This window comes from Bombina bombina, chromosome 1 (genome assembly GCF_027579735.1).
Source record: "Bombina bombina isolate aBomBom1 chromosome 1, aBomBom1.pri, whole genome shotgun sequence".
NCBI lineage: Eukaryota > Metazoa > Chordata > Amphibia > Anura > Bombinatoridae > Bombina > Bombina bombina.
In genome coordinates, this window is record NC_069499.1 from 846,038,612 (window position 1) to 846,182,790 (window position 144,179).

General features: G+C 39.1%; 3 protein-coding genes across 4 annotated transcripts in view; 2 read left to right on the forward strand and 1 right to left on the reverse strand.

Annotated features, from left to right (window-relative positions):
• Window positions 1-26,562: 26,562 nt before the first annotated feature.
• LOC128646053 (NAD(P)H dehydrogenase [quinone] 1-like) lies at window positions 26,563-83,881 on the forward strand. The gene is made up of 6 exons (XM_053699471.1): window positions 26,563-26,711; window positions 35,881-36,045; window positions 49,554-49,684; window positions 52,474-52,587; window positions 82,159-82,260; window positions 83,428-83,881. Exons 1-6 carry the CDS (start codon window positions 26,705-26,707, stop codon window positions 83,734-83,736), a joined length of 828 nt encoding a protein of 275 aa, XP_053555446.1. The 5' UTR covers window positions 26,563-26,704; the 3' UTR covers window positions 83,737-83,881.
• Window positions 83,882-98,663: 14,782 nt separating this feature from the next.
• LOC128646056 (NAD(P)H dehydrogenase [quinone] 1) overlaps window positions 98,664-144,179 on the forward strand; it is a 70,476-nt gene continuing 24,960 nt past the window's right edge. Inside the window, exons 1-5 of one of the 2 annotated variants that reach the window (XM_053699476.1) lie at window positions 98,664-98,785; window positions 117,825-117,989; window positions 120,097-120,227; window positions 120,411-120,524; window positions 133,427-133,528. In XM_053699476.1, coding sequence (XP_053555451.1) covers window positions 98,779-98,785; window positions 117,825-117,989; window positions 120,097-120,227; window positions 120,411-120,524; window positions 133,427-133,528 — 519 coding nt within the window. In that variant the 5' untranslated portion in view covers window positions 98,664-98,778. Of the gene's footprint in view, window positions 98,786-112,555; window positions 112,631-117,824; window positions 117,990-120,096; window positions 120,228-120,410; window positions 120,525-133,426; window positions 133,529-144,179 lie in introns of those variants that run through there. The other variant, XM_053699478.1, reaches the window with a different exon arrangement.
• Window positions 125,499-126,183, reverse strand: LOC128646057 (ferritin light chain, oocyte isoform-like). Its single transcript, XM_053699479.1, is given in 1 exon segment — window positions 125,499-126,183. A coding segment is annotated over 1 exon segment (534 nt). The 5' UTR covers window positions 126,083-126,183; the 3' UTR covers window positions 125,499-125,548.

Genomic DNA, 144,179 nt, shown 5'->3' on the forward strand with positions numbered 1-144,179 from the left:
AACCCTTCTTATTTACATACTCACCTCAGTTAAAATGACAATTGCCAGGAACTGGAAAAAAGTGCACCCCCCAAAGTGGAAGAGTGTCTTGGAATACCTGAATTATGTCAAGTCCATGGAAGACTATGTCTACAGAATCCGGCGCAAGTCGGAAACTTTCTGTCTTGTTTGGGAACCCTGGGAAGCCTACCTGCAGAGTCTCAGAACTAAATCCTAGGACTTCCTGCCCCCTTAGTACCACAGGCCTTTGATTCGGGTACGGGATGATCTGTCCACCCTCCTCCCCCCTCCCTCCCCCCCCCCCCCCCCCACTCAATGAGCCCCCCCCCTCCCCTCCTCCCCCCCTCCCCTTACATACTACCCTCCCCCCCCCCATAGGGGGTACTTTCGCCCACGATACTACAAAGATGATTGAAGCTTGATTTCACTTCTTTGGAGCGGTGGCCCCCGTCGGCCCTAGCTTCCGCTCCATTGCTTATACAGGCAATACCCGCATGATAACTAGCTACTAGCGTAATTCCGCTTTTAAAGAAAGCAGAACAAAAGGCGAGAAAAACGCCAAAATCTTACTCTACCATCTGACCACGATTCACCCAATCTGTGAACACTGCTACTCACTCCTCATTTCACCTTCCACTAAGTTATAGTTTGATCTTTAGGTCTATTAGGAATGGAGATGAACGCCTGGTCTAATTATGCAATATTTATGTCATGTTAATGCCATGTGAGATATCTTTTTTGTGATTGCTGTGTTTACCTCATATCTGTAACGTTTCAAAGAATTGTGATAACTGTTTATAATAAAAATAAAAATTAAAAAAAAAATAAAAAAATAAAAATGAAAATACATCTTTGGGAGTGCAGCCAATAAGATCAAATAGTTACACACAACAGAGAATGTGGCTATACCAAACTTTTATGGATTTGTATTTAAAAATAAAGGACACTGACCATCTTCCATTGGTAAAAGCACTCCACCTAAGCTCAGGTGTTCTCTTGATAGTCTATTGGAATTGTATATAACGCCAGGGAGTTACAGCAGGAAAACTAGTGTACAGAAAATGTTTAGCCAGAAGCATACCTTAGGGTTAAAGTCCTTAGGAACTGAATGCTAAGTTATGTGAGTGTTAACATTGTTGCATTAAGGGGGAGGAGTGGTTGTCACCATTTATATGTTCAGGTCAGGAATTGTTGAACATAGGAATGTGAAGTATTCCTAATGCATGTTCGGCTTTAGCGCAGTTGATCTATCAAAGTTTCGGTTAACACGCAAGCGATAAAAGTATTTCTTTAGCGCCCCACATAGAAGTCTATACGGAGAGGGAGTTTGAGCAGTTACGATATCCAAAGTCCTCAAGTTAGCGCGCCGGAGTCTTACGCTAGTTGTGCTGATTTTTTACCTTGAGCACAGTTACAAGGGCCAGATTGACCTACTGGGAGACCGGGAGATTTCCCAGTGGATCACCGCAGGGTCACATCAGTTGGACCAGTCTAAGCAAGGCCATGATTGGGGGGGGGGGCAGATCAGTGGCCGCACCACTGCTTGAATGGAAGAAGTGAAGTCACTCGCAGACTGAGAAGAGGGAGTCCTTGAATATCCACTCCCTGGAGCTGAAATCTGGATAGGGACCAGTGGCAGCAGCAGTCTAAAAACAGATGGAGAGGGCAGGCCAGGTGAAGGGCTAGGGGGCTAGGGCTGGTCTTCAAAATTTTCCTGGTTTGTTTTGAATACCTTGACAGTTAGCAGTTACTGTATTATTGTAATTTAAAATCACATGCATATGAAAATATAGATAATCGTAAGATACTAAAGGCTAAAAACAGAGTTATCTGATTTGTGTTGGCTGCAGTATTTAATTGTTAAAGTGTGCCCCCTGCTCCCTGCTAACTTTGCTCTTCTCCACAAAGTTTCCCTGTCTAGCGAGCTCCATTACTTTATATGAGAGACATCTCACAACTCACAGGAACAGTTTCTTTTGTTTTAGAGTGTCAGTGGGGTTTTTTTTTTTTTTTTTTAAATATCTTTTTATTGTTTTTTTTTAACATCAGAAAATAAAATATATTCAATATAGAAAACAAAAAACATAATTTATGCTTACCTGATAAATTCCTTTCTCCTGTAGTGTAGTCAGTCCACGGGTCATCATTACTTCTGGGATATTAACTCCTCCCCAACAGGAAGTGCAAGAGGATCACCCAAGCAGAGCTGCTATATAGCTCCTCCCCTCTACGTCACACCCAGTCATTCGACCGAGAACCAAACGAGAAAGGAGAAACTATAGGGTGCAGTGGTGACTGGAGTATAATTAAAAAATTTAGACCTGCCATAAAAAACAGGGCGGGCCGTGGACTGACTACACTACAGGAGAAAGGAATTTATCAGGTAAGCATAAATTATGTTTTCTCCTGTTAAGTGTAGTCAGTCCACGGGTCATCATTACTTCTGGGATACCAATACCAAAGCTAAAGTACACGGATGACGGGAGGGACAGGCAGGATCTTTATACGGAAGGGACCACTGCCTGAAGAACCTTTCTCCCAAAAACAGCCTCCGAAGAAGCAAAAGTGTCAAATTTGTAAAATTTGGAAAAAGTATGAAGAGAAGACCAAGTTGCAGCCTTGCAAATCTGTTCAACAGAGGCCTCATTCTTAAAGGCCCAAGTGGAAGCCACAGCTCTAGTAGAATCAGCTGTAATTCTTTCAGGAGGCTGCTGTCCAGCAGTCTCATAGGCTAAACGTATTATGCTACGAAGCCAAAAAGAGAGAGAGGTAGCAGAAGCTTTTTGACCTCTCCTCTGTCCAGAATAAACGACAAACAGGGAAGAAGTTTGGCGAAAATCTTTAGTTGCCTGTAAATAAAATTTAAGGGCACGAACTACATCCAGATTGTATAGAAGTCGTTCCTTCTTTGAAGAAGGGTTAGGACACAATGATGGGACAACAATCTCCTGATTGATATTCCTATTAGTGACTACCTTAGGTAAGAACCCAGGTTTAGTACGCAGAACTACCTTGTCTGAATGAAAAATCAGATAAGGAGAATCACAATGTAAGGCCGATAACTCAGAGACTCTTCGAGCCGAGGAAATAGCCATTAAAAACAGAACTTTCCAAGATAACAATTTAATATCAATGGAATGAAGGGGTTCAAACGGAACACCCTGTAAAACGTTAAGAACTAAATTTAAGCTCCATGGTGGAGCAACAGTTTTAAACACAGGCTTAATCCTGGCCAAAGCCTGGCAAAAAGCCTGAACGTCTGGAACTTCTGACAGACGTTTGTGTAAAAGAATGGACAGAGCTGAGATCTGTCCCTTTAAGGAACTAGCAGATAAACCCTTTTCTAAACCCTCTTGTAGAAAAGACAATATCCTAGGAATCCTAACCTTACTCCATGAGTAACTCTTGGATTCGCACCAATGTAAGTATTTACGCCATATTTTATGGTAAATCTTTCTGGTAACAGGTTTCCTAGCCTGTATTAAGGTATCAATTACTGACTCCGAAAATCCACGCTTTGATAAAATCAAGCGTTCAATTTCCAAGCAGTCAGCTTCAGAGAAATTAGATTTTGATGTTTGAAAGGACCCTGAATTAGAAGGTCCTGTCTCAGAGGCAGAGACCAAGGTGGACAGGATGACATGTCCACTAGATCTGCATACCAGGTCCTGCGTGGCCACGCAGGCGCTATTAGAATCACCGATGCTCTCTCCTGTTTGATCCTGGCAATCAATTGAGGAAGCATCGGGAAGGGTGGAAACACATAGGCCATCCCGAAGGTCCAAGGTGCTGTCAAAGCATCTACCAGGACCGCTCCCGGGTCCCTGGACCTGGACCCGTAACAAGGAAGCTTGGCGTTCTGGCGAGACGCCATGAGATCTATCTCTGGTTTGCCCCAAAGTCGAAGTATTTGGGCAAAGACCTCCGGATGAAGTTCCCACTCCCCCGGATGAAAAGTCTGACGACTTAGGAAATCCGCCTCCCAGTTCTCCACTCCAGGAATGTGGATCGCTGACAGGTGGCAAGAGTGAGACTCTGCCCAGCGAATTATCTTTGATACTTCCATCATCGCTAGGGAGCTTCTTGTCCCTCCTTGATGGTTGATGTAAGCTACAGTCGTGATGTTGTCCGACTGAAACCTGATGAACCCCCGAGTTGTTAACTGAGGCCAAGCCAGAAGGGCATTGAGAACTGCTCTCAATTCCAGAATGTTTATTGGAAGGAGACTCTCCTCCTGAGTCCATGATCCCTGAGCCTTCAGGGAATTCCAGACAGCGCCCCAACCTAGTAGGCTGGCGTCTGTTGTTACAATTGTCCAATCTGGTCTGCTGAATGGCATCCCCCTGGACAGATGTGGCCGAGAAAGCCACCATAGAAGAGAATTTCTGGTCTCTTGATCCAGATTCAGAGTAGGGGACAAATCTGAGTAATCCCCATTCCACTGACTTAGCATGCACAATTGCAGCGGTCTGAGATGTAGGCGTGCAAAGGGTACTATGTCCATTGCCGCTACCATTAAGCCGATTACCTCCATGCATTGAGCCACTGACGGGTGTTGAATGGAATGAAGGACACGGCAAGCATTTTGAAGCTTTGTTAACCTGTCTTCTGTCAGGTAGATCTTCATTTCTACAGAATCTATAAGAGTCCCCAAGAAGGGAACTCTTGTGAGTGGAAAGAGATAACTTTTCTCTTCGTTCACCTTCCACCCATGCGACCTTAGAAATGCCAGTACTAACTCTGTATGAGACTTGGCAGTTTGAAAGCTTGACGCTTGTATCAGAATGTCGTCTAGGTACGGAGCCACTGAAATTCCTCGCGGTCTTAGTACCGCCAGAAGAGCGCCCAGAACCTTTGTGAAGATTCTTGGAGCCGTAGCCAATCCGAATGGAAGAGCTACAAACTGGTAATGCCTGTCTAGGAAGGCAAACCTTAGATACCGGTAATGATCTTTGTGAATCGGTATGTGAAGGTAAGCGTCCTTTAAATCCACTGTGGTCATGTACTGACCCTTTTGGATCATGGGTAAGATTGTCCGAATAGTTTCCATTTTGAACGATGGAACTCTTAGGAATTTGTTTAAGATCTTTAAATCCAAGATTGGTCTGAAGGTTCCTTCTTTCTTGGGAACCACAAACAGATTTGAGTAAAACCCCTGTCCGTGCTCCGACCGCGGAACCGGGTGGATCACTCCCATTAGCAAAAGATCTTGTACACAGCGTAGAAACGCCTCTTTCTTTATTTGGTTTGTTGACAACCTTGAAAGATGAAATCTCCCTTTTGGGGGAGAGATTTTGAAGTCCAGAAGATATCCCTGAGATATGATCTCTAACGCCCAGGGATCCTGGACATCTCTTGCCCAAGCCTGGGCGAAGAGAGAAAGTCTGCCCCCCACTAGATCCGTTCCCGGATCGGGGGCCCTCAATTCATGCTGTCTTAGGGGCAGCAGCAGGTTTTCTGGCCTGCTTGCCCTTGTTCCAGGACTGGTTAGGTTTCCAGCCTTGTCTGTAGCGAGCAACAGCTCCTTCCTGTTTTGGTGCAGAGGAAGTTGATGCTGCTCCTGCCTTGAAGTTACGAAAGGCACGAAAATTAGACTGTCTAGCCCTAGGTTTGGCTCTGTCTTGAGGCAGGGCATGGCCTTTACCTCCTGTAATGTCAGCGATCATTTCTTTCAAACCGGGCCCGAATAATGTCTGCCCCTTGAAAGGTATGTTAAGTAATTTAGATTTAGAAGTTACATCAGCTGACCAGGATTTTAGCCACAGCGCTCTGCGCGCCTGAATGGCGAATCCGGAATTCTTAGCCGTAAGTTTAGTTAAATGTACTACGGCATCAGAAATAAATGAATTAGCTAGCTTAAGGGTTTTAAGCTTGTGTGTAATCTCATCTAATGGAGCTGAGTCAAGGGTCTCTTCCAGAGACTCAAACCAAAATGCTGCCGCAGCCGTGACAGGCGCAATGCATGCAAGGGGTTGCAATATAAAACCTTGTTGAACAAACATTTTCTTAAGGTAACCCTCTAACTGTTTATACATTGGATCTGAAAAGGCACAGCTATCCTCCACCGGGATAGTGGTACGCTTAGCTAAAGTAGAAACTGCTCCCTCCACCTTAGGGACCGTTTGCCATAAGTCCCTTGTGGTGGCGTCTATTGGAAACATCTTTCTGAATATAGGAGGGGGTGAGAAAGGCACACCGGGTCTATCCCACTCCTTAGTAACAATTTCAGTAAGTCTCTTAGGTATAGGAAAAACGTCAGTACTCGTCGGTACCGCAAAATATTTATCCAACCTACACATTTTCTCTGGTATTGCAACTGTGTTACAATCATTCAGAGCCGCTAACACCTCCCCTAGTAATACACGGAGGTTTTCCAGCTTAAACTTAAAATTTGAAATGTCTGAATCCAGTTTATTTGGATCAGATCCGTCACCCGCAGAATGAAGCTCTCCGTCCTCATGTTCTGCAAATTGTGACGCAGTATCTGACATGGCCCTAATATTATCAGCGCACTCTGTTCTCACCCCAGAGTGATCTCGCTTACCTCTAAGTTCTGGTAATTTAGACAAATCTTCAGTCATAACATTAGCCATGTCCTGTAGTGTGATTTGTAATGGCCACCCTGAAGTACTCGGCGTTACAATATTACGCACCTCCCGAGCGGGAGATGCAGGTACTGACACGTGAGGCAAGTTAGTCGGCATAACTTCCCCCTCGTTGTTTGGTGAATGATGTTCAATTTGTACAGAATGACTTTTATTTAAAGTAGCATCAATGCAATTAGTACATAGATTTCTATTGGGCTCCACCTTGGCTTTTGCACATATAGCACAGAGATATTCCTCTGAGTCAGACATGTTTAACAAACTAGCAATTAAACTAGCAAGCTTGGAAATACTTTTCACTCAATTTACAAGTAATATGAAAAACGCACTGTGCCTTTAGGAAGCACAGAAAAAAATTATGACAGTAGAATAACAATGAACCGGAGAAATTATAAAAACCAAATTTTTCCCGGTAAAGGCATAAATTTAGCAAAGGATTGCCCCCATTAGCAATGGATAACTAACCCTTAATAGCAGAAAAAAATGTACAAAATATAAACGTTTTTTATCACAGTCAAAGCACAATCTCACAGGTCTGCTGTGAGTGATTACCTCCCTCAAAATAATTTTTGAAGACCCTTGAGCTCTGTAGAGACGATCCGGATCATGCAGGGAGAGAAACAGACTTTTGACTGAATTTCTGATGCGTAGCAAAAGCGCCAAAATAGGCCCCTCCCCCTCACACACAGCAGTGAGGGAAGTTCAGTAAACTGTCTTAAATTAAAATAAACGACAGCCAAGTGGAAAAACAGTGCCCAAAACAAATTTTTCACCCAGTACCTCAGATAATTAAACGATTTAGCATGCCAGCAAAAACGTTTAAAATCAAATAACATGAAATGTCATTAAACAGCCTGTTGCTAGACGTTCCCACTGCAAGTTAGGCTAAAAGTTATATGCATATAGTATTATCCCAGTGAAGTGCCATTCCCCAGAATACTGAAGTGTAAAATATACATAACAGCCTGATACCAGTTGCTACTACTGCATTTAAGGCTGAACTTACATTATATCGGTATTGGCAGTATTTTCTCAGTCAATTCCATTCCTCAGAAAATAATATACTGCAACATACCTCTTTGCAGGTGAACCTGCCCGCTGTCCCCTGATCTGAAGTTTACCTCACTCCTCAGAATGGCCGAGAACAGCAAAATGAATCTTAGCTACGCCGGCTAAAATCATCCAAAAACTCAGGTAGATTCTTCTTCAAATTCTACCTGAGAAGGAACAACACACTCCGGTGCTGTTTTAAAATAACAAACTTTTGATTGAAGATATAAAAACTAAGTATAATCACCACAGTCCTCTCACACATCCTATCTATTAGTTGGGTGCAAGAGAATGACTGGGTGTGACGTAGAGGGGAGGAGCTATATAGCAGCTCTGCTTGGGTGATCCTCTTGCACTTCCTGTTGGGGAGGAGTTAATATCCCAGAAGTAATGATGACCCGTGGACTGACTACACTTAACAGGAGAAAACAACAACCAAGAAAATAAAACAGGTACCTTGGTTATTACCATTAACATAGAAACTAAAACATGATTTATCGACATGGATCATCCTGAGCTTAAATGATATCCCTTAGGAAATCACTATTTTCCTTTATCTTCACATGCTTAATTTATAAAATACAAACAGAAGAAGATAACATAACAACCATTGCCATATATTAATTACAATGCCCTACAAACAATATTACAATATTACTAAGGTAAATAAATCTATGCGAAACACTTTACACTGTGTTTGATTACATGACTGTAACTAACATAATCATCCGATCCATATTGTAATCATACTTCTGGATTTTAATATGGTTCATTCTTACATAAACACATGATGAAGAAAAAAAAAAAAGGGATTCCCCCCCCGTCTCCCAAGAACCCAGGCCCCGGTTCATAGAACATAGTTCAAAAGCAATATCCTTAAAGATCTTTAATAACTATTAGTACACTTCTCTGTACAGTGAAATCCATGACACTGGAAATTCGCCTAATAACACTAATTCTGCAAAGCTATCAGAGCTTAGAAAGGTATTCAATATGGATCTTTGAACTTGACAAGAGTATGTTTTAATAATAGGAAGCCATCTTACTAAGAATTTTTTAATTTTTTTTCCCCCTGTTAATTGCGTATGAAAGGATTCAAATATGATTTGGTTTTGTACTTCTCTAATAAAAAGTGAGAAACTAGGGGCTGTTTTTCCCTTCCACGCTTTCAATATTAAGTACCTAGTCAATAAGATTATTGTATTTAATATATTTTCATGTAGGGGTTGATTATCTGAATGATTTTTAAGAAATATGATCTCTTCTAGCCCAAGAGAGATGTCAACCCTATAGGTTTTGTTGAGACAGAAGATAACCTTTTTCCAGAATTGATTGATTTTTGGGCAGCGTCCGAACATATGCAGGATATCTGCTTTTGGGTGCATACAACGTGGACAAAGAAATGTTTGCAGTGGGAAGTCAGTGTGGTTTTCATGTTCCATCCAGCAAATTTGAGAACATCAGGCAATTGTGGGAGTAGAAACCTGACTGCAAGTGCAGTTTTACCAGTGGCTGTAAATAGACCAGCCCTGGGATGTAATGTAAATGCTGTCAAGGAAACAATGGGTAAATAGAAAGGAGAAACAATCACTATGACTCAGCAACTACACAACACTTATTCTCTGTAGTCATTACAATTCTCCCAGTAAATATCTTATTCCCTGAACTGCACTCTGGTGCTTACAAAGGCACATTAAAATCAAAATGTAATCGTCCTATACAATGTTATATCATAAAAATATGTCAAGATACTTTCATTATTTATTTAGCCTATATTTGCTATAATAGACCTCTGAAATGTATACTGTTAGAGAGGATGGAGCTCAGATTTTCTACTTTTAAATATGTTGTAAATCACCTAACATTGGAACGTACCTAACAGTGATTAATAATTAGAGAGCCGTAAGGAAATACTTACATCTAACTTTAAAGGGACATTAAACCCAAAATGTTTCTTTCATGATTCAGATAGAGAATACAATTTTAAACAACATTCCAATTTACTTGTATTATCTAATTTGCTTCATTCTTTAGATATCCTTTGTTGAAGAAATAGCAATGCACATTGGTGAGCCAATCACACGAGGCAACTATGTGCAGCCACCAATCAGCAGCTACTGAGCCAATCTATATATGCCTTTCAGTAAAGGATTTCAAGAGAATGAAGCAAATTAGATAATTTAAGTAAATTAGAAAGTGGTTTAAAATTGCTGCTCTTTCTACATCATAAAAAAAGAAAAAATTGGGTTTCATATCCCTTTAAGTGAGCACAATCAAAATAAATAAGATTGTCATCAGTAGTTTATAATTGATTTTTAAAACAAAAGTAAACATTGCAGATTATTCTTACAAAGTAACAGTTCATTTATTTTGTATTTAAATCTTTTTTAATTCATTACTTAAAATGGGACATACATGTTACAATTAATTTTACATGGCTCAGATAGAGCATGCCATTTTAATGTACTTTTCAATTTAGGTAGACTAATGAGCAGCAGTCTACTACTGGAAAATAGCTGGTGATTGGTGGCTACTCACATCTTGTCATTGGTTAACCAGATTTGTTTAGCTAGCTCCCAGTAGTGCATTGCTGCTCTGAAGCCAACTATAAACTATATATTCAACCCACAAGAGAAAACAACTTCAGTGCTAAGTCTGCAACCTTATACTGAATCAATTACAGATTCTTATGTAATCAAGTGTAAATGGTTGATGTAAATATGTCATTCGTACACACTATGGCCCCAATTTATCAAAGTCTGGCGGACCTGATCCGCACTGTCGGATCAGGTCCGCCAGACCTCGCTGAATACGGCGAGCAATACGCTTGCCGTATTCAGCATTGCACCAGCAGCTCACAAGAGCTGCTGGTGCAACGCCGCCCCCTGCAGACTTGCGGCCAATGGGCCGCCAGCAGGGGGGTGTCAATCAACCCGATCGTGCTCTGAGCAGACGGACAGGTTATGGAGCAGCGGTCTTTGTGACCGCTGCTTCATAACTGCTGTTTCTGGCGAGCCTGCAGGCTCGCCAGAAACGCGGGGCAGCTTGATGAATATGCCCCTATATATTTATGGAAATTTTCAATACAAAAAATAAAAAATAAAAATACACCACATATTATGTACACAAAAATAAATCAAGTAGTTCTGTGAAACATAAATGTCTTTCAATAAAAAGTCTCTCAATAGAGATATTCCAACAGGTATCCTCAGTTGTATTCACAATTGTTTTGTATAAGGGAAGAAACAGTACCTCAATTGCGATATATCAAGGAACCAGTCTGTGAGATGTAATAAAAATGATAAAGGTAATGATCTTCACTTGTTGAAACAGAATCCAGCACTGCAGCTCCTTTTATGCTGTGCTTCCTTCACACGGCTCAGATAACCAAGTTGTACATGTGAAAAGAAAAGAAGAGTGCAAAGAGGATTAAAGTGTAGGTTTATTAGTAACAAGTACACGCAAATTAAAATCTACTTACACAATGTGCAAGAATTAATGCCCATATGAAACATATAAAACTGCTCACAAGTCCAGGAAGATAGCTGCTAACATCTCTCGCAGTCGCATACCGTGTTAACTCAAGGGTTTCCGGATTTCCACCAGAGTTGCGGTTGCGGTTCTCAATGGGGCCGATATTCAATGTGGCAGACTGTAAATCTATCTCTCTGACAGAAGTAGTAAAGCTGATAACCCCAACGCGTTTCTCCCGGTTTCTCAAGAGGATTTATGTCTCTATATATTTAACCCATTTGCTGAAAACAAACATAATTATAAGCAAACAATAATGCAATTATTATTATTAAATATTATTATTAATATTACATATTAAAGTATTTTCTTTTGACACTTATATGTGTCTTACATTGATGGGATGTACCATGTATAAATAGAACATTCTAAAGCCCCTCACTCTACCACCCCTTCTCAACTACACAACAACATTCTTTGGGGTAGATTTATTAAATGTTGGGCGGACATAATTCACTTTAGCAGATCATGTTCGTCCGACAACGATAAATGCAAACAACATAAGCTGTCTCGATTTATCTGGTGGAATGCTTGTGCAATGCCGACCCCTGCACATTTGTGACCAATCGGCCGCCAGCAGGTGGTGTCAATCATCCTGATCGTATCCGATCGGGATGATTTCAGTCCGCCAACTTTAGAGATGGCGGATGAGTTAAGGAGCAGCGGTCTTATGACCGCTGCTCCTTAATTTATGTTTCTGGCGAACCTGAAGGCTCGCGCGGAAAAAGCAGCATTCGCTACTTAATAAATATACTCCTTTATCTTAACATGGTACAAATACACATTTGTAGCATTTGAAAAATGTGTGTTGTCTTTTACGTGCACTTAACTAAATACAGAAACAGAAAGAGTTAATGTCCAACTTTCAATGGCTCATAAAACTCAAAATTTAAATATACATGAATGCATTTCACTTCTCAATATAAGCTTTTTTAAATACACATGCTCCATACTCAGTAAAATTGGTTTGAAACAGAAATTCTTTTACTAGGAGCTGTTTGTTTTTTCTAATACGTGTGTATTTAAAAAAATAATCTGTTGAGAAGTGAAATGCATTTATGTGTATTTCAGCTCTGAGTTTACTTGCTAAAATATCTATATTGCAAAAATGCTTCTATACAAAACTGAAATACAGTCATTTTCATTTCTGTCTCTTTAATTAAAGAGAAATGGCAGTGCATATAAAGATAGTCTAACAGACTCACCACATATATTTACATTTATTATTTTACACAGAATTGTGCGCATAATATAATAACATTTGGTTTATTTGAGATATTGTAATTTTCTGGTTTTCATGTATCACACGTGTCATTTAATTGACTGCATCACAAGTTGAAGTATTTGATCAGACATCCATGTGACAAACTATGGGTAGTATGAAGTGCCATGTGCAAACTATACAGGTGAAAAACATGTAATTAAAACATACAATTTGTATCCACTGAAGTTTTTTTCAGGGAATGCTATTCAAACCCCAATCATTACCAGAGCACCCCCAATTTTCAACGGTGTTAACAGCCAGTGAGTTGCAGAGCTGTCCCTTTATAAACATGTCCTTGTTACACCAAGTAAAAGATGGAAGGTAAATGGGAGTAATGGAGGATTTAAAGGGATAAAATAACTGCAAAGGGGTTAAAGTCATCTCTAGAGCAACAGATCCCTATTGGGCCAATGACAAGAGGCATATGTGCATAGCAGCCAATCTTCAACTATCTCCTAGTAGTGCAATGCTGCCCCTAAACCTACCTAGGTTAGGATACCAAGAGTAAATCTGATAATAAAAGTATATTGACCAATTTAAATTAATTATAAATTACTGCATAGATGGTACTATACTCCTCAAAAAAACTTTTGTTCCCCTCTGCTAGTAATAGGTGCTGGAGGTGTGGTCATGTCAATAGTGGAATCGGCCACATGTGGTGGTGGTGCCCCCAAATATATTGTTTTTGGTAATCTATTATTATGTAAATAGAACAGGTAATGGGTAGGACCTTTTGAATGGATCCTATTATCTGGCTTCTTAATAGAATACCTAAAATAGTGCCAATGCCGGCAAGGAAGTTGTTCCAAATAATGCTAAATAGCGCTAAATACTTGATAACCAAAAATCGGAAGAGCAAAGACACTCCCTCTGTCCAGATGTGGTGAAACAAAGTGTACGAACTTATTGACCAAGAAGAATTCCAGTATTGCAAATGTCATAACATGGAAACATATGTATTGATAAAAGAAATTTGTGAGAAATTTTTTTAAAAATTAAATAATGGTTAGGCCTAACTTAAATTTAAACTTATATTTTATTTAACTTTATTTCAATATATTGTATACTAGGGCGTGATGCATACTTAATTATAGAAGATATCTAATTTACAGATGGTTATAGATGAATTTTAGCTTCCTGAACATATTCTGATAATGACAATGAGAATAAGGTATTTTATTTAACTGTGGACTTTTTGTTAATGTTTTAGTTTCATTTTTGTTACAACTGTAAAATGTCCAGCCATTTTTCATATCAGGTACTCTCTTTGCCTTTTTTTTAATAAAGCTGTTTTTTTATTTAAAAAAAAAAAAAAAAAGTACGTTGAAAAGTCTCTACTTCTAATCCCCCCTCTAATTCTACTCCAGTTTCTAATTTTTATAACACTGTTGGCAGCACCACTATCTCCCCAAGTCCGCTGCTTTGGAGGGAGTCACACTTAACTCAAATCTGTCCTTCATGCCCCACATCCAATGGCTCTCTTCATCCTGCCGCAACCACCTACACATTATCTACAAAAATCGTCCGTTTCTGAGTGCTAAAACTACTAAACAGCTAATCCACTCCCTGCTAATTTCCCAAATGACTACTGTAATAACCTACTAACTGGCCTCCCTCTCTCCTGCCTCTCCCCCCTTCAATCCATCCTAAATGCTTCTGCCAGGCTAATCCACCTCTCCCAACGCTCTGTATCCACTGCACCTCTCTGTGAGTCCCTTCACTGGCTCCCCATTCACGCAGAGTTAAATTCAAAATTCTCACCCTGACCTACAAAGCCCTCACCAATGCTGCCGCACCCTAACTGTCCTCCCTCATCAACATATATACTCCAGCCCGCCCCCTAAGATCCAACAATGACCTGCTTCTTGTCTCTTCTACCATCACCTCCTCCCATGCTAGACTACAGGACTTCTCACGTGCGGCACCAACTCTCTGGAACACACTTCCTCGAGCTGACTTTCCCCTAACATGTCCTCCTTTAAACGCTCCCTAAAGACCTTTTTGTTCAGGGAAGCTTATCACCCGACTCAGTAACAAGTAAATTTTACTTAACCAACAGTTGCCCTCATCTAACTCCTCACTAACATCATTCTCACCTTTGCAGTCCCCACCTCCTGTTTCCCATCCTCCTATCCATCTAGATATTAAGTTCCCATGGGAATAGGGCCCTCAATTCCCATTGTATTTGTCTGAAAAATGTTGACTTATATTGTATTGTTTCACTGTTGTACTTATATCTTCGTACCCATGGACAGCGCTGCGGAATCTGTTAATGCTTTATAAATAAAGAATAATAATAAAAATAATAATAATTAAATGGACATGAAACCCACATTTTTTATTTCATGATTTAGAAAGAGCATGCAATTTATTTATTTTTTTAAATATCTTTTTTTATTTTATGTCAACACTACAACAAAAATATTGAAGGTATGCAGTAACAAAAGAAAAAGTAATATACAAATATTGACAACATGGATTAACTATTTGGCTTTAGATTGTGGTTCTAATGATCATTATATATAGAAAAACATGCATAGACATAATAGCTCTGCAATTCTCACTCATTAATATGTACATTGATGTAAAACAAAAACAAAACAAAAAAACACAACAGAACTAAAGGTAAATCCTTTCTCCTCCCCGTCTCCCCCTCCCTCTTTCCACTTAAGCCGTCATTGCATCACCATCTATCCAACAAGACTATTTCAGAATTTCTAAATGCAAAAATCATATGATCAATTTCGGTAGGTGTAAATATCTTGATGAATTTAGCCCATTTTCTGAAAAAAGCTATTATTTCTCTCTCTGAGTTCAGATCTGTGACTAATTGTTCAATTAGAAATTGTTTTTTTGAGATAGATCCTTACTTCTACAATTGAAGGAGTAAATTTGCTCTTCCATTTTTTAAAGATTAACGCCTAGATTTAGAGTTCTGCATTAGCCGTCAAAACCAGCGTTAGGGGGTCCTAACGCTGTTTTTTACCGCCCGCTGGTATTTAGAGTCGTGTAGGTAAGGGTCTAACGCTCACTTTCCAGCTGCGACTTTTCCATACCGCAGATCCCCTTACACCATTTGCATATCCTATCTTTTCAATGGGATCTTTCTAACGCCGGTATTTAGAGTCTTGGCTGAAGTGAGCGTTAGAACTCTAACGACCAAACTCCAGCCGCAGAGAAAAGCCAGGAGTTAAGTGCTTTCTGGGCTAACGCCAGTTCATAAAGCTCTTAACTACTGTGCTCTAAAGTACACTAACACCCATAAACTACCTATGTACCCCTAAACCGAGGCCCCCCCACATCGCCGCCATTATAATACATTTTTTTAACCCCTAATCTGCCGACTGCACACCGCCGTAACCTACATTATCCCTATGTACCCCTAATCTGCTGCCCCTAACACCGCCAACCCCTATATTATATTTATTAACCCCTAATCTGCCGCCCCCAACGTCGCCGCCACCTACCTACAATTATTAACCCCTAATCTGCCGACCGGACCTCACCGCTACTATAATAAAGTTATTAACCCCTAATCCGCCTCACTCCCGCCTCAAAAACCCTATAATAAATAGTATTAACCCCTAATCTGCCCTCCCTAACATCGCCGACACCTAACTTCAAGTATTAACCCCTAATCTGCCGACCGGACCTCGCCGCTACTCTAATAAATGTATTAACCCCTAAAGCTAAGTCTAACCCTAACCCTAACACCCCCCTAAATTAAATATAATTTAAATCTAACAAAATAAATTATTTCTTATTAAATAAATTATTCCTATTTAAAGCTAAATACTTACCTGTAAAATAAACCCTAATATAGCTACAATATAACTAATAATTATATTGTAGCTATTTTAGGATTAATATTTATTTTACAGGCAACTTTGTATTTATTTTAACCAGGTACAATAGCTATTAAATAGTTAATAACTATTTAATAGCTACCTAGTTAAAATAATTACAAAATTACCTGTAAAATAAATCCTAACCTAAGTTACAATTAAACCTAACACTACACTATCAATAAATAAATTTAATAAACTACCTACAATTATCTACAATTAAACCTAACACTACACTATCAATAAGTTAATTACAAATACCTACAAATAAATACAATTAAATAAACTAACTAAAGTACAAAAAATAAAAAATAAAACTAAGTTACAAAAAATAAAAAAATAATTTACAAACATTAAAAAAATATTACAACAATTTTAAGCTAATTACACCTACTCTAAACCCCCTAATAAAATAACAAAGCCCCCCAAAATAAAAAAAATGCCCTACCCTATTCTAAAATAAAAATTGAAAAGCTCTTTTACCTTACCAGCAGTGTTCCCTCTAAGGCCAGTTTTGTGTGCGGCCCAGCAGTGAAACAGTTAATTAGGTAACCACACCCTGCAATTAGCAAACACTGCACAATGCAGATGGTAAGGTATGGTTCTCTTGTTAACTGTTTCACTGCTGGGCTGCACACAAAACTGTCATTAGAGGGAACACTGCTTACCAGCCCTTAAAAGGGCCTTTTGCGGGGCATGCCCCAAAGAATTCTGCTCTTTTGCCTGTAAAAAAAAACATACAATACCCCCCCAACATTACAACCCACCACCCACATACCCCTAATCTAACCCAAACCCCCCTTAAATAAACCTAACACTAAGCCCCTGAAGATCTCCCTACCTTGTCTTCACCACGCCGGGTATCACCGATCCGTCCACAAGAGGCTCCGAAGTCTTCATCCAAGCCCAAGCGGGGGCTGAAGAGGTCCATCATCGGGCTGAAGAGGTCCATCATCCGGCTGAAGTCTTGATCCAAGCGGGGGCTGAAGAGATCCATCATCCGGCTGAAGTCTTGATCCAACCGGGGGCTGAAGAGGTCCATCATCCGGCTGAAGTCTTCTATCAAGCGACATCTTCAATCTTCTTTCTTCCGGATCCATCTTCATCCCGCCGACGCGGAACATCCATCCTGACCAATAGAATGCGAGCTCAATCTGATTGGCTGATTGGATCAGCCAATCGGATTGAACTTGAATCTGATTGGCTGATTCCATCAGCCAATCAGAATTTTCCTACCTTATTTCCGATTGGCTGATAGAATCCTATCAGCCAATCGGAATTCGAGGGACGCCATCTTGGATGACGTCCCTTAAAGGAACCGTCATTCGTCGGGAAGTCGTCGGCCAGGATGGATGTTCCGCGTTGGCGGGATGAAGATGGATCCGGAAGAAAGAAGATTGAAGATGCCGCTTGGGCTTGGATGAAGACTTCGGAGCCTCTTGTGGACGGATCGGTGATACCCGGCGTGGTGAAGACAAGGTAGGGAGATCTTTAGGGGCTTAGTGTTAGGTTTATTTAAGGGGGGTTTGGGTTAGATTAGGGGTATGTGGGTGGTGGGTTGTAATGTTGGGGGGGGGTATTGTATGTTTTTTTTTACAGGCAAAAGAGCAGAATTCTTTGGGGCATGCCCCGCAAAAGGCCCTTTTAAGGGCTGGTAAGGTAAAAGAGCTTTTCAATTTTTATTTTAGAATAGGGTAGGGCATTTTTTTATTTTGGGGGGCTTTGTTATTTTATTAGGGGGCTTAGATTTTTTGTAACTTAGTTATTTTTTTATTTTTTGTACTTTAGTTAGTTTATTTAATTGTATTTATTTGCAGGTATTTGTATGTAATTAATTTATTGATAGTGTAGTGTTAGGTTTAATTGTAGATAATTGTAGGTATTTTATTTAATTAATTTGATAGTGTAGTGTTAGGTTTAATTGTAACTTAGGTTAGGATTTATTTTACAGGTAATTTTGTAATTATTTTAACTAGGTAGCTATTAAATAGTTATTAACTATTTAATAGCTATTGTACCTGGTTAAAATAAATACAAAGTTGCCTGTAAAATAAATATTAATCCTAAAATAGCTACAATATAATTATTAGTTATATTGTAGCTATATTAGGGTTTATTTTACAGGTAAGTATTTAGCTTTAAATAGGAATAATTTATTTTATAAGAAATAATTTATTTCGTTAGATAAAAATTATATTTAACTTAGGGGGGTGTTAGGGTTAGGGTTAGACTTAGCTTTAGGGGTTAATACATGTATTAGAGTAGCGGTGAGGTCCGGTCGGCAGATTAGGGGTTAATAATTGTAGGTAGGTGGCGGCAACATTGGGGGCGGCAGATTAGGGGGTAATAAATATAATATAGGGGTCGGCGGTGTTAGGGGCAGCAGATTAGGGGTACATAGGGATAATGTAGGTTGTGGCGGTGTACGGAGCGGCAGATTAGGGGTTAATAGTATAATGCAGGGGTCAGCGATAGCGGGGGTGGCATATTAGGGGTTAATAAGTGTAAGGTTAGGGGTGTTTAGACTCGGGGTTCATGTTAGAGTGTTAGGTGCAGACTTAGGAAGTGTTTCCCCATAGGAAACAATGGGGCTGCGTTAGGAGCTGAACGCTGCTTTTTTGCAGGTGTTAGGTTTTTTTCCAGCTCAAACTGCCCCATTGTTTCCTATGGGGGAATCGTGCACGAGCACGTTTTTTAAGCTGGCCACGTCCGTAAGCACCGCTGGTATTTAGAGTTGCAGTGGCGGTAAATTATGCTCTACGCTCCCTTTTTGGAGCCTAACGCAGCCATTCTGTGAACTCTAAATACCAGCGGTATTTAAAAGGTGCGGGGGGAAAAAAGCATGCGTAGCTAACGCACCCCTTTGGCCGCAGAACTCTAAATCTAGGCATATGTTTCTGGCTGCTAGGATGACTAAGTTTACTATCTTAGAATCAGAAAAGTCCTTATAGTTATCAAAAATATAATCACAGGCAGTGGGAGTTTAAAAGGTGTAACTTTCAGCAACTTTGAGTAGCCAGAATTCTAATTTGTTCCAGAATTGTTTGAGTCTAGGACAGTTCCAGATCATGTGAATTAGGTCTGCTGCTGGTAAGCTACATTTTGGGCATTTGCTAAAATTTGTATTATGCCATTTATAGCCTTTATCCGGAGTATAATAGGATTGGTATGAGTTTTATATGGGAGTCTCTCCAGGTCTCAGCTATGGTAGACTCAAAAAGTAGTCTTATAGATCTGGCCACATGTTAGTCCTCCTCTATGCTAATGGCGATAAGGTTTGTCCACGTTTGAGATAAACTCCCTAAATTCGAGCTTCCTTTAAATGAGACAAGATACCTATACCAGGGGGCAATGGAGAAAAACCCTGCTTTAGTCAAGACTATCCAGTTGTCCAATTTACCCCAAGACCAGCTCCAGCTAAATTTACTAATTAATTGTGTCGTGTAATGTCTGGCTTGGAGATATGCAAACAAATCCTTATTATTAAGATTAAACTCCTGTTTTAGATCTTCAAAGGATTTAATATTTCCTGTCTCTGGCTTGAAGAGTTGTAATACCCATTGCAACCCTTGACTGTGCCAGTGTTGTAATAGAGCAGACTGTGTTCCTTCCTGGAAATTTTGGTATGTTAGTATCTACTTCAACACGTGCTCCAATCTTCCCCCAGGCTAAGATTATCGTGTATATAGTTTTAAGGCTTTTCACTTGTTTGGGTATTAAATTTAATGGAAGATGAAGCAGAGATGTAGGAAACAGTGGATATATCATACTAGTTTCAAGATCATAATCTGAGAAATGATTTGACTCCGCAATTCAATCTGCTGCAATGCGTCCTAGGAAAGCTAAATTGTAAAGATATATATTGGGCAATGCTAATCCAGCCATTTGCTTAGGTAAATTTAATCTCTGCAAAGATATTCTAAGTTTTTTTGAATACCATTTTTTGATGTCATACCCTTTCAATATAATAGGGAGATTTTGAAATAGATAACAAATCTTCAGAAGTATCACCATTTTGAACAAGGCGATTCGTCCAGACAATGAAAGGGGCATATTCTGCCAATTTCTCATATATAAGATAGCATGTGAAAGAATTGGAGATATATTTAAAGAATACCAATCTTGATGGTCAGAGAATACCATGATCCCTAAATATCTAAAATATTTAGAAACAATTTTAAAGGGATTATCTATAAAAGAATTTTCTTTTATTCTTAACCATAATAATTCTGATTTCATTTTATTCATTCTGTATCCTGAACATAGATAGTACAAATCAATTATATCTCGGACCTTTGGGATGTTTGTGGAGGTATTAGAGATATACAGGGAGTGCAGAATTATTAGGCAAGTTGTATTTTTGAGGATTAATTTTATTATTGAACAACAACCATGTTCTCAATGAACCCAAAAAACTCATTAATATCAAAGCTGAATAGTTTTGGAAGTAGTTTTTAGTTTGTTTTTAGTTATAGCTATTTTAGGGGGATATCTGTGTGTGCAGGTGACTATTACTGTGCATAATTATTAGGCAACTTAACAAAAAACAAATATATACCCATTTCAATTATTTATTTTTACCAGTGAAACCAATATAACATCTCAACATTCACAAATATACATTTCTGACATTCAAAAACAAAACAAAAACAAATCAGTGACCAATATAGCCACCTTTCTTTGCAAGGACACTCAAAAGCCTGCCATCCATGGATTCTGTCAGTGTTTTGATCTGTTCACCCATCAACATTGCGTGCAGCAGCAACCACAGCCTCCCAGACACTGTTCAGAGAGGTGTACTGTTTTCCCTCCTTGTAAATCTCACATTTGATGATGGACCACAGGTTCTCAATGGGGTTCAGATCAGGTGAACAAGGAGGCCATGTCATTAGATTTTCTTCTTTTATACCCTTTCTTGCAAGCCACGCTGTGGAGTACTTGGACGCGTGTGATGGAGCATTGTCCTGCATGAAAATCATGTTTTTCTTGAAGGATGCAGACTTCTTCCTGTACCACTGCTTGAAGAAGGTGTCTTCCAGAAACTGGCAGTAGGACTGGGAGTTGAGCTTGACTCCATCCTCAACCCGAAAAGGCCCCACAAGCTCATCTTTGATGATACCAGCCCAAACCAGTACTCCACCTCCACCTTGCTGGCGTCTGAGTCGGACTGGAGCTCTCTGCCCTTTACCAATCCAGCCACGGGCCCATCCATCTGGCCCATCAAGACTCACTCTCATTTCATCAGTCCATAAAACCTTAGAAAAATCAGTCTTGAGATATTTCTTGGCCCAGTCTTGACGTTTCAGCTTGTGTGTCTTGTTCAGTGGTGGTCGTCTTTCAGCCTTTCTTACCTTGGCCATGTCTCTGAGTATTGCACACCTTGTGCTTTTGGGCACTCCAGTGATGTTGCAGCTCTGAAATATGGCCAAACTTGTGGCAAGTGGCATCTTGGCAGCTGCACGCTTGACTTTTCTCAGTTCATGGGCAGTTATTTTGCACCTTGGTTTTTCCACACGCTTCTTGCGACCCTGTTGACTATTTTGAATGAAACGCTTGATTGTTCGATGATCACGCTTCAGAAGCTTTGCAATTTTAAGAGTGCTGCATCCCTCTGCAAGATATCTCACTATTTTTTACTTTTCTGAGCCTGTCAAGTCCTTCTTTTGACCCATTTTGCCAAAGGAAAGGAAGTTGCCTAATAATTATGCACACCTGATATAGGGTGTTGATGTCATTAGACCACACCCCTTCTCATTACAGAGATGCACATCACCTAATATACTTAATTGGTAGTAGGCTTTCAAGCCTTTACAGCTTGGAGTAAGACAACATGCATAAAGAGGATGATGTGGTCAAAATACTCATTTGCCTAATAATTCTGCACTCCCTGTATACACCAATAAATCGTCTGCATATAATGCCACCTTAACCTCCTTTTTGAAGATTCTAATACCTTCAATTAGTTGTCTTATTTTGATGGCTAGCGGTTCGATTGCTAGATCGAATAATAGCAACGAGAGTGGGCAGCCTTGCCGTGTACCTTTTTCTAATCTTATTTTCTTCAACACCATCCCGTGTATGACTATACTGGTAGATGAGTGTGAGCAAATATTTTTAATTAAGTTAAGGAAATTATTCCTCAGTCCGAAGCGATCTAATGTATCAAGTAAATATTCATGGCTAATCCTATTGAACGCTTTCTCAGCGTCAATTGCTAATATTGCCGCATCCGGATAGTTTATGGTCAGCCTGTCCTCTGAGTTCTTAAAATAGTCGATAACCATTAGGAGTTGTCTAATTTTGGCGGCTGAGCTTCGTTTGAGTAAAAACCCCACCTGGTCTCTATGAATGATCTCAGATAACCTTTTTTGCAATCTCTTAGCTAGGATGGAGGTAAATATCTTATAATCCGTGTTTAGTAATGCAGTCGGTCTATACGATTCCCTATTATGTGGATTTTTTCCTGGTTTGAGAATGAGGATGGTGTGAGATTCTACAAAACAAGGGGAAATTTGAGCATTTTCCGAAAAATAAAAATTATAGAGTTTAGTCAAGTGAGGGGTAATCGAAGATTCTAGATTGTTATAAAATTCATTCGGTATTGCGTCTGGGCCTGGGGCTTTCTCAAATTTTAGCGCTTGAATTGTTTGTGAAACTTCTAACTCAGTAATTGGGGCATTTAAGGTAGCGTTAAATTCATCGTTACATCTTGTAATTGGTAGATTTTCCCAGAATCTATCCTGTGCTCCCGTCTCAATCGAGGAAGGTGAATAAATAGATTTATAGTACTGAAAAAAGGATTCTGAGATTTCCTCAGTTGTGGTAAGCCGATTCTTCTCAACCTGTAAAGATTTGATTGTATTGGATTGTCTAGAGTTTTTCACCAATTTAGATAGTAATTTACCAGATTTGTTGCCGTATTTATAAAGTCTAGATTGGTATTTTAATTCTGCTTGTACAGTATGAGCGGTTATAAAGGTATCTTGTTCCTGTTTTGCTTTGATGTATCTTCTCCAATTTTACTCACTAGGGGAACTAAGGTATCTATTATATGCATTAGCTACCATAGCTGTCATCTGTCTCTCCTTTACTCGAGAGTCACGCTTAATTTTTGCCGTGTAAGCAATAATGTCTCCCCTTAAAATGGCTTTCGCTGTCTCCCAAATGATCGATGGACTGGGTACTGAGCCCTCATTTAATTTAAAGAATTCTTCCATCTTATTTTTGAGCCAATTTTTATATTTTAAATTTTTACCAAGATATTTTGGGTAAAAAAGCGTGCTCCTTTTGGACGAAGATTCTGAGTTGGAATATCCAACATTATAGGGGCATGATCTGAAATACAGATTTCTGAAATTGCCGCCTTAGCCCCAGTATGATATAAACTGTCGGTAATTAAGAAGAGATCGATTCTTGATAAAGATTTGGAAGCTTTTGAGTAGCAGGTATAATTCTTGCTATCTGGATTCTGAGCCCTCCACACATCTCTAACTGTCAGATTTAGGGAGATAGTATTGAAGAGCTTTGTTTCTAGGTTATCTTTTTTAGTCTTCCTTTGTGAAACCCTGAGCCTAAAGTCTGTCCAGAGGGAAACGGGGAGACATGTTAAAATCTCCGGCCAATATCACGTGACCCTCTGCTACCTGGAGAATTTTAGGCTGGAGAGAGTTCCAGAACCATTGATCAATTACATTAGGGGCATAGAGGTTACAGATGGTGTATATTGAGTTCAAAATTTTTATTTTCAGTATTATATATCTGCTTTCCGGGTCTGTTACTGTTAGTAATTTATCATAAGAGCATGCAATTTTAGACAACTTTCTAATTTACTTCTATTATCTATTTTGCTTAATTCTCTTGATATCCTTTGCTGAAAAGCATATCTAGATAGGCTTAGTAGCTGCTGATTGGTGGCTGCACATAGATGCCTCATGTGATTGTTCCCCCATGTGCATTGCTATTTATTTAGCAAAGAATATCTAAAGAATGAAGCAAATTATGTAATAGAAGTAAATTGGAATGTTGTTTAAAGGGATAGGAAAGTCAAAATTAAACGTGCATGATTCAGACAGATCAGGTCATTTAAAGACACTTTTAAATTCACTTCTATTTTCAAATGTGCTTCGTTCTCTTAGTATCCCTTGTTAAAAAATGAATATGCACATATCATACACTAGTGAGAGCTGCTGCTTATTGGTGCCTGCACACATTTGTCTCTTGAGATTGGCTAAATAGATATTTTCAGCTTCCTGTCAGTAGTGCAATGCTGCTCCTTCAGCAATGGATAATAAGAGAATGAAGAAAATTTGATAATAGAATTAAATTGGAAAGTTGTTTGAAATTGTATGTTCTAACTGAATCATAAAAGAAAATTTTGTGGTTATTATTCTTTAAAATTGTATTCTCTATCCGACTCATGAACGAAAATGTTTGGGTTTAATGTCCCTTTAAGGGCCTGATCTGCCATTAAGATGCAGGTGAGTGGTCAGTCATCCTGGTTTGTCAAGTAATGTAACTTCAAATGTCTTTTGTTTAACATTCCATGTGTTGCATATTGTTCTGCTCAAAACAGAGACAATTGCACCAAACACACAAGGGTGGAGATAAATGACCAAGGGCTGTCTAAGAATTATGTAACTAGAAATACTAAAACTGTCAGTCCGTCCTGTGTGCCCAAAACATAACAACAGATCTACCTTGCTCTACAACATGTTAGTGTGATCTAGTAATAATGTGGGCTAGATTACGAGTGGTGCGCTAACTGTAGCGCAAGTGAGGTATGTTTTTTTTTTAGGCTCCATAGAGCGTCTTCAGCCTCTCTCGCCTCACCAGTCCTTACGTTATTAAATAGTATTTATAGTGAGGGTAGAGAGGCTGAATGTTTTCATGGCATCCTTTGTTGAAAAGCATATGTACATTTACTCAGTAGCAGCAACACTAGATAGTAATTGGTGGCTACTTACATTTGTCTCTTGTCGTTGGCTCACCATAATGTGACCAGCTAGCTCCCAGTGGTGCATTGCTGCTCTGGAGCTTACTTTAACTATGGGTTTTATCCCTTTTACAGAGGTTAAACACATAGACAAAAATAGTACAATAATAATATGCTCTAACGTATTTTATAGCCCTTTAATGATGCTCATTGGCTGATATGCAGAACTCCCACTGCATTATTGGTAAACAGTGACACACCTCACAAGCATAAGAACAAAAATAAGAGAAGATGGGGCCTAAACTGTTATATTCTGCTGTTTGCTTGGCGACTGGGAAACCAATGGTACATTAAACACCTTTCGTTTTGTTTTTGTTTTTTGTATGAAAATTTTTCTTGTTCCATGTGTCTTAGAGAGGCCAAAAAGAAAATTCTCTAAGATACATTTTCAAAACGTTGCAAGTTACTTACACTGGCTAATTTGTTTCTCTCTTATTAAAGTGATAGTTAATCCTAGTGTTTGTGAAACGCTAGGATTTACCAGTGGAACAAATTAAGGGGATTTTCAGTCATGAAGTATAAAATACTTCATGCAGAAAATTCCTTTATTTGTCTGTAGCGTTCATCGCACTGAGCTCCTCAGGCAGCCCACGGCAGAACGCTATTTTGCTGTAAGGTGACGTTTCCACCTCTTAGTCAATAGCCGTGCGGGCTAGCTGGCGCCATACCGGATAGCTAGCATGCTATTGGCTAAGATCACCTCATAGCAATTTAATTTGCAGCATTTTTAAAACCTAAGTTAAAGAAATTACTGAATGGCCTCTCTAGGGAGTGTGTGCCAAAGCAGAAGTTTACACAAAAGCAAGAGGCGTTCAATGTCTATTTTAAGTAGCAAGAATGCACAACATTATGCAACAATAGGTGAACATAGAAACAATGGCGGAATATAATAAAATATAACCCACAAGAACACTTTTAGCCACTATAATATTACTCAGATTTGTCGCAGAAAACAAAAGTGAATAAACACAATTTAGTGTAGTTCTGGTATATTACAAATAGTAATGCAGTAACTATTGTAAACCACATAATATATAATACGATATAAGGTTTTTTTGCTCTTAGTAATGTTTGCTAACGCTAGATAAGGACCAGCTAAAACAAATGGTCTATTTCCTGACAAAAGGCTGCATTCTCCCAGTATAGAATCTGATGGATGTTTTTCTATACCTAGTGCTATACAGGGAGTGTTTCCTTATCCGTCTTGTCAAACCTGACCCTCCCTCACTTTTACCTGTGTCATGGTGACAAAATAGTTCTATAGGTTTAACTGAATGGGCTGGACGTAGACTATATATAAGCAAGCACTGTTATGACTTTATGATTTTTAGTTTTGTTAGAGGGGGGAAAAAAAGACCTCTCACTAAATAAAGGACAAGGATTTCCATCTGTGCTAGAAATATCTGCATCTTGAACCATGACTGGTAAGTGAGCAACACCATGGATTTGTCCTTTATTCATTCTAATGCCAAGTTAGTTTTACATTATTTGGAATGCTAATATTAAAGCCTGACTCTGTATAGGAGCAGGACAACCTTTATGGCTTTGTACTGCATCTACATAACTCAGCCATTTTATTATTTGTATTATTAGTAGTTGTATTTTTATTATTATTTTAATTATTATTTTTCCTTTTTTACCAAGTTTACATGTTTTACGCTATAACTAACATATTATTTTATAAATATATTCATCTTTGATAGTGTATTATAGACCTGTATTTTACACATTTATTACATTTTATTTAGCACAATTTTAACTAATATTGTACTGTATCGCAATATGCTTCTACCACAATTTGTGGTTAAAGATGATTTACTAATCTATGAAAATAATTATTAAACTACTTTGTATGAATTTTAATGTCATTTGGTACAAGATTTGTATCAATGAACCTATTTCACCCTCTTATTAAAGTGATAGTAAATCCTAGTGTTTGTGAAACGCTAGGATTTACCAGTGGAACAAATGAAGGTGATTTTTAGTCATGAAGTATAAAATACTTAACGCTGAAAATTCCTTTATTTGTCTGTAGCGTTCACCCCACTGAGCTCCTCAGGCAGCCCACAGCAGAACGCTATTTTGCTCTGAGGTGACATTTCCAATAGCCGTGCGGGCCAGGTGGAGACATACCGGATAGCTAGCACGCTATTGGCTAAGATCACCTCACAGCAAAATAGCGTTCTGCCGTGGGCTGTCTGAGGCGCTCACCGCAGCAAACGCTGTAGACAAAGAAAGGAACTTTCAGCATGAAGTATTTAATACTGTATGACTAGGGTTGCCAGGTGTCCAGTATTGAACCGGATAGTCCAGTATTTTAGCAGGCTGTCCAGTAAAATCTGTACAAAAATACTGGACACTTAAAGACCCCTGTCAGCTAAATATAAAGGGCCTTCTTGGCCTTTATGCATTATAAATATGACTTAAAAAGAAGTTACACTGTCATTTTCTATTATATGTGTTACAGGCAACTATGGGGGTGTTCAATCATTGCTGGGTGCGTACCTCTAGCAGCGAAGGGGGTCACATCACTGCTCTGTACATGTGTTACTGGCAACCAAGGGGTTAAAATGACTGCTTAGTTGTGAAAAATATATGTGGTGGAATCAAGTGTGGGGCCTAAGGTTGAGCTTTTGTGGAGACATTGTGTGAACCCAGCTACGTCTCGTATCCAATCTCCTATAGGTTGTCCGGTATTTTTATGAAGCACAGCTGGCAACCCTTTTCATGACTGAAAGTCCCCTTTATTTTTTCCACTGGTAAATCCTATCATTTCACAAATGCTAGGATTTATTATCACTTTAAGAAATACAAACATGCAAAAAAATAGAAGAGGTTAACAGGTTCAAAGTGAAGATAAATCAGTAATTCAAACTGTTTTTTAAAGGGCGGTTAATTTGCCTATCCTTTACTAACATGCAGTCTTCACTTAAAGGGACACTGAACCCAATTTTTTTCTTTAGTGATTCAGATAGAGCATGAAATTTCTTTCATGTAATTAGCAAGAGTCCATGAGCTAGTGACGTATGGGATATACATTCCTACCAGGAGGGGCAAAGTTTCCCAAACCTTAAAATGCCTATAAATACACCCCTCACCACACCCACAATTCAGTTTTACAAACTTTGCCTCCCATGGAGGTGGTGAAGTAAGTTTGTGCTAGATTTCTACGTTGATATGCGATTCGCAGCAGGCTGAAGCCCGGTTTTCCTCTCAGAGTGCAGTGAATGTCAGAGGGATGTGAAGAGAGTATTGCCTATTTGAATACCATGGTCTTCCTCTAGGGGATCTATTTCATAGGTTCTCTGTTATCGGTCGTAGAGATTTCTTCTCCTACCTCCCTTTTCAGATCGACGATATACTCTTATATACCATTACCTCTACTGATTCTCGTTTCAATACTGGTTTGGCTATCTACTTTATGTAGATGAGTGTCTTTGGGTAAGTAAGTCTTATCTTTTATTTATGACACACTCAGCTATGGTTTGGCACTTTATATGTAAAGTTCTAAATATATGTTTTATACTTATATTTGCCATGATTCAGGTCAATCAGTTTATTTTCCTTCTTTCAGACTGTCAGTTTCATTTTTTTTGGGAAAATGCATATGAATTAAAAATATTTTTTTTACCTAAATTTTCAATTGACTTTTTTCCTTTAAATTGCGGGCTGTTAGGCTCGCAGGTGCAAAAAATGCTAGAATTTATTGCGTCATTTTTGGCGCGAGACTTTTTTGGCGAGAGATTGACGTTTGACGTCAATGACGTCATTTCCGGCGTCGTAGTTGACGCCGGAAGTTTTCACGTAGTTGCGTCATTTTTGGCTCTCGTGTTTGTTGCAGACGTTTTTGGCGCCAAAAAATATGTGGGCGTCATTCTTGGCGCCAGATTTTTAACATTATTTAAGTCTCATTTTTTAGTTGCTTCTGGTTTCTAGAGGCCTGTTCTGTTTGCATTTTTTTCCCATTCCTGAAACTGTCATTTAAGGAATTTGATAATTTTGCTTTATATGTTGTTTTTTCTATTACATATTGCAAGATATTCCAAAAACTGTTCCTGTATCAGAAAATACTGAGGGATTCCTGATGACTGATATCAGTCCTACCAAAGCTAAGTTCATTTATTTTAATGTTATGAATGTTTATCTTTAGCTATGGTTTGTAATAAGTTATTATGATAAACTTTTACATGCAGAGTCCATTAGTATTTATGCTTTATATATTGCTATTCTTTTTACATCTAATGTACAAGATATATTTAGGAATTTATAAGAATATTTTTCTGATTCTATTCTAAAGGCTTTGTCTGCCATCCCGCCTTCTAATAAAATTTTTAGGTCTTTTTTAAACTTCTCATTTAGTTGATGAAGTTTCAAATGACCAACAACATACTGAATTATCCTTCTCTGATGGTGTTTTTTCTCATTCAGAATATTCTTCATCAGATATGGACACTAACAAATCTACTTTTTTATTTTTAAATAGAGTACATTAGTTCTTTGTTGAAAAGGTGTTGATTATTTTGGATATTTAAGTAACTAGTTATTTTGATTAAGACTAGCTAACATTTAAATTCTGCTTATTAACCTTCTGTGGTTTCTTCAGAGGTTTTCTCAAGTTCCTGATACTAGGGAATGGAATAGGCCGGGAATTTCTTTTATTCCTTCTTTAAGGATTTTAAATTGTATCCTTTGCCGGCAGTTAGTTTTAAGTTTTGAGGAAAGATCCCCCAAGTTAATGGGGCTATCTTTACTCTTGCTTAACATACTACTATTCCTATAGCAAATAGTATTTTTTTTTTTTTTCCTTCAGATGGGAAACTTGTATTTTATTTAAGGAAAATTATTTATTTTCAGGTACTTTTTTTAGACTTATAATTTATTTGGCTGATGTTGCAACTGCTTCAACTTTCTGGTTGGATACTTTATCACATGACTAAGGGGTATTGACCCCGAAACGTTGTGTCTTTTTTTGTCTGATCCTGTATCCATAAAAGACTTGGATTAAATGAGAAATATTTCCTCTCTTCCTTTTTTTGTACTATGACATTGGAGTGTGGCAGTCACTCTGAGGAAATATTCTCACCACTTTGAGGACTTGTGCTTTGTGCTGGACTCTACTCTTTATTGCTATGGATACTTTAGTGCAACAAGTATCGGATTATCATTTGTTTAGCATTGTTAAGTTGATCAACATGCTAATAATTTCATTTGTGTCTGCATTTTTTTGATATTTCGCAAATGAGGTTTAATCTATGTCTTTAGCTATTTTAGCTAGAAGAACTTTGTGACTTCAATCTTGGAATGCTAATTTGATTTCTAAAGTCCACATTTCTTTTTTTCCAAGGTAATCAATTATTTGGTTCACAATTGGATTCAATTCTTATACTGTTACTCTGGGCTTCAAGATTGAGTTCTAAGACTAAATCTTAAACTTATATTAGTTTTTGTTCTTACTAAGGAACGGAATCCTAATTCTTCCCCAAGTAACATGTTTATAATTGGAAATTTTCTTCATTCAATTTAAGCCATTTAAAATATCAAAGTCAGCTCCCCAAATTTGCATGTAGGTGCGGTTCTTATTCCAGCTTAGCTGGTAAGGGGCAGGTTAAGACTTTTTTAAAAATTGTTTGGTTCAATTCGGTCCAAACTTCTTAGATTTGGGTACAGAATAGGATTCAGAGTAAAACCGCCTGTGAGAAGTATTTTTTTCTCTAACATATTCCAGCTATTCCAGTAAGGCTCACACTTTCCTGAAGTGTGTTTCAGACCTGTATGTATTGGGTACTTGTGAAGCGCGGCTGGTCACCCATTGGGGCTCAAGGCGCTGCTCAGACCTGGAGTTTTTGGGGTATTTATACCAGTTCCATTTTAGGAACAGGGTTTGGGGGTTTTATTCAAAACTATTCATTGTCCCAAAGATAGAAAATCTTTTTGAATTGTCATAAGTGTACCATCTTTTAGAATGGTGTTTATTTGGTCTATTCTGCCTTTTGGTCAGTAAGGGTATTATTTGTTTTCAATAGATACAATAGATGCATATCTTCATTTTCTGTTTTCATTCAGATTATTTTCATTTTCTGAGATTCTCTTTTTTTGACAAGCATTACCAATTTGTTGCTTTTCCTTCTGGTCTAGCAACAGCTCTAAGAATCTTTTCAAGGTTCTCAGTGTTTCCTTATTTGGACGGTCTTGTGGTACTGGCTCAGTCTTTTCGTTCTGTGGAATCTCATACGATTCAACTTTTGTTGTTTCTTCAAGACATGGTTAGAGGATCTTTTTATCAAAAGCTCTTTGATTCCTCAGACAAGGGTCACCTTTTTTAGGTTTCCAGATAGATTGTGTCAATGTCTTTTGTCTCTAACAGACAAGTGACAATTTTATTGGGTCCGTTTGTCGGAACCTTCAGTCTCTATTATTTCCTTCAGTTGCTATATGCATGGAAGTTTTAGGTCTCATGGCTGCAGCATTGGATTCGATTCCCTTTGCTCATTTTCATAGGAAACCTTTCCAGTTTTTTATGCTGAATTAATAGTGCAGGGATTCTAGGATATCACTTTTTATATCTTTGAATCCCAATGTTCAACTATCTTTGACTTGGTGGTTAGATCACCATCATATAGTTTAACGGGTCTCCTTCGGTTCATTCAACCTGGACCATGATCACTACAGACGAGAGTCTTTTAGGTTGGGCAGGCTGTCTGGGGATCTCTGTCAGCACAAGGGTTTGGAAATCTCAGGAGGCGAGATTACCATTCAATATTTGGAACTCCGTGCATTTCTCAGAGTTCTTCAGTTTTGGCTTCTTTTGAGAAAGAGACGTTGATTGTTTTTTCAGACAGACAATGTCACAAACTGTGGCGTATGTCAATCATCAGGGTGGGACTCTCAGTCCTTAGCTGTGAAAGAAGTATCTCGGATACTTGCTTGAGCTAAATCCAGCTCTTGTCTAATTTCTGCGGTCCATTTCCCAGGTATAGACAATTGGAAGCGGATTATCTCTGTCAAATCAAGCTTTACATCCAGGGAGAATGGTCTCTTTACCCAGATGTGTTTTTTCAAATTGTTCAGATGTGAGGGCTTCCAGAAATAGATCTGATTGGCATCTCATCTAAACAAGGAACTTCCCAGGGGGCCTATTCAGGTCAGGAATCCTCAGGCGGAAGCAGTGTATGCACTTGACACTTCCTTGGGAGTTATCAATCTACCTATATTTTTTCGCTCTGGTTCTTCTTTTTAGAGTGATTTTTCAAAATCATCAGGGAGCAATCTTTTGTGTTGCTGGTGGCTCCAGCACGGTCACCCAGGGTTTTGGTATATGGTTCTTGTTGGATGTCCAGTTGCCAATCTTGGTCACTTCCATAAGGCCAGACCTTATATCTTAACATTCGTTTATTCCATCAGAACTCAAATTATTAATTTGATGGTATGGAAATTTAACGCTTAGTACTTAGTCATAGAAGTTTCTTCTGACTCAGTGATTAATACTATGTTGCAGCTCGTTAATCTGTGTCTAGTAAGATTTATAATCGAGTTTGGAAGATTTACATGTCATGCATGCTCTTCTCATAAATTCTCTTGGCATTCTTTTAGAATTCCTAGGATTTTATAGTTTCTTCAGGATGGTTTGGATAAGGGTTTGTCTGCAAGTTCTTTGAAGGACAAATCTCTGCTTTTTCTGTGCTGTTTTCACAGAAAAAAATTGCTATCTTTCTGTTATTCATTGTTTTGTTCAGGCTTTGGTTCCTATCAAGCCTGTCATTAAGCCAATTTTTCCTCCTTGGAGTCTTAATTTGGTTCTGAGGGCTTTACAGGCTCTTCCGTTTGAGCATGTGCTTTCTTTGGACATTAAAATTACTTTCATGGAAAGTATTGTTCCTTTTAGACATCTCTTCAGATAGAACAGTTTTTGAATTATCCGCTCTTTCTTGTGAGTCTCCTTTTTCTGATTTTTCATCAGGATAAGGTGGTTTTGCTGTCTTCTTTTCAATTTTTACCTAAAGTTGTGAATTCTAACAACATTAGTAGAGGAATTATTGTCCCTTTCTTGTGTCCTAATCCTAAGAATTCTTTGGAAAGATTCTTACATTCTTTGGATGTGGTAAGAGTTTTGAAATATTATGTTGAAGCTACTCAGATTTCAGAAAGGACTTCTAGTCTATTTGTTATCTTTTCTGTTTTAGGAAAGGTCAGAAGGCTTCTGCCATTCTTTGGCATCTTGGTTAAAGCTTTTGATTCATCATGCTTATTTGGAGTCGGGTTAATCCCTGCCTCAGAGGATTACGGCTCATTCTACTAGGTCATTTTCTACTTCCTGGGCTTTTAAGAATGAAGCTTCTGTTGATCAGATTTGCAAAGCAACGACTTGGTCTTCTTTGCATACTTTTACTAAATTCTACCATTTTGATGTTTTCTCTTCTTCAGAAGCAGTTTTTGGTAGAATAGTACTTCAGGCAGCTGTTTCAGTTTGATTCTTCTGCTTATAATTTCAGTTTTTTTCATTATAAAAATTGAAACTTTTGATTTGGGTTGTGGATTAATTTTTCAGCGGAATTGGCTGTCTTTATTTTATCCCTCCCTCTCTAGTGACTCTTGCGTGGAAGTTCCACATCTTGGGTATCTGCTATCCCATACGTCACTAGCTCATGGACTCTTGCTAATTACATGAAAGAAAACATAATTATGTAAGAACTTACCTGATAAATTCATTTCTTTCATATTAGCAAGAGTCCATGAGGCCCACCCTTTTTTGTGGTGGTTATGATTTTTTGGTATAAAGCACAATTATTCCAATTCCTTATTTGTGATGCTTTCTCTCCTTTCTTATCACCCCACTTCTTGGCTATTCGTTAAACTGAATTGTGGGTGTGGTGAGGGGTGTATTTATAGGCATTTTAAGGTTTGGGAAACTTTCCCCTCCTGGTAGGAATGTATATCCCATACGTCACTAGCTCATGGACTCTTGCTAATATGAAAGAAATGAATTTATCAGGTAAGTTCTTACATAAATTATGTTTTTAAGCAACTTTCTAATTTACACCTAGTATCAATTTTTCTTTGTTCTCTTGCTATCTTTACTTGAAAAAGAAGACATCTAAGCTTTTTTGTGGGTTCAGAACTCTGGACAGCACTTTTTATTGGTGGATGAATTTATTCACCAATCAGCAAGAACAACCCTGGTTTTTCACCAACAATGGGCCGGCATCTAAACTTACATTCTTGCATTTCAAATAAAGATACTAAGAGAAAGAAGAAAATTTGATAATAGGAGTAAATTAGAAAGTTGCTTAAAATGTCGTGCTCTATCTGAATCACGAAAGAAAACATTTGGGTTCAGTGTCCCTTTAAGTTTATGCTATTTTATGAATATTTTCTTCTTAAAATATTTTTAATTATGGGGTTGATTACAACCCTTTAGAAATCTTTGTATAATGCTTTTTCTACAAATGTTACCATTAGAGTCTGTGAGGATTTGTGTAGCTAAATCATTTGATAAGCTAAAGAACTGTGATCAACCCCTATAATTTAAATTACATAGATTCCTGTAGGCATATATCATATTTAGTTTGTGTTTAATGAGAATATTAAATGATCTTTCTTTAAATACTGGCTCTAATCTCAGGCTAGATTTTTTGTTTGTGGGGGCAGTGGTTAAATTCTTTGAGGTAGTTTGGCAGCAGGCCCCAGCATCACATCAGGGTTCTTCACGTCTGATTTCTTTTACAGTTTTGGTGGCAGGTTAGTGACACTCTGATAACAGATCAATCAGATTTCCCTTATGGTCTAGTAGTGGGACAGATGGTCCTACCAGACTCATACAACCTGCTGTGTAATGGCCTGTCTCCAGGGACTTTACGCTCCTAGGAATTCCCAATCTGAGCTGTATCAGTCTTAACTGCATCATGTATGGCATCAGAATTATAAATGCAGTAGCATTTGCTCTTATTTTCCTCTGTCTTGCTAAATAGGTATTTGATGGATAGAGGGACAGTTATAGCAAGCCAATGAGCATATCTTAGTTATGTTATTAAAGGGACAGTCTACACTAAAATTGTTATTGTTTAAAAACATAGATAACTCCTTTACTACCCATTCCCCAGTTTTGCACAACCTACATTGATATATTAATATACTTTATAGCATTTAAACCTCTACATTTCTACCTGTTTCTAAGCCACTACAGTCAGTCTTAGCTTTTCACAACAGGAGACTGCTAGTTCATGTGGGCCATATAGATAACCTTGTGCTCACGCCCGGGGAGGTATTTAAGAGTTAGCACAACACAGTACTAAATGCAAGTTAATAGATAATAAATAAATAAAAGGTCATGTGATCAGGGGGCTGTCAGAATATATTTAGATACAAGGTAATCACAGAGGTAAAAAGTATATTATTTTAACTGTGTTGGTGATGCAAAACTGGGGGATTATCTATCTTTTAAAACAATAAAAATTCTATTGTAGACTGTCCCTTTAAGGAGGTAACAGTTTATTTGCAAGAAATTTAAGTGGAGAGGGATTTCCCAGATTGCTCTTTTCCTAGGCAAAAACTAGATATGCCAGTGTGCTAATCGTTTTTCGCTTTTTCCTTTTCCAGTAAGAAAAGCACTGATAGTTTTAGCACATCCAGAGAATTCTTCATTTAATCATGCCATGAAAGACGCAGCGGTTGACGCTCTGAAAAGAAACGGATGGGATGTCACTGTATCAGATCTTTACGCCATGAAGTTTAATCCCGTCTTGTCACGTGATGATATTACTGGTAACTAAGAATCTTGCATGTCATGTATATATATTAAAATAATGTAATATATGCAAAAAATAAAAATAATATAATAAGAGATCAGAAAATGTCCCAAAATGTATGAGAAATAAAATCAGTGAGATTCAGTCCATACCACAGGAGTTTACTTCCTAAAATAGTCACAACCATAGTTTAGGTAGTTTAGGTCAATGGTTGCAAAACTTTTTCAGACTGGCACACTTGGCTATGCAAATTTATGCTGCAGCACGTGTTCTTAAAAGGATACTAAACCCAAATGTTTTCTTTCATGATTCATATAGAGCATGTCTTTTTAAGCAGCTTTCTAATTTACTCATATTATCAATTTTTCTCTATTCTCTTGGTATCTTTATTTGAAAAGCAGGAATGTAAGCTTAGGAGCCGGCCCAATTTTGGTTCAGCACCTGGGTAGCGCTTGCTGATTGATGGCTTCATTTAGGTTTAGTATCCCTTTAATATTGGAACTCTTGTGTAACAACATTGAGTAAACTCAAATTCTATTACTATATTTTTATAGTAAGACGTGACAAAAACTAAAGCTTAGTGTTAAGATATCTTTTTAGCTTACTTTGGGGGGGGTGGGGGGCCTCCCCCATGGGGGAATGAATCATATTAATCATATATGATTTTAGATCATGCTCTCAAGCCGAACGACAATAACTATCACGTTAACCCAAACAGCCCGTTGTACTTAATGATATACTCATTGTCATATACTGATGGTCAATTGGTGGCACTGGCACTTTAGCATTTGAAGCACTCTAAATCAATGTTACACTAATAATATTGGGCTGGCAAATGTTTTTAAACAAATATAATTGTATAAATTGGCAAAATAGGCACTGTACTTTGGATGAAAATATTTTTTACTATCACAATTTGGTGGCACACCTCTGGCTCTCTTGTGCTGCAGTTAGGGTTGCCATATTGCTGCTTTAAGGAGAACAAAAAAATACATATGTCAGGGTCTGTTTAAAGAAATGTTTGAATATTATTCCATTAACAGAACCCTTATATATGTATTTTTTCATATGTGTCTCTCCTTACAGCGACAATATGGCAACCCTAGCCACAGCACACCAACTGAGAAACACTGGTTTAAAGCGACATTATACGCTAAATTATTCTTTGCATAAATGTTTTGTAGATAGCTAACCCCTTCAACAGTGCTAAACTGGGAACTTCTATAAGGCTTTATATTTTATTTTTAGATCAGTATCTGTGCATATTATTCTTTATAGTAGTGTTTATTACATGCAGTTATATGAAAATTGGTGTATACTGTCCCTTTAAGCTATTTAGAAGTAATACTAGATAACTAGATATAAGGGCACTTCTCTGATCCGTAATAGCGTTCTTCTCATACAGATAGTTACAGATTTTTGCTGTAGTCCATATAATTAGTCCTTGTATTCAAACAAAAAGGAAATAGAAAGTAAAGGCAGATCCAGGTAAGAGATCAGCACTGCAAGAAAAAGTTCTATATTACAGAAAAAGGAGTCTATTACTCACTTCAACAAAGATATATGGATTAGAGATTTCATGAACTTCTGAATGCAGAAGAAGACAGCTCTTTGTGCTGCTCGACTACTTTTTATGCCAAATTCATTATTGTGCAACAGCAACAGAATTAATTTGGCAAAGAAAATAGCCGTGCAGCACGAAGGGCCGCCTTCTTCCCCATTCAGAGGTTCACGAAACTTCTGAATGCGCCTCTTATATGGAAATACATATTTATTTCTATCTAATTATTCAAATACATCTATAGTAAACATATATCTGTTTAGACATGCTTAAAATTACTTACCAGCAATTTAATTATATTTAGTTTACTTTTAGCTTAAAGGGACACTAAACCCATTTTATTTTCTTTAATGAATCAGATAAACCATGCAATTTTTTAAGCAACTTTCTAATTTACTCCTATTATCAATTTTTATTCATTTCTCTTGCTTATCCTTTATTTAAAAAGCAGGAATGTAAAGCTTAAGAACCGACCCATTTTTAGTCAAGAACTTAGGTTATGTTGCTTATTGGTTTGCTAAATGTAGCCACCAATAATCAAGCACTATCCAGGGTGCTGAACCTTAAATAGGCTGGCTCCTAAGCTTTACATTCCTGCTTTTTAAATAAAGATAGCAAGAGTACGAAGAAATATTGATAGTAGGAGTAAATGACAAAGTTGCTTAAAATTGAATGCTCTATCTGAATCATGAAAGAAAAAATGTGGGTATAGTATCCCTTTAATTTAGATGTCTTTCTATAATCAAATAACACATTTTATTCTGTACTTTGCAGGATGTTTAATCTTAATGCAACTTAAAAGCAGATAGTAAAAGTGTTTTTCAAACGAAGCTCATGCCCTGTGCCTGTAATTGCACAATGCACTTTATTTTGGATCATATGTACAGGTTTGTGCTTGATATGTTTAATAGTTCTTTGTTAGGTGTAATGCTATTGCTCACCTAAGTTTAATAAAATTTACCTACAGAGCTAATAGAAAACTCTAGTAAATTTGGCAAAATGTAGCATAACTTTTTTATAGACTAACAATTTATTTAAAAAAAAAAAAAGACAAGTCCAAATAAAAGATATCACTAATTATTGCTATACTCTTGTTCTTTTTTAATCTGAATCACTGGACTTATACAGTTACTCCAATTAACATGATACAGGGTCACATTTGATGTGGTCAACTTTCAAATGAAAGTGAATAAGGGAGGCCTATGATTATTAAAATAGAAGAAATAGGAAAGTGAAAGATAAAGGGATCGTTTACTTTAAAAAATGTTTCCATTAAGGGCTAAATTACTGGTGCAATGCTAACTGTAGCGTGCATGCAAGAGTTATCAGGTTTTTCTCTGCATTCTGCTCACGGACAAAATAGCGTGCATATTATGAGTTTGACATAAACTCGTACGCTGAAGCACAATCCTGATTTACGCTTGTCGGGTTAGCGCAACTTTAGAGCTTGCGTAAAGGGTAGGGGAACAAAACAAAAAGTTGCATTAAAAACACAACATAAATATATGTAAAAGTACAGTTACGCTCATATAATATATTTTAAAAAATGTAAAAAGTTATAAGTACTTGACTTTTCCACAAGTCCTGGACGAGTAAGAAATTGCAGTGGATGAGTACAAAAATTAGTTTTATTTTCATATCTTCAACATTAAGTGAACTACAAACATTTTTCCTCTGGCTAGTAGATTTAACCTTGACTAGTAAATAAAGTGATATTTTTCCACCCTATATACTATATATATATATATATATATATATATATATATATATATATATATATATATATATATATAAAATATATATACACAGGGGAGTGCAGAATTATTAGGCAAGTTGTATTTTTGAGGATTAATTTTATTATTGAACAACAACCATGTTCTCAATGAACCCAAAAAACTCTTTAATATCAAAGCTGAATAGTTTTGGGAAGTAGTTTTTAGTTTGTTTTAGTTATAGCTATTTTAGGGGGATATCTGTGTGTGCAGGTGACTATTACTGTGCATAATTATTAGGCAACTTAACAAAAAACAATTATATACCCATTTCAATTATTTATTTTTACCAGTGAAACCAATATAACATCTCAACATTCACAAATATACATTTCTGACATTCAAAAACAAATCAGTGACCAATATAGCCACCTTTCTTTGCAAGGACACTCAAAAGCCTGCCATCCATGGATTCTGTCAGTGTTTTGATCTGTTCACCATCAACATTGCGTGCAGCAGCAACCACAGCCTCCCAGACACTGTTCAGAGAGGTGTACTGTTTTCCCTCCTTGTAAATCTCACATTTGATGATGGACCACAGGTTCTCAATGGGGTTCAGATCAGGTGAACAAGGAGGCCATTTCATTAGATTTTCTTCTTTTATACCCTTTCTTGCCAGCCACGCTGTGGAGTACTTGGACGCGTGTGATGGAGCATTGTCCTGCATGAAAATCATGTTTTTTCTTGAAGGATGCAGACTTCTTCCTGTACCACTGCTTGAAGAAGGTGTCTTCCAGAAACTGGCAGTAGGACTGGGAGTTGAGCTTGACTCCATCCTCAACCCGAAAAGGCCCCACAAGCTCATCTTTGATGATACCAGCCCAAACCAGTACTCCACCTCCACCTTGCTGGCGTCTGAGTCGGACTGGAGCTCTCTGCCCTTTACCATTCAGCCACGGGCCCATCCATCTGGCCCATCAAGACTCACTCTCATTTCATCAGTCCATAAAACCTTAGAAAAATCAGTCTTGAGATATTTCTTGGCCCAGTCCTTGACGTTTCAGCTTGTGTGTCTTGTTCAGTGGTGGTCATCTTTCTGCCTTTCTTACCTTGGCCATGTCTCTGAGTATTGCACACCTTGTGCTTTTGGGCACTCCAGTGATGTTGCAGCTCTGAAATATGGCCAAACTTGGTGGCAAGTGGCATCTTGGCAGCTGCACGCTTGACTTTTCTCAGTTCATGGGCAGTTATTTTGCGCCTTGGTTTTTCCACACGCTTCTTGCGACCCTGTTGACTATTTTGAATGAAACGCTTGATTGTTCGATGATCACGCTTCAGAAGCTTTGCAATTTTAAGAGTGCTGCATCCCTCTGCAAGATATCTCACTATTTTTGACTTTTCTGAGCCTGTCAAGTCCTTCTTTTGACCCATTTTGCCAAAGGAAAGGAAGTTGCCTAATAATTATGCACACCTGATATAGTTGTTGATGTCATTAGACCCAAACCCCCTTCTCATTATAGAGATGCACATCACCTAATATGCTTAATTGGTAGTAGGCTTTCGAGCCTATACAGCTTGGAGTAAGACAACATGCATAAAGAGGATGATGTGGTCAAAATACTAATTTGCCTAATAATTCTGCACTCCCTGTATATATATATATACATATATATATTATATATAAATCTAAATGGGTGTCTTCTTAAGAATACTAAAATAAACCTAAAGGAGTAAACTCCTATGCATTTAATAGTCTACAGCTGTTACAAGTTATTGTAAACACATTAAAGTGGAACCAATTTTACAGTTCAGTGTCTCTTTTTGAAGGAGCTATTTAATAATGACAAAGTAGCTTTGAGTGACAGTGTTTGAAAAATTTAAGGACATGGTTAAATAGGTGGAGGATAAAATTATAGAGAAGAAAACCTGCTTGCATGTGTGTGAGATCTGGACAGATGCTAAAGGTCACTTGCATGGATTCTTATATGCGTTCCTGAAAAGTATGTGATTGGAGATTTAAAAATGTACCCACAATCTCCCATATACACCCACATACACAATAGCTATAGCCACCCCAATCCATATGCTTATAGCAAAGCCTATAAGCACCCCATGCACACATACAAGAAATTATATTTACATATTCCCAGCAAAATTGTAGCCATTCACAATCACACAGGCACAGTAACCCATATTCCCATACGAAAAGCTATAACTATGTCCTGCACAAGCTGATAATAATAGAAGCTATTTTTTTTTTTTTTTATTATTTGTGGGTGGTGGGTGCTGCAGAGCTTAAACAGGCAGTAAATACTTCTAATTACAAGACATTTCTGTTGTGTTGTTATAGAACAACATGTCAGCCAAGTCTTAAAGAGACAGTAAAGTCATAATTAGATATTCATGATTTAGACAGAGAATACAATTTTAAACAACTTTTCAATTTACTTCTGTTATTTAATTTGCTTCATTCTCTTGTTATTCTTTGCTGAAAGGTTAATCTAGGTAAGCTCAGTAACAGCAAAGAACCTAGGTTCTAGCTGCTGATTGGTGGCTGCATATATATACCGATTGTCATTGGCTCGCCCATGTGTTCAGTTAGAAACCAGTAGTACATTGCTGCCCCTTCAACAAATAATACCAAGAGAATGAAGCACATGATAATAGTAAACTGGAAAGTTGTTTAAAATTGTATGTTCTACCTAAATCATGAAAACAGAATTTATGTTTACCTGATAAATTACTTTCTCCAACGGTGTGTCCGGTCCACGGCGTCATCCTTACTTGTGGGATATTCTCTTCCCCAACAGGAAATGGCAAAGAGCCCAGCAAGCTGGTCACATGATCCCTCCTAGGCTCCGCCTTCCCCAGTCATTCGACCGACGTAAAGGAGGAATATTTGCATAGGAGAAATCATATGATACCGTGGTGACTGTAGTTAAAGAAAATAAATTATCAGACCTGATTAAAAAATCAGGGCGGGCCGTGGACCGGACACACCGTTGGAGAAAGTAATTTATCAGGTAAACATAAATTCTGTTTTCTCCAACATAGGTGTGTCCGGTCCACGGCGTCATCCTTACTTGTGGGAACCAATACCAAAGCTTTAGGACACGGATGAAGGGAGGGAGCAAATCAGGTCACCTAGATGGAAGGCACCACGGCTTGCAAAACCTTTCTCCCAAAAATAGCCTCAGAAGAAGCAAAAGTATCAAATTTGTAAAATTTAGTAAAAGTGTGCAGTGAAGACCAAGTCGCTGCCTTACATATCTGATCAACAGAAGCCTCGTTCTTGAAGGCCCATGTGGAAGCCACAGCCCTAGTGGAATGAGCTGTGATTCTTTCAGGAGGGCTGCCGTCCGGCAGTCTCGTAAGCCAATCTGATGATGCTTTTAAGCCAAAAAGAGAGAGAGGTAGAAGTTGCTTTTGAACCTCTCCTTTTACCAGAATAAACAACAAACAAGGAAGATGTTTGTCTAAAATCCTTTGTAGCATCTAAATAGAATTTTAGAGCACGAACTACATCCAAATTGTGCAACAAACGTTCCTTCTTTGAAACTGGATTCGGACACAAAGAAGGCACGACTATCTCCTGGTTAATGTTTTTGTTAGAAACAACTTTCGGAAGAAAACCAGGTTTAGTACGCAAAACCACCTTATCTGCATGGAAAACCAGATAAGGAGGAGAACACTGCAGAGCAGATAATTCTGAAACTCTTCTAGCAGAAGAAATTGCAACCAAAAACAAAACTTTCCAAGATAATAACTTAATATCAACGGAATGTAAGGGTTCAAACGGAACCCCCTGAAGAACTGAAAGAACTAAATTGAGACTCCAAGGAGGAGTCAAAGGTTTGTAAACAGGCCCTGATTCTAACCAGAGCCTGAACAAAGGCTTGAACATCTGGCACAGCTGCCAGCTTTTTGTGAAGTAACACAGACAAGGCAGAAATCTGTCCCTTCAGAGAACTTGCAGATAATCCTTTCTCCAAAACCTTCTTGAAGAAAGGATAGAATCTTAGGAATTTTTATCTTGTCCCAAGGGAATCCTTTAGATTCACACCAACAGATATATTTTTCCATATTTTGTGGTAGATTTTTCTAGTTACAGGCTTTCTAGCCTGAACAAGAGTATCAATGACAGAATCTGAGAACCCTCGCTTTGATAAGATCAAGCGTTCAATCTCCAAGCAGTCAGTTGGAGTGAGACCAGATTCGGATGTTCGAACGGACCTTGAACAAGAAGGTCTCGTCTCAAAGGTAGCTTCCATGGTGGAGCCGATGACATATTCACCAGGTCTGCATACCAAGTCCTGCGTGGCCACGCAGGAGCTATCAAGATCACCGATGCCCTCTCCTGATTGATCCTGGCTACCAGCCTGGGGATGAGAGGAAACGGCGGGAATACATAAGCTAGTTTGAAGGTCCAAGGTGCTACTAGTGCATCTACTAGAGTCGCCTTGGGATCCCTGGATCTGGACCCGTAGCAAGGAACCTTGAAGTTCTGACGAGAGGCCATCAGATCCATGTCTGGAATGCCCCACAATTGAGTAATTTGGGCAAAGATTTCCGGATGGAGTTCCCACTCCCCCGGATGAAATGTCTGACGACTCAGAAAATCCGCTTCCCAATTTTCCACTCCTGGGATGTGGATTGCAGACAAGTGGCAGGAGTGAGCCTCCGCCCATTGAATGATTTTGGTCACTTCTTCCATCGCCAGGGAACTCCTTGTTCCCCCCTGATGGTTGATGTACGCAACAGTCGTCATGTTGTCTGATTGAAACCGTATGAATTTGGCCTTTGCTAGCTGAGGCCAAGCCTTGAGAGCATTGAATATCGCTCTCAGTTCCAGAATATTTATCGGGAGAAGAGATTCTTCCCGAGACCAAAGACCCTGAGCTTTCAGGGGTCCCCAGACCGCGCCCCAGCCCACCAGACTGGCGTTGGTCGTGACAATGACCCACTCTGGTCTGCGGAAGCTCATCCCCTGTGACAGGTTGTCCAGGGACAGCCACCAACGGAGTGAATCTCTGGTCCTCTGATCTACTTGTATCGTCGGAGACAAGTCTGTATAATCCCCATTCCACTGACTGAGCATGCACAGTTGTAATGGTCTTAGATGAATTCGCGCAAAAGGAACTATGTCCATTGCCGCTACCATCAAACCTATTACTTCCATGCACTGCGCTATGGAAGGAAGAGGAACAGAATGAAGTATTTGACAAGAGTTTAGAAGTTTTGATTTTCTGGCCTCTGTCAGAAAGATCTCATTTCTAAGGAGTCTTTTACTGTTCCAAGAAGGGAACCCTTGTTGATGGAGATAGAGAACTTTTTTCTACGTTCACTTTCCACCCGTGAGATCTGAGAAAGGCCAGGACAATGTCCGTGTGAGCCTTTGCTTGTGGAAGGGACGACGCTTGAATCAGTATGTCGTCCAAGTAAGGTACTACTGCAATGCCCCTTGGTCTTAGCACCGCTAGAAGGGACCCTAGTACCTTTGTGAAAATTCTTGGAGCAGTGGCTAATCCGAACGGAAGTGCCACAAACTGGTAATGCTTGTCCAGAAATGCGAACCTTAGGAACCGATGATGTTCCTTGTGGATAGGAATATGTAGATACGCATCCTTTAAATCCACCGTGGTCATGAATTGACCTTCCTGGATGGAAGGAAGAATTGTTCGAATGGTTTCCATTTTGAACGATGGAACCTTGAGGGAAGCCCCTTGAATTCCAGAAGATAACCTTGGGAGGACTATTTCTAGCGCCCAAGGATCCAGAACATCTCTTGCCCAAGCCTGAGCGAAGAGAGTCTGCCCCCCACCAGATCCGGTCCCGGATCGGGGGCCAACATCTCATGCTGTCTTGGTAGCAGTGGCAGGGTTTCTTGGCCTGCTTACCTTTGTTCCAGCCTTGCATTGGCCTCCAGGCTGGCTTGGCTTGAGAAGTATTACCCTCTTGCTTAGAGGACGTAGGCACTTGGGGCTGGTCCGTTTCTGCGAAAGGGACGAAAATTAGGTTTATTTTGGCCTTGAAAGACCTATCCTGAGGAAGGGCGTGGGCCCTTGCCCCCAGTGATATCAGAAATAATCTCTTTCAAGTCAGGGCCAAACAGCGTTTTCCCCTTGAAAGGAATGTTAAGCAATTTGTTCTTGGAAGACGCATCCGCTGACCAAGATTTTAGCCAAAGCGCTCTGCGCGCCACAATAGCAAACCCAGAATTTTTCGCCGCTAATCTAGCCAATTGCAAAGTGGCGTCTAGGGTGAAAGAGTTAGCCAATTTGAGCGCATGAATTCTGTCCAAAATCTCCTCATAAGAAGAATCTTTATTGAGCGCCTTTTCTAGTTCATCGAACCAGAAACACGCCGCTGTAGTGACAGGAACAATGCATGAAATTGGTTGTAGAAGGTAACCTTGCTGAACAAACATCTTTTTAAGCAAACCCTCTAATTTTTTATCCATAGGATCTTTGAAAGCACAACTATCTTCTATGGGTATAGTGGTGTGTTTGTTTAGAGTAGAAACCGCCCCCCTCGACCTTGGGGACTGTCTGCCATAAGTCCTTTCTGGGGTCGACCATAGGAAACAATTTCTTAAATATAGGGGGGAGGGACGAAAGGTATGCCGGGCCTTTCCCATTCTTTATTTACAATGTCCGCCACCCGCTTGGGTATAGGAAAAGCTTCGGGGGGGCCCCGGGACCTCTAGGAACTTGTCCATTTTACATAATTTCTCTGGAATGACCAAATTCTCACAATCATCCAGAGTAGATAACACCTCCTTAAGCAGGGCGCGGAGATGTTCCAATTTAAATTTAAATGTAATCACATCAGGTTCAGCTTGTTGAGAAATTTTCCCTGAATCTGAAATTTCTCCCTCAGACAAAACCTCCCTGGCCCCCTCAGACTGGTGTAGGGGCACTTCAGAACCAATATCATCAGCGTCCTCATGCTCTTCAGTATTTTCTAAAACAGAGCAGTCGCGCTTTCGCTGATAAGTGGGCATTTTGGCTAAAATGTTTTTGATAGAATTATCCATTACAGCCGTTAATTGTTGCATAGTAAGGAGTATTGGCGCACTAGATGTACTAGGGGCCTCCTTTGTGGGCAAGACTGGTGTAGACGAAGGAGGGGATGATGCAGTACCATGCTTACTCCCCTCACTTGAGGAATCATCTTGGGCATCATTTTCTCTAAATTTTGTGTCACATAAATCACATCTATTTAAATGAGAAGGAACCTTGGCTTCCCCACATACAGAACACAGTCTATCTGGTAGTTCAGACATGTTAAACAGGCATAAACTTGATAACAAAGTACAAAAAACGTTTTAAAATAAAACCGTTACTGTCACTTTAAATTTTAAACTGAACACACTTTATTACTGCAAATGTGAAAAAGTATGAAGGAATTGTTCAAAATTCACCAAAATTTCACCACAGTGTCTTAAAGCCTTAAAAGTATTGCACACCAAATTTGAAAGCTTTAACTCTTAAAATAACGGAACCGGAGCCGTTTTTATATTTAACCCCTTTACAGTCCCTGGTATCTGCTTTGCTGAGACCCAACCAAGCCCAAAGGGGAATACGATACCAAATGACGCCTTCAGAAAGTCTTTTCTATGTATCAGAGCTCCTCACACATGCATCTGCATGTCATGCTTCCCAAAAACAAGTGCGCAATAGAGGCGCGAAAATGAGGCTCTGCCTATGATTAGGGAAAGCCCCTAGAGAATAAGGTGTCCAATACAGTGCCTGCCGGTTATTTTACATAATTCCCAAGAATAAAATAATTCCTCAAAGCTATAAAGTATAAAATATGCTTATATATCAATCGTTTTAGCCCAGAAAATGTCTACAGTCTTAAAAGCCCTTGTGAAGCCCTTTTTTTCTTATGTAATAAAAATGGCTTACCGGATCCCATAGGGAAAATGACAGCTTCCAGCATTACATCGTCTTGTTAGAAATGTGTCATACCTCAAGCAGCAAAAGTCTGCTCACTGTTTCCCCCAACTGAAGTTAATTCCTCTCAACAGTCCTGTGTGGAAACAGCCATCGATTTTAGTAACGGTTGCTAAAATCATTTTCCTCTTACAAACAGAAATCTTCATCTCTTTTCTGTTTCAGAGTAAATAGTACATACCAGCACTATTTTAAAATAACAAACTCTTGATTGAATAATAAAAACTACAGTTAAACACCAAAAAACTCTAAGCCATCCCGTGGAGATGTTGCCTGTACAACGGCAAAGAGAATGACTGGGGAAGGCGGAGCCTAGGAGGGATCATGTGACCAGCTTTGCTGGGCTCTTTGCCATTTCCTGTTGGGGAAGAGAATATCCCACAAGTAAGGATGACGCCGTGGACCGGACACACCTATGTTGGAGAAAGAAAGATTTTGGGTTTCATGTCTTTTTTTAAACAAATTAACTTCTTTTTTAATGCAATTATTTGTTCAATAGCAAAACCCCACTTGCCATTTGGATTATTTAAAGGAGCCAGTCTGGGTTTTAGTCCACAGACAACAAGGCTAGTCAATGTTACAAATTTAGTATAAAAAGTATTGTTTTGCAGGTGCTATCTAATACATTCAATTGGGGACAGATATGCAGCCTTGAAAAGTCAGCAGGTGCATTTCTAATTCTGAAAATTAGAAATTGCTAAATTTTCAGAGCTAAATTTAAAGGGACAGTCAACACCAGAAATTTTGTTGTTTAAAAAGATAGATAACCCCTTTATTACCTATTCCCGATTTTTGCATAACCATCACAGTTATAATAATACACTTTTGACCTCTGTAATTACCTTGTATCTATGCCTTTGCAAACTGCCCCCTTATTTCAGTTCTTTTCACATACTTGCATTTTAGCCAATCAGTGCTCACTTCTTGGTAAATTCACGTGCGTGAGTTCAATGTTATCTATATGAAACACATGAACTAACGCCCTCTAGTAGTGAAAAACTGTCAAAATTCAATTCAGTTAGAGGCGGTCTAAGAAAATAGCATATGAACCTCCTAGGTTTAGCTTTCAACTAAGAATACCAAGAGAACAAAGCAAAATTGGTGATAAAAGTAAATTGGAAAGTTGTTTAAAATTACATGCCCTATTTGAATCATGAAAGTTTTTTTGGGACTTTACTGTCCCTTTAAGAAAAGTGGTAAAATATATTGCAAAGTTGTTTAATTGTGCATAACTAAATGTTTTATATAAAAATCACAGAGCTTTTACTGTCCCTTTAAAGGGACAGACTGTAACTCCCCTTAAAAGGCTACATTACAAGTGGAGCACTAATTTATCGATTACGGCGTGCGATAAATAACCAGCCATTACAAGTGGCTGGTTATCGCTAACACGTGCTCACAGCAATTAGTGCTCCAAAAATTAACCAGAGATCAGATCTCTGGTTAATTTTCAAAATGTGCCCCAATTGCCCCCAAAATAATGTGTGTTGTAGTTTTTAATTAAATAAAATATATATATTCATATACATATATATTTAATATTTGCTGCTCGATACCCCCTTTGTTGCGCTAGGTTCTCTGCCATATCTCATGGCATAAAATCAAGACTTCCATTGGAGCATATGGAAGCGCACTCTCATGAGTGCAAAGCTTTCATGCAATGCGAACACGAGGTCGCATTCGCATTGCGCTTTAATTGTAATACCAGCGCACATTTGCTTGCGCTGGTATTACTGAGTGCAGCGCAAATATCGTGCTCGCGTAAGCAATATTTTGAGCTCCACTCATAATCAGGCCCAAAATGTTTAATTATGCATAGGGGAAAAACACACACACACAGTGTTTGGAAAGCAAAACAATGCAAATTTTGCCATTAAAATTATATTTTTCAAAGGCTTTTAAAGCGTTTATTTTAAATGCAGATATTTTGCATATGCAATGAAGTGATTGATGTGTGATTCAAATAGATATATATAGGTAGATAGATATATAGCTAGATTATGACTTTAATGTAATAATAAATACATAAAAAATTATATCAAATAAATTAATAAATAAATTAAAAAAACACAACTTTTCAAAAAAAATTATAATTGGATTTTATTGTGTTTCTTTATTTTGTGTGTGCGTATATTATATAAATTCAGGAGAAAACAAAAAGCATACATTCTTAGAGGTGTTTTTAGTTTTTGTTTTTTTTAAGGCGCCTAATTCATTCAACATTGTTCTGGTTAGAGACATTGATATTTCACATTTTCAACCATCAACTTTTCTTCTTGGCATTGGGAAACAGGAAGCCCCTCAGACCCCAGCAAATTCAAATATGGTCCAGAGACGCTGCTGGCATATAAGGAGGGACGCCTTTCTAAAGATATCGTGGAAGAGCAAAAGAAGGTTGAAGCATCTGACCTTGTGATATTCCAGGTAATTGTGTTACATCATGAAGTATTATTTACTCTTATGTCACTTCCTGTTATATTGCACAGCCATATTCCAGTTCATCAGGATTTCTATACTAAATGTCCAGAATGGAGGTTCATGGGATTTTTACATTAAAACTTATTCTATTTGAAAACCCAACAACTCTCTTTTCCCACACTTTTCAAATGCATAAATCTGCCATGCTAATACCCCCAATATGCAGGGGCATATAGACCATTTGACATTGGTATTCTGAAGATATTCCCCCAGAATGATTTGACCTCTTACATTCTTCATCTAGGAGTTCTTGAAAACCTTGTTTTTATCTGTTTTGAGTGACATTTCTTTACAGTTCACACTTTTTCCTTACTGTATTTTATTATATAACTTCTTCCACATGCTCAGTTCACATGTTGGTGAATACCATTGTTTTTATGATATAAAGATTACAAAACATTGTTCAAACAGCATGTTTTAATTTATAGAAGTGTTTGTATATGTCCCAAATTTATATTGATAGTGAAGTAACAACCTGCATTGACTGCCAGTCTTTTTCTTCTATGAAGGTCTGTAAAAAGTTGTGCTTAATTCCCCTGAAAAACCTGTTTTTTTGTTTATTTTACTCGTGTTTAACTAGATGTTACCATGATATGAGCTGATATCTAAAGTGTTATTTTTTTCTCATTTAGGTAGAAGATTGTTCTGTTGCCGTCAGAATTTTATTGCAAATAAACATCTTATGGCAGCTTATTTTTTTCTAGTTTTCTGTCATTCAAATCCACGAGAAGATACAAAATTTAAATTAGAAAAAAAAAAACTCTTAAAGAGAAATTTTACATAACATAAACTATAATATATAATTGATGCAACGTTGAGAAAGAAAATGTTTAATGATGTATAGCTGGGTTATTCTTAATTTAAAACTAAAGATTAACTCACTGTTACCAATTATCATCTCTTTAACCCCTTTGCTACCGGGAATTTCAGAGAAATTTTACCCAAAATACCAAATTATTTTTAGCATTTTTTCTATCACTCCATTTAACCAGAAATAGAGCCTTATTTTTTATTTACCTATCAAAACTATATATATATATATATATATATATATATATATATATATATATATATATATATATATATATATATATATATATATATATATATATGCCACCGTTTTGCCGGCAAATGCGATCATATTAAAAAAAATTGTTAACTTTTTCACAAACTTTGGGTTTCTCACTGAAATTATTTACACATAAATACTGCAGTCATAAGACAAATGGTTGTAAAAGGTTATCTGGGGTCACTTTTATTAAGAAATAGCAGACATGCATGGCTTTGCAATTAGTTTTTAGCAATTAGAAGTCAGCTAATTGCAACTGCACACCACACTTCTGAAAATCCTGGCAGTAAAGGGGTTAATTAGTTAGTTGGTAAAGGTAATAGTATTTTAATGCAGGGATTACCCTTCCACTTGACACTTCCACCTCCCTGAACCCTTCTAAACAGCTCTCTCCCCCACATACCCATACTCCTGACCACCATCTTAAGTTCTGGTAGACAGTCTGTCAGTATGACAGTTTAGTTTTATTTTTTAATAATGTTATTTATTTACTGTTTTGTTGGGGGGTTTTAAGTGTAGGATCCCCCTTTCCCTACTGCCTCCCTGATCCCTCCCAAATAGATCTCTAACCCTCCCTCCTCCCAATTGTTAACAACCTCTTAGGTACTGGCAGCTATCTGCAAGTACCTAGTTTATAGGGGGGGTATTTACTTTTGTATTTTTTTTTTAAATGTCTCTATTGTAGCGGTCCCCCACCTTCCCCTCCATGAGATTGCTACAGTAGGCACACCCTGATACCCTTTTTTTCTGTAGTGTAGCATCTCTTCCCTCTAGGGGCCAAGTCCTACAAAAAAAGTGTGGGAAGTCACCAAGACTTCCACCACCCCTCACAATTAATATTGTTTTATATATATATATATATATATATATATATATATATATATATATATATATATATATACACACACACACACACACACTGTATTTATATGTATAAAATCTATACACTTTGGTTAATGAAAGCAAATTAAATCCAATGAAGGGTTGAATGGTTGCCTTTGGGCCTGAGAATCCTTCCTCCTCTGTCACAGAGTCTTACCCACTTAAGGTGCAACAGTCCTATTTCTGCTGAGGGGAGCTAAATAATCCCAGAGCAAGTCACACAGAAATGTAAGCACCATGTGTTCCACACAGTGCAGGGTGATCACACAGCAGGACCCCTGACAGTCTTACATTTAGTGCATTGTAGGAAGTGTTACTGCCCATTACTAGAGGATCTCACTATCCCTCTTACCAGACTGTGCTCCATCTACTCCCACCAGCAGCAGCAGTGTTTACTGAAGCGTTTCTGTTCTCTGTCCAGAGGGAACTTAGTTCCTCCTGCAAAAATTGTGCAGGAATTCCGTTCCCATGTGTTCCCGTTTGACTTGACCCCTGCTTCCCTCACTTAAAATCTTTTCTGCAGCGTAGGCCCACTCCGTGCCACCCACCCGCCTTAATTTCAACAAGCATTTATTTAGTGCTTAGTGTCCCTCTCAGCACTGAATTGAAAAAAAAAACTCTGTGCACAACAAAATAAACAGTAAAATGTAGATATAAGATCAAAATTGTAAGACTACTTTGTAAATAAATTATACGCCCAAGTTGAAATATTCATACATTTTTTTCATTGTGTCTTTGTAGATATCTGCATGTAGAACAAATTATGTATTGCTTTTTGTTACAGTTCCCTCTTTACTGGTTTGGACTGCCTTCAATCATGAAGGGATGGATTGAACGTGTGTTCTCCCTAGGATTTGCATATAGTTTTCAGACAATGTACTCCAATGGACCATTTAAGGTGAGAAACGCCTTGTGTTTTTCTGATTATTTTTTTTTAACTCTTTTAGAACAAAAAGTTCTGATATCAGGTTTATTATGCATTATAGTCGAAGTTACTTTTAAAGAACATAATATCCATATGCTAAATCACTTGTAAATGATGCAGCATAACTGTAAAAACCTAAAAATAATAATTTCACATTAACATATATATGTAAATAAGGAAGATGTTTTACCTCAAAATGTATTTTTCTCATAATAGTAAGTGTTCTGTTGAAGTTATCATTCAGCTACTGTCAGCTGTTTGTTGAAGTCACACTTTGTTTTACTATGATCTCATGAGATTTCAATTAAATCTTATGAGATTTCATAGTAACCTTCCTATAAAGGGACATCCCAGTCAAAATTTAAATGCACAAAGATGAATTACATCTTTGGATAGAAACATATTTTCAATACACATGTACTGGCAAAAATGCTTCTAGTAAAAGCCATCACTGTTTTAGTGTTAGCATTTTTCTCTGCACATGAATGGGAAGCTTAGCTAGATATTTTTAGTGCCTCAGCATTTTAAATACTGCAGCTGCTCAAAGCGCAAGAGGGACTTTTATCATGTCAGCAATTAACAAATTTAGGGCTAGATTACAAGTGGAGCGCTAATTTATAGCACAGCCGTAAGGGGCAAATTTGCCCGTTTATGGGCATAAGATAAATAACCAGCCATTACAAGTGCTCACGGTAGCAATTAGCGCTCAAAATTAACCAAAGGTCAGATCTCTGGTTAATTTTCAAAATAACGCCCAATTGCCCCCAAAATAAGAATATTCTTTTCTTTATTTAAAAAAAAAAACTGCAAAAAGCAGTTATAAGGGGTTAAAGTTGGCGGGTGCAGGGTTTTAGACAAAAGATGGCATAGCGATCTATGGAAACTTTGTGTTCCCTGTATATATATATATATATATATATATATATACAGGTGGCCCTCGTTTTACAATGGTTCAATTTACACCGTTTCACAATAACAACCTTTTTTTCCAGTCATGTGACTGCTATTAAAAAGCATTGAGAAGCAGTGCATTTATTAAAATAGCCAGTAGGTGGAGCTGTCCGCTTGTGTTGCAGCAAAGCCAAGCAAGCTGAAATGAATCAGTTTAACCAGACCTGAGCTATCGAGCAGATTTCAAAGGAACAAGATCTTCCTGTCTATAACTCAGTCCAGATTGGAATGCACAGAAAGAACTGTTTGCAGAAAAATGCAAGTGAAGTCTGTGTTGTGTGATTATTTTATTAGGTTTATAATGCTGTTTAGCAAATGTTTTTGCTCATTTAACTTAGTTTAATTATATATTTTGTGTTGTGTGATTATTTTATTAGGTTTATAATGCTGTCTAGCATTTAAAGTCTTCATTTTAATAATGTATTAAGTGTTACTTATGACAATTTTGAGAGGGGCCTGGAACCTATCTCCCTTACTTCCCATTGACTTACATTATAAACTGGGTTTCAATTTACAACGGTTTCGGTTTACAACCATTCCTTCTGGAACCTAACCCCACTGAGGGCTACCTGTATATATATATATATATATATATATATATATATATATATATATATATATATATATATATATATATATATATATATATATATATATATAACAACATTTTAAATTAGGGGGAGATAAAAGGTGAGTTTAAAATCCTCCACTACGCACAAAATATAGAAAAAATAACTCATTATAGAAAAAATGAGTTATTTTTTCTATATATATATACAGTATATATATATATATATATATTTGTAGGAAATACAACACATTCCGCTGTATATATGCAACACACTCTCATCCAGATTATAAAAGTTCATATGAACACAGGGAAGGCTTTCACGCTAAATACAGCCGTGTATGCCTTTTCCCTTTCAAAGTAAACCAAGTGTTCCATGTTCCAATGCTTATAGCGAAGTTACAAAGTATTAAATATCTCTGTTAAGCTGCTTAGTATAATTGGTCTGACACCCTGTGCATAAACCTACGTAATGAACAATCTGATGCAATATACACATTGCAATTAGCAACAGTGTTGCAGTGAGTATTCAGGTATAACATCTTGTATCATTTGTAAAGACCAGCACACTAAACTTACGAGGTAAATGGCACAAATTCTAAAAACCGCTTTCTACTCACAGTACCGGCCCCACTATGCGGGATAGCGGTCTCCTTTAATCCGTTCCACTAACACCAGTCCGGGAGGAAGTAGCTTCACAGAGTTGACCGTAGCCTCCAGGTGGGTTCCCACTCGCCAACAAGATATACAGCAGAAGTAGAAGAAATACGAAGAAATACGATCCAAACGTGCTTTAAATTTAAAACATCAACAAATGCTTTATTTCAGGAAAAACATATAGGACAAACACCACTCCACTCGCCACAGCTGAGATCCGACGCGTTTCCTGACGTAATCGGCACTTTGTCAGGGATACATTCAGCTGCATTATACCCTCCTTAAGTACACATTTAATTAACCCTTAACCTTAAAGGTACATACACAAAAGTAAAAATATACAATAAATTTTAAAGGAACATACAATGTACAATCTTGCTTGCATTACGTGTAAACATGTAAACTATTTGCAAAAGAAAGAAGTTAGCAATATTTCATCCTGGTACAATTTATCTCCTTATAATTAGTCATATAAAGTCAATTCATCATAAACCCCAGAATAAGTGTTTACCTAATTAAATTTAAATGATTAAATTTGATATAGTATATTCACTGTCCACTATAGCTAGAATTTAAGTTTTAGTAGCATACAATCTATAGAAATATTTAAAAAATGTATATAATTTTTCCGTAGTGCGCCGAGTATTATATAATCACCAACAATATCTAATTTATTACAGCATCACTGTCTCACTACAGAATGTAGATGTTAACATGAACAGATACTTGAAAGATAACACAAGGGATAGAATTTTAAATAAGAAATACATTCAAGCTAAGAGGTTCTGGAATATAATAGGAACGATATACTTCCAATAAACATCCAAGTTCCAATACATCCATCTACTATTTCCTAAGCTTAGCAAAACTGATGTGATTTAGTCATAGTCTCATTATTTACACAGTAGGGATTATCAAGTATAAAACCCTCACTATTACAAACCAGTAAACAGTTTTTCATCAGCTACCTCATTTATCCCTGGGGGCTCCCTGTCTTTAGGGTGTATATCCAATACACCTCCTTTCTATCAAGTGTCATCATACGGTCCCCTCCTGTTATTTTCTTAGGTACCTGATCTATACCTTGTAATTTAAAGAGAGATTGGACATAGTCAATTTGTGCTTTATGAAATTTGCCCCCTAGCCTTTGGGAAGCAAAGTGTCTTGCTACTGGTGTTCTTGGAACCTCAGCCTCCAGAGACAACAAGTGCTCTCAGATTATATCTTTTAGTAATCGTGTAGTCCTTCCTGTGTTTTGATTTTTGCATAGTTTACAGGTAACCAGATATATTACAAACCTGGAGTTACAATCTAGGTGCTGGTCAATAGCAAATTCCTTCTCTGTAACAGTTGAGGTAAATTTATCTCCTCTTTTAATAAAACTGCATGGTTTGCAAGGTTGTCCACCACATCTAAAATTGCCACTCCTCTTTTTTAGCCATCTCATGCCCTCAGATACTGGTTTAGACTAAAAATCTTGTTTGAGGGTATTCTCTATGGTCTCTGCTTTCCTAGATACACATCTTATACCTCCTTTTACAACCTCCATAAATTTTTGGTAATTTTTTAATATAGGAATATATCTCTGTATGCAGCTACAGCAGCTACAGACCCCCAAGACCCACCATTGGAAAGGTAATCGCCTAACCTTTCCAAAATTGTAAGTCTTGGGGGTTTGAAAAAAATTAAAAAAAAGTTAGAAAAAATTGTTAAAAAAATAAAAAAATAAAAAAAACATTAAAAAAATCTTAGCACCCAGGTGGGAAAGTGCTTAGCACTCAAAGGGTTAAGGAGAGTATGATGCAGCTGAATGTATCCCTGATGAAGTGCCGATTATTGCAGGATATGCGTCGGATCTAAGCTGTGGCGAGTGGAGTAGTGTTTGTCCTATATGTTTCAGCTGAAATAAAGCATTTGTTGACGTTTTAAATTTAAAGCACGTTTGGATTGTATTTCTTCTACTTCTGCAGTTTGTATATATATTTGTATGCTTATATACATATATATTTATGTGTTAATATGTGTATATACACATATTCACACATAAATATACTGTATATGTATATATTCATATACATATATATTTACAATCTGCTGCACGACTTACCACCTTTGCTGCGCTAGTTCTCATGACGTGTCTCACGGCATGAGAGCAAGGCTCCCATTGGAGCCTATTGAAGCACACTCTCGTGAGTGCAAGGCTTCTGTGCATTGCAAACGCAAGGACACGCATTGCACCTAACCTGTAATACCAGCACACATTTGCGTGCACTGGTATTACTAAATGGAGCGCATATATCGCTTTTGCGGAAGCAATGTATTGTGCTCCTCTTATAATCTAGCCCTAAGTCATTACCAGATTATACAAGCACCTTAGGCTCTCTGAGCACGTGCTTTGTTAAACATGGTGGTGCACGGTGCATACTTAAATACACTTTCGAAACGGCTATAGCTTTTACTAGAAGCATTTTTGCTAATACATGTATATTGCAAAAATGCTTCTATTGAAAAGTGAATTCCTGTTTTGGCCGGAATGAACTGAGGTAGGAAATAACATTAAAGGGACACTGAACCCAAATTTTTTATTTTGTGATTCAGATAGAGCATGCAATTTTAAGCAACTTTCTAATTTACTCCTATTATCAAATTATCTTTATTCTCTTGGTATCTTTATTTGAAATAAAAGAATGTAAGTTTAGATGCCGGCCCATTTTTGATGAACAACCTGAGTTGTCCTTGCTGATTGGTGGATAAATTCATCCACCAATAAAAAAACTGCTGTCCAGAGGTCTGAATCAAAAAAATAGCTTAGATGCCTTATTTTTCAAATAAAGATAGCAAGAGAACGAATAAAAATTGATAATAGGAGTAAATTAGAAAGTTGCTTAAAATTGCATGCTCTATCTGAATCACGAAAGAAAAAAAATTTGGGTTCAGTGTCCCTTTAAGGTGCCTGCACATGCTAGATGTGCGCTCCCTTGCAAGTGAAATAATATTGAAGGTACCAAAATCCTACACTTCATTAGGAAAAAATAATATCTTAGCACTAATGTTTGACCAAAGATGTACAATAAAACCCATTTGCAAATCTTGCAAAGAAAAAAATAAAATAAAATAAATTTGTACCTGCTCCTCATGAAAGCTGCTAGTAGCGAGTCATTCTCCATTATGATCCACTGAGCTGCATCTATCTTACCTTATCTGTTCACATCCTGCCGCGTAGAACAAGTTAGCATCACAAAAAAAACACCTTAAAAAAAAAAATAAAAAAAAAAAGTCTATGGTATATATGAAAAAAAGAAAACTTGAAAACAGAGAAAAATAAAATAAAAATGAGACTACCCTTCTAAAGCTAAAATATGAAAACATGACCACAATATACTTCACAAGGGCATGGATTCTACATGCTGGGCTAAAGTGTAGGTGAAAAATCCAGACCACACCTTTAGAATGTTCTGGAAAGACTTCTGTATCATAGCAAAACAGACATAAATATTTTACAATTACACATATAAACCGGAAACTGTTTAGTAAGCATGTGTGTTACGGTTGTTAATTATTATTTGTGCACATTGCTACCGGTTCTTGAGTGATATACGAGATGTCATGAATTGGGCACCTCGCACATCTAAAGATGATAATGGCAGGAACACCCACTAACATAATACTGGGAAATATAGGTGAAGAGATGCCCTATTAATTTTGAACATGATCTCATCTTTATCACTAGGCCTTTTGGAAACCTCACAAGGGTCTGCAAAGCTAGGCCATTGTCTTTTTTTTTCTTTTTTTTCCAATCTATGTCATTAAAGTCATAAAGAAAATTTACAGAGGTATTTTAGGTCATTTAGTTGAGTTTTTAGGTTTAGCGGTGGTGGCATTTAAGAGACAGAAGTGGAGTTGCTTGATGGATCCTAGTCAGATCATAAAAAAGATCCATTAGACAAGGACAACAGTGTCAAAATGGTATAGCTTTCATTTCACCTTTTTTTTATGCAACCCCCCCTCCCAAAAAAAAATATATTCTGACATTTTTCATATGTATGACAGGAATTTTTTCCCCTTTGAGGTCAGTTTCAACTAAATAATTTGAAAATGCATGTAATGCACATTTTGGGGAGATATTTGTTAGACTAAATTAAAGATTTTTTTTTTTTTCATATTGCATAAGGCTGTGGTATTTTAAGAGAGTGCAGTTAGTTTGACCTTAGAGCAGCGGTTCCCAACCTTTTTTCTCTCCTGTACCCCTTGATTAGGCTTTTCATTTATGAGTACCCCCTCTCTTCATTACCCCCACCCATCCCTCAAAATAAAGGAAGCACTTTTTTATAGGGGAGGTAAGCTATACCTGAATTGCATACGACACTACGTGTATCAACAGGATTAAAGCTCAGATCTTATTCTCAGGAGTCCTGCTGTGTGGCTGGTGCCCTTGGCAGCTGCCTGGTTGCTCCTAAACAAGGCCCTGGGGGGGAGTCAAAGTGTAATGATCATAAAAATAAATATTTAAATTTGTGAGATCAGATCGATATTAACCACCCAGCCACTATGAACGTTTTTAGTTGGAAGTGAAGCAGTATGAATCAAGCAAGCACTAGAAGCAGTACTTTACTTACCGGCACTGACTATAACTTATTTGGGGATGCAGACCTGCCTCACCTGTGTGACTCGCATTCTCAACGGCTCTATCACACGTGTCCACGTAGCTATGCTGCTGCAGTGCCGCTTCTATTTGAGAACTTGCAGTCAAAATTGTGTGCATGGGACAGAGGTGGGTGGAGCAGGAGGCTAAGCTGTCTGGTGACACAGGGTGATCATTAATATGTGGACCGGAGTCATCCACACCCGGTCCACATATTTCAGGTGCAGGGGCTCCCATCTGCCTATATGCCAGGCCAGGACTTCATTTGTCACTTTCCGGCTAAATGCTCCTTCCTTCCACAGTTCCACGATGCTTATTAGTTGATAACCCATTGAGAGTGCCCCCCCCCGACCCTCCCCCCGCATCTTCCGCCATTACCAACAATATTTTTGCGTACCCCCAACCGGCCTGCCAAGTACCCCCAGGGGTACACGTACCCCAGGTTGGGAACCGCTGCCTTAGAGGATTAACCTCAATAAGTTTGTATGCATGACTTCAGCCCCCTTCCAGTGGCACCTGTAGGTGACAGCAGTAATGAAAGAAAGAAAGGGCAAGAGATTTGCATTGTATGCCACATCTTATTTGTTTGGGAAAACAAGAAACATACAGTACTGTGCAAAAGTCTTAGGCCACCATTAGCTTTCTCAGTCTCTTTATTAGAATACAACCAGAAAATACACATATTTGTATGCAGTATTGAAAATCAGAAAAAACATCTTCTATAGGCTAAAGTGGCAAGTATTTAGTGTGACCTCCCCTTACACTTGAGCAATAACAGGAACCTGGCTCTCATAAACCTAAATGGAATGGAACCCTTATTAATGTCATTGATAACATCTGTATTTGTCCTACTATTTCATGACTAAATGACTGCTGTGAAAAAGGTCTATTACAGAAATCCAAAAGAGGAAGGCAGCAATAGTGGGATAAAAATTATAGGAAAAAGTTTTATATATATTTTTTCACTCTGTGTAAAGAATATTTAGATATCCTATATACTTGAAATGTTTAAACACTTGAAATGGTTACATTTGTGAATACCTACTACTGCCCCCTTGTGGTGGTAAGCTATTTAAGGATACTTTGGCCTCTAGTTATCAAGCCGTCTACTTTACCTGCCATCGCCGGTTCAATACGCCCGCCTAAGCTCGCCTACCATCGCCGTCGCGGACCTGAATACGTTCGCCTAAGTTATCAAAAAAGCTGTCAAAAAGCCGAGCACCAAGTACGGGGCGATTAGCAGAGGACTGTGAGAGTTATCACTCATCTGATCTCGCTGCTCTTCGGCTTTTTGACAACTTTATTGTTAGCCTGTCACTAAGCACCCACACTAAACTACACTGTTCTACCCCCTATACCGGCACCCCCGGAGCCCCCCGCAACTCAATAAAGTTATTAACCCCTAAACCGCCGCTCCTAGACCCCGCCACAACTCTTATAAATGTATTAACCCCTAAACCGCCGCTCCCGGACACCGCTGCCACCTACATTATACCTAGTAACCCCCATCCTGCCCCCCCTATACCGCCGCCACCTATAATAAAGTTATTAACCCCTATCCTGCGGATCCCGGACCTCGCCGCAACTAAATAAATAGTTTAACCCCTAAACCGCCGCTCCCGGACCCCGCCGCAACCTATATTAACCCATAATCTGCCCCCCCCTACACCGTCGCCACCTATAATAAATTTATTAACCCCTATCCTGCCCCCCCCTACACCGCCGCCACTGTAATAAAATTATTAACCCCTAAACCTAAGTCTAACTCTAACACCCCCCTAACTTAAATATTAATTAAATAAATCTAAATAATATTTCTCTTATTAACTAAATTAATCCTATTTAAAACTAAATACTTACCTTTAAAATAAACCCTAATATAGCTACAATATAAATAATAATTATATTGTAGCTATCTTAGGATTTATTTTTATTTTACAGGCAACTTTCAATTTATTTTAACTAGGTAGAATAACTATTAAATAGTTATTAACTATTTAATAGCTACCTAGCTAAAATAAAGAGAAATTTACCTGTAAAATAAAAACTAACCGAAGTTACAATTACACCTAACACTACACTATCATTAAATAAATTAATCCTATTTAAAACTAAATACTTACCTGTAAAATAAACCCTAAGATAGCTACAATGTAATTAATAATTACATTGTAGCTATTTTAGGGTTTATATTTATTTTACAGGTAACTTTGTATTTATTTTAACTAGGTACAATAGCTATTAAATAGTTAATAACTATTTAATAACTACCTAGCTAAAAGAAATGCAAAATTACCTGTAAAATAAATCCTAACCTAAGTTAAAATTAAACCTAACACTACACTATCATTAAATAAATTAAATAAATTAAATACAAATACCTACAAATAAATACAAATAAATACACTAACTAAAGTACAAAAAATAAAAAAAGAACTAAGTTACAAAAAATAAAAAAAATTATTTACAAACATTATAAAAATATTACAACAATTTTAAGCTAATTACACCTACTCTAAGCCCCCTAATAAAATAACAACCCCCCCCAAAATAAAAAAAAACATAATTTATGCTTACCTGATAAATTCCTTTCTCCAGTAGTGTGGTCAGTCCACGGGTCATCATTACTTGTGGGATATTTGCTCCTCCCCAACAGGAAGTGCAAGAGGATCACCCAGCAGAGCTGCTATATAGCTCCTCCCCTCTACGTCACACCCAGTCATTCGACCGAGAACCAACGAGAAAGGAGAAGCTAAAGGGTGCAGTGGTGACTGGAGTATAATTTAAAAATTTAGACCTGCCATAAAAAAACAGGGCGGGCCGTGGACTGACCACACTACAGGAGAAAGGAATTTATCAGGTAAGCATAAATTATGTTTTCTCCTGTTAAGTGTGGTCAGTCCACGGGTCATCATTACTTGTGGGATACCAATACCAAAGCTAAAGTACACGGATGACGGGAGGGACAGGCAGGATCTTTATACGGAAGGAACCACTGCCTGAAGAACCCTTCTCCCAAAAACAGCCTCCGAAGAAGCAAAAGTGTCAAATTTGTAAAATTTGGAAAAAGTATGAAGCGAAGACCAAGTTTCAGCCTTGCAAATCTGTTCAACAGAGGCCTCATTCTTAAAGGCCCAAGTGGAAGCCACAGCTCTAGTAGAATGAGCTGTAATTCTTTCAGGAGGCTGCTGTCCAGCAGTCTCATAAGCTAAACGTATTATGCTACGAAGCCAAAAAGAGAGAGAGGTAGCAGAAGCTTTTTGACCTCTCCTCTGACCAGAATAAACGACAAACAGGGAAGACGTTTGTCGAAAATCTTTAGTTGCCTGTAAATAAAATTTCAGGGCACGAACAACATCCAGATTGTGTAGAAGTCGTTCCTTCTTCGAAGAAGGATTTGGACACAAGGATGGAACAACAATCTCTTGATTGATATTCCTGTTAGTGACCACCTTAGGTAAGAACCCAGGTTTAGTACGCAGAACTACCTTGTCTGAATGAAAAATCAGATAAGGAGAATCACAATGTAAGGCCGATAACTCAGAGACTCTTCGAGCCGAGGAAATAGCCATTAAAAACAGAACTTTCCAAGATAACAATTTTATATCAATGGAATGAAGGGGTTCAAACGGAACACCCTGTAAAACGTTAAGAACTAGGTTTAAACTCCATGGCGGAGCAACAGATTTAAACACAGGCTTAATCCTGGCCAAAGCCTGACAAAAAGCCTGAACGTCTGGAACTTCTGACAGACGTTTGTGTAAAAGAATGGACAGAGCTGAAATCTGTCCCTTTAAGGAACTAGCGGATAAACCCGTTTCTAAACCTTCTTGTAGAAAAGACAATATCCTAGGAATCCTAACCTTACTCCAAGAGTAACCTTTGGATTCGCACCAATATAGGTATTTACGCCATATTTTATGGTAAATCTTTCTGGTAACAGGCTTCCTAGCCTGTATTAAGGTATCAATTACTGACTCTGAAAATCCACGTTTTGATAAAATCAAGCGTTCAATTTCCAGGCAGTCAGCTTCAGAGAAATTAGATTTTGATGTTTGAAGGGACCCTGGATCAGAAGGTCCTGTCTCAGAGGCAGAGACCAAGGTGGACAGGATGACATGTCCACTAGATCTGCATACCAGGTCCAGCGTGGCCACGCAGGCGCTATCAGAATCACCAATGCTCTCTCCTGTTTGATCCTGGCAATCAATCGAGGAAGCATCGGGAAGGGTGGAAACACATAAGCCCTCCCGAAGGTCCAAGGTGCTGTCAAAGCATCTACCAGGGCCGCTCCCGGATCCCTGGATCTGGACCCGTAACAAGGAAGCTTGGCATTCTGTCGAGACGCCATGAGATCTATCTCTGGTTTGCCCCAACGTCGAAGTATTTGGGCAAAGACCTCCGGATGAAGTTCCCACTCCCCCGGATGAAAAGTCTGACGACTTAGGAAATCCGCCTCCCAGTTCTCCACTCCCGGGATGTGGATTGCTGATAGGTGGCAAGAGTGAGACTCTGCCCAGCGAATTATCTTTGATACTTCCATCATCGCTAGGGAGCTTCTTGTCCCTCCTTGATGGTTGATGTAAGCTACAGTCGTGATGTTGTCCGACTGAAACCTGATGAACCCCCGAGTTGTTAACTGGGGCCAAGCCAGAAGGGCATTGAGAACTGCTCTCAATTCCAGAATGTTTATTGGCAGGAGACTCTCCTCCTGAGTCCATGATCCCTGAGCCTTCAGAGAATTCCAGACAGCGCCCCAACCTAGAAGGCTGGCGTCTGTTGTTACAATTGTCCAATCTGGCCTGCTGAAAGGCATCCCCCTGGACAGATGTGGCCGAGAAAGCCACCATAGAAGAGCATTTCTGGTCTCTTGATCCAGATTCAGAGTAGGGGACAAATCTGAGTAATCCCCATTCCACTGACTTAGCATGCACAATTGCAGCGGTCTGAGATGTAGGCGTGCAAAGGGTACTATGTCCATTGCCGCTACCATTAAGCCGATCACCTCCATGCATTGAGCCACTGACGGGTGTTGAATGGAATGAAGGACACGGCAAGCATTTTGAAGCTTTGTTAACCTGTCTTCTGTCAGGTAGATCTTCATTTCTACAGAATCTATGAGAGTCCCCAAGAAGGGAACTCTTGTGAGTGGAAAGAGAGAACTCTTCTTTTCGTTCACCTTCCACCCATGCGACCTTAGAAATGCCAGTACTAACTCTGTATGAGACTTGGCAGTTTGAAAGCTTGAAGCTTGCATCAGAATGTTGTCTAGGTACGGAGCTACCGAAATTCCTCGCGGTCTTAGCACCGCCAGAAGAGCACCCAGAACCTTTGTGAAGATTCTTGGAGCCGTAGCCAATCCGAATGGAAGAGCTACAAACTGGTAATGCCTGTCTAGGAAGGCAAACCTTAGATACCGGTAATGATCTCTGTGAATCGGTATGTGAAGGTAAGCATCCTTTAAATCCACTGTGGTCATGTACTGACCCTTTTGGATCATGGGTAGGATTGTCCGAATAGTTTCCATTTTGAACGATGGAACTCTTAGGAATTTGTTTAGGATTTTTAAATCCAAGATTGGTCTGATGGTTCCTTCTTTCTTGGGAACCACAAACAGATTTGAGTAAAACCCCTGTCCGTGTTCCGACCGCGGAACCGGATGGATCACTCCCATTAGTAAAAGATCTTGTACACAGCGTAGAAACGCCTCTTTCTTTATTTGGTTTGTCGACAACCTTGACAGATGAAATCTCCCTTTTGGGGGAGAGGATTTGAAGTCCAGAAGATATCCCTGAGATATGATTTCTAACGCCCAGGGATCCTGGACATCTCTTGCCCAAGCCTGGGCGAAGAGAGAAAGTCTGCCCCCCACTAGATCCGTTCCCGGATCGGGGGCCCTCAATTCATGCTGTCTTAGGGGCAGCAGCAGGTTTTCTGGCCTGCTTGCCCTTGTTCCAAGACTGGTTAGGTCTCCAGCCTTGTCTGTAGCGAGCAACAGCTCCTTCCTGTTTTGGTGCAGAGGAAGTTGATGCTGCTCCTGCCTTGAAATTACGAAAGGAACGAAAATTAGACTGTCTAGCCCTAGGTTTGGCTCTGTCTTGAGGCAGGGCATGGCCGTTACCTCCTGTAATGTCAGCGATAATTTCTTTCAAACCGGGCCCGAATAAGGTCTGCCCTTTGAAAGGTATGTTAAGTAACTTAGATTTAGAAGTAACGTCAGCTGACCAGGATTTTAGCCACAGTGCTCTGCGTGCCTGAATGGCGAATCCGGAATTCTTAGCCGTAAGTTTAGTTAAATGTACTACGGCATCTGAAACAAATGAATTAGCTAGCTTAAGTGTTTTAAGCTTGTTTGAAATCTCATCTATAGTTATTGAGTCAAGAGTCTCTTCCAGGGACTCGGTCCAAAAAGCGGCCGCGGCCGTGACAGACGCAATACATGCAAGGGGTTGCAATATAAAACCTTGTTGAACAAACATTTTCTTAAGGTAACCCTCTAATTTTTTATCCATTGGATCTGAAAAGGCACAGCTATCCTCCACCGGGATAGTGGTACGCTTAGCCAGAGTAGAAACCGCTCCCTCCACCTTAGGGACCGTCTGCCATAAGTCCCGTGTGGTGGCGTCTATTGGAAACATTTTTCTAAATACAGGAGGGGGGGAAAAGGGTTCACCGGGCCTATCCCACTCCTTAGTAATTATCTCTGTAAGCCTCTTAGGTATAGGAAATACATCAGTACTCACCGGTACCGCATAGTATCTATCCAGCCTACATAATTTCTCTGGGATTGCAACGGTGTTACAATCATTCAGAGCCGCTAATACCTCCCCTAGCAGTACGCGGAGGTTTTCAAGCTTGAACTTAAAATTAGAAATGTCTGAATCCACTCTATTGGGATCAGAACCGTCACCTGCAGATTGAAGCTCTCCGTCCTCATGTTCCGCATACTGTGACGCAGTATCTGACATGGCCCTATTATTATCAGCGCACTCTGTTCTCACCCCAGAGTGATCCCGCTTCCCTCTAAGTTCTGGTAATTTAGACAAAACTTCAGTCATAACATTAGCCATGTCCTGTAATGTGATTTGTAATGGCCGCCCTGAAGTACCCGGCGTTACAATATCACGCACCTCCCGAGCGGGAGATGCAGGTACTGACACGTGAGGAGAGTTAGTCGGCATAACTTTCCTCTCGTTGTTTGGTGAATGATGTTCAACTTGTACAGATTGACTTTTATTTAAAGTAGCATCAATGAAATTAGTACATAAATTTCTATTGGGCTCCACTTTGGCTTTAGCACATATAGCACAGAGATATTCCTCTGAGTCAGACATGTTTAACACACTAGCAATTAAACCAGCAAACTTGGAAATACTTTTCAATTCAATTTACAAATAATATGAAAAAAACGTACTGTGCCTTTAAGAAGCACAGAAAAAGTTATGACAGTTGAGTAACAATAAACTGGAGAAACTATAAAATTAAATTCTCTCCGGTAAAAACACAATTTTAGCAAAGGATTGCCCCCATTAGTAATGGATAACTAACCCTTTAATAGCAGAAAAAATGTACAGAATATAAACGTTTTTTATCACAGTCAAGCACAATCTCACAGGTCTGCTGTGAGTGATTACCTCCCTCAAAATAATTTTTGAAGACCTTTGAGCTCTGTAGAGATGAACCGGATCAAGCAGGGAAGAAAACAGACTTGTGACTGAATTTCTGATGCGTAGTAAAAGCGCCAAATTAAGCCCCTCCCCCTCACACACAACAGTGAGGGAGATCAGTAAACTGTCTTAAATTAAATAAAATGCCCGCCAAGTGGATAAAAACAGTGCCCAAAACAATTTTTCACCCAGTACCTCAGAAAATTAAACGATTTAACATGCCAGCAAAACGTTTAACATCAAATAAATGAATTGTCATAGAAAGCCTGCTGCTAGTCGTTCTCACTGCAAGATAGGCTAAAGTTTTATGCATACAGTATTATTCCAGTGAAGTGCCATTCCCCAGAATACTGAAGTGAAAATATACATACATGACAGCCAGTGACGTGCAGTAATAGGAGGCAGGGGAGGCAGTGCCTACCCTGTCCAATGAGGGAAAAAAAGATTTGAAATAATATTTATTTAAAAAAAAGTGTTTTTATTTTATTAATTGTTGGCCACAACCACCCTCGCCCCAAGGGTACCCCCCCACCCCCGATGGCTATTACTGTTACTCAGTAGTCTGTGCGCTACTGCGCTTGCGCTGCAAAAGTCACCAGGCATCATCATCATCCATTGTTGCGCAATTAGGAGGCAGTGAGCCGGTCCGCTGCCCTCCATTAATTGCGCAACATGGATCTAACTAAGTGTGTTGACAGCTATAAGTGAGCTGCGCCACCCACTGGTGACTCGCCGGGTCCTCACACAAGCTCCTATGGAGGCGGTTCTCAAAACCGCCTCCATGATGAGCTAGTTCCCCTTGAGCCAATCATCATTCAGCAGCACTGCGGGGAGGCGTGCCTGCTGGGCTGCTGAATGACAGGTGTGGGTCATGTGACCGTTTGACACATCGCGCGCGCCGAGACAGACTGGCAGTGGCAGGAAGACTGAGACTCAGGAGTAGAGTGTGGAGACGGAGAGAGTTGCTGAGGTGCTGCTGAGCAGATTAGTCTGCGTGTCCGACCGACTGTGCTGCTAGTGACACTGCCTACCTAGTTGTGGCTGTTTTTGGAGGAGGTAAGTCCTGCCCTGGAGGACTGAGGACTGTGCTAGTGTGCTGCTGCCTGCCCCTGGACTCTGGAGGGGACTGAGGGACTCAGGGTCTCAGAGGGACAGGAGGAGGAGGACGGTGGTCGTGGACAGAGGAGCAGAGCCCCAGTGCCACGTGGGTGGACCCGGTCCCAGTGGAGTGAGTGACAGTCGTCTGAAGTTCTGAGACTCTTCTTTCTCAGGTAAGGAGAGGAGAGGACCACCAGACCACTTAGGTTAAAAATTTTGTCAATGTTCATAATGTGGGTGGTAGACATTTTTTTTTAATATGAATATACAACACATCTTCAAGTTCAAATTCTCACTAGTACCATTTTAAATTATTTTTGAATTCCTTCCATTATATATAATGCAGTAATATTTTGTAGTTGTACACTTACAGCTTGCTATTTTATTTGGTAGATAAAATGAAATGAATGAAAAACAAACATAAATTAATTAACACATCAACAGAAGATAATGAGGGTTATGTATATACATATAACTCTCATTATCTTCTGTTGATGTGTTAATTAATTTATGTTTGTTTTTCATTCATTTTATCTAGTAAATAAAATAGCTGTACAAAATATTTTACTTACTGCATTTTATATAATGGAATTCAAAAATAATTTAAAATGGTACTAGTGAGATAAAATAAGGTACAAAAATCCTTCATTGAAAACATACTTGATTGGTTGTCCAACTTGTCTAAAAGAGATCACTACAAAAAGCTAAGTTAAAATACTATTATTATTATTATTATTAAAAAAACATTAATAAATTTAGCAGCACTGCACACTGATACTGCCCTGGAATGCCTATATATACTGTATGTATGCAATCACCATCTCTCTCCCCTCTGTCTCTCTCTCTCTCCCCTCTCTCTCTCCCTGTCTCCCTCCCCTCTGTCTCTCTCTCCCCTCTGTCTTTTTATCTCTCCCCTCTATCTCTCTCTCTCCCCTCTATCTCTCTCTCTCCCCTGTGTCTCTCTCTCTCTCTCTGTCTCTCTGTCTCTCTGTCTCTCTCTCTGTCTCTCTCTCTGTCTCTCTCTCTGGTCTCTCTCTCTGGTCTCTCTCTCTGGTCTCTCTCTCTGGTCTCTCTCTCTGTCTCTCTCTCTGGTCTCTCTCTCTGTCTCTCTCTCTGTCTCTCTCTCTGTCTCTCTCTCTGTCTCTCTCTCTGTCTCTCTCTCTGTCTCTCTCTCTGTCTCTCTCTCTGTCTCTCTCTCTGTCTCTCTCTCTGTCTCTCTCTCTGTCTCTCTCTCTGTCTCTCTCTCTGGTCTCTCTCTCTCTCTGGTCTCTCTCTCTCTCTGTCTCTCTCTCTCTGTCTCTCTCTCTCTGTCTCTCTCTCTGTCTCTCTCTCTCTCTGGTCTGTCTCTCTCTCTCTGTCTCTCTCTCTCTGTCTCTCTCTCTCTGTCTCTCTCTCTCTGTCTCTCTCTCTCTCTCTCTCTCCCCTGTGTCTCTCTCTTTCCCCTCTCTCTCTCCCCCCTCTGTCTCTCTATCTGCCCTCTGTCTCTCTCTCTCTCCCCTCTGTCTCTCTCTCTCTCTCTCCCCTCTGTCTTTCTCTTTCCCCTCTGTCTCTCTCTCTCTCCCCTCTGTCTCTCTCTCTCTCCCCTCTGTCTCTCTCTCTCTCTCCCCTTTGTCTCTCTCTCTCTCTCCCCTCTGTCTTTCTCTCTCTCTCCCTCCCACTCTGTCTCTCCCTTTCTTCCACCCCTCTCTGTCTCTCTCTCCCCTCTGTCTGTCTTTCTCTCTCCCATCTGTGTCTCTCTTTCTCTCTCTCCCCCTCTGTCTCTCTCTCCACTATGTGTCTCTCTCTCGTCTCTCTCTCTTCTGTCTCTCTCTTCTCTCTTTCTCTCTCTCTCTTTCTCTCTCTCTGTCTCTATCCATCTCTCTCTCCCACCCCCTCTGTCTTCTCCCCCATGGCCTCTTTCTCTGTCTTTCTACCTTCTGTCTCTCTTTGTCTCTCTCTCCCCCTCTGTCTCTCTATTTATCTCTCTCTCCCTGTCTCTCCCACCCCCTCTGTCCAATTTACATCTAATATCTAATTTCCTTCATTCTCTTGATATCCTTTGTTGGAAATCATATCTAAATATGCTCAGTAGCTGCTGATTGGTGGCTGCACAATAGATACCTCATGTGATTGGCTTACCCATGTACATTGCTATTTCTTCAACAAAGGATATCTAAAGAATGAAGGCATATCCTAGCCAGTGCCTCACCTGCCTCTGACCTCACTGCACGTCACTGATGACAGCCTGATACTAGTTGCTACTACTGCATTTAAGGCTGAACTTACATTATATAGGTATTGGCAGTATTTTCTCAGTCAATTCCATTCCTCAGAAAATAATATGCTGCTACATACCTCTTTGCAGGTGAACCTGCCCGCTGTCCCCTGATCTGAAGTTTACCTCACTCCTCAGATGGCCGAGAACAGCAACATGATCTTAACTACTCCGGTTAAAATCATACAGAAACTCAGGTAGATTCTTCTTCAAATTCTCCCTGAGAAGGAACAACACACTCCGGTGCTGTTTTAAAATAACAAACTTTTGATTGAAGTTATAAAAACTAAGTATAATCACCACAGTCCTCTCACACATCCTATCTATTAGTTGGGTGCAAGAGAATGACTGGGTGTGACGTAGAGGGGAGGAGCTATATAGCAGCTCTGCTGGGTGATCCTCTTGCACTTCCTGTTGGGGAGGAGCAAATATCCCACAAGTAATGATGACCCGTGGACTGACCACACTTAACAGGAGAAATTCCCTACCCTATTCTACATTTAAAAGATACCAGCTCTATTACCTTACCAGCCCTTAAAAGCGCCTTTTGCGGGGCATGCCCCAAAGAATTCAGCTCTTTTGCCTGTAAAATAAAAATACAACCCCCCAACATTAAAACCCACCACCCACATACCCCTAATCTAACCCAAACCCCCCTTAAATAAACCTAACACTACCCCCCTGAAGATCTTCCTACCTTGAGTCGTCTTCACTCAGCCAAACCGAATTCTTCATCCAATCCGGGCGATGTCTTCATCCAAGCGGGGGCTGAAGAGGTTCATCATCCGGCTGAAGTCTTCATCCAAGCGGGGGCTGAAGAGGTTTTCCATCCGGCTGAAGTCTTCTATCAAGTGGCATCTTCAATCTTCTTTCTTCCGGCTCCATCTTCATCCCGCCGACGCGGAACATCCTTCCTCCACGACGAACTCCCAACGAATGAAGGTTCCTTTAAATGATGTCATCCAAGATGGCGTCCCTCGAATTCCGATTGGCTGATAGGATTCTATCAGCCAATCGGAATTAAGGTAGGAATAATCTGATTGGCTGATGGAATCAGCCAATCAGATTCAAGTTCAATCTGATTGGCTGATCCAATCAGCCAATCAGATTGAGCTCGCATTCTATTGGCTGTTCCGATCAGCCAATAGAATGCGAGCTCAATCTGATGAATCAGCCAATCAGATTATTCCTACCTTAATTCCGATTGGCTGATAGAATCCTATCAGCCAATTGGAATTCGAGGGTAGCCATCTTGGACAATCGGAATTCGAGGGACGCCATCTTCGATGACGTCATTTAAAGGAACCTTCATTCGTCGGGAGTTCGTCGTGGAGGAAGGATGTTCCGCGTCGGCGGGATGAAGATGGAGCCAGAAGAAAGAAGATTGAAGATGCCGCTTGATAGAAGACTTCAGCCGGATGGAAGACCTCTTCAGCCCCCGCTTGGATGAAGACTTCAGCCGGATGATGGACCTCTTCCGCCCCCGCTTGGATGAAGACATCGCCCGGATTGGATGAAGAATTTGGCTCGGCTGAGTGAAGACGACTCAAGGTAGGAAGATCTTCAGGGGGTAGTGTTAGGTTTATTTAAGGGGGGTTTGGGTTAGATTAGGGGTATGTGGGTGGTGGGTTTTAATGTTGGGGGGGTTGTATTTTTATTTTACAGGCAAAAGAGCTGAATTCTTTGGGGCATGCCCCGCAAAAGGCCCTTTTAAGGGCTGGTAAGGTAATAGAGCTGGTATCTTTTAAATGTAGAATAGGGTAGGGATTTTTTTATTTTGGGGGGCTTTGTTATTTTATTAGGGGGCTTAGAGTAGGTGTAATTAGCTTTAAATTGTTGTAATATTTTTATAATGTTTGTAAATTATTTTTTTATTTTTTGTAACAGTTCTTTTTTTATTTTTTGTACTTTAGTTAGTGTATTTATTTGTATTTATTTGTAGGTATTTGTATTTAATTTATTTAATTAATTTAATGATAGTGTAGTGTTAGGTTTAATTGTAACTTAGGTTAGGATTTATTTTACTGGTAATTTTGTATTTCTTTTAGCTAGGTAGTTATTAAATAGTTATTAACTATTTAATAGCTATTGTACCTAGTTAAAATAAATACAAAGTTACCTGTAAAATAAATATAAACCCTAAAATAGCTACAATGTAATTATTAATTACATTGTAGCTATCTTAGGGTTTATTTTACAGGTAAGTATTTAGTTTTAAATAGGATTAATTTATTTAATGATAGTGTAGTGTTAGGTGTAACTGTAACTTAGGTTAGTTTTTATTTTACAGGTAAATTTCTCTTTATTTTAGCTAGGTAGCTATTAAATAGTTAATAACTATTTAATAGTTATTCTACCTAGTTAAAATAAATTGAAAGTTGCCTGTAAAATAAAAATAAATCCTAAGATAGCTACAATATAATTATTATTTATATTGTAGCTATATTAGGGTTTATTTTAAAGGTAAGTATTTATTTTTAAATATGAATAATTAATTTAATAAGAGTTAAATTTATTTAGATGTATTTAATTAATATTTAAGTTAGGGGGGTGTTAGGGTTAGTGTTAGACTTAGGTTTAGGGGTTAATAATTTTATTACAGTGGCGGCGGTGTAGGGGGGGCAGGATAGGGGTTAATAAATGTATTATAGGTGGCGACGGTGTAGGGGGGGCAGATTAGGGGTTAATAAGTTTAATATAGGTTGCGGCGGGGTCCGGGATCGGCAGAATAGGGGTTAATAACTTAATTATAGGTGGCGGCGGTATAGGGGGGGCAGGATAGGGGTTACTAGGAATAATGTAGGTGGCGGCGGGGTCCGGGAGCGGCGGTTTAGGGGTTAATACATATATTATAGTTGCGGCGGGGTCCGGGAGCGGCGGTTTAGGGGGTAATAACTTTATTTAGTTGCGGCGGTGTAGGGGGGCAGATTAGGGGTGTTTAGACTCGGGTACATGTTAGGGTGTTAGGTGCAGACATCTCCCATAGGAATCAATGGGATGTCTGGCAGCAGCGAACATGAACTTTCGCTATGGTCAGACTCCCATTGATTCCTATGGGATCCGCCGCCTCCAGGGCGGCGGTTTGAAAACCAGGTACGCTGGGCCGGAAATATGCCGAGCGTACCTGCTAGTTTTTTGATAACTAGCAAAAGTAGTCAGATTGTGCCGCACTTGTGTGCGGAACATCTGGAGTGACGTAAGAATCGATCTGTGTCGGACTGAGTCCAGCGGATCGAAGCTTACGTCACTAAATTCTACTTTTGCCGGTGTCTAGGGCTTGATAACTAAGGCGAATCAGCCTCGCCACAAATACGCTGCGGAATTCCAGCGTATTTGAGGTAGACACGTTGATAACTAGAGGCCTTTGTATCAGTGTGTTTTATTGCATGATTAAGGGAGGTTTACTCCCGAAACGTTGCGCTTTGTGTGCTGAATAAACATTTTTATCCCACTATTGCTGCCTTCCTCTTTTGGATTTCTGGATATTGATTTGGTCTTGGTGGTGGAGACCTGGTTGGCGTGCAGTGGGCTGTTGTGCTGGACTGTTCATCTTTATCTATTCAAAAAGGTCTATTACACCAGGTTTGTGCAAGACATGCGTGAGCATTACATAGACATGTGGTATGAGTTTAATTCATTGGAAGCTTGCTAATAAGACCAACTTTTAATCACATCGTTCCATTCAAAATGCCAAAGATCACAGAATTTGACAGACATAAAATCATACTTTTGCATCAGCAAGGCCACTCTCAAAGGGAAATCAGCAAACAATTTGGATACTTAAGATATGGTATTCAGGCTGCTATAAAGAAATTTAAAGAATCAGGAGAGGTCAAGGACAAAAAAATGACTGGAAGGCCAAGAAAACTTTTAAAATCTCATGAGAACTTTTGTCAAGTTGACCCTTCTACAGTCCAAAGAACCTTGATCAGGAATGGTATTTGTGGAAGGGTAGCAGCCAAGAAACCACTTCTTTGGAAGGGGAACAGGGTGAAAAGGCTAAGATATGCTAAAGCTCACAAAGATTAGAATGAAGATCAATGGAAAAGAGTATTATGGAGTGACGAATCTAAGTTTGAGATTTTTGGGTCTAATTGTCGACAATATGTGAGAAGAAGAGTTGGAGAGAGATTGAAGAATGAGTGCTTGCGGCCCTCAGTGAAACATGGTGGAGGGTCTGTCTTGGTTTGGGGCTGCATTTCTGCCAGCGGTCTTGGCGGTATTATCCGAATCGATGAGATCATGAATGCTGAAAAGTAGAGTCCAAAAAAAAAACTTTCATGATTCAAATAGGGCATGTAATTTTAAACAATTTTCCAATTTACTTTTATCACCAATTTTGCTTTGTTCTCTTGGTATTCTTAGTTGAAAGCTAAACCTAGGAGGATCATATGCTAATTTCGTAGACCTTGAAGGCCACCTCTACGCTAAATGCATTTTGACAGTTTTTCACCACTAGAGGGCATTAGTTCATGTGTTTCATATAGATAACATTGAGCTCATGCACGTGAATTTACCAAGGAGTAAGCACTGATTGGCTAAAATGCAAATCTGTCAAAAGAACTAAAATAAGACGGCAGTCTGCAGAGGCAGGTAATTACAGAGGTAAAATGCGTATTATTATAACTGTGTTGGTTATGCAAAACTGGGGAATGGGTAATTAACCATTTGAGTACTAAGCACTTTCCCACCTAGGTGCTAAGGTGATTTAATTATTTTTTTTTTTTTTTAACTTTTGTATTTTTTCCCCCCAGATCCTCAAGACTTACATCATTGTAAAGGTTAGGCGATTACCTTTCCAACGGTGGGTCTTGGGGGTCTGTAGCTGCTTAGATGCCTGAGATACAGGTGTCTAAGCAGCATGCCCCCTTTCCCTATACTTTGTATTGTAATTTTTTAATAAAGTTGCGCGGTGACGTCATCTCGTCATTGCGCGTGACATCTCCCAGATCTCCCTTTTTTTTAAAGCAACAAAAATTCTGGGGTTGACTGTCCCTTTAATTAATCATGCCATTCATTCTGGAAAGCGCCTAGGGGTCGATCCGATAAAAATCGTCGCCCGCAAAAGCCGGCGACGCCAATATTTCCGCTGGTTTGGTATCCTATATACGGCGTAACTTAGAAGTTACGCGCGTATATTTCTGCCGTCGCCCGTAGTTTTTTGGGCCATAGGCAGGTATACCAAACCAGCGCAGTTTGGTATCCAATATACAGCGTAAGGACTTACGTGGCGAAAATGGAGAAATCTTACTCCATTTTCACCTCGCCACAAAAAGCAGCCGTAAGAAGCCTTACGCTGACTATTGGAGCCCCGTAACTCCCTAAACTAGCTACAAAATAAACCAAACACCTAACGCATGCGCAATGTCTATCTAGCTGTCACCCGCGATCTGCTAAATAAAACCTAACACCTAACGCATGCGCAATGTCTATCTACCTGTCAACTGCGATCCCCCGCCGCAATCCCTACTAAAGTTATTAACCCCTAAACCGCCGCTCCAGGACCCCGCCGCCATCTACATAAACTAACCCCCTACTGTGAGCCCCTAAAACCGCCACCATCTAACTGATCTATCCCCTAATATGAACCCCTTACACCGCCGCCATCTACCTTATCTATCCCCTAATCTGACTCCTTACACCGCCGCCACCTATATAAAAATTATTAACCCCTAATCTAATCCCCCTATACCGCCGCCAGCTATACTAATATTATTAACCCCTAATCTAATCCCCCTAAAGTAATAAGCTCTATTACCAGCCCTTAAAAGGGCCTTTTGCGGGGCTTTGCCCCAAAGTAAACAGCTCTTTTACCCTATAACCTGCCCTCCCTACACCGCCGCCACCTATATTAATAGTATTAACCCCTAATGTAAGCCCCTTACACCGCCACCATCTATATTAAAATTATTAACCTCTAATTGAATCTACCTACCCCACCGCCAGCTATATTATCTATATTAACCCTAAGTATATTATAGTTAATATAGTTATTACATTATATATATTAACCCTAATTATATTAGGGTTAATATAGTTAATATAGTTACTATAGTATTTATATTAACTATATTAACTCTATCTAACCCTAACACCCCTAACTAAATTCTTATTAAATTAATCTAATTCATATTATAAACTAAAATATTCCTATTTAAATCTAAATACTTACCTATAAAATAAACCTTAAGATAGCTACAATATAATTAATAATTACATTGTAGCTATGTTAGGGTTTATATTTATTTTACAGGTAAATTGTTAATTATTTTAACTAGGTATAATAGCTATTAAATAGTTATTAACTATTTAATATCTACCTAGTTAAAATAATTACCCAATTACCTGTAAAATAAATCCTAACCTAAGTTACAAATACACCTACACTATCAATAAATTAAATAAACTACAAATATCTATCTAAAAATACAATTAAATAAACTAAACTAAATATTACCTTACCAGCCCTTAAAAGGGCCCTTTGCGGGGCATGCCCCAAAGAAAACTGCTCTTTTGCCTGAAAAAAAAAACACAACCCCCCCCCCAACATTACAACCCACCACCCACATACCCCTAATCTAAACCCACCCAAACCCCCCTTAAATAAACCTAACACTACCCCCCTGAAGATCTCCCTACCTTGTCTTCACCACGCCGGGCCGAACTCCTCATCCGATCCATGTCTATCCAAGCGGCAAAGAAGAATTCTTCATCCCGGCGATGTCTTTCTCCAAGCGGCAAAGAAGAATTCTTCATCCCGGCGATGTCTTTCTCCAAGCGGCAGCAATGTCTTCTTCCATCCGGCAGCATCTTCCATCAAGCGGCATATTCAATCTTCTTTCTTCGCTCCGCCGACGCGGAGCATCCATCCCGGCCGATGACTGAACGACGAATGAGGTACCTTTAAATGACGTCATCCAAGATGGCGTCCGCCGAATTCCGATTGGCTGATAGGATTCTATCAGCCAATCGGAATTAAGGTAGAAAAATCTGATTGGCTGATTGAATCAGCCAATCAGATTCAAGTTCAATCCGATTGGCTGGGTGGGTTTAGATTAGGGGTATGTGGGTGGTGGGTTGTAATGTTGGGGGGGGGGGTGTTGTGTTTTTTTTTTCAGGCAAAAGAGCAGTTTTCTTTGGGGCATGCCCCGCAAAGGGCCCTTTTAAGGGCTGGTAAGGTAAAAGAGCTTTGAACTTGTTTAATTTAGAATAGGGTAGGGCATTTTTTTATTTTGGGGGTTTATTATTTTATTAGGGGGCTTAGAATAGGTGTAATTAGCTTAAAAATCTTGTAATCTTTTTTTTATTTTTTGTAATTTAGTGTTTGTTTTTTTGTAATTTAGTTTAGTTTATTTAATTGTATTTTTAGATAGATATTTGTAGTTTATTTAATTTATTGATAGTGTAGGTGCATTTGTAACTTAGGTTAGGATTTATTTTACAGGTAATTGGGTAATTATTTTAACTAGGTAGATATTAAATAGTTAATAACTATTTAATAGCTATTATACCTAGTTAAAATAATTAACAATTTACCTGTAAAATAAATATAAACCCTAACATAGCTACAATGTAATTATTAATTATATTGTAGATATCTTAGGGTTTATTTTATAGGTAAGTATTTAGATTTAAATAGGAATATTTTCATTAATAATATTAATATTAGATTTATTTTAATAAGAGTTTAGTTAGGGATGTTAGAGTTAGATAGGGTTATTATACTTAATATATATATAATATAATAACGATATTAACTATATTAACCCTAATATAATTAGGGTTAATATAGCTGGCGGCGGTGTAGGGGATTAGATTAGGGGTTAATGTATTTAATATAGCTGGCGGCGGTGTAGGGGGATTATATTAGGGGTCAATACATTTATTATAGCTGGCGGCGGTGTAGGGGGATTAGATTAGGGGTTAATACATTTATTATAGCTGGCGGCGGTGTAGGGGGATTTAGATTAGATGCAAAAGAGCTGTTTACTTTGTGACAAAGCCCCGCCAAAAGCCCTTTTAAGGGCTGGCAAAAGAGCTGTTTACTTTGGGGTATGCCCCGCAAAAAGCCCTTTTAAGGGCTGGCAAAAGAGCTGTTTACTTTGGGGTAATGCCACGCAAAAAGCCCTTTTCAGGGCTATTTGTAGGGTTAGACTTAGGTTTAGTGGTAGGGATAGTTTAGTATCTTAGGGGTTAAATAATTTAATATAGATGGCGGCGGGGTAGGGGGATTAGATTAGGGGTTAATAATTTTAAAATAGATGGCGGCGGGGTAGGGGCTCACTTTAGGGGGTAGGTAAGGTAGATGACGGCGGGGTAGGGGCTCACTTTAGGGGGTTATAGATTTAATATAGCTGGCGGTGGGGTACGGGAGTGGCGGTTTACGGGTTAATAACTTTATTAGGTTGCGGCGGGGTACGGGAGCGGCGGTTTAGGGGTTAATAACTTTTTTTATTGTTAGGCTAGTGAGGGGGAATAGCGGATAGAGGGTTAGACGTGTCGGGCTATGTTTAGGAGGCGTGTTAGACAGTGCGGGTGATTTCATACTTTAGTCAGGTTTTGTAGGCGCCGGCAGTTTCTAACGTGGCGCAAGTCACTGGCGACTCCAAAAATCTGTACTTACGCAGATTTCTGGACATCGCTACTTTGTCAGACTTACGCCACTTTAGCAACTGACGGCGCCGCATATTGGATAGCTCGAGTTGCGAGCTGAAACTGCGGGCGATGCGGGTTCCCTCGCTTGCGCCGCAAACTACGCCGTTTATCGGATCGCGCCCCTAATTGGGAATGTTTTTATTTTGTAGCACGATAACGAACCCAAGCAGACTGCTAAGGCAGTGAAATCATATTTAGCCACCAATCAGCAAGCGCTACCCAGGTGCTGAACCAAAGATGGGCCGGCTCGTAAGCTATTTCTGCTTTTTCAAATAAAGATACCAAGAGAACGAAGACAAATTGATAATAGGAGTAAATTAGAAAATTGCTTAAAATTGCATGCTCTATCTGAACCATGAAAGAAAAAATTTGGGTTTAGTATCCCTTTAATGTTGTATTAATGCTAATATTTTTTTCTCTTATATGTAAACATCTTATTTCATAGTAATTTTTTGTACTAATGTCCTGTTAAGAGCATCCCAATGTGAAAGAATGAGAACCACTGGTGTAAGGGAAGGGAGATCTGCCATTCTGTTTGGGTGCCTTAGAAAGAGGGGAAGACTGAAATGCTACTTAATGTCCTCATATTCTTGTTTGAAAATTTAGGACTGAAGGGACAACAACATATGAACATATGCATATGAAAGACATGCTAACTTATTTAGGTTGAAGCTGATTTGATTTTTTACACCTACAGCTTTATTGGTGTCACGTGCACACAGTACGTTAAGACATGAGCTGGCATTCTTAGGTATGGGCATGGTGGTCATCTGTATCTAAAAAATTAACATTAGTAGTTGAATCTTTGGAATTTTAAAAAAAGAAGGTATTTTGAACAAGTAAGAAACCTCCATAGAAAACAATATCAAGGTAAATATAACATAACACTTGCTATTGTTATTCTAATGGAGTGCCTAAAACACTATAATAGTCAATAAATACATGTTCTAATTCGTTAGAGCATGTCATTTTAAGACTATCGACCCTGCACTACTGTGCATTTAACCCCCGCAAATCAGCAGTGCTAGTTCCACATCCGAGTTGTGCCACTAGTGCTGCTAATTGGATCAGCATCAGTTTCTGCTTGAGGCCAGCAGTGTTCTGTAGGTTCAGAGCGGTACTTCTACTGTGTGTCTAACCCCTTTTGCAGGGGGTTGAACACACAGTAGAGCAGGATCAATAGTCTTAAAATGAGACACCATATTACAGTTGGTAACCTACTCTTGTGTAGCATTTTGAAACAATATCTATTTAAAAATGAATTCTCCTTCTTTAAAAAAAATGCATTAATAGTGAAAGTACAGGTGGCCCTCGTTTTACAACGGTTCAATTTACACCGTTTCAGAATAACAACCTTTTTTTCCAGTCATGTGACTGCTATTGAAAAGCATTGAGAAGCAGTGCATTTATTAAAATAGCCAGTAGGTGGAGCTGTCCGCTTGTGTTGCAGCAAAGCCAAGCAAGCTGAAATTAATCAGTTTAACCAGACCTGAGCTATCGAGCAGATTTCAAAGGAACAAGATCTTCCTGTCTATAAATTAGTCCAGATTGGAATGCATAGAAAGAACTGTTTGCAGAAAAATGCAAGTGAAGTCTGTGTTGTGTGATTATTTTATTAGGTTTATAATGCTGTTTAGCAAATGTATTTGTTCATTTAACTTAGTTTAATTATATTTTCTGTTGTGTGATTATTTTATTAGGTTTAAATGCTGTTTAGCATTTAAAGTCTTCATTTCAAAGCTTTAAAAATAATGTATTAGGTGTAACTTATGACAATTTTGAGAGGGGCCTGGAACCTATCTCCCTCACTTCCCATTGACTTACATTATAAACTGGGTTTCAATTTACAACGGTTTTGATTTACAACCATTCCTTCTGGAACCTAACCCCGGCGTAAACTGAGGGCTACCTGTAAATCCTAGCATTTTACAAACGCTAGGATTTACTATTGAAACAAATAAAGGGCACTTTCATTCATGAATTATAAGATACTTCATGTAGAAAGCTCCTTTATTTGATTCAATCGATCGCTGTGTTTACCTTGTACAGCAGCCCACGGCAAAAACATTTTTTGGCTAAGAGGTGACATTTTCACCTCTTAGCCAATAGCCGTGCAGTAAATCCGGCTTTGCGCCCATTGGATACTTCATGAATGAAAGTCCCCTTTATTTGTTTCAATAGTAAATCCTAGCGTTTGTAAAACGCTAGGATTTACTTTCACTTTAAGAACTCTATTTCCATATTTTTGTAAAGTGAGCATTTGGAATTTTCAGCTCTGTGGTTCCAACGAGCATACTGAGGTGTGTACGAAAATACACTTAAATGCAATCTGATCCTATTGTAAAAGCTTTTCACAATTATCATTAAATGAGCTTTGTGCAAACGGATTTATATACATCTTTCATATATCATTAAAACCCTCCAAGAACAGGTAACAATACTTTCTTTGATTATAATCAGTCACACATTTATTAAAGAAAGATAAATAGCAAGATTGATTTATTATTTCTTTACAACACAAACAAAACAAAGTAACAAGAGAAATAGTAAATACAATTATATTACCCCATTTGTTTCAATCTGTGGGAGGACTGGGGTCATGGAGTGCAATCTTATGTTTTTCCTTCTTTCTGGAGAGGCGCACAATATCCCTATGCTTATACTGAGTTATATACCCTTTAAACTGAAAAGAAAACAATCTTGGCAACATACCATTCCCAAATAACCATAACCGTTCTTCTACCATTATTATGCTTAGTGACCACCTCAGCATTACATCATGCTCAGTGCTAAAATAGTCAGAAGGATAAACTGACCTCTCTGCAAATGTAGTGACACTGTTTTATACATATTAAAAACTTACAAGGTGCAGTTCAAAACCGAAAGACTGTTCAAAGCCGCAAAAACCCCTATGGATTTGGTATCTTTATAGGCCCCTATGGATTTGGTAGCTTTATAGAGAGACATAGGTTTAAAATAAAGAAATGCTCTCACTTAACATCCTATGAGCACCTACATTGAGATTTAGAATATGTTTCTGGTATTTTCACAGCACAAGAAAGCTCTGTTGTCCTTCACCACCGGAGGAAGTCATCCAATGTATTCCACCAACGGGTTGAACGGAGACATCAATATCGCTCTGTGGCCTTTACAGGTATAATAACCATTTTTACCTTTATTTTCTCCATAATAATAAATGGGTGATGGGTTGGGGTGGCTGTGATCAAATATTCAATTGTAAAGACAAATTCTTATGATAAATTCATATTACACATGGAAAATATGGTCACATTAACTATATATATTGTTTAAAATGTATCTGAAATTAAACTCCCCACATTAAAAAATGTTTAGAAGTTATATATACAATTACACAATATGTTAGAAAAGTCACAGAATTAGAGATGCCAGAAATGTGTAAGAAGAATTAAAGGGGCACAAAACCCATTTTATCTTATATTTGCTTTATTCTCTATGTATCCTTTGTTGAAAGAGCAGCAATGCATTACTGGGAGCTAGCTGAGCACATCAACTGAACCAAGGTCAAAAAGGTATATGTGCAGCCACCAATCAGCAATTGCTGCTCCTGAGCCTACCCAGGTATGCTTTTCAACAAAGTATACAAAGAAAACAAAGCAAATTATAAAATAGAAGTAAATTATAAAGTTCTTTAAAATCAAATACTCTATCTGATTCATGAGGGTTTAATTCTGATTTTACTGTCCCTTTAAGGGAGCAGTAAAGAATAGGTAAGTACAATTACCTACTGAAACCAAATATATGCAGTATTGCCACAAAGAGAGTATAGCACTGCAGTGTTCCTAGAGTAGAATTTATTTATTTATTTATTATACTGTATTGCAGAGCTATGATTTCCTATGCACTTGGCTGCCAGCCTGTTAAAGTCATCCAAATATGGCATCATTTACTACTAAATTTATGCCACTGTAAGCCATAGAGGGAATACTTATTCTGTGGATATTACTGGCAGCCTAGTGAGATAAAGGTCACATCAGTATTATGTGCATTACTGGCCACTAATTTGGAGTAAAATAGCTGCAGCTGCGTTGCTCTTTTTGTGCTTTACTTGGAGTAAAATAGCTGCAGCTGCGTTGCTCTTTTTGTGCTTTACTTGCAGGCAAGACAAAGACAAGGAAAATCACATGCATGTGCTACTGACTATTGTGAGAAATATAACTGCTGTTGTAGCAGAGTCTAGGCTATTGCTAAAGGGTCCATAGAAAGTGGGTTTTAAACTGAAGCCCTGGGCTTTATTCAGCCTAGGGGAGAACCTGAATATAACAACTGTTTCTTTTTGCAGAATGGAATGCTTAATTTTTGTGGGTTCCAAGTTCTTGAGCCACAGATTTCCTATGCGGTATCTCTTATCCCTAATGAAGCACGGACGCAGATACTTGAGAACTGGCAGAAACGCCTAGAAAAAATCTGGGAAGAGAAACCCATCCACTTCCTCCCAGTTGAGGACTTTGATGTATCTGGTGGATTTGTGCTCAAGAAAGAGGTTGTGAAGGCCAATGCTGATAACAAGTATGGCCCCACAATAGGACAGAATCTGGGCAAGGCTGTGCCTCCAGACAGTCAGGTGAAAGCTGGCAGTACCAGGCTCTGAATGCTATTTGCGATAGTGTAAAAAAAGCTCTATGATCAACTGTCTTTTCATGGAATTAATTGTAAGTACCAGATTCAATATCTATCATGGATCATTTTTCACATATGTAAAATGTTTTACAAATAAAACCATATTGTTAAAGGAATAGACTAGTAAAAATTAAACTTTTCTAAATAAGATATTATCAGATACGTCTTTAAAGGGATAGTCTAGTCAAAATTGAAATTGCCTGATTCAGATAGATCATGCAATTTTAAGCAACTTTCTAATTTACTCCTATTAGCAATTTTTCATCATTCTCTTGGTTGAATGTAAGCTTAGAAGCCAGACCATTTTTGGTTCAGCGCTTGCTGATTGGTGGCTACATTTAGATATCAATCTGAAAGTGCTACCCAGGTTCTGAACCAAAAATGGGCCTGCTCCTATGCTTACATTCTTGCTTTTTCAAATAAAGATACCAAGAGAACGAAGAAAAAATTATAATAGGAGTAAATTAGAAAGTTGTTTAAAATGGCATGTTCTATCTGAATCATGAAAGTTTAATTTTGACTAGATTATTCCTTTATAGACGTATCTGATAATATCTTATTTAGAAATGTAAACTCTAAGGGGCCGATTTATGAAAGTGCGAGCGGACATGATACGATGTAGCGTATCATGTCCGCCGCTGTCGGCATTTATCATTGCACAAGCAGTTCTTGTGAACTGCTTGTGCAATGCCGCCCCCTGCAGATTTGCGGCCAATCGGTCACTAGCATGAGGGGGGGGGGGTCAATCCGCCTGATTGTATAGGATCAGGCAGATTGATGTCCGCAGCCTCAGAGCAGGCGGACAAGTTATGGAGCAGTGGTCTTCAGAACTGCTGTTTCCGCGGAAACAGGGGCATCAATCTCTATTCGGAGCGTGATAATTCAGCCCCTAAGAATTCAACTTTGTACACATGCAGCGCTGCAACGTGTATTTTTTACAAGGTAATGTTCCACCGTTTCTTTACAACTATGCCAATATTTTTTTCATGGATGCACCAAGAATAGGAGTACTGAAATGGATTGGATGCCAAGTTTTAAAATACATTTCCAAACTAATGGAGGGTGAACAGAATAAGAAGAAGAAAAAAAAAAAATCAGTTTGTGAATTATCTTCAAAAACTGAATAAAATGTAAAGAGAAGAAAAAAAAAATCAACTTGTGGGTCATAATTATCCTTAGAATTGTGCAAATAAAATCAATTTGTGAAATATGGTTATCATCTTTATTTTTCTGAATGTTGCAATTGTTTTTCCATAGCCAAATGTCACTCGTCACTTGTGTTAGGTGGAGGAGCCACTCTAGACAAGCTTATGGAACAGATGGTCATGTTAACAAAAATATGAGGTTCGATGTGGGGATGTGATTTGCAGGGGGAGGGGGGCTGAAGTTCCCTAGAGACTGATCTGATGTTTGTTCATTATTGTTTTTTTTATAATGGTTGTTTATAGGAACAAATTAACATTTCCTATCTGTGCAATTGAAACCCTGATATCCATATGCAATTGCAAAGTACTATGCAAATGTTTAAACAAAATATTCAGCACAAAATGCTGGAAATGCATTCACTAATCCAATTTAAAACAACAATATAATGGAAATGATTCCTTCCTGCCTTTAATGTGTAGTGCATTGTATCTTAGACCAGACTAATGACAGTGCAAACATTTGAAACACTAAAATAATTTATATGTATATTACAATATTTTATTGAAACATGGATCATTATATTATTAAATTGCATGTTTTTTTTTGGTACTGAGAGTTGTATAACAATGGCGGCACTAAGTACCTTATTTAGCCTTTGCAAGGTTTTTTTGTACCCCCAGCCCATTCAATTTATCCTATGGAAAAAGTGAATCATAATGTAATCATAACTTATGTCAGTTAATGTATACACTGTTTATAATTCTGTGCTGTATATATTACTTTGTAATGTGCCTTGTAATTCCCATAAAAACATAAATTTAAAAATGTTTGACTTTACTATCTGTTATAAGTGTCACACAGATTATATTCAGGGGGAACAATGTATATAATAGTTGTAAATCCAAACAGATGCATATGCTCAAAGTTGTATGGAGATATTTAAATTGACATAAAATACTGAGGGCTAGATTGCAAGTTAAGCGCAAAATATCGCTTTTGTGAGGGCGATATTTGCGATCCACTTAGTAATACCATTGCATGCAAATGTGGGTTGGTATTACAAGTTCGGTGGAATGCGAATGCGACCTTGCGTTGCAAGGAAGCTTTGCGCTCACGAGAGCACGCATCCATAGGCTACAATTGGAGCCTTGTTCTCATGCCATCAGACACAGCATGAGAACTCGCTCAGCAAAGGGGGTAAGTCACGCAGCGATGGGCAGCAAATTTAAATATATATGTATATGAATATCTACATATACACTCACCGGCCACTTTATTAGGTACACCTGTTCAATTGCTTGGTAACACAAATCGCTAATCAGCCAATCACATGGCAGCAACTCAATGCATTTACGCATCTAGACGTGGTGAAGACGACTTGCTGAAGTTCAAACCGGACAACAAAATGGGAAAGAAAGGGCATTTAAGTGACTTTAAACGTGACATGGTTGTTGGTGCCAGACAGGCTGGTCTGAGTATTTAAAAAACTGCTGATCTACTGGGATTTTTTTACACACAACCATCTCTAGGGTTTACAAAGAATGGTCTGAAAAAGAGAAAATATCCAGTGAGTGGCAGTTGTGTGGACGAAAATGCCTTGTTAATGTCAGAGGTTATAGCCATAGGAGACTGGTTTGAGATGATAGAAAGGCAACAGTAACTCAAATAACCACTCATTACAACCATGGTATGCAGGATATCATCTCTGAACACACAACACGTTGAACCTTAAAGCAGATGGGCTACAGCAGCAGAAGACCACACAGGGTGCCACTCCTGTCAGCTAAGATCAGGAAACTCAGGCTACAATTCGCACAGGCTCACCAAAATTGGACAATAAGATTGGAAAAACGTTGCATGGTCTGATAAGTCTCGATTTCAGCTGCGACATTCAGATGGTAGGGTCAAAATTTGGTGTAAACATAATGAAAGCATAGATCCCTCCTGCCTTGTATCAACGGTTCAGGCTGGTGGTGGTGGTGTAATGGTGTGGGGGATATTTTATTGGCACACTTTGGGCCCCTTAGTACCAATTGAGCATTGTTTAAATGCCACAGCCTACCTGAGTATTGTTGCTGATCATGTCCTTTATGACTACAGTGTATCCATCTTCTGATGGCTACTTCCAGCAGGATAATGCACCATGTCACAAAGTTAAAATCATCTCAAACTGGTTTCTTGAACATGACAATGAGTTCACTGTACTCCAATGGCCTCCGCAGTCACCAGATCTCAATCCAACAGAGCACCTTTGGGATGTGGTGGAACGGGAGATTTGCATCATGGATGTGCAGCCGACAAATCTGCAGCAACTGCGTGATGCTATCATGTCAATATGGATCTCTAAGGAATGTTTTCAACACCGTGTTGAATCTATGCTACGAAGAATTAATGCAGTTCTGAAGGCAAAAGGGGGTCCAACCCGATACTAGCAGTGTCCGTTGAGTGTATATGTATGTGTTAATATGTGTATAAACACATATTAACACATACATACAGTATATATGTATATAAGCATATATATTTATAGAGAACACACAGTCCCCATAGACCGCTATGTAAAGGCACATTTCAGCACCATTTTTTTTTTCTAATGCCCCCCCCCCCACAATTTTAACTTAATTGGGGGGGAAGGGGGCATTTTAAAAATGAACCAGAGGTCTGACCTCTGGTTAATTTTTTGAGCTCTAATTGCTACCATGAGTTTGCGGTAGCAATAACCAGTAATTTGGTTATTCATTGCGTGCCCATAAACGGGCAAATTTTCCTATTTACAGGTGCACAATAAATTAGCGATGTAATCTATCACTTGTAATCTATCCCTAAATACATTTTATAAATATAGTATTGAGGTTATTCCCTGCCTCCTCTAGTCAAGGGTGCCACCATGTTGAAACCTAGTTTTCATTAAATTCCATTGCTCGTGTTTGCACACGTAGGCTTCTGCTTCAGATACTTACATTGACACAAAATGTATTTAGCATTTAGTGTCCTATTAAAAGGATGCTAAACACTAAATAAATGCTAGAGACAGTAATGTATTTAAAGTAAAAATTAGTGGAAGAATATTATGCAACTGTATTTATTTTATTTATTTAATAATATTAGTTGTTTAAATACAGAAGAAATAGGTGGAACGTTTTAGTCTCTATAATGTAATAAGCACAGCCATGTTGTAACCTAGGTTTCCATTTAAAAAAAAAATCTCCTTTGCTGAGGCCAACTTAAGACAAAGATATATAGATTTCCCAAACAATGGCAGGGTAGAATTTAGCAGTGTTATGTTTGTGTATGCAAACTGAGCTTCCAATTTTCACAGAATAAGGACAGCACAAATTACAGGGAAAGGGAACAAAATAAATACCTAAAGTATTTTGCAAAGTTATTTTTCTATTCATTATATATTTAAAACCTTTAAACTGTCTCAATCTGGACACTCTACTATTGAATACACACACAATGACTGCTTGAGAACATATTCAAATATACACATTTGCATGATATTTGCAGGACACATTTGCATGATATTGTATTTAAATTGATCAAATACAAAATGAAAATTGATCTCTTGAAAATACCTTAAAGAAACAGTCAACACCAGAATTTTTGTTGTTTTAAAAGATAGAGAATCTCTTTTAAATGGATACTAAATCCAATTTTTTTAATGATTCAGATGGAGCATGCAATTTTAAGCAACTCTCTAATTTACTCCTACTATCAATTTTTATTCGTTGTCTTGCTATCTTTATTTAAAAAAGTAGTAATTTAAATCTTAGGAGCCAGCCCATTTTAGGTTCAGCACCATGGATTGTGCTTGTTTATTGGTGGATACAGTTAGCAAATCAATAAGCAAGTATAACCCAGGTTCTCAACCAAAAATGGTCCGGCTCTTAAGCTTTACATTACTGCTTTTTAAATAAAGATAGCAAGAGAACGAAGAAAAATTAATAATAGGAGTTAATAAGAAAGTTGCTTAAAATTGCATGTTCCATCTGAATCATTAAAGACAAAATTTGGGTTTTAGTGTCCCTTTAACCCCTTAATGACCACAGCGCTTTTCCATTTTCTGTTAGTTTGGGACCAAGGCTATTTTTACATTTTTGCGGTGTTTGTGTTTAGCTGTAATTTTCCTCTTACTTATTTACTGTACCCACACATATTATATACTGTTTTTCTCGCCATTAAATGGACTTTCTAAAGATACCATTATTTTCATCAAATCTTATAATTTACTATAAATTTTTTTATAAAATATTAGGAAAAAATGTAAAAAAACACACTTTTTCTAACTTTGACCCACAAAATCTGTTACACATCTACAAACACCAAAAAACAGCCATGCTAAATAGTTTCTAAATTTTATCCTGTGTTCAGAAATGCCCAATGTTTACATGTTCTTTGTTTTTTTGTTTTTGTCATAGGGCAATAAATACAAGTAGCACTTTGCTATTTCCAAACCACTTTTTTTTCAAAATTAGCGCTAGTTACATTGGAACACTAATATCTTTCAGGAATCCCTGAATATCCCTTGACATGTATATATTTTTTTTTAGAAGACATCCCAAAGTATTGATCTAGGCCCATTTTGGTATATTTCATGCCACCATTTCACCGCCAAATGTGATAAAATTAAAACAAAAGTTCACTTTTTCACAAACTTTAGGTTTCTCACTGAAATTATTTACAAAAAACTTGTGCAATTATGGCACAAATGGTTGTAAATGCTTCTCTGGGATCCCCTTTGTTCAGAAATAGCAGATATATATGACTTTGGCGTTGCTTTTTGGTAATAAGAACTAAGGCCACTAAATGCCACTGCGCACCACACGTGTATTATGCCCAGCAGTGAAGGGGTTAATTAGGGAGCATGTAGGGAGCTTCTAGGGTTAATTTTAGCTTTAGTTTAGTGTAGTAGACAACCCAAGGTATTGATCTAGGCCCATTTTGGTATATTTCATGCCACCATTTCACCGCCAAATGCGATCAAATAAAAATAATTGTTCACTTTTTCACAAACTTTTCCACAAACTTTAGGTTTCTTATTGAAATTATTTACAAACATCCTGTGAAATTATGGCATAAATGGTTGGAAATGCTTCTCTGGGATCCCCTTTGCTCAGAAATAGCAGATATATATGGCTTTGACGTTGCTTTTTGGTATTTAGAAGGCCGCTAAATGCCGCTGCGCATCACACGTGTATTATGGCTAGCAGTGAAGGGGTTAATTAGGTAGCTTGTAGGGAGCTTGCAGGGTTCCTGACACATCCCACCCCTGATACCTCCCAAACAGCTCTCTTCCCTCCCCCACCCCACAATTGTCCCGCCATCTTAAGTACTGGCAGAAAGTCTGCCAGTACTAAAATAAAAGCTATCTTTTAATTTTTGTACATTTTTTGGGCATATTTACATATGCTGATGTGTAGGATCCCCCCTTAGCCCTCAACCTCCCTGATCCCCCCCCAAACAGCTCTCTAACCCTCCCCCTCTAACTTATTAGGAGCCATCTTGGGTACTGGCAGCTGTCTGCCAGTACCCAGTTTACAAAAAAGATGATTCTTTGTTTTTTTTTCTGTAGTGTAGCTCCCCCCCCCAAGACCAAACCCCCCATCTCCTCCCAGATCCATTAGATTATTTTTATTTGTATTTCCCTCCTCCCTCTCTCCCACTTTTCTGGTTAACATTTTCTGTAGTGTAGCGGTTCCCACCCGCTCCGTGCACGCGCGCCCCCGGCTAACCCGCCCTCGACCCCGCCCTCTCTGCATCACACAAGCTTCGATGGCCGCCCTATCGCCTCCCACCCACCAATGATACTGGCCATCGATGTCCGGTGCAGAGAGGGCCACAAGGCGGCCTTCAAGAAATTAGCATATGAACCTCCTAGGTTTAGTTTTCAACTAAGAATACCAAGAGAACAAAGCAAAATTGGTGATAAAAGAAAATTGGAAAGTTGTTTAAAATTACATGCCCTGTTTGAATCATGAACGTTTTTTTTTCGGACTTGACAATCCCTTTAAAAATAATAATAAAGTACTTTATCATACTTCAGAGTACTGAGGGATTACTGCTGGGGATAGGCTGCAACGGCTCCACACCCATGTCTTCTTACTGTATACATAAGGCAAACTTTACATATACTATATTATTTAGTAGAATAAAAGGTTTGTATGCACTGAAACAATTGCCAGGCACAAGGAGAGACATTATCATTTCTATTTTACAAGTTCAAACAGTCAGTCCATCTGAAGCTTAAAAGGAACATGGAAGATTAAAGTTTCATGATTCAGATAAAATGTACAATAAAAACAAAACAAGAATTCAGGACACCTCAGACCTAAATTCGGGACACCCCATTAAATTAAACATTTTTTATACAAGCATGTGAAAATAGTTTACCTACAATGAAAGCCAATAGTAAAGCTTAGATAAAAATGTTATCCTTACTTTAAAATAATGAAGAAAAAGAAAAGCTGCTTGAGCTGTGAATATTCCTGAGGTGGTCTTTCTTCATCAGAATCATCTTAAACTTTCATCACAAGTTTATCTTCATCACTATCATTGCCTTCAGAGTGTCCACTGCAAGCTGAGTTTTGTCACAGGTCCATATGCTATGTATGAGGGAAAATACTCGTTCAGTGGCATAACTGGTTCCATTTATCACTGGTTGTCATCTGACTCTGTATGCCAGTCAATGCTGTAAATGCTCCAGTCCCAAACACAAACACCTTAGTTAACCTTTTAAAGCCGTTATGCCGTTCCATTCCGTCATAATTAGACTGGGCTTTAAAGCCGTTATGACGGAATGGAACGTCATAACTAACGGCTGTCCTGAAGCCTTCTGTGCTTCAGGGATTTAATCGCGGTCTGGAGGGCGTTCCTAGGATTGTAGGGACGCCCCCCAGATGCGATCCAATAATTGTTTCAATTTGTCTACATCGGAACAGTTGTTCCAATGTAGGCACTTTAACCCTGTCACGAAAGGGTTAAACACATGACAGGGTTGCTTAGTTGATTCTATTATTGTCAGGTCTTCGTATGCCAACTTAAAAGTATATACCGTTATCACACTTTATTCTTTCACACACACATACTGTATATATATATATATATATATATATATATATATATATATATACAGGGAGTGCAGAATTATTAGGCAAATGAGTATTTTGACCACATCATCCTCTTTATGCATGTTGTCTTACTCCAAGCTGTATAGGCTCGAAAGCCTACTACCAATTAAGCATATTAGGTGATGTGCATCTCTGTAATGAGAAGGGGTGTGGTCTAATGACATCAACACCCTATATCAGGTGTGCATAATTATTAGGCAACTTCTTTTCCTTTGGCAAAATGGGTCAAAAGAAGGACTTGACAGGCTCAGAAAAGTCAAAAATAGTGTGATATCTTGCAGAGGGATGCAGCACTCTTAAAATTGCAAAGCTTCTGAAGCGTGATCATCGAACAATCAAGCGTTTCATTCAAAATAGTCAACAGGGTCGCAAGAAGCGTGTGGAAAAACCAAGGCGCAAAATAACTGCCCATGAACTGAGAAAAGTCAAGCGTGCAGCTGCCAAGATGCCACTTGCCACCAGTTTGGCCATATTTCAGAGCTGCAACATCACTGGAGTGCCCAAAAGCACAAGGTGTGCAATACTCAGAGACATGGCCAAGGTAAGAAAGGCTGAAAGACGACCACCACTGAACAAGACACACAAGCTGAAACGTCAAGACTGGGCCAAGAAATATCTCAAGACTGATTTTTCTAAGGTTTTATGGACTGATGAAATGAGAGTGAGTCTTGATGGGCCAGATGGATGGGCCCGTGGCTGGATTGGTAAAGGGCAGAGAGCTCCAGTCCGACTCAGACGCCAGCAAGGTGGAGGTGGAGTACTGGTTTGGGCTGGTATCATCAAAGATGAGCTTGTGGGGCCTTTTCGGGTTGAGGATGGAGTCAAGCTCAACTCCCAGTCCTACTGCCAGTTTCTGGAAGACACCTTCTTCAAGCAGTGGTACAGGAAGAAGTCTGCATCCTTCAAGAAAAACATGATTTTCATGCAGGACAATGCTCCATCATCGTCCAAGTACTCCACAGCGTGGCTGGCAAGAAAGGGTATAAAAGAAGAAAATCTAATGACATGGCCTCCTTGTTCACCTGATCTGAACCCCATTGAGAACCTGTGGTCCATCATCAAATGTGAGATTTACAAGGAGGGAAAACAGTACACCTCTCTGAACAGTGTCTGAGAGGCTGTGGTTGCTGCTGCACGCAATGTTGATGGTGAACAGATCAAAACACTGACAGAATCCATGGATGGCAGGCTTTTGAGTGTCCTTGCAAAGAAAGGTGGCTATATTGGTCACTGATTTGTTTTTGTTTTGTTTCTGAATGTCAGAAATGTATATTTGTGAATGTTGAGATGTTATATTGGTTTCACTGGTAAAAATAAATAATTGAAATGGGTATATATTTGTTTTTTGTTAAATTGCCTAATAATTATGCACAGTAATAGTCACCTGCACACACAGATATCCCCCTAAAATAGCTATAACTAAAAACAAACTAAAAACTACTTCCAAAACTATTCAGCTTTGATATTAATGAGTTTTTTGGGTTCATTGAGAACATGGTTGTTGTTCAATAATAAAATGAATCCTCAAAAATACAACTTGCCTAATAATTATGCACTCCCTGTATATATATATATATATATATATATATATATATATATATATATACACACACACACAGGTATATGTGTGTATATACATGTTATGGGTAAAGTCAGATATCGGGTAATCCTAGGATTACCCAGATAAAACGGACATTACCCAAGCAGCTGTGCGTAAAGCCTGGTGTATGATCATAAATCCTGCATCAAACATATATAGCATGCACTCCACTATCTTTTTCTGCCTCCGCCTGAGGGGTTCAAGGGGACAAAGGTTCACTTGGGGTGGATGACAGAGTAGGGCGCCTTCCTTGAACCCCCCAGGCAGAGGCAAAAGAAATAGTGTAGATGGGGGAATTACAGTACATCACTTTACCCACAGCCACTTGGGTAATGTCAGGTTTACCCAGATTTCTTACTTTACCCGTAACATATATATATATATGCGCTGTGCCTGTGTGTGTGTATATATATATTATATATATATACTGTATATAGGACACAGGAGAGCACTCTCACTTTTCAGCTAAACTGCCAGGGTGCTAGTATCAGATAAATAAAGGTAACAAAAACTTGCACTCGGTCTTTTAAACACACTTTTTACTGTGAATATAAAGTGACGTTTCAGGGACAAAGTATCTCCTTCCTCAGACCTCTGAGGAAGGGTATACTTTGTCCCTGAAACGTCACTTTATATTTACAGTAAAAAGTGTGTTTAATAGACCAGCAAGTGCATGTTTTTGTTACCTTTATATATATATATATATATATATATATATATATATATATATATATATATATATATATATATATATAATCACAAAAAGTAAGTCTGACATTCTCCTGCAAGCACACAGTGATATTTAAAAGCAAAAATGGAAGAATTAGTTGCATTTGGTGCCAAAGCATTTCATCCCAGGACCATGTCAGGGTCTCTTCCAGATTTTGTGAGCGGCCCACAAGCGAAACAATTAGTGAGCCACACCCTGCAGTTAGCAAACACTACACAATGCAGACAGCAAGGTATGGTTAACTGTTTCACTGCTGGGCCGCTAACAAAATCTGGCCTTAGAGGGAACAATGGTCTCTTCCCACCTATAGTTCCCTAACCTGCAGCCATCTAATGCATGCTTTCAAATAAACTGAGAACCAACGGAGGTGACACAGGCCTTTGTAATCTCCCTAGACACATACAAAACACCGAAATGGACTGTTTTGTATGTGTCTAGGAAAATTACAAAGGCCTGTGTCACCTCTGTTGGTTCTTGTATCTAATCTTATAGTTGACCTGGACATATAACTACCAAAGCGTTGTCTCTACTTTGATTAATAAATACTCTTCTATATATTTAAATAAATAAAATGTTTCCACTTTTATTATGACACAAAACCCACTGAGATTATTATTTAATAGTTCATCTAAAACTATCTATAATTAGCCTAAATAGGAGAAATAAATTAAGAACAACATTTTTAACATAGAATAATATGTGGCAGGGCCCTTTCCTATCAACTACAATTTTAAACAACTTCCCATTCCAATTTACTTTTATTATCTAATTTGCTTAGCCGTCTTGCTATCCCTTGTTAAAAAGCATACCTAGGTAAGTTAATAGAAACATAGATATTGATGGCAGATAAGAGCCATAGGCCCAGCAAGTCTGCCCGATATTACCTAAAAGTAAAGTATAAACATATCTAGTTTGTAGGATAGCCTTATACTTGTCCCAGGCATTTTTAAAGTCCCCCAGTGTTTGTCATTACTACCTCTTGAGGAAGTTTATCCCATAAATCAATCACCCTTTCTGTAAAGAAGTGCTTCCTCAAATTACTCCTGAATCTACTACCCTTTAGCTTGAGATCATGACCCCTTGTTCTTGAATTTTCTATTTTATGTAAAATACTCACAGCCTTAGTTTTACTAAGCCCTTTAACGTACTTGAAAGTTGCTATCATATCACCTCTTTCCCTTCTCTCCTCTAAGCTATACATATTTAGGTCATTAAGCCCATCCTGGTAAGTTTTATTTTTTAGACTATGTACTATTTTGGTAGCCCTCCTTTGCACAGATTCAAGTTTGTTAATATCCTTCTGAAGATATGGCCTCCAGAACTGCACGCAATACTTTAAGATGAGGCCTAACTAATGATCTATAAAGTGGCATAAGAACCTACTATTTCTGCTGCAGATACCTCTACTAATACATCCAAGCATTCTGCTGACCTTACTCGCTGCAGTACTACATTATTTACTAATAATTAAATAATCTGAAATAATAATTCCCAAGTCCTGTTCCTCATTTGTGACAATCAGTAAAGTGTCATTGAGTCTGTAATTAACATTTGGATTTTTCTTCCCTAGATGCATCATTTTACACTTTGCTGTGTTAAACTTTAGATCCCAGTCATTTGTCCAATCCTCCAATTGTTGTATATCACTTTATCTACCCCCCCTTGAACATCCACTCTGTTACAAATTTTTGTATCATCTCCAAACAGACATACTTTCCCCTGTAGCCCTTTGCTGATATCACAGATAAATATGTTAAACAAAAAAGCCCCAGAACTGACCCCTGAGGAACACCACTAGTAACAGTCCCTTTATGAGCAACAATACACTACTGGGAGATAGCTGCCGATTGGTGGCTGCACATATATGCTTCTTGTCATTGGCTCATCTGATGTGTCCAGCTAGCTCCCAATTGTGCATTGCTGCTTCTTTAACAAAGGATACCAAGAGAATTAAGCAAATCTGATACAAGAAGTTAATTAACACTGATTATTATGCATGCTAGTGGGGCATAAAACAGTTTATTGTACCATTGCAGTAATGCTATCACTGATGACAGATAGCCAATGGTAAGTGCTGGCCGTCTGGGCAACTTTGAATGTGTGTGAGTTGATTCGGTCTTAGTAATTAGGTGAACTGTCTCTGGAAAAAGACAACTTTGTTCTGGACCTGCCCTGGACAACTTTGTGAATTCTACTTTTTTGGGGTCTCTCAACACAACAAACAGAGTGGTAATAAATGAAGTCACATTTGTTGCAGAAGAGCAGCCAAAATTGCTTTAACAAGGAGGAAACTGCTTTTAACCTTTTAAAGCCGTTATGACGTTCTATTCCGTCATAATTGGACTGGGCTTTAAAGCCGTTATGACGGAATAGAACGTCATAACTAACGGCTGTCCTGAAGCCTTCTGTGCGGTCAGGACTTGATCGCGGTCTTGGGGGCGTTCCTAGGGTTGTAGGGACGCCCCCCAGACGCGATCCAATAATTGAAATCTCGCGATCGTGTGCACGATCGCATGGTTTCAATTTGTCTACATCGGAACAGTTGTTCCGATGTAGGCACTTTAGCCCAGACTCGAAATGGTTAAAAAGGACAGTCTACACTAAAATTGTTATTGTTTAAAAAGATAGATAATGCCTTTACTTCCCATTCCCCAGCTTTGCACAACCAACATTGTTATATTAATATACTTTACAACATTTAAACCTCTAAATTTCCACCTGTTTCTAAGCCACTACAGACAGCATCTTATCAAATGCTTTTTTATTAGCTTTTCACAACCGGAGACTGCTAGTTCATGTGGGCCATATAGATAACACTGTGTTCACGTCCGTGGAGTTATTTAACCTTTTACCGCCGTTGTATTCTGTCCAAACGGCGCTGGGCTTTAGTGCCGTTAGGGCAAAATACTTCATAGCCATTGAATGTCCTGAAGCCAACTGTGCTTCCTGGATTTGATCGCAGTCTGGAGGTCATAAGGACGCCCCCCAGACCCAATCCCATAATTGAAATCTTGTGATCGCGTGCACGGTCACAGGATTTAAATTTGTCAATGTAGACATTATGACCTTGTCATGAAAGGGTTAAGAGTTAACACAACACAATACTAAATGCAAGTCAATAGATAATAAATACACAGTCATGTGATCAGGGGTCTGTCAGAAGATGCTTAGATACAAGGTAATCACAGAGTTAAAAGTTATATTAATATAACTATGTTGGTTGTGCAAAACTGAGAAATGGGTAATAAAGGGATTATCTATATTTTAAAACAATACAAATTCTATTGTAGACTGTCCCTTTAAATTTGTCAGGATAGAAGGATTTGGCAACTATAATATGAAAAATAATTAAAGGGACAGTCAAGTCCAAAAAAAACCTTTCATTTTTCAAATAGGGCATTTTAAACAACTTTCCAATTTACTTTTATCAACAATTTTGCTTTGTTCTCTTGGTATTCTAGTTGAAAGCAAACCTAGGAAGGTGCATATGATAATTTCTAAGCCCTTGAAGGCCGCCTCTATTTTATTTACTTTTCACAGCAGGGGAGAGCAAGCTCATGTAGGTCATATAGATAGCATTATAATCACGCTAGTGGCAGACACTGCACTAATTGGCTAAAATACAAGTCAATAGATATTAACCTCTTAAGGACATATGACGGAATTTTTCCGTCATAAAACAATTGAGCAAACTGAAAGCTGTGTCCTTAAAGGGTTAACTAAAGGTCATGTGATTAGGGGCGGTCAGAAGATGCTTAGATACAAGTTAGTCACAGAAGTAAAAAGTCTATTAATATAACAGTGTTGGTTTTGCAAAACTGGGGAATGGGTAATAAAGGGATTATCTATCTATTTAAACAACAAAAATTCTGGTGTTGACTGTCCCTTTAAGTACACAGGGTGCACACATGGCTACTATAATGGCACGAGTCATTTATTATTCAGTACTTTTCTTGTATATCACAATTCCTTAAAGGGACATGATGCAAAGACTCCTTAGCATGTAAATTGTTTGGCAAACACTATTATACCCTTCGTAAAACACTTCCCTGTGCCAGAGTTAACCATGGATAAATGCTATCTTAACATATTTATATCTCTATTATAATAATAATAATACTACTACAATATATTAGTAATCTTTCTTATAACTATCGTAAATGAAAAATAATTTTACAGTTACACAGGGAATTACAGCGCGAAATCCCCTCAGTCATCAGCAGTCAGATGACAGCCAATAGGGATATGCAGAGCAGTCAGCCAATAGGAATGGGCGCACCTCTTTTCCGTGAGGCAAGTAATTGCGACTGTCTGATTCAGTTCTCAGCAACTTGATGCCTAATTGCCTATTCAGTCAGTGGCTGCTGTACCAACCAGACGTGTGCGACACGGGTTTATACCGGAGACATGGCAGGTACGCACGGGCACTAGAGTTTAATAAAACATTACTTCGGTGATGTAAATTACTTTTAGCTATTCTGTAAAGGCCACTTCAATTTTGCAACGTAAATAAATGCTTCGTATAGTTATCCTTCCCATATTTGAAGGTTACGTGCTGCTAATCTACAGATTTATAAGTAACTATACTTGGTCACTGTGCTGGGTAATGTGTACGCGGTACCAGATTACTGATAAATTGTCTATTGACAAAACTCCGGCCAGTAATATTTGCTTAAAATGTAACGCAGATTTATTATACATTGACAATATATATATATATATATATATATATATATATATATATATATATATATATATATATATATATATAATGCATGGGGCATTGTAATACGAGCAATGTTTTATGTTTGAAAAAGTTACTTTGTCTCACGGGCTATGAGATGAGCATTTCTGTGCATGTTGGCATGGATAATACACATGTGTTGTATTTCTGATAAATAAACGGACAGTAAAGTCAGAACTAAAAGCTCATGGTTTAGATCTAGCATGCAATTTTAAGCAACTTTCTAATTTGCTTCTATTATCAAGTGTGCTTTGTTCATTTTGCATCCTTTGTTGAACAGTAAACCTAGTTAGGCTGATAGGAGTTTTGGATGTGACCTCTCTAGGGTTCTATGGCAGCAGTATTTGCAACAATGTCTAACATTGCTATAAACAGTGTTGCAAACGCTGATCTCAGATGGCTAAAGACCCAGGCACACTCCTGACTTTACCATGAATGACTTTTTTTTTTTTTTTTTTTTTATAAAGTGACATGAAACCTAATTTATTTTTCTTTCATGATTCAATCAGAGCATGTGATTTTGAACAACTTTCAAATGTACTTCTAGTATCTAATATATTTTGTTCTCTTGGTATCCTTTTTTTGAAAAGCTTACCTCTGTCGGCTCTGGAGCTGCTGATTGGTGGCTGCACATATTCCTCATGTTGTGTGCTCACCCAGTGAAGCTTTTTTTTACCAATAGATGTATCTGGCAAATATGTTTCTATTCAAAGATGTAATTTGTGTATGTACATTTACATTTTGACTGGAATGTCCCTTTTAACTGTTGTGGGTAAAGATGGGAGCTGGCTGTTGATGGTTTGCCAGCAACATGATAAATGCACTATTATATGGCTGGGTGTGACTAGTTGTAAGTGTAAAAAGGATAACCATAGTATTTAACTATTTTATGTTACAAATATTTTGATGACGGGGATCACACGATCAGTGAAGGTTGAGCTTAACGGACTTTGTCTTTTTGGAGTTTGTGTTTTGTTGCTTAAAAGGAGCCTTTAAATATTGAATGGAATGGAGGTTTTGTAGGAGAAGATTCTTCTTTGGGAGTTGTCAGTCAAACATTCATATTTTTGTGTGGAGACAGGAAGAGGGAATACATTTGTAGCATATATATATATATATATATATATATTATTATACTATCAGTTGTGGAACGTCATTCTTGGTATATAAAGCTCTAAGGAAGGTGTTGCTCAGGATTTGCAGGGCAGACCCTAGCAGACATCAGTACTTATGGGAGTATTCATTTTGATTGAGAGCCTGCCCTTTGCATGGTAGTTAAACTGCTGTCCTTACTGCATCTCAACCACAGTGTAAGGAGAGTGCAACAAAGCCAAGTTCTCTGGCTGTGTAGCATGTTGTGACTTGTAATTCTAAAGCCCAGCCTAGAGAAGATATATTAAACGCATGCATTTATTTCTCTGTGTCTTAGGTTGACGAAAGCAGCTTTATTTTTCTTCAGCTAAACACTACAGAGGCACTAAGTACATTTCTGACAATGGTGGTAGCTAATGTATGGCAATTTGTAATCTTGTGTCATCCCATCTTTTTCAAATGAGGGGTCATTCATTTTTTTTATACGCTCATAAAAACACTGATATTTGATTCTGTGTAGACTTCAGATATATAGTCAGTTAGCAAGATTCAAGTTATATACATTGACATTCAAAAGATATATATATTTTTTTTAATGCATTTAGAAGACTAGGTGTTAGCAGTCCTAGGCTTGGGCAATGAGTAGCGACAATAACTATTTGCAATTCTTGTTGTAAACACACTTAGGTTTCAGTTCATTAATTTTCCATTAAAAATAATTCACAGATAAACCAGGAATTTCTATATCTTGCCAACTTATATTTAGATCCCAATTGACATGAAGAACTCCCTTCCATGAAGGGGGCAGGACAGAAACAGTCCCTGCCCAAATATAAGTGAGCCCCTAACAAACTCCCCCTAACTATATTGATGTCCAATGGTATAGACAAAGGATAAATCTAATATGCCATAAAGGGGGGGGGGTCAATGGGGGTCCAATTATAAGTGAGCAAGGTATAGAAATTGCAGTTTTATGTAAAAAAAAAAATATATATATATATCCATTGAAGGTGCAAATTTGAAATGAGTGAAATGAGAACTTTGGCAAAGTTCATTGTGGCTGTGGCCAGACCAAATTGGAGAGCTTTGAATTGGAAATTATTTTGGCCCACTGCAAAACATAGAAAATGCTGATGACACTGTTTAATTGGGATGTGATAGTAAGCATCTTTTAAGTCTATGCTAACCAAAAAAAGAACCTTGAGGGATTAGCGGCTTTATAGTTTGTAAAGACTCCAAATTTGAGAGGCTTGACTTGTGGAAAAGTATTGAGATTTGTGAGATCCAGAACAGGTCTCATCAACTTTAGGGACATTTTTCATGTATGGCACCAATAAAGCCTAATAAATAATTATCACACCCTGACTGCAGTCAGGAATCTCCAAAGTAACTAAATACTTCCCCATCTTCACCTTCCACCTCAAAAACAGCATTTACAGGGTCAGAGCCTCTTGAGAAATCACATATAAGTTAATGTCAAGATTGTATTAAATGAAATTTATATCTTCCAAATGCAGATTTATGGCAACGGTTACATACTGTAATACAAGTTTCAAAAGCGTTACACAAGAGAAAAACTCTCAACAATGTACTCGCTAAAAGCTTAGAGGCAGATTTTTCTTTCTCCTTTTCAATTACCTTCTCTTTCCTGCACCGAGAGGTGGAGGAGGAATGCTCCATAAATAAGTTTTAGCAAATTTGAAACAAAATCAGGAGCAGCATAAATGCTATGCATGAAATATAGCGCCCATGAAGACACAGCCATGACGTTGTCAGAGTATGACTTGCACACTAACCTCACTGGGACACGTAACCAATAGCACATCTGCACAAGAAGAGTTGCTACAAAAAGAAGATAAAGGATTTTCAAAGACAGGACACATCTCCAAATGCCAGTGGACATGGAGTAAGCAGAATCCCGTGGGCCATAAATGCACTCTCTGCAAGCAAAAGTGGACCTGCACAGCCCAAACAAGCCAGTAGGAATGGAGCCAGCTTCCTTTCCATACCTGGATAGAAAACAAGTAATCAGGGAGTTTGTTAGGGGTTTACTTATATTTGGGCCTATGTGGGTGGAGTCTGTTTCTGCCTGGAAGGGGGTTCTTCATTTGAATCTAATTAAGGGGCCAAGAAAACGTTTCCTTAAATGTATTTATTAAATTAACTTGTGTTTTAAATACACCTAATAATAATACTGGATAATTGTTTATATATATATATTTATTAAACACTATGAGAAGGTAAAATAAAATGATAAACTGTATATAAAAAAGAACCTCTGCAATATACTTCCATTATTTACTTTGTCCCCTTTTCCTGCAATTCCATTCTTAAACTGTGAGCTTTTAATTTCCTATTAGAAATGGAAGTGCAGAACACTGTTATATTGCACACAGCCATTGGCTGCACACTCTAGTGACCTATTTATAACTGTCTCTAATAGGTTAACTTCTCTGCTGTAGCCAAAGGTATAACATGGTAGCTCTAAAACGTTACTTATTTTGTCTATATTTAAACAGCAAAAAAATACATCTACATGTTATTCTCAGACTAATCTTTTCATTGAATGCACCATTCTATCTAGTATTTATTTAGTGTTTAATGTCCCTTTTAATAGACTATATAGTATTGTGTAAATATAACTTTTTTTATATGCACTGGGAAACAAAAACAAAAAAAAATAGTGACTCACTTTATTGCTATATTCGCTTTATTGCAGTGGTCTGGAACCAAACGTGCAATATCTCAGAGGTATGTATGTACTTAGAAACTGGCACAAGCTCCTAATTAGCAAGTAGCTAGGTGAGAAAGGACCAGAATTCCCTCATCCCTAATATCCCTGTGACGCTGGTCATGACATCACTGTATAGGCAGATAAAAATTCACATTGCTTGTGGTATGGGAGAGCCTTTTTATGAAGCCCATATTTCAACAACAACAAAAATATATAGATTTGATAAATTTGAAAAGGCAGACTTCCCTGTACATAGCTCAGCTTTTTGAAATGGGTGAAATTTATATATTTTTGCTGCTGTTGTGCATTTACGCTGTCAGTAAGGGAACCAAGGTGATATATATATATATATATATATATATATTTTTTTTTTTATTTCATATATATGCCTCTTGTCATTGGCTCCCCATGTGTTTAGCTAGTTTACATTAGTGCATTGCAGTTCCTCAGCCTACCTAAATTTATTCTTCAACAAAGATACCAAGAGAACAAATTTGATAATAGAAGTATATAGATAGATATATACTATAGATAATGCAATTTTAAAAACTTTCCTATCGAAATCATAAAAGTTTAGTTTTAACTTGAATGTCCTTTTAAATCACTGCATTGCAAAATATATACCAACAAAATGGTTATAAATGTTTAAATGTCATGTTAGCAAAATTTACAAGGTGTTGCAGTTTCTTATTTCATTAGTGACATATATATATGTATGTAAATACACATATTAAGCAATCACTGGGCAACATGTAGGTGGGTTAGGTTTCTTAATTCAATTTAATTCACTCCAGCCTCTCTAGGAGACTGTAGAACTATCTTTTATTTCGATGGCAAGAAAATTGGCATTTCCAATATTACATTTCACAATTTTTTTTTTCTACTGATAAAAGGTTTTTTTAATGGGTGATTTACATTTAAAGGGACACTCAAGTCAAAATTGAACTTTCATTATTCCGATACAGCATGCAATTTTAAACAAATTTCCAATTTACTTCTATTAACAAAATGTGCAGTCTTTTTATATTTAAACTTTTTGAGTCACCAGCTCCTACTGAGCATGTGCAAGAATTCACAGAATAAAAGTTTATGCATTTGTCCTGTGGGTGCGCTTTTCTCTGTGTGTATTTAGTCTTCCTATGGGGAAAAAGGGGAAACCAGACATGGACTCCTTGCGCAGTGCGCTTAGAGGAATATGGCTACATCTCACTGACGAGGCCCAATGAAGGCCGAAACGATCGTCTGGGGTTGCTGTGTTCCTTGTTCAGAGGAATTGCCTGGTATTTCGGCGCTGGACTGACCGTAATAGGCGGGATCAGACTGATATACTACAGGAAAGTTCTTCTCTGTGAAAAGCATTACTGGGCTAAAAGTAGCTGCACCCAGGTGGTAAATCGCCATAGAACAGGCTAACAATGGTATTGAGCCGGTTGTTTGTTCCTGTGCGTGCACTTCTCTCTCTCTGTGTGTGTATTTACTTGTGATTGGCTGAGGGCTGTCACATGGTACGTGTATGCATTTGTGATTGGCTGATGTCTGTCTTTTTATCATACATTTGTTGATTATGCAAATCTGTGTTGACTGGTCCTTTAAGTGAAATAAAGGCAGTGCTAAATAACTTTCCCAAGGTCACCTTGTAACTTTTATAAATAAATCCATTATCATCCATAGAATACCTTGCAGCATAACGTTGTTTGGAATCTCAGCCAGTATTGTATTAGATTTTATTTATAAAGTTTCAGCCTATTCTGTAGCCTATTCAGTATGTTAAAAATGGCTCCTGCAGATATTGTGTCGGAGAAGAAAGATCATGTGGAGGGGTTTTATAATACGTTTGAACACAAATAAATTAACAGTCCAGCACTCATGTATCCAGTGCACGATAACTGGACCAATGGCAAGATACCGGCAATGTCTAAAAATCCACACAAATTGTATCAGCACTTTACTATAAACATCCTTTATTTACATCATATATAAGGCCATGATTACGAGCTTATTTTCCGAAATGTTGTCTTTACACTGTACTTTTACGGTGTAAATAAAGAGATTTGTACCACTTGTAGTTTTGCAAAAATCCGCAAAGATTGTAGGAGCAAAATTCTATGTAAAATAATCTGCAATATGTAATAGATTTGGCCATAATGTGACTAACAAAACCCATCCTGTTAGTATCAGAGTTCTTAGATTTACAAGTTCAGCTGATTTTTGAAGATGGCTGACTTCTTGCAGGTTGTACAGGGATTGTTTCACAAAAATATTTCTCCAGCGAAAATGAAAAAAGATAAATGTTTGGTAGCTTTTTACTTCAATTAATCTGCTCTACAAAGGAAATGGAGATTTGGCCCTGGTCCACTGTAGAATGATTGTTTTGTTTTGTTCCTGCACTAATTACATTGACAAAAGCGGGCCACTGGTAGCAATCTTAGTTACTGTATTTGAGACTTATTTGCCAGGTACATAGTGCTTTATAATGTGTACAGCCAAATATGTAGTGCTTTATGTAGTATGATACAGAAAAATTAAGTCAAATAGCACAGTTGCTGGGTCTGACCGAACAATAAATGTTGGCGGCATTAAATTTTTTTTTTTTTTTTAATACTAATTACAATCTTCCTAAGATTTTGTTAAGGGTTGTTTAAAGTGGAACCCAAGGTTTATATATGTCCTGCAAGTCATGCCAAACATTGTATAGTTCTGCCATACCTTCCTTTATTTTTCCAGCAGTTAATTGATCCCCTTATTTTGTAGACAGTTGTGAGGTCTCATTCAGCTCAGCATCCTGACTAAGGATAACAGAAGTCACACAGAATTCTTGCCATTATTGTTGGGTTAAATAATGCTGCTTAGCCAGCACCAGGCCTTCCACATATAAAATGTTAACCTGAATAGTAGATCGGATTAAGTAAATATGTCTAATTAAATAATGTAGGTTTCACATACACTAGCATCAAGGAGAAGGAAACTGGTGTATAGTGATTATATATGCTGCACCCTGCTTCCTGTATCTTGACTATGCCAGGAGGGGACCAATAGGATTATGCTTCTAATTTAATACCTTGGTTTAAAACAAAGCATGTAATAACATATACATTTTGTATAATAGTGCCAGTGAACCGTAGGACTGATAAAACATGACTGTGGGCAGGGATCTTGACTTTTATACAAAGTTAAAGGGACAGTAACGTGCAGAATTAACATAAGGATAGCTGTACCTAATAATAATAATAATAATAATAATAATAATAAAAAAATAAAATAAAAAAAAATTGCAGTTAGATTTATTCACCCAAAACTTAATTCATGTATTGCTATCAGCTTTACCCAGCTCCTGAGCACACTACCTTTAGTTGAATAGCATGGTCTGGTGTGCTGTTAAAAACTGCAGTATAATGTAACTTCCTCCCCCAAGTTTACTGTCCCTTTTTAAAGCCCATTCCCTTTAGGTAGGACACTTGTTTACCACATGCAGTATTTATAAGTTTGAAACCTTAATCATTCACACACTAATTAAAAGCAAATGCCAAAATCAATATATCCTCCATCTCAATGAGAACCACCCTTGGCATCTCTGAGAGAACTCCATTTCCCTAAACCACTTAATCCTTCCAACTCACTTGATGATGGTGGCAGGATTCAAACCTACCTAGATATAACCGTAAATGTAAAAAAGCAAATGCAACAAATGATAAGGAACTCATTGGTCACGTCTTTAGACTATAGTTAAGGAAAGTAACTTTTTTTTTAATTTTTATAATGTTCATAATATTTAGCAGTAGTTTAAATACTGCAATATAAAATGTGTGGCAAATAACTTCACTCCAAGGTTATATGAAAGAGGACAATTAAAACAGGGCTAGTTTGTCCTTGGAGCCCACTGAGCCTTTACAATGGAACCAGGCCTCCTAGATTTTAGGTTCCTAGGCCTACAGCTATTGTGGACCCCCCCCTTTTTTCTACCACCATTCTGCCCACATATTTAATGGGTAAATACCACTTGCCTACACCAACGGATGCTTTGGCTGCTGCCTACTCTTTGCACATCTGTTGGACTCTGGAGACCCTGTAATGGGAATTCCCACAGTGCTGTGTGCATTTCCCAGATACTGTATTGTTAATCTGCATTGAGAGGTGTGTGTGTGTGTGTGTGTGGAGTAGACCACTGTTGTCTCTGCAAATAATACAAGCTCCTCATTCTCAGGTGGTTAGCTAAGGCAGACTACAATTTCATCCTCATGTATAGTATCTCTGGCTGTTAGTTCATGATGTCACTGTGCAGTGCATGTGGAAAAAGTGTCCAGAGAAGATAAACTTAAAGGAATGTGACCCTTCTAGCAAAGACCTCAAGCAATACAAAACGCTAAGCAGACTCATGATTTTAGCAGCCACGGAGAAATTGTTACACACTTTAACACAGGAGATTTTTAAATGTACTAGAACAGTGTCCGCCTTTCAAAAGCACAATCATATTGCTTTAGGCATTAGATGCTTGTATACACCTTAAACCATTGCAACATATAGAGTATGCTCTAGCATAAATTTGACATATAGATATTACTCGTTCATGAGCGCTGACGCCGCTGCCTGCGACTGAGGCAGCTACTAAGAACCAAAAATTGACAACTCATTAAATGCCAGCACATACTCCCTATACATAAGAGCTATCTTGTCTACCAATACTGTGATATATCCTGACCTTAGTTAGATGGGTACTGACACCTCTCACATCCCACTATCTCATTAGGTCCCACAAGCCTAAATACCAACATGGCTGACCTCTTTATCGATCACTAAACAGCTTCACTAACATGGCATTTAGCGCAAGAACAGATCTTATTATGCTGCTGACTATATCCCTGTCATATTGCCATAACACACTTAGGGCACACATGGGATGGATTTCATTATATATTTGTACAAGTACTATTACATATAGTATTTTTGTATACAGTTTTGGCTTTTTGCATCTTTATGTTTTCTTATTATACTTGGCTTTGCCAATATACAAATTTTCTCTTTTTTTATTGTCTATGAGATGTATTCTTGTTTATTATGTTTATTTAGCTCATTATTAACCCCTAACTATGGATTAATATAAGACCATAGGTTCAAGAGCGACCACCAAGTTTAAGTTTAATTTCAAAATATCAGATATGATGTAATATTTGTATCCTGTGTTGTAAATGCACATATTGTATTGTCCTCAATAAAAAAAAAAAAAAAAAAAAAAACTTTAAAGGGACATAATACTCATATGTTAAATTACTTGAAACTGATGCAGTATAACTGTAAAAAGCTGACAGGAAAATATCACCTGAGCATCTCTATGTAAAAAAGGAAGATATTTTACCTCACAATTTCCTCAGCTCAGCAGAGTAAGTTCTGTGTAAAAAGTTATACTCAGCTGCTCCCAGCTGCAGGTAAAAAAATTAGCAGTGCTGAGGTCATGAACTCTTACTGTGATCTCATGAGATTTGACTTAACTCATGAGATTTCATAGTAAGCTTCCTTTACCTGATTGGTGAAATAATATGAGAGTGCACGAAGCTCAACCCTTCAGATGTCCCAGGACAGACACACTAAAATGCTGCTTAGAAATCCTTTACAATGGGAGGTGGCTACTGAGGAACTTTTGAGGTAAAATATCTTTCTTTTTTACATAGAGATGTTCAGGAGATATTTTCTAGTCAGCTTTTTACAGCTATGCTGCATCACTTTCAAGTGTTTAAACATTTGGGTATTATGGCCCTTTAAAGGGATGTGAAACCAAAAACATTTCTTTCATGATTTAGATAGAGCATGCAATTTTAAAAAAACTTTCTAATCTACTTCTATTATGAATTTTTTTTTCTTTGTTCTCTCTGTATTTTTTTTTTGTTGAAAGCAGGGATGTATGTTTAGGAGCTGGCCCATTTGTGAAGCACTGACAGCAGTATTGCAAGAATGGTATCCATATGCAAGAGCACTAGATTGCAGCACTGTTTCCTGCTATGTAATGCTCCAGATGCCTACCTGGATATCTAACGCAATATTATGGAAACAAATAGAAGTAAATTGGAAACCTTTTTAAAATGGTATGCTCTGTCTGAATTGAAAATATGTGGGTTTTATATCCCTTTAATTTCTCATTCCTTGTGGTGTGTGAGACTTTTCTAAAGTCAAAAATAGTGTAAAGTAGATTTTATGGACCACCTCAAAAAACACACACAACCCTTGGTGATCCTAAAACCATACACAAATGGTGAGTGTTCCAAACTGAGCTCAAATGCAGTAATTAGGAAACAGTCTTCCACTCCACAGCATACAGATATTATTCCCAAACAGCAATGGAAATGCCTCCTTCCACAGACCGGTTACTCGCAGCCCTCCGTAGTTGAAAGCCATGCTGTCTGATCCTGGATACTGCTATGCTTCCCGTAGGATCAGTGGTGTGTGAATCAGAAAATCCCTCCAGTGATGAACCGCTTGCTCAGTCCGACTTCCGGGTACTCCGTTAAGTCATGGACACTCCTCCACCATGTGACTGGCGACGCTCCAATCGGCATCAGCTGCACCACTGACAGACAGGTGCCTGGCTAGCAGGGAATATCAAATGCGGTAATACAAAAGGTGATGCCGACACTCTTCAGTTAAAAGTTTATTCTTTATTGATTTATATGTTTAGGCATCCTTGCCTTAACCGTTTCCGGTTCTATGTAGGAATATATCCGACAAAGGGTTTTACCGCTTGCGGCACAGCTAGGCTAGATGTGGCGCTGTGCACTGATCACTGGTACTAGACGGATGCCCGCAGGCACGGGGACCGCTGCAGGAATCGGAACGACACAGACGGCACTGGCCAACAGCCATCAGAGATTTCCCCGCTGTCCCTGAATGGGGAGAAATGAGTCTGGGAGGGAGGAGCCTAGCAGCACAACCCTGACAGATGTATAGGCTAAACCCCCTTAGTGTTGTGTGCAAGGGATCTGCATATGCTGAGCCTATTTGTCAGTCTGTGGATATTAAAATAATGTAACACATCACTTTCCTATAATAAAATAACTGCACACTTTTCCATCTGTATCCCTAAGGCTGATGGTAGAAAAATAAATAAGACCTGCTGGCTCACTTATTAAAAATTAATAGGACCAGAAAGGGTTAATCATAAGCGCTTATGATTAAGGCAAGGATGCCGCAACATGTAAGGTATGATTTTTTCCATTTTTAATGTGACTTAATAAAGAATGAACTTTTTGTATTAACACCTTAATTTGTATTAACAGACATTTTATAAAGGCCATATCTCAGCCTCTGTTATGTGTAGATGAAGTCAGCCTCTTATTTTAAATGGATGTTTTTTTTGTTTTTTTTTTCCCCCCTCCAAATGCACCAGGCTTGTGTCTTTTTGTTTTTATACAGTGTCAGAATTGGAGCACGTTATTTTATGACCCTTTAATTAAACCTTTCAAGGGGGATTACATTTTCAGTTAAAAGTCCATTTTAATGGTTGACCCAGCAGCTTTTGTGTCTGAGAGGACAGATCAAGTGCAGAATTTGACAATGCTTTGCAAATTAATCCATAAGGTATGACTAACAAAATGCGGTCCCTCTTCTGTGTTAGTAAATCTGAGACCTCTAATACTAAGAGTTCAGCTGATTTATAAAGTTGGTCACGTTCTTGTTTCATAAAAAAAAAAAAAACTCTCTATGGGAAATCGTTCTCGCGTGCCTATAATCATGTGAAGCAATACTAAATAAGTAGCTTTTCACCCCTTAGTGAAACTGTTTTACAAATGAATTGGAGATTTGTCCCACTGTAAATAATCTTTTATTACTTAGGTCTAGGGTTGGCATCTGTGCTCCATAAAAATGGCTCATGCTACATTAGGCTCACAGAGGGAGTGAAATAAATGTTGGGAGAGGGGAATGCATTTTCGTAGAGCGATCTGGGAGGGGGTAGGGTATTGAGGAGGGGCAGCTACACTACAGAAAAATGTGTTTTATTTTTTTAAAGCATTTGTTTTTGAGCAAACTAGGTACTGGCAGACAGCTGCCAGTACCCAGGATGGCGGCAAATAGGTAGAGGAGGGTTAGAGAGCTTTATGGGTGGGATCAGGGAGGTTGGGGGCTAGGGAATGATCCACCACTGCAGAATAAATATATAAAAAAAATGCCTTATTTTAGTACTGGCAGACTTTCTGCCAGTACTTAAGATGGCGGCGACGATTGTGAGGTGGGGAGGGAAGAGAGCTGTTTGAAGGGGGTCAGGGAGGTATCGGGGGGGGGGGGGGGATGTGTCTGGTGGGAGGCTGATCTCTACACTAAAGCTAAAATTAACCGTACAAGCTACCTAATTAACCCCTTCACTACTGGGTATAATACAAGTGTGTTGCGCAGCGGCATTTTGCTGCCTTCTTATTACCAAAAAGCAATGCCAAAGCTATATATGTCTCTTTCTGAACAAAGGGGATCCCAGAGAAGCATTTACAACCATTCGTGCCATAATTGCACAAGCTGCTTGTAAATAAAGCTTGTGCAATTATGGCATTTGGCGATGAAATGGTGGCACGAAATTTACCAAAATGGTCCTAGATCAATACTTTGGGTTGTCTATATAATATATAATATATATATATATATATATATATATATATATATATATATATATATATATATATATATATATATATTATTTTTAGTAATCATGTCAAGGGATATTCAGGGATTCCTGACAGATATCAGTGTTCCAATGTAACTATCGCTAATTTTGAAGAAAAAAAAAGGTTTGGAAATTGCAAAGTGCTGCTTGTATTTATTGCCCTATAACCTGCAAAGAACATGTAAACATTGAGTATTTCTAAACTCAGGACAAAATTTAGAAACTATTTAGCATGGGTGTTTTTTTTTTTTTGGTGGTTGTAGATGTGTAACAGATTTTGGGGTCAAAGTTAGAAAAAGTGTGTTTTTTTTTTTTTTTGTTTGTCCCCCCCCACCACCATTTTTTCATCATATTTTATAATTTTTGTTTTTAAAGTAAATTATAAGATATGATGAAAATAATGGTATCTTTAGAAAGTCCATGTAATGGCGAGAAAAACGGTATATAATATGTGTGGGTACAGTAAATGAGTAAGAGGAAAATTACAGCTAAACACAAACACTGCAGAAATGTAAAAATAGCCTTGGAAAAGTGAAAATCGGTCTGGTCACCAAGTGGTTAAAGGGACACAAGTCAAAATTATGCTTTTATGATTCAGATAGAGCAGCAATTTTAAACAACTTTCCAATGTACTTCCATTAACAAAATGTGCACAGTCTTTTTATATTTACACGTTTTGAGTCACCAGCTCACACTGAGCATGTGCAAGAATTCACAGAATATACAGTATGTATATGCATTTGTGATTGTCTGATGGCTGTAATATGATAGAATGGGAGTGGAAATTGACATAACTGAAATTTGTCAAACTAAGTGCTTTTGCATTGCAATAATCCATGTGGTTTTTTGTTTAAATTGTTTTGGATACATTTCTGTCTAGAAACAAAATTCATGGATATGATTGCTAGTATTAAATGGGTCACCTTTTTAGTGGGATTATTTAAGCTTAACTGTAGCTTTTTCAGGGCCGGATTGGGCCACTGGGATACCGGGAAAAATCCCGGTGGGCCGGGACATCAGGCTGGACCGGAAGCTGCAGTGTGTAGAGCAGGTAAATGATCTGATCTGAATGCTGGCTCCTAACACTGTGTGCTTCACTCACACTGAAACTACTCCCTCCTCCCTCTGGTGAACCAGCTTCACAAGGAATTATGTTTAGTCATTTTTTGCCTCCATAATCTTCCCCCTCAGATATCCTCGCTCCTCTCCAGCTAGTCACCCTGTGCTGCTGCGCTGCTCACTACACTGTCCTGCGGTCTGTGCTATTCACCCTCATTCTGCAATGCCTGGTGGTGCCCCTCTCTGGCGGAACCTGCCGGCTGTGCCCCCTCTCCCTGCTCTGTGCCCTCTCCCTCCCTGTTAGGTCAGGTGCCTGCTGTGTCTGCCTTCTCTCTCGCGGTAGCTTTTCGTGGTGCTGCAGCTGTTCCTGTGGTCAAAGTCAGTGCTCGGGGGCTGGCAGCTCGCAGACGGTCAGACCCGGTGCAGGGTGTCACTAACCAGGCAGAGAGCTCATCCCTGCGACGGTCTCGCTGATGCAGAGTGATCGCGGCTGCACAATGAGCCTCCTGCTGGTCCCCTCCCCACACGAGTGCTGTCATCACTGGCGGAGGAGGTGGAGGCTTCACCTGGCGCTTCCTGCATTACCAACCTGATGCTTCTCACCCCCTGCCTGCTGCATTACCTGATGCCCCCTGCGCTCCTCCTCACTCACCCCCTGCCTGCTGCATAATTACCTCCTGCCCCCTGGGCTCCTCCTCACTCACCCCCTGCCTGCTGCGTTTTGTCATTGGAACTAATGTTTTAATAAAACAGGGAGGGGAGCACTGCAGCATTATTTATGAGGGGCAAGTTTCAGAATTTGTATGGGCTGGGCTGGAGGGGGCACGTGTGTGGTGTGTGTGTCTGCATGTATGTGGTGTGTGTGTGTGTCTGCATGTATGTGGTGTGTGTGTGTGTCTGCATGTATGTGGTGTGTGTGTGTGTGTCTGCATGTATGTGGTGTGTGTGTGTGTGTCTGCATGTATGTGGTGTGTGTCTGCATGTATGTGGTGTGTGTCTGCATGTATGTGGTGTGTGTCTGCATGTATGTGGTGTGTGTCTGCATGTATGTGGTGTGTGTGTGTGTGTCTGCATGTATGTGGTGTGTGTCTGCATGTATGTTGTGTGTGTGTCTGCGTGTGTGTGTCTGCATGTATGTTGTGTGTGTCTGCATGTGTGTGTGTGTCTGCATGTATGTGGTGTGTGTGTGGGGGGGTGTCTGCATGTATGTGGTGTGTGTGTGTGGGGGGGGTGTCTGCATGTATGTGGTGTGTGGGGGGGGTGTCTGCATGTATGTGGTGTGTGTGTGTGGGGGGGTGTCTGCATGTATGTGGTGTGTGTGTGGGGGGGTGTCTGCATGTATGTGGGGGGTGTCTGCATGTATGTGGTGTGTGTGTGTGGGGGGTGTCTGCATGTATGTGGTGTGTGTGTGTGGGGGGTGTCTGCATGTATGTGGTGTGTGTGGGGGGGGTGTCTGCATGTATGTGGTGTGTGTGTGGGGGGGGTGTCTGCATGTATGTGGTGTGTGTGTGGGGGGGGTGTCTGCATGTATGTGGTGTGTGTGTGGGGGGGTGTCTGCATGTATGTGGTGTGTGTGTGGGGGGGTGTCTGCATGTATGTGGTGTGTGAGTGGGGGGGTGTCTGCATGTATGTGGTGTGTGAGTGGGGGGGGTGTCTGCATGTATGTATGTGGTGTGTGTGTGGGGGGGGTGTCTGCATGTGTGTGTGGGGGGGTGTCTGCATGTATGTGGTGTGTGTGTGTGGGGGGGTGTCTGCATGTATGTGGTGTGTGGGGGGGGGGGTCTGCATGTATGTGGTGTGTGGGGGGGGTGTCTGCATGTATGTGGTGTGTGGGGGTGGGTGTTTGCATGTATGTGGTGTGGGGGTGTGTCTGCATGTATGTGGTGTGAATGTTGTGAGTCTACACAACAACACATACTACATAGCATACACTTATACATGCAGTGTGTATCTTTATTTGTATGCTCTGCAGTAAATGTATCAGAATTTGGAGACAGATATGATGCTTCCAGTCTTAGCGAGTGTTAAATTGTATTTGAATATATATTTATGAAACCGGATTTCTTTTTTTTTTTTTTCCCCCTTCTTTAAATGTAGATATGTATTTTTTTTTTTATTTAGAATTTCATTTATATTACATCGGTCTCATGAACTTTTTTTAAAACCCATTTCCCATCCCTGCTCCAGCACACCACATCATACTTTTGCCAGAGGGGGGTCCCTAGGGTTTCCAGGTGTCAAGTATTCAACTGGACAGTCTAGATTTTACTGGACAGCCTGCTAAATTACTGAACCCAAATGTTTTTTCTTTTGTGATTCAGATCGAGCATACAATTTTAAGGAACTTTCTAATTTACTCCTATTATCAATTTTTCTTTGTTCTTTTGCTATCTTTTATTTGATAAAGAAGGCATCTAAGCTAAGGTGCCAGCCAATTTTTGGTTGAGACCCTGGACAGCACTTGTTTATTGGTAGGTGAATTTATCCACCAATCTGCAAGAACAACCCAGGTTGTTCAGCAAAAATGTGCCGGCTACTAAACTTTCTTGCTTTTCAAATAAAGATACCAAGAGAATGAAGAAAATTTGATAATAGGAGTAAATTAGAAAAAAGCATAAAATTGCATGCTCTATCTGAATCACGAAAGATAATTTTTGGGTTCATTGTCCCTTTTAAATGTCGAGTATTTTTAAAGACCTGTGTCAGCTAAATGTAAATCTCTACCCAGGCCAGTTCGTAAGCTTATAAGTTTAATGCATTTTTTTATTGAGAAATGTATGTTTTTAACAGTTATTTAAAAAAAAAAATTGTGATTAAAATGGCAATCGCGATATTTCATGGCCAAAATTGCAATATATATATTTTTTCTCTCTATCGCACAGCCCTACCTGCAAGTCGTGTTTACTGTTAGATCATGCCATGTCTTCCTAGGGCTTCAGCTCCACCCTGCACCCAGCAACAGTAGAATTGCATGATTATCAAGTTCATATTAAGACAATGATTTAAAGGACCAGCCAACACTGTAGATTTGCATAATCAACAAATGCAGCTCAGCTCGCCTGTGGCGGGATGAAAATACCCGCAGGTATTCGGCATTGCACACGAGCGCAATTTTGCGCTCGCTTGCAATCCCGCCCCCTGCCCGCGCACAGCCAATCACGCGCGGGCAGGAGCTGTCAATAGTCAGACCGAGGAGATTGAATTTCGCCAGATTAGAGGTGGCGAAGAGGCTAAGGAAGCAGCGGTCTGGTGACCGCTGCTTGATAAATGACGGCAAGCAAGTTCTTGAGAGAACTTGCTGCCGTAAGGGCTTAATAAATCTAGCCCTAAGTCTGAACTTCAAATGAGTAGTAGATTTTTGTTAAATAAATGGCAAAGTTATGTCTATTTCCACTCCTCCTGTATCATGTGACAGCCATCAGCCAATCACAAATGCATATACATATATGCTGTGAATTCTTGCACATGCTCAGTAGGAGTTGGTGACTCAAAAAGTGTAAATTTTTAAAAATATTGTGCACATTTTGTTAATGGAAGTAAATTGGAAAGTTGTTTAAAATCGCATGCTCTATCTGAATCAAGAAGTTTAATTTTGACTTGAGTGTTCCTTTAACACCTGAATTTCAAATAAGCAGTATTTTTATTTTATTTTTTTCTTCTTTTTTCTACCCCCTGTATCATGTGACAGACATTAGCCAATAAGACTAGTATACATATAGCCTGTGAGCTTGTGCAAATGCGCAGTAGGATCTTGTTACCCAGAAAGTTTGAATATAAAAAGACTGCAAAATTTGATAATGGAAGTAAATTGAGTCTCTTAAAACTGCACGTTCTTTCTGAATCATTAAAGTTTATATTGACTTAAAGGGACACTGAACCCAATTTTTTCTTTTGTAATTCAGAAAGAGCATGCAATTTTAAGCAACTTTCTAATTTGCTCCTATTATCAATTGTTCTTAATTCTCTTGCTATCTTTATTTGAAAAAGAAGGCATCTAAGCTTTTTTTGGTTTCAGTACTCTGGACAGCACTTTTTTATTGGTGGATGAATTTATCCACCAATCAGCAAGGACAACCCAGGTTGTTCACCAAAAATGGGCCGGTATCTAAACTTACATTCGTGCATTTCAAATAAAGATACCAAGAGAATGAAGAAAATTTGATAATAGGAGTAAATTAGAAAGTTACTTAAAATTTCATGCTCAATCTGAATCACGAAAGAAAAAATTTGGGTACAGTGTCCCTTTAAGTTTCCCTTTAATCCCCTAATTGCAGATGTTTGTGATGTCGCCTTCAGCTTCACCCCTCCCCCCTTTCAGCATAGTCCGCACCCTTACTATAGACTGCAAAAGAGTTTACCAAAATGTTATACAAAGCTGCTCACAGTGCCAGGGATTTCACATGTAAAATTTTAAAATGAGTTTGAGACAGTATGGAGCAGGGTTGTATCTTCTGTCTTTTTGTCTAGCGTTCACATACACAAGCAGCAGGGAGTTATTTTGTTTATACACACTGCACTCTCCTTCCTGTAATTTGGCTATGGCAATGTACGGGTGCTATACTAATGTTTCCCACTACAGCTTTAGTTAATTATCAAGCTTGTGCTGTAAATAAGTCTTGGATTATCCAGTGATTACCATAGTTTGTTGTTAAACTACTTACTTATTTTAATATAAAATCAAAAATGTTAGTACTTGTTTGATAAGGGTAGAGGCTTGTGTATACTGTGTACACAGTTGCAGGGTTAGGCCTGTAAAGTCTGGAATGAGCACTTTTAATTCTTGTTAGTATTTGAAAATCCACAATTTTCAGAATTTATTTACAGGAAAAGGTGGAAAATAACTGCTGAATGTTGTAAAAACAAGTGTGAGAGCAAACATCAGCTGAGCATCCCTACAACGATCAGCAGGCGCTGGACTAAAAATGGGCCTGCTGCTAAGCGCACAGTTTTGCTTTTTCAAATAAAGATACCAAGAGAACGAAGATAAATTGATAAATTTGAGTAATTTAGAATGTTTCTTAAAATTGCATGCTCTGTCTAAATCATGAAAGTTTAATTTTGACTAGGTTATCCCTTTAACATTAAATCAGAGGTGAGCTGTTTTATATACGTGATCTTATGACAATTTAGCACACCATTGTGTAGTAGTAACAGTCAATATTCTGTTATATTTTTTTTTTTTGAAGGGAGAAGAGCACTCGTGGTTTTGGCTCATGAGGAAAAGAAGTCATTTAATTATGCAATGAAGGAGGCCGCTGTGAATTCTTTGAAACAGAAAGGCTGGGATGTGACTGTATCTGATCTTTATGCCATGAAGTTTAATCCTGTGATATCACGATCAGATGTAACAGGTACAGACTTAAACAAAACTCTGCAAACTCATTTTTTTTATCACTGTTTGGTCAGTTAGTGAGACAAAATATATTCACTCCATTTAAAGGGACACACTAGTAGGAAAATAAAATGCTCCCATAAAAGCACCTAGCCCAAATCCCACTTGGGACCTGCATCGGATTATCCCTCTTGAGCAGAACATGGGTGTTGAGCCAATTAGGAACAGTATACTCAGTGGTTGGAAAATCCAATTGTTCCCTCATCTGGGATGAGTAGGAAATGTCTCTGGGTGAGTTAAAAAAAAGTTTCCCATAAAGTTGCTCATCATATTTTGCTGTATTTAATATTTTAGCTGTGCACTATTTTTCTGTGCATGGGTTAAATCCTGCTAACGTGCACAGATTTGTGAGAGAGGCGGGCTGTGTAGGGCAGTGAAGGAGTATGTAGGAACTAGGTTGCTGCTATAATTTTATTAATGCAAGGATACCATTGGGACAATTTTAGTCTGGCTTGCTCCAAGCATACAGCTCCTGCTGTTCTCCTCAGATCCAACAGCTTCCGGTAGCGGCTCAGCTAAAGACAAAAACTCCTACTACACTAATATGTGAAGATAAAAGTATCATGAGCCTCAATAAAAAAAGCAATGTATTTTACTATGCAACTTATTTCTCGGCTTCTAAATGAGCTGTTTCATCAGGCATATACATTAAATGGATAATTGCTTATTTAAAGGGCTGACACAAATGTCTGTATTTTAAAAACTGGAAGTATTGTCATAGTAACAAAAACAGTTTGTACAAAACATCCTTTTGATACAGAGTTATTGCAGCCCGTAACCTACCGCTCCTAGTGTGGTTTTCCTTCTGGTGTTCTTAAGCGTTAGGGTCACATGACCTAAAATGTCTGTGATTTGTTCAGGGACAGAATCCATTGCTTCATTCATTACTTGTGGGGAAATAAGAACCTGGCCACCAGGAGGAGGCAAAGAAACCCCAGCCAAAGGCTTAAATACCTCCCCCACTCCCCTCATCCCCCAGTCATTCTTTGCCTTTTGTCACAGGAGGTTGGCATTGAAGTGTCGGAAGATTCGGAGTAGTCTCTTATGGAGGTTGGGACTGGAGTTTTAAGTAGTCCTCTCAGTGAGAGCATGGATGAAAGTTAGAGTAAGAATGAGGCTTCAGTTGACCAATTTGGAAGGCAGCTACTTGGTCTGACTAATCAGGCTTCCTCCAATCATTGCGTGTACCCCAAGGTGTCCAGCTCGTGAGGCCACGCAATGATTGGAGGTAGTCGGATTCGTCATCGATATGCTAAGTACAGCATAAGAAGTGGGCGGGCGGAGGATCGCCGGTCTGCTATCATAAGGAAAAAGTTAAGAATTAAAAAAAAAACAAAGAAAAAAAAAAAAAAAACGCTTAAAGGTACATGAAACCCAAAAATTTTTCTTTCATGATTCAGATAGAGAATACAATTTTAAACAACTTTCTAATTTTACTTCTATTATCTAATCTGTTTCATTCTCTTGGTATCATTTGTTGAATGAGCAGCAATGCACTACTAGTTTCTAACTAAACACATGGGTGAGCCAGTCAAAATATATATATATAATGTATACTGTGTGTGTGTGTGTATATATATATATGCAGCCACCAATCAACAGCTAGAACCTAGTTTCTCTGCTGCTCATGAACTTGCCTAGATAAACCTTTCAGCAAATGATAGCAAGAGAAGGAAGCAAATTAAATAATAGAAGTAAATTGGAAAGCTGTTTCAAATTGTTCTCTATCTGAATCGTGAAAGAAAAATTTTGGGTTTCATGTCCCTTTAAATGTAAAGTTTAATGAATGAAAGTGCCCCTGTATTTAAGAGTATTTTTAAAAACAAAGCTCTTTCTCGTTAAACCTTTACTACATTCACTTTAAAGAAAAAATGTGGCTTTCTTGCCCCTGTGTTTTAATAAGATTCAAAACTATTCCTTTTAATAGTGATAAATACAGAGAGGAAAAAAAACTGATTTTGAAAAACATTATTTTTGACTTACCAGGCATAATGTAAAACTGCAAGATAAATGGGGAATACTGTACATATTTTATTTTTATTTTGTTTTATGTTATGTTTGCATAGGAAACTACAAAGACCCAGAAGATTTTAAATATGGAGCAGAATCCATGCAAGCCTGGAAAGAAGGGCGTTTGAGTAAAGATATTGTTGAAGAGCAAAAGAAATTAGAAGCTGCTGATCTTGTCATATTCCAGGTGTGATTTAGATACTGTATTACTAGTTCTCCTTATATGACCTATAACTCTTTATACATCATACACTTGACCCTAACCACAGCTTTTTAATTATTTTCTTTTCTTTTTATAGATCTGTTCTGAGAACCTTGTGCATATGTATGCTTTTCTTTTTAAAAAAGTCATTCTGATTTATTATTGCAGTTTCCAGTGCTTTGGTTTGGACTGCCAGCTATTTTGAAGGGCTGGTTTGATCGTGTTTTAACCCAAGGATATGCTTACAGTATGCAGTCCCTGTTTGATGATGGTCATTTTAAGGTAAATGGACTATGCAAATTTTATTTTATTTTTTTATGAAACACACCAATCTATCCCTCCATAGCGGTTGCATAGTTACAAAGCCCTGTAGTTTAGTCATGAAAACCAGTAATTGGTGTTAGTTTTTTTTTAAATTGAGCCTATATATGAGTTGGTTTTTTTTAAATATCCAGTTTGTTGCTTTTCAGCTTATAAATGTTTTCTTGAGCTTTTTTTTTTAAGAGAAAAATCTGTGAATGTCATGCTCCATCTAGTGGCTAGAGATTATATTATACAATAAACTATGAATATAACACTAATTTATATTTAAAGAGACATTAAAAACTAAATACATTTCTTTAATTAGGTGGTGAGAGTTCAGAAATGCATTACACTTGTGATTCCTAGCCACTAGGATGAGGCAAATTTCCCTAAAACTGTGAAGAGCACTTCATCCCTTCCGCCTCACCGGTGTGTCAGTTTAAACTTTGCCTCCCAGGAGCTGTGTAAAGATTTTTACAAAGGGGTTCTCAGATTGAGTTGATACCCATATTCCCCCCCCCCCAGAGAGCTACTACAAGAGAGACAGTGGTGTATGGATTAGTCAGTGGCACTATTACTCTCTAAATGTAGCCACCAATCAGCAAGCGCTACCTAGGTGCTGATCCAAAAATGGGCCGGCTCTTAACCTTACATTCCTGCTTTTTCAATAAAGATAACAAGAGAACAAAGAGAAAAGAAAAACATTTTGATTTAGTATCCCTTTAACTCAGGGAAGACTTCAGGATAATTTCTCCAAGATTCTGAATGATGCAGGGTTAAAGTAATACCTCTGTCATGGCATGTCAGTACCTTCATGGGTAACTCTCTCTGCCATAATTGCCCTAAGGCGTTGTGGGGACCCCGTCCCTTAGCCTCCACTTGAGGGGTTGCTGGTATATCCACAAGTATCCTCTGCAGTATATTTATTTGCACTGGGTGGACTCTCTACTGGATCAGCATTCTATGAGGTAGAAAGGCTTGAGCAAGCAAAGACGCAGTGGAGGGGTACTGCAGTCCAGTTAAGTGACCCAGACACTACACAGCCCAGGAACTATCCCTAATACTCATAGTTGGGGGTTTACAGCCTTTACCTATGTGCAACATCAGAATTTCAAGAATTCAGACTCAAAATCCCTCTTATTGCATTGCCCTTATACCCTTTGGCAGCTCACTTTACTTTTGGTAGTGGGGAGGCAGAGGGGGAACCAAAGGGGAACTGTTTTATCAAGCGGGGAGTTGAGATGTCCCAGATCTTTGGGCTGTGGACATAGTATCTCAGGGTTACAAAATAGAATTCAAAACTTTCCCTCACAGGGACAGATTCCACCTCTCAAGATTATCTGCTGACCAGGTAAAAAGAGAGGCATTCTTGAACTGCGTTCAGGACCTTTCCTCCCTGGGAATGATTGTTCCAGTTCCAGTAAGGGAACATGGTACATGGTCTAGGATTCTATTCAAATCTGTTTGTGGTGCCCAAATAAGAGGGAACTTTTCTACCCATTTTAGACCTAAAATACCTCAAGTTTCTCATGGTACCGTCCTTCAAAATGTTCCATTCTTCCTTTGGTCCAAGAGGGTCAGTTCATGATGACCCTAGACCTGAAGGAGGCGTATCTTCATGTTCCCATCCGCAGGGATCATCACAAAATTCCTGAGATTCGCCTTTCTAGACAAACACTTTCACTTTGTGGCTCTTCCGTTTGGCCTTGCCACAACTCCCAGAATTTTCTCAAAGATTCTGGGGGCTCTCTTGGCAGTAATCGGGTCTCGGGGAATTGCAGTGGCGCCCTACCTGGACGACATATTGGTTTAGGCGCTATCTTTTCAACGTGCAAACTCTTATACAAAGATCTTGTTGTCTCTTTTACGTTCCCGCTACAAGGGTGGTTTTATTAGGGACCATAATAGATTCCTTATCTATGAAAATGTTTCTGACGGAAGTCAGAAAATACAGAATTATCTACTCTTGCCTCTCTCTACAGTCTACTGTTCGGCCATCAGTGGCTCAATGTAATGAAGGTAATTGGTCTGATGGTTGCTTCCATGGACATCATTCCCATTTGAGAGCTCTGCAATTATGCATGCTCAGGCAATGGAACAGAGACCATTCGGATCTGTCTTAGAGGATAGAGCTAGACCAGTCGACATACTCTCTCTCCCGTGGTGGCTTTCTCAGAGCACTTGCTTCCGGAGACCTTTCTGGGTGATTGTGACCACAGACGCCAGTCTGCGACTCGTTAAAGGCGCAGGGACTATGGACTTGGAAGGAGTCTGCTCTCCCCATAAACATCTTGGAATTGAGAGCGATTTACAATGCTCTGATGGCTTTGCCTCAATTGTCCTTAGCCCGGTTTATCAGGTTTCAGTCGGACAACATCACCTCAGTGACTTACATCAACCACCAGGGAGGAACTCTGAGTTCCTTAGCCATGAAGGAGGTGACACTGATTATTCAGTGGGCGAAAGCTCACAATTGTTGTCTATCTGCCATTCACATTCCTGGAGTGGACAACTGGGAAGCGGATTTCCTGAGCAGACATACATTTTATCCCGGGGAGTGGGCTCTCCATCCGGAGGTGTTCTCCAGATTAACCTTCAAATGGGGGGTCCCGGAGTTGGATCTGATGGCGTCTTGGCAGAATGCCAAGCTTTCAAGGTATGGTTCAAGGTCAAGAGATCCTCAGGCCGCTCTGATAGATGCTCTGGCGATTTCTTGGGATTTTGGTCTAGTATACCTGTTTCCTCCGTTTGCGCTCCTTCCACAAGTTATTGCTCGTATCAAACAGGAGAGAGCATCAGTAATTCTAATAGCTCCTGCATGGCCTTGCAGGATCTGGTATGCAGACCTAGTTAAGATGTCATCTCGGCCACCTTGGAGGTTGACTCTGAGGTAGGACCTTCTAACTCAGAGTCCATTCCTCCATCCAAATCTTGTTTCTCTGAAGCTGACTGCGTGGAGTCATTCATTGAGACCATGATCCAGGCTCGCAAGGCTGTTTCCGAAAAATGTACCATAAGGTATGGCATAAATACCTTTTTATTGGTGTTAATCTAAGGGCTACTATTGGAGTAGGGTGAGGATTCCTAGAATTTTGTCTTTTCTCTAGGAACGTCTGGAGAAAGGGTTGTCAGTCAGTTCTCTGAAAGGTCAGTTCTCTGTATTATCTATTTTTATTATCATTATCAGGTATTTGTAGAGCGCCAACAGGTTCCGCAACGCTATGAACATAGGTGGTATATAAAAAAACAATTACAGGGACCAAATGGGTAGAGGGTCCTGCCGAGAGTTGCACTGTTGTAGTCGGCTCTTATAAAGGTAAATTACAAACAGCTGGGCTCATAGGCTTACATGCTATGGGGTGTAAGGGGATAGCAGTGGAGATAGAAAGGTTAGTACAGGTTGTATGTGTCCCTGAATAGTAGTCTTCAGGGAGCACTTGAAGCTTTTAAAACGAAGGGAGAGTCTTGTGGAGCGAGGCAGAGAGTTCCATAAAATGGGAGCTAGTCTGGAGAAATCTTGTAAACGGGAATGTGAGGCGGTAACGAGAGGAGGAGAGTAGTAGATCATGAGGGGAGCGAAGGGAACGGGAGGGAGAGTATCTGGAGACAAGGTCTGAGATGTAGGGGGGAGCAATGCAATTGAGGGCTTTGTGGGTCAGAGTGAGAATTTTGTGTTTAATCCTGGAGGCAAGAGGAAGCCTGTAAAGGGATTGGCAGAGAGGTGCAGCAGATGAAGAGCGACGTGAGCCTGGCAGAGGCATTCATTATGGATTGTAAAGGAGCTAGGCGGCAGCTAGGGAGACCAGAGAGGATGGAGTTGCAGTAGTCGAGGCGGGAAAGGATGAGAGAGTGGATTAATCTTAGTTGTCTTGTGTAAGGAAATGTCTAATTTTAGCAATGTTTTTAAGGTGGAAGCGGCAGGCTTTAGCCCTGGACTGAATGTGAGGAGTGAAAGAAAGATCTGAGTCAAGTGTGACCCCAAGACATTGGGCATGTGAGGTTGGGGTAATGGAGTTATCAACAGTTATAGAGACATGGGGGGTGGAGATTTTGGAAGAAGGGTGGAAAATAAGAAGCTCAGTTTTGGAGAGATTTAACTTGAGGTAGTGAGAGGCATCCAAGATGAGATATGAGAGAGACAGTCAGTGACACGGGTTAGCAAGGTAGGTGCGGATGTGCCAGATGTTCAATCTTTTTGCAGGCCCTGGTCAGAATCAGGCCTGTGTTTAAACCTGTTGCTTCTCCTTGGAGCCTTAATCTTGTTCTTAAAGTTTTGCAGCAGGCTCCGTTTGAGCCAATGCATTCCATAGATATTAAGTTTTTATCTTGGAAGGTTTTGTTTCTTATTGTTATCTATTGTACTCGGAGAGTTTCGGAACTCTCGGCTTTGCAGTGTGATTCGCCTTATCTCATATTTCATGCGGATAGGGCGGTTTTTCGTACTAAAATGGGGTTTCTTCCAAAAGTGGTTTCAGATAGAAATATTAATCAGTAAATTGTTCTTCCTTCACTCTGTCCCAATCCTCCTCATAAAGAATGTTTGTTGCACAACTTGGATGTTGTACATGCTCTAAAATTCGACCTACAGGCGACTAAGGAATTTCGACAGTCTTCTTGGTCCTCTGCATACTTTTTCCAAATTTGATACTTTTGCCTCGGCTGAGGCCTCTTTTTTTGGAGAAAGGTTCTTCAAGCTGTGGTGCCTTCTGTTTAGGTTCCCTGTCTTGTTCTCCCTCCCTGTTCATTCTGTATCCTCTAGCTTGGGTATTGGTTCCCACTAGCAATTGAATGACGTTTTGGACTCTCCATATCTTAGGAAAGAAGACAAAATTTATGCTTTCCTGATAAATGTCTTATTTCCGGATATGGAGAGTCCACGACCCCACCCTTTATTAAGACAGTTAAGACAGTTATTTTTTATTTTTTTTTTGCTTTTATGGAGGCTTTTATTCTCAGATAACTTCTGTAGATTTTTACAGTATGACCAGATTATGGAAGCACTGTTAGTCACTGTCTTCTCCAAGGGTCAGTCTGTCAAAGAGGTATTCTCCCATTCCCACCTCAGCTGCCTTTAGACGCTTCAGATTGGTGATATGGTCACCCAACTTCTTAATTAGCTTTACTTCTTTGTCCAAGTATTCAGACTAAAGGAAGTCACACATATGAGGATCAACATGACCAGTGGCAGTTTTATGCAAGTCCAGCAGGGCCTGGTTCACATTCCTTTCTAGTTTTAGGGCATATTCCATGGCTTGGGTCCCATTTCCCCACTCATCAGCTTCTGGCTTCTTAATATCTTGAAGCACTATCCTTCCACCACGTTTGTTTTGGAATTCAAGGAACTTCTCTGACTGCTCCCTCTTCTTCTCAGACTGTTTACGGAAAAACTTGGAGAATTTGGGCAGAGCAACATCATCACGGTCAAAGTAACTTCCCAGAGACAAGAAGGCATAAGAAGTATGTAACTGCAGGTTCACAATGCGGTTGACACCAGCCTCGCTTTCCTGATGGTAATTGTGGCGGATCTGGGAGCTCATGGTAAAGTCGAGGGCTATATAACGGGGATGTCTGTGTAAATGATAACAAGCTAAGTACACAAGTTCCGTTCAAGCACTGTTGAAGCAAGAACCGTCCCCCAAGTAATACTGAGGACTGGTATATCTGACCAAGACAGTTATTTTTTACTAAACATCAGGCACCTCTACACCTTTGTGTTATTCCTTTTCCATTTCCTTTCGGTCAAATGACTTTGCTGTGGTGCTCTTTGCCGCCTCCTGCTGGCCAGGAGTGATATTCCCACTAGTAATTGAATGACGTTGTTTATCCGGAAAGAAATTTATCAGGTAAGCATAAATGTTTTCCTGTTCTTACATTGGTACAACATTTGGGAGCAAACCCGTGTCTATAGCTTACTTACTATGCTCACTTAGCTTTATATGTGTAAACACTGATAAAGGGATATGAAACCCAAAAATGTTATTTCTCCAACATTGGTGTGTCCGGTCCACGGCGTCATCCATTACTTGTGGGAAATATTCTCCCCCACAGGGAAAGGCAAGGAGAGCACACAGCAAGAGCTGTCCATATAGCTCCCCCTCTGGCTCCGCCCCCCCAGTCATTCTCCTTGCCGCTCTGAACAAGTAGCATCTCCACGGGGATGGTGAGGAGTTTGTGGTGTTAGTTGTAGTTTTTTATTCTTCTATCAAGAGTTTGTTATTTTAAAATAGTGCTGGCTTGTACTATTTACTCTACAACAGAAAAGTGATGAAGATTTCTGTTTAAGAGGGCTATGATTTTAGGACAAGTAACTAAAATCCATTTCTGTTACCACGCAGGACTGTTGAAACCAGAGAACTTCAGTTGGGGGTAACAGTTTGCAGACTCATCTGCTTCGGGTATGACTAGCCTCCTTCTAACAACACAGGCTAATGCTAGATGACAGTCATTTTTCCCCTCAGGGAAAACGGTAAGCCATTTTTCTTTCACCTCAGCAAAAAAGATAACAGGCTTCCCCCTTTTGATTTTTATGCTGGTAGACACTGTTAGGGGCCAAATCGATTGTTTTTTATTACAATATGATGGCAATTGAAATGTTTTTATAAGCTCATATACACTTGGGGACGTTTTTTATTGATCTGGCTTGCTTTAGACACCTAAATCTAGTCAGGAAGGCCCCTTCACTCTAGTGTGCTGAGGGAGGAAGCCTCATTTTGGCACTTCAGCTGCGTAGTTGATTCCAAGGCAGTGCATGCAGTTCCATGTGAGAGGGTCCTGTGGCTCAGAAAGTGACTCCAGAAGGCTTATTTCTGTGGATGGTTGACCCCTAAGGAAGGTAAAAGCTGCAGCAATGCTGTAGCAGTGATTGTGGTGTATAAAAACGGTTAAATCCAACAATTAGCTCCGGTTTGCTTGTTTTAAGAGCTAGAGTCTCCATATTTGCTGTGCAATACTTTCTAAGCATTAAGACACTGGGGTCCAAATTTCAGAAAAATCGGATATTGCCTTCATAGTTTTTTGAACATTCAGAAATAAAGTGTGTCATTTTATTATTTAAAGAGACAGTAACGTTTTTGTTTAAAATCGTTTTTATTGCATTGTTTGCCTGCCTAAATCTGTTTAACATGTCTGTGCCATCAGATAACCTATGTTCTGTGTGTGTAGAGACAAATGTGGTTCCCCCTTTGAGTGTTTGTGATAATTGTGCCATAGCGTCCAAACAAAATGAGGACAGCTCTGTTACATTTCATAATGTTGCCCAAGATGATTTATCTAATGAAGGTAGTGGGGATAGTTCTACATCCTCTCCTTCTGTGTCTACACCAGCTTTGCCCGCGCAGGCGACACCTAGCGCGCCAGTGCTTATTTCTATGCAACAATTAACAGCAGTAGTGGATAATTCTATAGCAAATCTTTTATCCAAATTGCCAGCATTTCAGAGAAAGCGTGATTGTTCAGCTTTAAATACAGATAAAAGGGATGAACAATCAGACGCTGACGATGCTTTATCTATTTTACCCTCACATCAATCGGAATTGGGAAGGGCTGTCTGAGGGTGAAATTTCAGACTCAGGAAAAATTTCTCAACAGGCAGAACCTGCTATAGTAGCATTTAAGTTTAAGCTAGAACATCTCCGCGCTTTGCTAAAGGAGGTATTAGCTACTCTGGATGACTGTGATTCTATGGTAGTACCAGAGAAGTTGTGCAAATTGGACAAATTTTTAGAGGTCCCAGTGCACGACGACGCTTTTCCAATACCCAAAAGGGTAGCGAACATAGTGGAAAAGGAGTGGGAGAAGCCAGGTGTACCCTTTGCCCCACCTCCTATATTTAAGAAAATGTTTACCATAGTAGACCCTAGAAGGGACGCATGGCAGACGGTCCCGAAGGTTGAGGGAGCTGTTTCAACACTAGCGAAGCGCACCACTATTCCTATAGAGGACAGCTGCGCTTTCAAAGATCCTATGGATAAAAAATTGGAAGGATTGCTTAAAGATTTTTGTTCAGCAAGGGTTCATCCTTCAACCAGCTACGTGTGTTATTACTGTCACTTCAGCGGCGTCCTTTTGGTTCGAGGAACTAGAAAGGTCGCTCCAGAAAGAGACTTCCTATGAAGAAGTCATGGACAGAATTCACGCATTGAAATTAGCTAATTCCTTTATATTGGATGCCGCCTTTCAAATAACGAAATTGGCGGCGAAAAACTCAGGTTTTGCTATAGTAGCGCGGAGGGCGCTTTGGCTAAAATCCTGGTCGGCAGATGTGTCGTCCAAGACTAAGTTACTTAATATTCCTTTCAAGGGTAAGACCCTTTTTGGGCCGGAATTGAAGGAAATTATTTCAGACATCACTGGGGGTAAGGGCCATGCCCTCCCACAGGATAGGCCGTTTAAGGCTAAGAACAAGTCTAATTTTCGTTCCTTTCGCAATTTCAGGAACGGACCGGCTAATAACTCCTCTGCCGCTAGACAAGAAGGTAACGCGGCCCAGCCCAAACCCGCTTGGAAGCCCATGCAAGGCTGGAACAAGGGTAAACAGACCAAGAAACCTGCTGCTGCTACCAAGACAGCATGAAGGGGTAGCCCCCGATCCGGGACCGGATCTGATAGGGGGCAGACTATCTCTCTTCGCTCAGGCTTGGGCAAGAGATGTTCCGGATCCCTGGGCACTAGAGATAGTCTCCAAGGGATACCTGTTAGAGTTCAAGGGACTTCCTCCAAGGGGAAGGTTCCACCTGTCTCGCTTATCTTCAGACCAGATAAAGAAACAGGCATTCTTACATTGTGTAAGAGACTTATCAAAGATGTGAGTGATAAACCCAGTCCCCTCCGGGGAACAAGGTCTAGGTTTTTACTCAAACCTGTTTGTGGTTCCCAAAAAAGAGGGAACTTTCAGGCCAATTCTGGATTTAAAGATATTAAACAAGTTCCTCAGAGTTCCATCCTTCAAAATGGAAACCATTCGGACAATCTTGCCGACAATCCAGCAGGGTCAATATTTGACTACCGTGGATCTAAAGGATGCGTATCTGCATATTCCAATCCACAAAACTCATCATCAGTTCCTGAGGTTCGCCTTTCTGGACAAACATTACCAGTTCGTGGCTCTTCCATTCGGTTTAGCCACCGCTCCCAGAATTTTCACAAAGGTGCTAGGGTCCCTTCTAGCGGTCCTAAGGCCGAGGGGCATCGCTGTAGCACCTTATCTAGACAACATCCTAATCCAAGCGTCGTCTCTTTCCAAAGCAAGGGCCCACACAGACATTGTGTTGGCTTTTCTCAGATCTCACGGGTGGAAGGTGAACATAGAAAAGAGTTCACTGTCACCGTCCACAAGGGTTCCTTTTCTGGGAACAATAATAGATTCTGTGGAAATGAAGATCTTCCTGACAGAAGTCAGAAAGCTAAAGCTTCTAAACGCTTGTCGAGTTCTTCATTCTGTTCCTCAACCCTCCATAGCTCAGTGCATGGAAGTAATAGGACTAATGGTCGCAGCAATGGACGTGGTTCCTTTTGCTCGAATTCATCTAAGACCATTACAGCTGTGCATGCTCAATCAGTGGAATGGGGACTATACAGACTTGTCTCCCCAAATTCAAGTAGACCAGGTAACCAGGGACTCACTTCTCTGGTGGTTGACCCAGGATCACCTGTCTCAGGGAATGAGTTTCCGCAGACCGGAGTGGGTCATCGTCACGACCGACGCCAGCCTCTTGGGGTGGGGCGTGGTCTGGGACTCCCTGAAAGCTCAGGGCCTATGGTCTCGGGAAGAGTCGCTTCTCCCGATAAACATTTTGGAACTAAGAGCAATATTCAATGCGCTCCTGGCTTGGCCTCAGCTAGCGGAAGCCAGGTTCATAAGATTTCAGTCGGACAACATAAAGACTGTTGCGTACATCAATCATCAGGGGGGAACAAAGAGTTCCCTAGCGATGAAGGAAGTAACCAAGATTATCCAATGGGCAGAGAATCACTCCTGCCATCTATCCGCTATTCACATCCCAGGAGTAGACAACTGGGAGGCGGACTATTTGAGTCGTCAGACTTTCCATCCGGGGGAGTGGGAACTCCACCCGGAGGTCTTTGCTCAGTTAACCCAATTATGGGGCATTCCAGACATGGATCTAATGGCGTCCCGTCAGAACTTCAAGATTCCTTGCTACGGGTCCAGATCCAGGGATCCCAAGGCGACTCTAGTGGATGCATTAGTGGCGCCTTGGTCGTTCAACCTAGCGTATGTGTTTCCACCATTTCCTCTCCTTCCCAGGCTCATAGCCAGGATCAAACAGGAGAAGGCCTCAGTGATTCTGATAGCTCCTGCGTGGCCACGCAGGACTTGGTATGCAGACCTGGTGAATATGTCATCGGCTCCACCATGGAAGCTACCTTTGAGACAGGATCTTCTAGTACAAGGTCCATTCGAACATCCAAATCTAGTTTCTCTGCAGCTGACTGCTTGGAAATTGAACGCTTAATTTCATCCAAGCGTGGGTTTTCAAATTCTGTGATAGATACTCTGGTCCAAGCCAGAAAACCTGTGACTAGAAAGATTTACCATAAAATATGGAAAAAATATATCTGCTGGTGTGAATCCAAGGGATTCTCCTGGAGTAAGATTAAAATTCCAAAGATTCTCTCCTTTCTCCAAGAAGTTTTGGATAAAGGGTTGTCAGCTAGTTCTCTAAAAGGACAGATTTCTGCTTTATCTGTCTTGTTACACAAACGACTGGCAGCTGTGCCAGATGTACAAGCTTTTGTTCAGGCTTTGGTTAGAATCAAGCCTGTTTACAGACCCATGACTCCTCCTTGGAGTCTAAATTTAGTTCTTTCAGTTCTTCAAGGGGTTCCGTTTGAACCTTTACATTCCATAGATATTAAGTTATTATCTTGGAAAGTTCTATTTTTGGTTGCTATTTCTTCTGCTAGAAGAGTTTCTGAATTATCTGCTTTGCAATGTAATCCACCCTATCTGGTTTTCCATTCAGATAAGGTTGTTTTGTGTACTAAGCCTGGTTTTCTTCCAAAAGTTGTTTCCAACAAGAATATTAACCAGGAAATAGTTATTCCTTCTCTGTGTCCGAATCCAGTTTCAAAGAAGGAACGTTTGTTACACAATTTAGATGTTGTTCGTGCTTTAAAGTTCTACTTAGAAGCAACAAAAGATTTTAGACAAACCTCATCTTTGTTTGTCATTTACTCTGGTAAGAGGAGAGGTCAAAAAGCTACTGCTACCTCTCTCTCTTTCTGGCTGAAAAGCATTATCCGATTGGCTTATGAGACTGCCGGACGGCAACCTCCTGACCGATTCACAGCTCACTCTACTAGGGCTGTGGCTTCCACTTGGGCCTACAAGAACGAGGCTTCTGTTGATCAGATATGTAAGGCAGCGACTTGGTCCTCTCTGCACACTTTTGCCAAATTCTACAAATTTGATACTTATGCTTCTTCGGAGGCTATTTTTGGGAGAAAGGTTTTGCAAGCCGTGGTGCCTTCCATTTAGGTAACCTGATTTGCTCCCTCCCTTCATCCGTGTCCTAAAGCTTTGGTATTGGTTCCCACAAGTAATGGATGACGCCGTGGACCGGACACACCAATGTTGGAGAAAACAGAATTTATGCTTACCTGATAAATAACTTTCTCCAACGGTGTGTCCGGTCCACGGCCCGCCCTGGTTTCCTAATCAGGTTAAAAAAATTTTTCTTTATACACTACAGTCACGACGGCACCCTATAGTTTCTCCTTTTTCTCCTAACCGTCGGTCGAATGACTGGGGGGGCGGAGCCAGAGGGGGAGCTATATGGACAGCTCTTGCTGTGTGCTCTCCTTGCCTTTCCCTGTGGGGGAGAATATTTCCCACAAGTAATGGATGACGCCGTGGACCGGACACACCGTTGGAGAAAGTAATTTATCAGGTAAGCATAAATTCTGTTTTTGTGATTCAGACAGAACATAACCTTTAAAAAAAAAAATCCAGTTTACTTCTTTTATCAAATTTGCTTTGTTCCCATAATATTCTATGTTGAAGAGATACGTATGTAGGCATCGGGAGCACTACATGGCAGGAAATGGTGCTGCCATCTAGTGCTGTTGCAAAACTGCTGCCATATAGGGCTCCAGAAATGGGTAGGCTCCTAAGAATAAATCCCTGCCTGTCAAAAAAAAGATACTAAGAGAACAAAGAAATAATTGATAATAGAAGTAAATTAGAAAGTTGTTTAAAATCACATGCTCTGTCTGAATCATTAAAGGGACACTGTACCCAAAAATTTTCTTTCGTGATTCAGATTGAGCATGACATTTTAAGCAACTTTCTAATTTACTCCTATTATCAAATTTTCTTCATTCTCTTGGTATCTTTATTTGAAATGCAAGAATGTAAGTTTTAGATGCCGGCCCATTTTTGGTGAACAACCTGGGTTGTCCTTGCTGATTGGTGGATAAATTCATCCACCAATAAAAAAGTGCTGTCCAGAGTACTAAAACCAAAAAAAAGCTTAGATGCCTTCTTTTTCAAATAATGATAGCAAGAGAACGAAGAAAAATTGATAATAGGAGTAAATTAGAACGTTGCTTAAAATTGCATGCTCTATCTGAATTACAAAAGAAAAAATTTGGGTCCAGTGTCCCTTTTAAAGAAAAATATGGAGTTTCATAGCCTTTTAATGAGATAACCTAAAGTTAGATCATATTGATGGCCACTATCATATCAGTCTGTCAAGCTAAGCCTCTATATCTGACTCTATTATGCTTCTGTATATCAAGAGCTGGAAATAGCTTGCAAGGACCAGATTTTTTTTTTTTTTTTCCCTTGACTATTCTACACTATAAAGAAACCTATAATTGTGCACATTGCTGAATCCACTCCTCTTTCTCTCCTTGAACAGAAGAAGAAGGCGATTCTGTCTTTCACGACAGGAGGTACAGAACCTATGTACTCACCAAGTGGTGTCAATGGTGATATAAATGTCCTGCTGTGGCCAGTACAGGTAAATACCCATCCCTTTTGGTAGTTTCCATGTGAATCTAGTATGATTTTTTTTTTCTTTGTATTTTACATTGGTTTTTTTTGTGTGGGCTTATTTGACCATTGTACACAGACATTTAAGGGGAAATTTCTATGTCAGGGGTTTATAAACTTATCTCCACTGCCCACAAAAAGAACAGGGCTATCTTCCATTCTTAGTTTAATAAGATTTTTCTCAGTCACAGGGGTAGATTTATCAAGCAGCGGATGCTGCAATCTACCCCTGAAACATAAGTTAAGAAGCAGCGGTCGTAAGATCGCTGCTCCCGAACTCATCTGCCACCTCTGAGGTGGCGGACAGCAATCATCTCGATCAGATGCAATCGGGATGATTGACACCCCCTCTAGCAGCTGATTGGCCGCGAATGTGCAGAGGTTGGCATTGCACAAGCATTTTACCAGAAATGCTTGTGCAATGATAAATGCCGACAGCGTTGATAAATTTACCCCATATAATTGGTGTTTGCAGCCTTTAGACTTGAATTAAATCTGCTTTCATAAATGGAAGCGGAGGCTTTGAGAGAGGATAAAATTTACATCTCGCATACATTAAACGTAATTTTCAAATATTAATTAATATGTTAGACGGCATCATTTTCAAAATAACAATGTGCTTGAGTTCAAACTTTTAATGGATACATTTTTGCTATAGATTAGTATTAGCAAATATAATGTTGGTAAAATCTATAACTGTTTCAGTGGCATACACACACATACTATGCTTGACACCTGTGCCCTTATTCAAATACTTCCTCTGCTCAGCAGTGGTGTGTGTTGTCAAGTGAGGGCTTAAAAGGGACATTCCTTTGCAATATACTTTTTGTCCCCTTTCCTATAATTTAAAGGGACAATAGAGTCCAAAAAAAGTTAATGATTTTAAATAGGGCATGTATTTTTAAACAACTTTCCAATTTACTTTTATCACCAATCTTGCTTTGTTCTCTTGGTATTCGTAGTTGAAAGCTAAACCTAGGAGGTTCATATGCTAATTTTTTTAGACCTTGAAGACTGCCTCTAATCTGAATGCATTTTGACCACTAGAGGGCATTAGCTCATGTGTTTCATATAGATAACATTGAGCTCATGCACGTGAAGTTACCCTGGAGTCAGCACTGATTGGCTAAAATGCAAGTCTTTCAAAAGAACTGAAATAAGGGGCAGTCTGCTGAGGCTTAAATACAAGATAAAAAGTGTAATATAACTGTGTTGGTTATGCAAAACTGGGGAATAGGTAACAAAGGGATTATCTTTCTTTTTAAACAACAAAAATGGTGGTGTTGACTGTCCCTTTTAATTCTAAAAAAATGTGGGCTTTTATTAACAAAAGTTTCACTCCTAAAGGGCAAGACTGAGGAAACAAACTGATCACCGTAAGTCTTTGACTTGTTTAGTAGAACTCTTATGGAAGATTTGCCAGCCCCATTATGTAAAAAAAACAACAAAACAATGTATGTTTACCTAATACATTTATCAGGTAAGCATACATTTTTGTTTTCTTTCATAAAATAGTGTTACTGAACAGTCACAGCAGCCCGCAGAACAGGAGATAAAAGTATGTAATGAGAACCAAGTAGCTGCATTACAAATTTGTTCCTGAAGGCCCACAAGGTGGCAACTGCAGTAGTAGAATGAACAGTCCGAGGAAGTCTTCCCCACAACTAAATAGGCCTTATGAATTGAAACCCAACATTTTTCGTTCATGATTCAAACCGAAGTAAATTAGAAAGGATTTTTTTTATTTTTTTTAAATTGTATTCTCTATTATCAAATTTGCTTTATTCTCATGTTCTAAATAGATATCTAGATAGGGAGCGTGCACGTCTGGAGCACTACATGACAGATATTAGTGCTGCCATCTAATGTTAATATATAAATTGTTGCAAAACTGCTGCCATATAGTTCTGCAGACAAGTGCACGCTCCTGAACTTGCCTTCTTGCTCTTCAAAATTTAATAATAGAATTAATTGTAAAGTTGTTGAAAATTGTATTTTCTATCTGGATTATGAAAGAAAATGTTTGGATTTGAAAGAACATTTTTGGGTTTTATGTCCCTTTAAGTCAAGCAGTTAAAGTAATAGCCTTTAAGGGGACCAGAAAAGTGAATAAAGAAAGATGATGATCTAAAATCTTACAACTTCTACATAAAATTTCAAGGCTCTGAGAACATCTAAGGTGTGAAGAAGTCATTATTATTTAGAAGATACACCATTAGATAGGAAAGAATAATTGGTTCTCAAACGACTTGACATGATGAAAAATCAGGAAAATCACAGGATAGCGCCAAAAGTTCAGATACTCTTCTGGCTGAAGAAATTGCAAAGAAAAAGAGAACCTTCCAAGATAAAAGTTGGCTATCAAGACCATGTATATGCTCAAAAAGAGGAGCCTGAAGAACTCTAAAAACTAAATTTATGCTTACCAGATAAATTACTTTCTTTCCTGGCAGGGAGAGTCCACGACTTCATTCTTTACTGTTGGGAAATAAATCACCTGGCGACCAGGAGGAGGCAAAGACACCCCAGCCATCTTGAAGGAGAGGACGCTTAGAAATTTGTTTAGGCACTTCAAGTGCAGAATTTGACAAAAAAGTTCCCTTCTTTTTGGTAACCATAAAGAGGTTTGTATATAACCCCAGACCTCTTTCTGATGCTGGTACAGGGACTATTACTCCTAAGGGGGATAGATCCCTTACACAATCTGAAAAGGCTGTCCTCTTCTCTGGTCTTGTAGACCGTCTGGAGAGGAGGAATCTGCCCCTGGGTGGATATAATTTGAATCCTATCCTGTACCCAAGGATCATGAACATCCTGAAACCAAGCGTCTGAGAAAAACGACAGTCTGCCCCCTACTCGATCCGATCCTGGATCGGGGGCCGCCTCTTCATGCAGATTTGTTATCTGCGGGCTTCTTAGTCTGCTTGGACTTATTCCAGGATTGAGCAGATTTCTAAGTACTCTTGGGTTGCTCAGGCTTGGAGGACGATTAATTTTCGTTCGAACAAGTCCCAGAGAACTCAGAGGACTGCCTGTTCTTCTTATCCTGTGGAAGGAAAGCACCTTTCCCTCTGGTAACAGTAGAAATGATAGAGTCCAGGCCTGGACCAAATAAAACTTTCCCCTTGAAAGGTAAGGACCAAGATTTCAACCAGAGAGCTCTGCGAGCTATGACCGCAAAACCTGAAGCCTTTGTGTTCAGACGTATAATCTGCATATTTGCATCACAGATAAAGGCGTTGGCTATTCCTAAAGCCTTAATCCTCTCCTGAATATACTCGAGAGGAGATTCCACCTCGATAAGCTCTGACAGAGACACACACTAGTAGGTGGCGGCCCCAGCCACAGCGCCAACTGTCGCCGCGGATTGAAATAAAAATGTGTGTTGGAACTTTCCAACTTCTTGTCCATGTTCTCCCTACAGGAAGAACTATCTTCCAGAGGGATAGTGGTACTCTTAGCTAGCGTCAAAATGGCACCATCCACCTTAGGGATAGAACCCCACAACTCCAGCTGAGAATAAGGTGCTGGGAATAACTTTGTAAAAGTTGACGTAGTGGAAAAAGGAGTTCCAACTCTATCCCATTCACTACTGATATTTGCCATGCGAACTGGGACAGGAAAAGTTTGTGGAGCCTTTCTGTCCTCATAAAGAATCTAGGGTTCCTCCGGTAGTGTTGCTTCTGGAACCTCTAATGTAGACAAAACCTCCTTTAGCAAAAAACGCAGATGCTTAATCTTAAATCTAAAGGAGGACTCCCTCGGATGGAGGGGGTTTCGTACATGAAGTCTCCGACTCCGAGCTCACCTTCTGACGCTATATTTGAGGCATACTGGCTAAATCCAATAGGCTGAGTCGCAGATTGTAACTGCGTGGTAAAGTCTGTGAGGAAAAGCCCCCTCCAGCCGGAGTATTAGGCGTTCCACGGAGAACTGCATGTTTGAGGGAATAGGGTTGGCATCTCCCGGACTACAGAATCCTGAGAGGTTGATGGCTCAGAGGGACTAATTATGCTAGGGGGGTTAGCAGACTTGGCTTCCTTCTTAGACTTTAGAACAGTACCCAGGCAATTGTAACAAAATTGAGCAGGTGAACAAACCACCGCCTCCTCACAGTATAAACAGGTATTATTATTTATAATAGAAGGTGCAGAAGCTTCTAACATTATCAGAGTCCTCCATTGCTGGAGATGCAATCCCACAGTAAGGAAACAGATTTAAACAACAATTTCTCTGGGACTAATTTTAATAATGAGGCACCTTTATAACTCCAATGGCTGGGGCACTCACCACCTGCTAGACCCAGACAGTTATAGAACACTCTCCGTAGGATTGCAAGGACAACTTAATGAGCTGCACCAGATTACGTGGTGCGCAAAAAGGGACCTCCCCCGCTATAATAAAAAGCGTGCAAAAATATTAGAAGCTGCGCATCACACAAAAACGAAAGTGAAACCTGTCTGTTCCATTGCCAAAAAGTAAGCAGTCTATTTGAGCCTAAACTTCATAATGTGTTTCTTAGAGAACAAATATATATATATATATATATATATATATATATATATCCCACTGTTACAAATTTAATCTCTAAATTAAAGGAGATATTAACCCTTGATCCTATTGAGGTTATGAGGAGTCACGCTGTGACCCTAATAGGAGTCCCTGCTAAATAGTAAAATAAAGCAGACTTACCCTCCAGGATCTATGCTGTGGAACAGATACTGCCTCTCAAGTGTGACAGCCTTGCTGCAGTGTTCTGACAGAGAAATTAGTGTAAAAAGGCAAGCAGTGTAACTCATAAACAGATTGCCCAGGATCTGTTACAGTCTGGATCGCTTCGCAGAAAAACTTTCCCTGCATCTCTAGACGCTAATGTTCATCAATACTCTCACTGAGAGTTTCATATGATTACTTAAAACTCCAGTCCTTTCTTGAAGGGAACATACCCATTTAAGGACTATACGAATCTTCTGACACCACTTTGCCATCCTCCTCTAGTGATTAAAGGCAAAGATTGACTGGGGGGGGGATGTGGGAAGGGATCTTTAAGCCTTTGTCTGGGGTGTCTTTGCCTCCTCCTAGTGGCCAGGTGTTGTATTTCAAAACAGTAAGGAATGAAGTTGTGGACTCTCCCTGCCTTATGGAAAGAAAACCAGGTTAAGGTTCCACAGAAAGCTGATCTAAGAACTGGCTGATCTTGACCAAAGTCAGAACAAAGGTTTAAATGTCAGGAAGCTAGTGATGTATGGGATATACAATCCTACCAGGAGGGGCAAAGTTTCCCAAACCTTAAAACTCCCATAAATATACACCCCTCACCACACCCACAATTCAGTTTTACAAACTTTGCCTCCTATGGAGGTGGTGAAGTAAGTTTGTGCTTGATTTTTATGTTTTCTTCAATGATAAGCGCTTCTAAGCATTCTGAAGCCCAATTCCTCTGAGTACAGTGTTTGTCAGAGGGATGTAAAGAGAGTATCGCCTATTTGATTCTATGGTTTCCCTCGCAGGAAATCTTTACAAGAGTTCTCTGTTATCGGTCGTAGGGATTCATCTCCTACCTCCCTTTTCAGATAGACGATATACTCTTATATACCATTACCTCTGCTGATAGTTTTCAGTACTGGTTTGGCTATCTGCTATATGTGGATGGGAGTCTTTCGGTATGTATCGTTATTTAAGACACTCTCAGCTATGGTTTGGCGCTTTATGTATTGATATAAAGTTTTAAATATATGTATTTTACTTATATTTGCCATGAGTCAGGTCTATGTGTATTTTCCTTTGCAGTCTAAACAGTTTAAGTATAGGAATCGTGTTTGGGAAGTTTATTTAAACTTTTTTCTTACCTGGGGTTCAGTCTTTTTCAATTTGACTTTCATTTTTTTGCAGGCAAATCTAGGCTCAACAGGGCGCAAAATGCTGTTTATTGCGTCTCTTTTGTAGCAAAATTTTTTGGCCTGAAGTTGCAGCCTTAGATGGCGCAAATGTCATAATTTCCTGTATCTTTGTTGACGCTAGTTCTGGTGTGAAATAGAGTTTGACGCTAATTGTGTCATTTCCTGGTGTTAGTTTTTCGCCTAAATGTTTTATCTTTTTGCGTAATGCGTTATTCTTGGCGCCAAATTTGTTATTTTACCCCTCTCCCTCTATTGCTCGCTGTTTTCGTGAACCTTGAAAGCTGTTATGCCTGCTTTTTGTTTTTCTCTACTGGAACTGTTACATTGTGGAAATTGAATGTTTTGCCTAATGTTTTTCTTTTTCTGTTACATTTTGCGAGATGTCTCATTTTGATCCTGACTCTGATGTTACTGTAGAAACTATGATGCCCTGGAACACAATTCTACAAAGCTAAGTGTGTTCTTTTCATTTTTAAAGCTGTTATTTCTTCAGTTGAATTATGTGGCATTTATTTATCTTGTTTTATGCTAGCAAGGTTTCTACATGTACAATAATATTTACTGTTTTTACATATTCAGTTCATGTACTTGATTGGAACAGCCAATAGAATGCGAGCTCAATCTGATTGGATCAGCCAATCGGATTGAACTTCAATCTGATTGGCTGATTTAATCAGCCAATCAGATTTTTCCTACCTTAATTCCGATTGGCTGATAGAATCCTATCAGCCAATTGGAATTGAAGGGACGCCATCTTGGATGACATCACTTAAAGGTACCGTCATTGTGTTAGAAGACTCCGGATGAAGAGGATGGCTCCACGTCGGCTCCTTGGAAGATGGCTCCGCTCTGGATGGCTGAAGATTGAAGACGCGGCCTGGATGAAGACTGCTACCGGATGAAGGACCTCTATTGAGCACCTTGGATGAAGATTTTGGCCCGGTTGGGTGAAGACGACTCAAGGTAGGGAGATCTTCAGGGGGTTAGTGTTAGGTTTTAATGTTGGGGGGGGGGGGGGTTGTATTTTTTTTTTAAAGGTAAGAGCTGATTACTTTGGGGCAATGCCCCGCAAAAAGCCCTTTTAAGGGCTGGTAAAATAGCTGATTACTTTTGTAATTTAGAATAGGGTAGGGCATTTTATTATTTTGGGGGGCTTTTTATTTTATTAGGGGGCTTAGATTTAGGTGCAATTGGTTTAAACTTCTTGTAATATTTTATTATTTTCTGTAATTTAGTGTTTTTTTGTATTATAGATTAGTTTATTTAATTACATTTTATTGTAGGTAATTGTAGTTAATTTATTTAATTAATTTAATGATAGTGTAGTGTTAGGTTTAATTGTAACTTAGGTTAGGATTTATTTCGCAGGTAATTTTGTAATTATTTTAACTAGGTAGCTATTAAATAGTTATTAACTATTTAATAGCTATTGTACCTAGTTAAAATAAATACAAAGTTGCCTGTAAAATAAATATAAATCCTAAAATAGATACAATGTAATTATTAGTTTTATTGTAGCTATGTTAGGGTTTATTTTGTAGGTAAGTATTTAGTTTTAAATAGGAATAATTTATTTAATTATAGGAATATTATTTTGTTTTATTTAAATTATATTTGTTAGGGGGGTGTTAGGTTTAGGGGTTAATACATTTATTATAGTAGCGGCGACATTGCGGGCGGGAGATTAGGGGTTAATAATTGTAGGTAGGTGGCGGTGATGTTAGGGATGGCAGATTAGGGGTTAATACTATTTATTATAGTGTTTGCGAGGTGGGAGTGCGGCGGTTTAGGGGTTAATACTATTTATTATAGTGGCGGTGAAGGTCTGGTCGGCAGATTAGGGGTTAATAAGTGTAGGTAGGTGGCGGCGACGTTGGGGGGGCAGATTAGGGGGTAATAAATATAATATAGGTGTCGGCGATGTTGGGGGCAGCAGATTAGGGGTTCATAGGGATAATGTAGGTTGCGGCGGTGTCCAGAGCGGCAGATTAGGGGTTAATAATATAATGTAGGTGTCGGCGATAGCGGGGGCGTCATATTAGGGGTTAATAAGTGTAAGATTAGGGGTGTTTAGACTCAGGGTTCATGTTAGGGTGTTAGGTGTAGACTTAGAGTGTTTCCCCATAGGAAACAATGGGGCTGTGTTAGGAGCTGAACGCTGCTTTTTTGCAGGTGTTAGGTTTTTTTGCAGCCAGCTCAGCCCCATTGTTTCCTATGGGGATATCGTGCACAAGCACGTTTTTCCAGCTTACCGCTACCGTAGGCAACGCTGGTATTGAGAGTTGAAGTGGAGCTAAATTATGCTCAACGCTCCCTTTTCTGAGCCCAACGCAGCCACTCGGACAACTCTAAATACACGCGTTGTCTTAAAAAAAAAAGCAGCGTTAGCACTGCGGGTCTTTACCGACAAAACTCTAAATCTAGGCGTATGTTAATCCTTTTCAAATCTGGATTTTAACATTTTTGCTTTTGAGGTTTTTTCCTATTCAATATACTATCTGTATATTGTATGTGTGTATATATATATATATATATATATATATATATATATATATATATATATGTATATATGTATATATGTATATATGTATATATGTATATATGTATATATATATATATGTATATATGTATATATGTATATATGTATATATATATATATATATATATATATGTATATATATATATATATATATATATATATATATGTATATATGTATATATGTATATATATATATATATATATGTATATATATATATGTATATATATATATATGTATATATATATATATATATATATATATATATATATGTATGTATATGTGTATACCAACGGTGATAGCTAAGACCTTGTTGTGCTTACATCCTCATGTACAACACAACCCCCATAAAATAGTCAAACCCTAGCACCCAGTTTCTTAGCAACAAGCTTTTATCACAAATCAACACAAACATCACTCTCATTATATTTATCTTTATTATATTGCTTAGATCACACGCACAGCCTATAATATTATTGTCTAGCAACACGTATTTCTTTTGAGAATTTAACACTTAATATTTTTCTTTTTCTTTTGCTGCACTAACACAATTACCACACCAGGTTTTACTCAGACAATCTCTATTAGGCTTTGCTCATACACTATTGGCTAACACCAGTATTTAACCTGCCACCAGGTGAACACCATTAGATCTCTGATGAAGCGCATGTGAGCATGCGGGAAACGCGTCAGATCTTACCTTGCACACTGTGACTGTGTATCTCACCTAACCGTTCATGAAATAAAACCACTTTGGAACCAGAGCTTGCAGTACCTTGTTTTTCTCCTTTCCAATACTACATACGGCAGAGCTTGCCCTGAGGACTGCAACTCGAACCATCTTTACTTGCTGTCTCCTGTTAACCACTGCACTACGACCAACAGACTTCACTGCCAGAACTATTGCAATAAAACTGTCCAAGAGCAATAGTATATCTGCCGGACTCACCTGGAGAAAGGACTTCCATCTCAGGGACTTTACTCACCCCCGCCTGGTGAACGGAGGTACTGGAGGGGACGCCTTTCCTTTTACCAAGAGGACACTCTCCGTACTTGCCCCCTGGAGGGCAACAAAGTTGAGGACGTGCATCGGAATGCCTGGCCTGATGTAACGAAGCCCTAGCACCAGCTAAGAGGGTCAGAGGGTCAGAGGCGCGACGCACGCTAACGACTGACGTCATCTTAGTGCGTCGCCTCATCATTCCCACTGCACGGACACGACCAGCCAGAGAAGAGCCGTACACCGACCTTGATCCTCTACACTTGGGCACCCCTCCAGCCGAAAAGACACCACGAACCAGGACCGGTAAGAACTTTTCATTACCACAGCAGCAGCACATTTGTTGTCAGCAATCACCCATAACCTTGCACCCACGAACCCTCCTGCATGGCAAGCACAGGCAGCCCAGATAACATTGCCTGCACAATTGTTGTTTCACTTGTACCCTTTCTTGTGCACCACACAAGGATACTATATATATGCTGCAACTTTGAGCAATAACAATAACAACTTGACAAGCTTGCCGGCTTCAACAGCCATACGGGGGGCAGACATACTGCTTGCAAGGTATTAAACTAAGTAAATACATCAAAAACTACGGGGTGACTTCAGTATACTTAGTGATTGCGTGACCCTTGTAATTGGAACTATCCTGTATACGAGGAATTTTACTTTACACACTCTTAAACAGGAGAACTTATACACATCCTAGGGACTGATAACTATTGACTTGCTTCAACTGATTTGTTTGCTCACAATTATCAGTACCCTATTGGACATTCCATTATAATTCTTCATGAACAGCATGACTGATCCACTAGTATCGTCAGATACCACCCCCACAGGGGGATTGAATGAGGATAAACGCAGACTCATTCTAGTCACAGCTCTGCAAGGTACCAACACTATTCCTACAGTGCCAAGGGAAGAGAATTTACCCATGTTATTCTCAAATCTAGAGAAACTCAGATACAAAGAAACTAATCTTTGGTGGGACACAGAATTTCTGGATCTCTATATCAAAGAGGGCAAAGTGCCACGAGGCTTGAGAATGAAAAAGTTCCCTTCCTTTGCCCAGCAAATTCCTGAGTTTATGGAAGAATGGAACCACACTTTGACTAGGTGTTCTCTCACCCTGATGAACCAACTACTCAGGCATAAAAAACAAGAGAGAGAATCTAT

Excerpts from the sequence above, each read along its gene's own strand:
- LOC128646053 (XM_053699471.1), top strand. Across the intron at positions 36,046-49,553 it reads GTCACGTGATGATATTACTG|GAAGCCCCTCAGACCCCAGC; the intron begins GTAACTAAGAAT and ends ATTGGGAAACAG. Across the intron at positions 52,588-82,158 it reads ACTCCAATGGACCATTTAAG|CACAAGAAAGCTCTGTTGTC; the intron begins GTGAGAAACGCC and ends GTATTTTCACAG.